This window comes from Lepidochelys olivacea, assembly GCF_965140295.1.
Source record: "Lepidochelys olivacea isolate rLepOli2 genome assembly, chromosome: 28".
Classification (NCBI taxonomy): domain Eukaryota; kingdom Metazoa; phylum Chordata; order Testudines; family Cheloniidae; genus Lepidochelys; species Lepidochelys olivacea.
Genome location: NC_140438.1, coordinates 4,611,456 through 4,754,642, shown reverse-complemented (window position 1 = coordinate 4,754,642; position 143,187 = coordinate 4,611,456). Strand labels below are relative to the sequence as shown.

Below are 143,187 nucleotides of genomic sequence, written 5' to 3'. Positions count from 1 at the left end.
ATCCATCTGCAGTCTTCCTCTGCAGATGCCTGCGGGGACCAGCAGGACTTAGATCCGCAAGAGTGGAGGAGGGGGATTTCAGTCCTACTTTCCTTCCTTCTCTGTCACGTTGGGCTTTACAATCTCCTCTTCCAAGCTCTTGAATCTTCTCAGATCAGGGCATGTGCTGACTCACTCTCTGACCCTGTCCACCACACTGCAGTAGAATTGAGCTGCTAAGAGACACTTGGCCAAACGCTGGGTCTCCGTTATAGCCCCAAACAGCCAGAGGAACTCCAATGATGTCAGGCAAGTTTCTCAGGACTGACCCAAGTGTAACAGAGCAGAATTTTGCACAGTCTGCGGGTCACAGTTTGGTGGTCATTCTGTGGTCAGTACATGGTCACTGTCTTGGAAAGAGTGGGTTAGCTTTAGAAAGAAGAACCCATTAGGGGAAAGGAATAAATACAACTTTCTCTGAAGGGACTTGCCCTGCCTTAGCCTCCCTGCACCAGTGGCTGTCTCCTCTGGTATTCCAAGCCTCTCCCTGGGGAGGGCAAGAGATGGCCAAGCAGGAAAGCTCTGACGTGTGTTTCTGAATTTGCAGATGTGCCATTGAGTTGTGGAAGGCCTTGGGTGAAGAACCACAGCTCACCAGGGAGGTGCTGCAGCAGCTGCTGGACAAGCTCCAGCAGAGACGCCGGGAGGAGAAGAGCAGCCATGTGTCTCTGGCTGTAAGTGAGATTTGAGATGTCACCTTGCGAACCCGCCACCACAGGGAAGATGGTGCATCTGTGTGTGTGTGCGAGTTTCACCTCTTCTTACCTTCAGGCCATGGCTCCACCACACATTGAAGCTGACCTAACTTAAATGGGCAGACAGCCGCCACAGCGATTCCATCCCTGGTGTGTGTCCGCACTTTGCTGCTCGTGTCGGCAGTGCCCGTCCTCCCCAGAAGGGCTTGTCTTGATTGTAGGGTCAGGGTGGGGCATTGTGGGAAGGCTCCTGAAAGCCAGTTGAGGAAAGCGATGCGGTGTCTGCACAGACGCGGCATCGACCTGACTGCATCGACCTGGACTCTCTGCCACGTGTGGAGGTGGAGTGACGAATTTGGCACCGAGGGGCAGTTCTGATGATGGGAAGGAAATTCCATCCTTAGGGGGATGCAGAGTGAGTGGCCTTGCGTTGACCTCACTCTGGAGTGTAGACCAGGCCTTAGTGTGTCCTCGCCACTTCCAATCAAACCAAAGAGGGGTCAGTAAAGTTTCCCCCAGGTCAAAGTTACACATCTGAGGTGGTTTATCTGCTGGTACCCTGGCTCAGTTGTCTTCTGCTCCAGATGGCCCTTTAGTGAACAGGTGCAGTTCAGGTGTCTCTTGGAAGTCTCCAGGTTTCTGGCTCTGTCAACTGTGGCTAGAAATCTTCCCAACATGGCATCCTGAGAAGTCCAGTACTTTTGACTGGGCCAGAAACACTGGACCTAGGAGAACGGATCTCCTCAGGATGGTTTCAGCCCTTCCAGTCATGGCTGGAAAGCCAAAGCACACGCTCTGCACCAGAAAGAGAAATAATGGGGAATAACGTCATCCAGACTCTTCTCATCTTTCCATCCTGCTTCCGTTCCAGGAATGAGGGAAGGTTCAGGAGCCTCCAAATGTCCCCACCCCTCTCAGAAGCCAATACTCTTTTGTAATACGCTGGAGAGGAAAGGAGACATGACAAAGGGACAATAGCAAATGGCAATGGGGGCAGGTGGCAGATTGGGAGAGCTGAGTGAAATTCTTTCCCCCCTCCAGGCAATGAAGACCATTTATGAGCTCCTTTTCCTACGGGGATACCGAGAAGCCATCCTGCAAATGTATCCCCAGCTGCTCATTCTCTGTGTCAGGCAAGTGCAGTACGTGATGGATCTGCACTTGCCAGGGACCTACATGGCCAGGCAGACATCCAGCCCCGAGGAGGGATGCAGCTGCCTCAGTCTCCTAAGGTAATGACTGAAAGGAAAAGGAAGAACAGATTTGTTGGGCTAAACACATGGGGGCTGTTCACGGCCATCAGTTGTTCGGGTGTTGTCATTAGCCCAGGCTCAGATGGGAGCAGGTCTCTCTTGAGGGAAAGGGGTTGAGAGCCGTGCATTCTTGTGAGTCACACTCGCTCATCTGACGCCGTCCACAGCCCAGCTGCTTTCCTACACACTCAGGCAGCAGCCATGTTTGTGCATCCATCCACGTCTGCCACCCGCCAAAAGGTCAGTGCATTCATCAGTGCCTGCTGAGCAAATCCGTGGGCCTCTCTCCCCGAACGCGGACAGAGCCACACCGGCAGCACATGGGGACAGGCACCGCAGGACGTCAGCCTCACAGGCAGACAGGAGGAAGAGGGACCAGTTCATCTGGTTCTGTGGGCACGGTTAGGGGCTTCCATCTGCACGGGAAAGAGAGAGCGCCAGAAGACACCTCAGGTGGCGTAAACTGATGGAGCTTTGCTCGATTCCACCAACAAAGGATCTGGACCCACATGCCCGCTTGAGTCCTGTTACCTGTCACAGTAAAGAATCAAGTATTCAACCATTGTGAGTGATGACACCAACCATCTGAAGAAGCTACAGTGTCCCTAACTGGTTCCAAAGTCAGTGAAACTGCAGTGTAGACAGGGTATCACACTGGATCGATCCTTGGGGAGGCTAGCTACTGCTGAGCATGCTGGGTGTCTCAGGACTTGTGCAGATTTGCCATGCTCGGGGCTGATCTCATTGCTTGACACTCTGTTTGTTTGTTTGTTTTTGTCTTTAGCACCTCAGTGGAGGCTGTGAAGACGCTTTTCTCCATGCCCGGCTATTGGAAGGAATTTGCCAGCATCCAGTTTCATCGGGGTTGGGACATGATAGCCTCCCGATATCACTACTCGCAGGGGGTTGGCCTGATTGCAAGGTAGGAGCTCAACGTTTCCTCTTCTTTGGGTCTCTCTTGGGAATGGGATTTGCGTGTGAAATAGTCCTCAGTTCCAGGCTGCCAGCTCAGCCCAGCAACTGGAGCTGAACGCTCTCTCCCCCTTGAGAATCAAAAGGGACTTTCTGTTCCATGTTCCAGAGCCATGATCGAGTTTGAGAACCCTCAGCTCCCTGCAGTTTTCAGAGAGGCAATCACCATCGTCCAGAGTGGGAAGGAGGAGGAGCAGAGAACTATCGCCCTGGCTTTCTGCACTGAGGTGAGATTCATGAGTTGACAGGCAGAAGTGGGCTTTCTGGAGAGCAGCTCAGGACAGCAAGCTCTAGGCTACATTGTCAGCAGCTTAGCAGCCCTACCGCCAGCTAGCTCCTCTCCGCACATGGATGGATGCGGGGCATGGCAAAGAGAGGGAGGGAGAGACAGGGTGAGATTGCTCCTGGCTGGATGTGCCCAGATGGGGTTATGGGACAAGAAGCCATGTTTCTCCAGTGCCCCAAGGCCATGCTTCTCTCCTCACCTTTTCCTGGGGTTCTGCTTTTCTTCTGCCCCACGGCTCTCTCCATGGCACTCAATGAGGTCTGGAGATTCCCCTTTCCCTGGGGGCTTATTTGTGACTTCTGCATTAGTCTAAATCTGGGGAAGGAACCAACTGAAACAGCAGCAATTGGCTCCCTCCTCACCAGAGACTTTGCATAGGAGGAAGTGGCCCTTTGGGAAAGACGACTGTCCAGGGAACAGACCCCACAATAAGACCTCTGCTCCTCAACCTGATCTTCATTTGGCTCTTGCCAGTTTCTCCAGAGTCCTTCCATTGACACCATCCTGACAAGATCAGCCCTCCAGGCACAGCTCATGGACTGGACCAAAGATGCAAATTCCATCATACGGAGGCTCAGTCTGCGAGGCCTTGGCAGTATTGTGTTCCAGCCAGAAAAGGTGAGAGCCGGGGATTGCCCAGGGGACCCAGGAAGCCAATGTCCATCAAATAGCTCAGAAATGAGAGGGAGAGCCACACACAAGCCTTCTTGTTTAAAACACAGCCCTCAAATGGTGGAGGTGCTTTCGGAACAAATCAAGGCATGCCATGCTCCCTGCTCCCGTGAGCTGAGCCCTGATTCCAGATGGGATACAATGGGGGAGGCGGGGTGAGCAAAGACAAAGGTGACAGTGAGCAACTGGCACAGAGTGACAGGAGAATGACTTTCTGCCCCGTTAGGGGGCTGTGCCCTCCGTGGTTTCTCGTCGGTGGCAGTGGTCCAGCATGTGCTCCAGGCTGTCACCTGGCATAGTATTGAGCTGCCTTCTTCATTCCGGCAGGTGCAATTCTTACGGGCCCAGCTGCCAGCAATCCTGGCCATGTTTTGTGACAGGGATGGAAGGCGTGTCATGGAGGCCATGCATAAAGCTGCAGACATCATCTACCTCCTCAACAGGGAAGGGATTGGCTCCATCTCCCAGGACATTGCTGTCAGCCTTCGCCCCTTCATTGATGACGTAAGGCTTGGAACCCGCAGAAGAAGCCCAATCCCCCACTCCAGCTGTCTGTGATGCCCTTGTCTCTCTCTCCCCATCCCCTTCCTCCCGCCCCTCAGGCCTGCCATGGAGCCTCCAAGGAGTGCCCCCGCCATGGGTGGGGAATCTCCTGCTGAGCCACCTCCCTGTCAGAGCTCTTTTCTCCAAAGCTCAGCCTCAGTGCCATGCTCCCAGCCCCTGCTGCAGCCTGGCCTGGGGGAGAGGGGGCCTGGCATTGGGCAGATGACCAGCTGTCTGGAGAACACAGGCCCCCAAAGAGGTGGAGATTCTCAGCAGGAAAGAGGTGGGTCGGGAATGGCCCGGCTCTCAGGGGCACCCAAGAGCCAAAGAAATGCTGTCTTTTGGAGCAGCCAGTCCCTGCCAGGCTCCAGCAGCTGCTTCTCCCCTTCCCCACACCAGTCTCCAGCAGCCTGCCTGCCCTCTCCCCTCATCTTCTCGGGTTCTAGGATTCTGTGCTCTCCAGACAGAAACTGCCTCTGGGACACCCTGGGCTGCACTGTCCCGCACAGGGTCTCAGGCCTGCACAAGATGTCCATGGCGCTGGCCTGGTGGCCTCCCTGCTCCCGCCAGCCCAGGTCGTTCACACAGGGGAACCGGAGCAGCGTGGGCATCACCACTAAGTGGCGTTCTGCTCCGATGCTGCCTGGCTTTAACCGGGGGTCCCCACCCCCTGTGTGTCATTGCCAGGAGAAGGGCAGTGTGCGCTCAGCTGCCATTGTACTGCTTGGCAACGTGGTGAGCAGGGTGCAGGACCCCGACAAACCCTTCGTGCAGCAGGAAATCATCCACTGCTTGCTCCCCCTGCTGCTGCATCTTGAAGACCAGGAGGAGAGTGTGAAACTGGTAAGTGCCACGGTCATTATTGCCTGAAGAGCAAAGAGCCAGTATCTCCTGGGGCCCCCACTCCACTCATCGCCAGAGCCCCTTGCCCAAGCAGAGTCTTCTCCTCCCTGCTTCACTCCATGCTGGAGCCAAGTGCCTCATCCATCCTCACAGCACACAGCACAATCGGGAAGAAAAACCTTCTTCTGGGAAACAGGTGGGGCATAGCGTAGCGGGGCCGGGAGTCCTGCTGCTGGCCCCGGCACGGCCCAGGGCCTGCGTCCCCCTGAAGTGCAGGGCCCCCCAAAGCATGGGGCCCTGGGCAACCACCCCAAACCATCCAAAGGACAGGACGGCTCTGGCTCTCTCCAGCCAACTCTCCCTTTCCTCTCCTCAGCACACTCCTGTGGAGAACAAATGACAGGAATCTCCACTGGCAGGAAAAGCAGGAGAACAAGGGACGGGGAAGGTTCCATGTCCCCCAGACTATCCCTCTCTCAGGGAGAACCCTCTTGATCTCCTCTTCTCTTGCAGTCATGTAAACTGACGCTCTTCCACTGCGCAGTGTTCCTCAGGTGGGCTCATTTGAAGACACTCTCCCGCAGCTTGGCCTGGGATGGCTCCTCACAGCTCTTGAAGTGTGTCTGGATCTGCTTGGTAGGTGAATTCCTTGTGCCTTGAGAGTGGTGAATGGGGACTTGAGGAAGACCTTTCTAACTCCACACCCTGAGTACCCATCCGCTTCGGTCGGGCTGCAGGACTCTGTTCCAGGCTCTCTGCTGGCTCATTTCAGCAGGACTTACAATCCGTTCACATTGTTGACATTTTTATGCCACAATTCTCCGACCTTCAAACTTTGTCTTTTCAAAGGAAAGCTGAGGTTCTGGAGAACACAATAGGAACTTCAGAGGGGTGCTGCTCTGGTGTATGGGTTCATATTGGCGGTTGCCAGGGCCTGGCTATATGCATTGGCTTTCCTGGACTATTTGCTGTGGGAAGAACATGTCATTTGTATATTGTGCATTTCTTCCTTCTTTCTTCCTAGTTGCAGAACAACGAGAGCCACATCCCCAAATTCCTGTTCCAGGCCTTACAGTACCTGGAAAGCTCACAGACAACAATAAGACATTCAGCAGCCCGATTCATTGGTAAGCAGAGAAAATCCACTTGATCTTTTCTCAGTGCTTCCTTCAGAGCCCTTTTCTGGACGGCTGCTCTGTTCCCTCCAACAGCACCAGAATCCTAAAACGGGGTGTGTGTGTGAGTGTGTGTGTGTGTATGTTTGTGTGAATAAACATGTATTCCAAGATGAAGGGAGCAACTTAGCTGAATCGACTGCACCAACTTCCCCCGCCCACAACAATTCTTTGGCTGCGCCTAGGGGAAACCAGCAGGATGTGAATTCAGTCTCCTTTGGAAATCAGCCTCTCAGTAACTTCTGAGCATCTGATGCTTTCTCGAATATGCTTGAGAATATGCATGAGAGCCATTGTATTCATTGTTTGTCTAGGAAATACTATCCACCATTACTGTGATTTGTTGTCTGAAACAGTGAATGAAGATGGCATCTCCCGCCTGTATGAAGGTAAGGAAATACCTCTGTGTGTTTGGGCCTCTGTGGGAAGCACAGGGGTGCAGCACAGGGCCTGAACACAGCTTTGAATGTGTCCCTCTCAGTCTAAGGACAGCGTTGAAGGAAGAAGGATGGTCACGCCAGCTTTCATCGTGGTCCCACAATCTGTGTATGGGAGCAGGGGAATTCCATCCCGAGCTCCTAGTGTAGACGTAGCCTTAGAGCTGTGTGGGGAGACTGTCTTCATGAAGGTCAGAAAGTCTCTAAAGGAAGGCCTGACCGAATTGAAAAGGGCTGTTGGTATTAAGGATGATGATGATGATGATGACGATTCCCCTCTGTAGGGCAAGATTCATCACCTGGCCTCCCTGGAATGGAGTGATTGCAGGCCAGGGACCTTCACTGCGAGATTTGTTATCAGCTCCTAGGAAATCCCATGAGGGCACATGGGTAACACTTTTCCCTGTGAGCTCTTCAGGAATGAAGGCACAGGGCCACAAAGGATTTCAGGAGACGTTAGGATCCCTTTGTGGATCTCGGCCTAAATGTTGGATGGTTTAACGTGGCTGTTGCTGTCGCTTTCCTGTTCCATCCAAAGAACAAGTGCCCCCAACCGTCTGTGTGTACGGGTGTATGGAGGAGTGTCTGCCAGCAGAGGGGGAAGTTAGGCAAGAATGGGGTCTCCTCTCTGTCCAGGGCTATTTTGGGAGGAGCGGAGTTGTTGTTCTTGTGCCCTTAGACTCTTGGGGAGCTAACAGCAGGGGGCAATGGCCATCGGAAGTGGAGGTTTCCTAGGTACCAGTCACATCAGCATCACGGGGTTTTCAACCCATTTCCTCTTGGTTTCAGCTTTTCACGAAGTGCCTTTGAAATCAGACAGGACCACGTGGTACATCCTCAACAGATATTATAAATGGTTGCAGAAGCTTGGAAATCTCGTGTCGGGTTCTGCATTTGACTAGGGAACCGGGACCGACACAGACGAGCTCTTTGTCCTGCTATGGTAAATACAACAGACGCTTCTCAACTTTTTGGTGTCCCTGGCCTCTGTTTGCCAGAAGCTGGGAATGGGGGACAGGGTTCTGATCACTAGATGATTGCCTGTCCCTTCATTCCCTCTGGGGCACCTGGCATTGGCCACTGTCGGAAGACAGGGTACTGGGCTAGATGGACCTTTGTTGTGGCCTTTCTTATGTCCTTATGTTTGGAACCGGGACTGAAGAACGAGGTGGATAACAGCAGATGACCCAAAATTATGTTCATTAGTGGGGCCTAGAGAAAACTTGGAAGAAGCTCAAAGGGATCGAAGAAAGCCATGTCACTGGGCAGCACCATGGCAGGTGAAAACCAGCGCTGACCAAGGCAGGGCCATACACATGGAAAGCAGTGAGGTGAACGACTCCTCCATATCGCTGGTGTCAGAGGCCAAAGCACGGCTGGTTGGGCCCAGTGGTTGGAGCAGTGGCTCTGGGGCCTCGTGCTCAGAGTGGTGGAGGCTGAGCCGAGGGGAGCCAAGGGTTGGAGCCGGAGTCAGGAGTCAAGAGCAGGATTGGAACAGGCTGGGGAATAGGGCAAGGGCCGGATTAACGATCCCCGGACAATGGGAGCTGCGGGGAGGCAGAGCCTACAGGCAGGATCAGCCCCCGGGACAGAGGTTCCCGGTGTGGTGCTCGTCGTGGTGACGTGGCTGGCGGGGATGAGGAACGGCAGCGTGCGGAGCCTCCTCACCCCCACCCCAGCCAGGCAGAGCCGGCCCAGCCGCAACGCAGCACGCAGGGGTTTAGTGGCTGCAGCCTGGGCCCCCCTTAGCCCTACTCCTTTGCTGAGTGCACCATTGCCCCACTTCTGCCCCATTCCCACACACTGGTACAGGGCAGAACCCCGGAGCTGATCTCTGAAATCTCGCTCACTAGAAGGAAGTCACTGCAAAGGCAGGACAACCCCACCTTTGGGCACCCTGGAGGACATCTCATCCCACTGCACAGAGCCCTACATTCACACAGCTTCTCGCATGTGGTTCCCTCACTCTTCAGAGCCTGGTGGAGAGAGGAGAAATTCTCCCAGACTCCCTTTTACCATTGCCACCCCACAGGGTAGCAGAGGTTGCAGGGGGTTGGGTGCTCTCTTTAAGAAATGCCAGCTCTCAGGGAAGTTGCCAATGAGCATCAGCAAAGTGGGGTGGGGTTGTGCTGTGGAAAAGTACCCTGCTTGAAGGTTTTGTTCTTCTCATTTGGGTTCCTGCCCTTTCTCCTTCTTCCAGACATCGAAAGGCCAACAGGAGCCAATTGAGCCCACCACTGATCCCATCTCTTGTGAGATGGCAAAGCAGCTTTGCATGGGAAGGAGGAGACAGAAGAGGCCGAGCAGCATGTGCCGGGCTGAACCAGCCACACAGAACCCCATAGTCTAAGTGGAGAAAGCCAAGCCCCTCCCCAGCCCTGCCGGACATGCTCCAACTGGACCACCAGAGTGTAAGGGAGCAGCTCAGCTCACGCTAGGCAGACCGCTGAAAATGGAGGATGCACACTGTAGGCTCCAGTCCAGAAGCAGCTCAAGCCCCTGACTGCAGAGCTCTGAGGCGCCGAGACCCAGCCACGTCCCTGGGGGCCTGCAGACATGCAAGGGAGATCGGAGACTCTGGGAGTTTCCCACGCCGGGAACCCAGAGACCCCCAGCCCATGGCCTAGAGACATCTCCAAGAAAGTAACCTGGGTGAACTAGCCATTGTCATCCGCAGTGCTGGATCCCCACTGACTCAATGGCAAACACATTGGCCACGGACGAGGCCCTGGGCGAGGAGCCGGTGGAGTAACGAGGGCCTGGGTCCACCTTCCCTGGCTGCCATTCATCCTTTGGTGGCTGCCCACGTCCCCATTGACCCACTAGACTGCACAGCCCCAAGAGGAGGGGCAACCATCTTGCCTCTGAACTCTCAGCCAAACAGCCCTGCACTGAAGGTTCCCTCAACTGACTCTGGCCGTTGGGCCACATAGCATTGGGGGAGAGAGTAGCCATATTGTCCGTTGCTATCGGGCCACACGGGCGTAAGAGACAGGATAGACATATGGACTCTGGTCGCTGGGCCACACAGCCCCGACGGAGAGGGCGGCCGCACGGACTCTGGTCGCTGGGCCACACAGCCCCGACGGAGCGGGCGGCCGCACGGACTCTGGTCGCTGGGCCACACAGCCCTGACGGAGCGGGCGGCCGCACGGACTCTGGTCGCTGGGCCACACAGCCCTGACGGAGAGGGCGGCCGCACGGACTCTGGTCGCTGGGCCACACAGCCCCGATGGAGAGGGCGGCCGCACAGACTCTGGGTGTTGGGACACACACACTGCGTGGGAGGGCAGCCATTTTGACACTGGGCATTTGGCCAAACTACCCTGAGGCTTAGGGAAGTTATTTGATGTCAGCCATGGGACCTCGCCCCTTCACTCCTCAGACATCGCTCATCTGTCACCATGAGACCGACCCCATGACAGAAGACTTTTGGGGTCAAGATGCAAACGGGAGTCGAAACAAGGAGTGCCATGTGACCCCTCTAAGAGATCCTCCCACTCCTTTACCAATCTGGGGGTGTTTTATCTCCATCCACCTGCTTCAGGAATGGATTTGAGCAATTGGGGAATGTTCTGGGGCACAGTGACCCATCCGGAAGTAGGTCACGTGACCCTCCGAGAGCTCCTCCCACTTGGGGTGGCCTCAGCCCCTTAGGACCCACCAGAGAGGGGATTTCACCAAACAGGGTAAGTGCCATGGTGGGGTGACCTGCCCGCAAGAGGGGTCCATCACCCCTCCATGAAATCCCCGCACCGTCCTCTGCTAATCAGTCAGGGTTTCACACACACGCTTTAGGCCATCCCAGAAGGGAAACGTAACGATCAGAATAGGCAGTGCCCGAAGGTCTAGGCCAGAAGCCGCCGATCTCTGGAGCTCCATGTTTGCGAGGCTGGCAGCATCGTCCTGGAAGTCGCAACACAACACTGCGGGGAAGAGCCCGTCTCGTTCCAAGGATGTCTTTTGAAGAAACCGTGGCCTAGACCTTCAGGCTATACCTGTTCTGGATTGGTACACATTTCCCTTCTGAGATGGCCTAAGGTGGGAGTGAAACCCTCGCCAACTGCTAGAGGGTGGTGTGGGGACGTTTTAGAGGGACCGCGGGATCCTGTTGCGGGCAGGTCACTCCACTGCAGCACTTCCCTTCTTTGGTCAAATCCCCTCTCGGGGTGGTCCTACGGGGCTGACGCCCACTTCAATTGGTAGAGGACACAGGGAGGAGTTCTCAGCGGGGATATACAACTCCCTTCTGCGTGTTTCACCCTGCCCCACAACGAACCCTGATTGGTCAAATCCAGTCTCCAGGTGTGTAAAATGCTGGTTGCCCCTGCCAAATTTTCCTAAAAGAAGGGAAGAAAGGCATGTACCTTTTGGGTTATCTGTCAGGTGGCCATCTTGGACTTGGGAAAAGATGCTGGTGACCTTTAGCCATTTCCTCTATTAGTTTGGGTTGGGGAGCACACTCCCACGCACGGATTGAATCCGCGTAGATAAGGTCTAACTTCCAGGCAGAGACGACGCAAAGAGGGTTTTTAGTTAGGTCAACTCACCCGTTCCTGTGTCCATCATGGAGTCCCTCCCTGATGTCCAATGTCAAGAGAGCAGCAGCCGTCCATCGCTGTCCCTGCAAGTAAAGGGAGAGAGAACATCAACCTGACCTCCTGGGTGTAATTGTTTGGGAGACTGGAGCACTTCCAGAGTTCAAGTTTTGTTAATCCACCCCTTCTCTAGCCTAGCCTAGTCCTTTTCCCTCTCGTAAATAAAGTCTTGTTTGTGTGCTTACCACTGCCTCGCGTTATTTTCTTGTGCTAAGGCAAGTTCTGACAGACTGGCTTTACAAAGGGGACCATGTGGGAAGAATTTACTGTAAGATTCCCTGCATCTTCTGAATGGGGTTTGGGTTCTGCCCTTTTGAAAGGAAGGAAAAATCCTTCCAGGTGATCCTACGGGGCTGAAACCCACTGGGATTACTTCGTAATCTGTCCTCTTCACTACCATGTTTGTGACCCTCTGTGTCATAGGGAAGTAGCCCATGGCTCATTATGCATCTTTTGATTTAAAATGGACACGTGTGGTGTACAGACGAAGAAGGACAACTTTTCAAGTCCAGTGTGCACAGAAATGGGATGGACACTTCAAGGATTGAATACAATGCTTTGATCTTCCATCTGTTCATTAAAGAAAGACAAAGGTGCAGATTTGGGAGGCTCGGCACTGACTTCCCCAGGATCATTCCTCTCCACGTAATTCCCATGATAAATCTCCGCCCAAGGACGAGCCTGAGGAAGTGTGATCAGCGGAACTACCCAGAGCACCAGATAAATCAGGGCCCTGAGCTGAGAAAAAACAAGCCTTGGAAAGAGGCCCAAGCAGCTCAGCCGTCTTGTCCTCTGCTGTCTTGTGTGTGTGTCGCGTGTTGGTGTCGCGTGTGATTTCGGTGTCGTGTTGTCTGCCGTCTTGTGTGTCGTGTGACGTGTCCTATGTTGTGTCGTGGGCGTGTGAGACGTCGTGTGTGTGTATGTGAGACGTCATGTGTCTCGCTGTCAGTGTCGTGGGCGTGTGAGACGTCGTGTGTGTGTGGGGGTGTGTGTGTTGTGTTTCTTGGCATGTGTGAGAGATGTCGTGTCCCGTGCGCGAGCGCGTGAGTGTGTGTCGGCACGTATGAGAGCTGTCGTGTGCCGTGCGTGTGTTTGTCGGCGTGTGTGAGAGATGTGTTTCTGTGTGTGAGGCGTTGTGTGTCATGTGGTATTGTGTGTGTGTGAGACGTAGTTGTGTGTGTGTTTTCTTGAGGGTTTTGTTGGTGTGTGACGGGTTGTGTGTCGTGTTGTGCGTGTGCGACATGCAGTGTACGCGTGACGTGCGGTTTACGTGCGACGCGCAATGCGCAACGTGCCTGCGACACGCACTGTGTTGTGTGAGCGACGTGTGACGCGCTGTATACAATGTGCGACATTCTGTGTGTGCGACGTGCAACGTGTCAGTGTCGTGTGTGTGTGTCTCAATGCCATGTGTGCCATTTTGTGTCATGTGCCATTTTGTATCATGTGTCATGTGGTGTGCGTCATGTGTGTGTGACATGTAGTGTGTGCGTGCGTGTGACGTGTTGTGCTTGTGCATGTGCGTAGTGTGACATCTGCGTGACATGATACGTGAGACATGCAACAAACTGTGTGTGCGACTTTGTGTGTGTGTGACGTACTTGCAACGTGCTGTGTGTCATTCAGTGTGTGTGAGACGTGTTGTGGGTCGTGTTGTGTGTCGTGTTGAGTGTGAGACGTGTTGTGTGTCGTGTTGAGTGTGTGAGTGTGACGTGTTGTGGGTCGTGTTGTGTTGAGTGTGACATGTTGCGGGTCGTGTTGTGTTGAGTGTGTATCACATGTTGTGGGTCGTGTGTGTGATGTTTTGTGTGTGACGCTTTCCATGTCGTCTTGTGTGTCTGTCTGTGTGGTGTGTTATTTTTGTGTGTCGTGCTGTGTGCCGTTTTGTGTCATCGTGTGTGTGTGACGTGTGTGCGTCCGCGCTTCAGACATATTGTGCGTGTCCGTGTGGGAAGTGCGAAGTGGGATGGGTCAACTTGCCACCCCCTTCCCCAACACTTTAGCCACCGGTCGTAAACATGACCCTCCCCCCTCCCCAGGGTGCTACTGACACTAAAACGACCTAAAAGACCCCCGACTTATCACTATTGGCTGCACCCCATTGCCACCCGCACTTCTATGCTGCTGCTGGCCAAACCCTCCCCCCAAAATCTAAACCCCACCCCCTACCCGGAACCCAACTGGAACCCTGACCCCATAACCTGCCCCCCAACTCGAAACCCCTGAACCAAAACTGTAGCCCAACCCTCACCCCAACCCGAACCTCCAGCTCTGAACCCAGCCCCCCGAAGCCTGACACCGCTTTAAGCCAGAGCCCAGTTCCCCATTCCCACCCTGGGCAACAACAGTGCAAACCACACCCTCCTGCCCCCCGCCCAGGGATCCTGCTTCTTACCACCCCTTCTTTGGAAATGAACCTTTTCTTCACTTGCATCCCACACACCTTCATTCTCCTTTGAGGGGTTATTTAGTGACAGGGGTCTACACAAGGCAACTCTTTGCTATTACAGCGTAACAGGACACAGAGACGTGAAAACAGTGCAAACAACATTCCACGAGTTTTCAGGAGGTTTAAACACCCAATACATTTGAACATTGAACAGTCGCTTTGATCTCTACTAACACACACATCCATTGGCCTGAATACACTCTGACACAAGCTGCTCTGCCAGCGTCACACCTTGTACAAACATTACTGCAACAGCGTGTAGGGCAGTGTGACCCCCGGGGGTCTGTGAGCTGGTTTCAGGGTGTCCGCAGGACCCCGCAGCTTCGCCTCCCCGCCTGTTCCACCCACCGCCTGTGCTTCCCTGGAGGGATCTCCATACTGTCAGTGCTGCCCAGAGCTTCCCTTCCCTGCCAGGCCTGAGCAACCAGCGCTTGTAACCAGGCCACTCCCAGCCTCCCCGCAGGGAGCGTATGGACACAAACCGGCTGGAGAGCAGTTAGGGCAGGAATCCCTGGAGACTCGGGGAGCATCTTCAGCGGATGAGGGTGACACACCCCACAGGAGCTGAATTTCCCACTCGGTTCTGAGTCGTGCAGCGTGGATGGGGCAGCATGTTTAGGAGGCTCTGTTTCCTGCGGTGGATCCACTGGGGGTTGATGTCGTGGGGGTCGAGTGAAGACCCACTAAATTGACAGCAGAGCGCTCTCCGGTCGCCGTTCAGACTGCGCCGGGAATGGCAGGAGGAAGGGAAGTCGACCGAAGAGCATCTCCCGTCGACCCAGCCCAGTGTAGACACAGCAGGAAGTCGACCGAAGCGATGTCAAATCCAGCTCTGTTATTCACGCAGCGGGAGCAGCGTAACTTAGGATGACTTCCTGCAGTAGGAGAGAGTCATAAATAGAAAGGGAAGGCTAACCACCTTTAAATCCCTCCTGGCCAGAGGAAAAATCCTCTCACCTGTAAAGGGTTAAGAAGCTAAAGGTAACCTCGCTGGCACCTGACCAAAATGACCAATGAGGAGACAAGATACTTTCAAAAGCTGGGGGGAGGGAGAAACAAAGGGTCTGGGTCTGTCTGTGTGATGCTTTTGCCGGGGACAGAACAGGAATGGCGTCTTAGAACTTAGTAAGTAATCACGCTAGATATGCGTTAGATTCTGATTCCTTTAAATGGGTGAGAAAATAAGCTGTGCTGAATGGAATGGATATTCCTGTCCGTGTGTCTTTTTGTAACTTAAGGTTTTGCCTAGAGGGATTCTCTATTTTTTTAAATCTAATTAACCTGTAAGGTATTTACCATCCTGAGTTTACAGAAGTGATTCTTTTTACTTTTTCTACTATTGAAATTCTTGGGTTTTAAGAAACTGAATGCTTTTTTGTTGTTCTGGGTCTGTGATCACCTATGCAAATTGGTGAGGATTTTTAACAAACCTTCTCCAGGAAGGGGGGTGCGATGTTTTGGTGAGGATTTTTGGGGGTCTAACCCGGTTAGACTTTTGGTGGTAGCAGCAAAAGTCCAAGGGCAAAAGGTAAAATAGTTTGTACCTTGGGAAAGTTTTAACCTAAGCTGGTAAAAGTAAGCTGAGGAGGTTTTCATGCAGGTCCCCACATCTGTACCCTAGCGTTCAGAGTGGGGAAGGAACCTTGACAGATAGACACAGTGTGAGGCCTGAGTTTCCCCTGCAGTCTGGATGCTCAAACACCGGCTTGGCAACACAAGTCAGCAAACCCAGGCCACATAGAGACAGGCTCAGTGTGGACAGACCCTCAGACAGCCCCAGTATTGTCAAATGAGGAAATCCTTCCTGTGTTTTGACTTGCTGGTAGAAGAGCCGAGTGACGTTGGAGCTCACCGAGCTTCACTGAGCAACGCAGCGCTCCAGCACCTGAGCTCTCGGGCTCCCTGCTGAAAGAAAAGCTGAAGGAGCGACCAAGGTCAAAGAGAGGTGCTCGTCTTTGGCCCAGGGCAGGGAGTCCCACCCTCAAAGCGAGAACATTTCTCTCTTTTTCTGTCTGTGTTGGGGCAGGAGTGATAACACGTCCTCCTGCATTGGCTGTTTCAGAGAGTAGTTTCTGACTGTCTTCTCAAAGACAGGGTGCGAAACAGGCCTCAAACCTGACTGAGTGGAAACAAGAACGATGCCGCTCGACTGAGCCAGCTGAGAATTGAGATGTGCCCCTTTGCTCGAGTGAGGGAATGACCTGTGAGGGGACTGGAAACCTGACCGGCCAATTCTTAACTTGCATCTCTCAGCTTCTTTCCTCTGAGTGCCGTCACGGTAGCTTCAATACTCCAGCACCGGGCACCCTGCCAGCTCTGGGCCCGACAAGCTTTCCTTGGGGTTGGATTCTGGAGAGCAGGGGGGCAGGGAAGCAACAGGTGCCTGTGGCTCCGTGGTGAGGTTTCCTTGCAAGATGTGTGTGTGAGTCTGTGTGTGTCGGAAGCACTGAGTGTGGCTCTCCCTGAACCTACAGAGGGCGAGGGTGGTGGGAGCGAGACAGTAGAAGTATAAAGGGGCAAGGACTGGCGTAACGATGATGACTGTGTTGTGTTTCATTCCTTAGATGTGGGGCCACCACCTTTCTCTTTAGCCTTGTAGTATCCCGGGGTAAAACTAGCCACCTGTCCAGCTACAAGGGCGTGTTTGTGTTCATTCCTGCGAGCCACACAGGGGGTTGATGTTGCTGCTTCCAATCCTCTGGCTCTGCCGGGAGAAGGGGCAATTCAGGCCATCATTGAGCTGAGGGAGGGAGATGAAATAAGATTGATCCCAAAGATTGATCCCTGAGGAACTCCATTGGTAACCTCCCTCCAGCCTGACAGTTCACCTTTCAGCAGGACCCGCTATAATCTCCCTGTTAACCATTTCCCTATCCATCTTTCAATTTTCATATTGATCCCCATCTTTGCCAGTTAACTAATAATTCCCCATGTGGCACCATATCAAATGCCTTCCTGAAATCTTGGTCAATTAGATCCACTGCGTTTCCTTTGTCTAAAAAATCTGTTACTTTCTCAAAGAAGGAGATCAGGTTGGTTTGGCATGATCTACCTTTTGTAAAACCATCTTGTATTTTGTCCCATTTACCATTTACCTCAATGTCCTTAACTACTTTCTCCTTCAAAATTTTTTCCAAGACCTTGCACACTACAGATGTCGAACTAACATGCCTATAGTTACCCGGATCACTTTTTCCCCCCCTTTCTTAAAAATAGCAACTATGTTCTCAATTCTCCAATCAAACAGTACAACCCCTGAGTTGACAGATTCATTACAAATTCTTGCTAATGGGCTTGCAATTTCATGTGCCAGTTCCTTTAATATTCTTGGATGAAGATTATCTGGGCCCCCCGAATTAGTCCCATTAAGCTGTTTGAGTTTTGCTTCTACCTCAGATAAGGAAATATCTACCTCCATATCCTCATTTCCTAAGATCCTCATTAGCCTTATTAAAGACTGAGGCTAAGTATTTGTTTCGATATCGGGCCATGCCTAGATTATGTTTGATCTCCACTCCACCCTCAGTGCTTAGCGGTCCCACTTCTTTTTTCTTGGTTTTCTTCTTATTGACATGGCTATAGAACCTTTTACAATTGGTTTTAATTCTCTTTGCAAGGTCCTTCTCACTTTATCCCTTCATGTTCTGACCTCAAGAAGGTAGCTTTCCTTGCTGATCCCTCCCATCTTCCACTCCCTGTATGCTTTCTCCTTTTTCTTAATCACCTCTCTGAGATGCTTGCTCATCCAGCTTGGTCTACAACTCCTGCCTATGAATTTTCCCCCCTTTCTTGGGATGCAGGCTTCTGATAGCTTCTGCAGCTTTGATTTAAAGTAATCCCAGGCCTCCTGTGCCTTTAGATCCCTAAAGATCTTCAGTCCAATCCACTTGCCTAACTCATTTCCTTAATTTTTCAAAGTCAGCCCTTTTGAAATGAAAAATCCTAGTTGCAGATTTATTTTTTGTTGATCCTTCCGTTCAGTTTGAACTGAATTAGCTCATGATCGCTCGAACCAAGATTGTCCCCTCCAACCATTTCTTCTAGGAGGTCCTCACTTCTCCAAAACCAAATCTAGAATGGCACCCCCTCTTGTCGGTTCAGCAACTACTTGATGAAGGAATCCATCTAACAGCTTCTAGGAACATCTGAGCCCGATTATTATTACTAGCACTCGTCCTCCAGTCTAGATCTGGGAGGTCTCTCATGATCACAAAGTTTCCATGAGTATTTACTTAATTAAAAACATTAAAGAGGGCTCGATCCATATCCACATTAGATCCTGGCGGTCTCTAGCACACTCCAAGCACTATCCCAGGGGAGGCTCCAGTCGTTTTCTTCCCCAATGTCATTTTTGCACAGACGGACTCTGTCTTATCCATTCCATCGCTGATTTCTTTACATTCTACCTCCTCATTGATAGACAATGCTACTCCACCACCTTGACCTTTATTTCGGTCTTTCCTAAACAGCACATACCCTTCAATACCCGTAGTCCAGTCATGACAACTATTCCACCCTGTTTCTGTTATCCCTAGAATATCTGGTTTCACTTCCTGCACCAGTACTTCTAGTTCCTCCATTTTGTCACATAGGCTCCTCGCATTGGTGTACAAAATCTTCATTTTTGCTGTTTGGCTTCGCTCACATTCTTTACCCAATGAGGCACGGTCATTCTACAGCCAGCAGAACCTATTAGACTGGTATCCACACTGCCCTTCCTCCTTATAGCCATTCTCCTACCCACGGCTGTATCCTTTCTTACTTTGTTTTCTTCCCTCTCAAGGCTAAAATCCGGCGTGGAGATTACCTGGAGATCTCCCAACCAACCATCTCCCCCAGATTCCTAGTTTAAAGCTCTCTTAATCAGTTGTGCCAGCCTCCATCCTAGAAGTCTATTTCCTTCCCTACTCAAATGAAGTCCATCCCGAGAGAACTGTCCTCTGTCCATGAATGCTTCCCACTGGCCATACATCCCAAAGCACCCTCCTTATAGCACCACTGCCTGAGCCATCTGTTGACAGTCATAATCTTGTCACGCCTTTGTTGCCCTTCTCCAGGCCTGGTTACAGGCCTGTCTATTCTTCTCAGTAAAGAGTCCCCGATAACGTAGACATGCCTTTCCCTGGTGACGATGCTATTCTCCAGTCTATTCCCTGTTCCCTCTGGCTGCAAGTTCTTTCCATTCCTATTCTCCCTTGTAATCCTCTTCAACCCATCCTGTATCCTCCTGGGGCTCATATTTGGTGTAGTCTCCATTGACTTTTCCCCTTTTCCTATAGGACTAGCCGCTCTTTTCTTCTTCCTTGCCCCTCCACCTTCAGTGACTACCTGCTGAGCCCCTTCTTCATTTTCCAACTCTCAAAACCTATTCCTGACCTCTATTTCTCCTTCACTAGCCCGTCTTTTCCTCTGCCTGGTTCTTTTCATCACATGCTTCCACTGACGACTTTCCTCACCCAGCAGTCTCCTCTCAGAATTCCCCAGTCCTGCTTCCATCTGCAAGGCTGAGCTTTTCCGTTCAGATACCTCATGTCTTTGCTCCATCATCTGCTCAAACCCCTTTCTAAACTCAACCAGACTTTCCACCTGCATCTCCAAACCTCCGATCTTCTCCTCCATCAGCTCGAGCAGATGGCATTTCATGCAGACAAAACTCTTACCAGGTCCCCCCTCCAGGATCATGGACATACGGAAGCTTCCACATCCAGTCATCTCCGTTGTGTCTTCCACGACAGGCCCAACAAAGAAAGGAACAGAAGGCCACCAGCCATCACCTTCAGCCCCCAACTTAAAGATCTCCAGGGCAGGATCAAGTGAAGTTCCTTAGGGATCAATCTTTCGGACCAATCTTTTTTCATTTTTTTATTGCTGATCTCGGCACAAAAAGTGGGAGTGTGCTCATCAAGTCTGCCAATGATCCAAAGCTGGGAGGTATTGCTAATTTAGAGAGATACCGGGATATCGTACAGGAAGATTTGGATGAGAGTAAACTGGAGTAATCGTAATAGGATGAAATTGAATAGTGAGAAGTGTAAGGTCATGCATTTAGGGATTAATAACAAGGATTTTAGTTATAAACTGGGGACACATCAATTAGAAGTAACGGAGGAGGAGAAGGACCTTGGAGTATTGGTTGATCATAGGATGACTATGAGCCGCCAATGTGATATGGCCGTGAAAAAAGCTAATGCGGTCTTGGGATGCATCAGGCGAGGTATTTCCAGTAGGGATAAGGAGGTTTTAGTACCGTTCTACAAGGCACTGGTGAGACCTCACCTGGAATACTGTGTGCAGTTCTGGTCTCCCATGTTTAAGAAGGATGAATTCAAACTGGAAGAGGTACAGAGAAGGGCTACTAGGATGATCCGAGGAATGGAAAACCTGTCTTATGAAAGGAGACTCAAGGAGCTTGGCTTGTTTAGCCTAACTAAAAGAAGGTTGAGGAGAGATAGGATTGCTCTCTATAAATATATCGGAGGGATAAATACCGGAGAGGGAGAGGAATTAAAATTTAAGCTCAGTACCAATGTGGACACAAGAACAAATGGATATAAACTGGTCACTGGGAAGATTAGACTTGAAATTAGATGAAGGTTTCTAACCATCAGAGGAGAGAAGTTTTGGAATAGCCTTCCAAGGGAAGCAGTGAGGGCAAAAGACCTATCTGGCTTAAAGATTAAACTCGGTAAGTTTATGGAGGAGATGGGATGATGGGATAACATGATTTTGGCAATTAATTGATCTTTAAATATTCATGGTTAATAGGCCCAATGGCTGTGATGGGATGTTAGATGGGTTGGGATCTGAGTAACTAAAGAGAATTCTTTCCTGGGTATCTGGCTGGTGAATCTTGCCCAAATGCTCAGGGTTTAGCTGATTCCATAATTGGAGTTGGGAAGAAATTTTCCTGCAGGGCAGATTGGAAGAGGCCCTGGACGTTTTTCGCCTTCCTCTGTAGCATGGGGCACCGGTCACTGGCTGGAGGATTCTCTGCTCCATGAGGTCTTCAAATCCTGATTTGAGGACTTCAATGGCTCAGACATAGGTGAGAGGTTTTGCACAGGAGTGAGATTCTGTGGCTTGCTTTGTGCAGGAAGTCAGACTTGATGATCATGATGGTCCCTTCTGACCTCAATATCTATGAATCTATTAATTAAAAACAGGGAGATTATAGCGGGTCCTGCTGAAAGGTGAACTGTCAGGCTGGAGGGAGGTTACCAGTGGAGTTCCTTAGCGATCAAGGATCTACAATCTATTCTGAAGGACAATCCCTCAATCTCACAGATCGGGAGACAGGCCAGTCCTCGCTTACAGACAGCCCCCCAACCTGAAGCAAATACTCACTAGCAACCACACAACAAAAACACTAACCCAGGAACCTATCCTTGCAACAAACCCATTGCCAACTCTGTCCACATATCTAGTCTCGGGACACCATCCTCGGACCTAATCACATCAGTCACACCATCAAATGTGCCCAAATGCATTTGTTAGTCTCTAAGGTGTCAGAACTACTCCTTGTTTTGGGTTTTTTTTTTGGTTTTTTTTTGCTGATACAGACTAACACGGCTCCCACTCTGAACTAAATGATTGCATCTCTCCCCAAAAGAGATCTATAAGCCCAGAGAACACCCTGGAGACCAGGCCTTTAAACGTTAGGAAACATCAGAGTTAAGGTGATGTGTACATACTTCGCGCAGTGCTGTTGTGCATGTGTGTTATGATATAGACTCACAAGTGTGGCCTTGGGGTCAATTCCCTGCCCCCCACAGCATCAATTTCCTCCAGGCTACCAAGGGAAGTGGTGCTTCCTCCATCCCTTGATGAGATGCCTTTCTCGAGTCTGCTTTGCTTTGGTCCAAAACTCGCGACTGCGCCATGCAGGAGGCCTGTGATGTGTAGGGGGCCAGATGAGATGATCTAAGAGTCTCTTCTGGCCTTCACATCTCCAAATCTCTGCAAAACCGAGTGTGGCACATTGAGCATCCTCTGATGGTTCCACGTGTAGCCTGCGTGAACCCTTGCACAACCACTGAGTGTGTGGGGGTGACCCAGGGGGAGCAGCTCAAACACGCACAGGAGCCGGCTCGGGGCAGGACATGAGCCCTGCAGGGCAGGGGTGGGGGTGGCAGTGACATCACAAGGGCCTTTTGCAGCACTCAGCTGATTGGTGAAAGGAGGTTGGGAGGCGGTGACCTCACAGAAAGTCCACGACAACGGCCAGGGAGGACAGGCTGCAGGGCAGGGGGATCTCAGAGACCCCCGGGGCTTTGCTGCAGGGAGTCTCCTTCTGGAGGTGTCTCCTTGAGGACTGAGAGAGAATTCAGGGTCTCGTATGTGAGCGCGAGGTGGAGCCTCTCTGGAGTTTTCTCCTTTCCCACTGCTCACTGAGCGAGAAGACAGACATCCCTGTGGAGAAGGGAAGAGCCCCAAAGAGGTTTGGTACCGAGGCAGCCTGATCCGCCCGGTGCTGGCCAAATTCTCGGCACGGAAAACAGGAGGTTAAGGTGGGACAGTTTTCCCCAGGTAGGCCTTTGTCCCTTCGAGTCTTTGGGGTTTGTCTTTTTTGGTTTCCCTTTTCCTGCTTCCCTCCCTCCACTGCGAGGAGGGGGCTGCTCTGTAGCCCTCATGGTGGGAGGCCTCCCAAAGAGATGGGACAGGAAGCGTGCTCTGAGAGTGATCCTCACTGGTGACCTGAGCCATCCCTGGGCCATCTGGGGAACCCTCAGCCCACCGCCAGAGTCTCCACGCTGATTGGCTGAGCAGGGTGTCTCATGGCAGGGAGGAGATTCAGGACTTTGTTTTTCTCGTTTAAGGCCCAGCAAATAAGCCAGAACCAATCATCTGCTTGGTGAATTGTTCTCCTTCTCGCTGCTGATTGTCTCTGAGCCGTTGCTGGTTCTCGCTGGTGTTCTCGTGCTTCTAAAACACTTGCTGAAGAATCAGTGTGAATGGTTGTTGGTCTGTAGCTCATTGCAGTCCCCTTTATTCTGGTCATTCAGTGTGTGAAACTCCAGACTGATGGTTCGTTTGAAAGTCAGGACACCCGGGTCCTGTTCCCAACTCTATCCTGACAGGTTGTGTGAGGGAAGACAAGGCCCTTCGCCTTTCTCAGCCTTCGTTTCTCCCTCTGTCAGTTGGGGAGAACAATCCCCTCACACCTGCCTCCCGGTGGGGGGAGGCTGGAGAGCTGTGGGGACCTGTTTGAGAGCGTCACTCGGAGCAGTGTATCGTAGGAGGTGTCCGATCGGGCTGAGTCATTCCAGAGGATGATGTCGTGCAGCAGAACCCCATTTTCCCAACCTGGCGTAACACAGCTTTGCATGGGAACCGAACCAAGGGCGCACACAGGTCCAGAAGCCGGCGATTTCTCCTTTGGCCACTAGATGGCGCTGCAGGCTCCCACTTCCCCCTTCTCCTGGTCAGCGCAACGGGGGTTAGTCTCCCCAAAAAGAACGCCCGTCTCGCTTTGAACGTTCCTTGATGTGCACCCTGTGGACTGTCGGGATACGTGTCCAAAAGTTGCAGGGCTTGTTTCATGGTCTCCACAATGACAATCTTTCTTCCTTTTTAGATGTGACGACCTTTTTGGTCAAGATCCTTGATTATTCGGGGACTTATCCCGGAAGACCCAAAGTATTTGGGACATAAGACTTGTCTGGAAGGGCACACAGGACTAAATTGTTTTTAGCCATAGCAGGTGCCTTGTTGCAAGAATGACGTCCATCCCCCTTCCAAAGAAGCCCCAAATGAGCTGTTACCAGAATTGCCCTTTACCTTGGGGTACGCCCATTTGTTAGGGTTACTCTTCTGGTGGGGGGAGATTCTGCAATTCTGTCAATGTGCTGCTTTTGTCACTTGTGTTTTCCTATGGATCGCTACTCCTTCCTTCTGCAAGTTCCCTCCCAATGGAGCTACCCTGCAGGACCTCGGTTCCCCAGGGCTGGGGTCTTCCAGCCCCCAAATGTGATGAACATGAACAGACACACAGGCACACACATGAACATAGCATGTCAGAGAGGACTGGGTCATTAGCACTCGCAAGCTGACCCCTGGTGTGTCCCGGGACTCAGTGGGCTGGATTGAACAGCAATTTAAAGCTGGTCCCCTCGTATGTCCTTGGACTCAGCTGGCTGGGCTGAGCAACACCTTAATGTGCCACCCCCCTATGCCCCAGGTTCAGCACATCCCTATCTCCACCTCCACCCCACAACCATTCTGCTAGTAACCCACTTGCTGAGCAAACCCCTGAGGATTTTTGGGGCTGCAGGGATCTTTAGCTTGGGTACAAGGAGCGTTGCTGCAGAGTGAATGGAGAAGCCAAAAACACCCATGGAGGTGGGGTGGGGGGCTAGCAAACTATAACTGATCACAGGAGGCAGGGTCAGGAGGCTATTCCTAGAGAGAGACAGAGGCACAGAAAGAGACAGATGGATCTCAGCACTCCTTGAAGCTGGAATCGATCAGGGTTCCCAGGTGGCCTTGGTCGCTGAGGGACCGGAGCGCTGGAGCCAGGCAGAGTCCCCAGCACAATCAGTCAGTAAAAGCGAATGAGGAGGACTTGTAGCACCTTAGAGACGAACCAATTTATCTCAGCATAAGCTTTCATGGGCTAAAGCCCAGTTCATCAGATGCATGCAGGGCAAAATACAGCAGGAAGATATATTTCAGAGTAATAGCCTTGTTAGTCTGTATTCGCAAAAAGAAAAGGAGTACTTGTGGCACCTTAGAGACTAACCAATTTATTTGAGCATAAGCTTTCGTGAGCTACAGCTCACTTCATCGGATGCATACTGTGGAAACTGCAGAAGACATTATATACACAGAGACCATGAAACAATACCGCCTCCCACCCCACTCTCCTGCTGGTAATAGCTTATCTAAAGTGATCACTCTCCTTACAATGTGAATGATAATCAAGGTGGGCCATTTCCAGCACAAATCCAGGTTTTCTCATCCCCCCCCTTTCCAAAAACCACACACACAAACTCACTCTCCTGCTGGTAATAACTTATCCAAAGTGACCACTACATTGTAAGGAGAGTGATCACTTTAAATAAGCTATTACCAGCAGGAGAGTGGGGTGGGAGGCGGTATTGTTTCATGGTCTCTGTGTATATCATGTCTTCTGCAGTTTCCACAGTATGCATCCAATGAAGTGAGCTGTAGCTCACGAAAGCTTATGCTCAAATAAATTGGTTAGTCTCTAAGGGGCCACAATACTCCTTTTCTTTTTAAGTAATCACAGTGGGTTTCAGCCCCGTAGGATCACCTGGAAGGATTTTTCCTTCCTTTCAAAAGGGCAGAACCCAAACCCCATTCAGAAGATGCAGGGAATCTTACAGTAAATTCTTCCCACATGGTCCCCTTTGTAAAGCCAGTCTGTCAGAGCTTGCCTTAGCACAAGAAAATAACGCCAGGCAGTGGTAAGCACACAAACAAGACTTTATTTACGAGAGGGAAAAGGACTAGGCTAGGCTAGAGAAGGGGGGGATTAACAAAACTTGAACTCTGGAAGTGCTCCAGTCTCCCAAACAATTACACCCAGGAGGTCATGTTGATGTTCCCTCTCCCTTCTCTTGCAGGGACAGCGATGGACGGCTGCTGCTCTCTTGACATTGGACGTCAGGGAGGGACTCCATGATGGACACAGGAATGGGTGAGTAGACCGAACTAAAAACCCTTCCTATCCCTCTTTGCGTCGTCTCTGCCTGGATGTTAGACCCTATCTACGCGGATTCAATCCATGCGTGGGAGTGTGAGGCAGAGGAGGCCTAGGATTACTTTAAATCAAAGCTGCAGAAGCTATCAGAAGCCTGCATCCCAAGAAAGGGGGGAAAATTCATAGGCAGGAGTTGTAGACCAAGCTGGATAAGCAAGCATCTCGGAGAGGTGATTAAGAAAAAGGAGAAAGCATACAGGGAGTAGAAGATGGGAGGGATCAGCAAGGAAAGCTACCTTCTTGGGGTCAGAACATGAAGGGATAAAGTGAGAAGGACCTTGCAAAGAGAATTAAAACCAATCGTAAAAGGTTCTATAGCCATGTCAATCAGAAGAAAACCAAGAAAGAAGAAGTGGGACCGGTAAGCACTGAGGTTGGAGTGGAGGTCAAGGATAATCTAGGCATGGCCCAATATCGAAACAAATGCTTTGCCTCAGTCTTTAATAAGGCTAATGAGGATCTTAGGGATAATGGTAGCATGACAAATGGGAAGGAGAAGATGGAGTTAGATATTACCATATCTGAGGTCGAAGCGAAACTCGAACAGCTTTATGGGACTAAATCAGGGGTCCCAGATAATCTTCATCCAAGAATATTAAAGGAACTGGCACATGAAATTGCAAGCCCATTAGCAAGAATTTTTAATGAATTTGTAAACTCAGGGGTTGTACCGTACTATTGGAGAATTGCTGACATAGTTGCTATTTTTAAGAAAGGGGAAAAAAACGTGATCCGGATAACTACAGGCCTGTTAGTTCGACATCTGTAGTATGCAAGGTCTTAGAAAAAAAATTGAAGGAGAAAATAGTTAAGGACATTGAGGTCAATGGTAAATGGGACAAAATACAAGACGGTTTTACAAAAGGTAGATCATGCCAAACCAACCTGATCTCCTTCTTTGAGAAAGTAACAGATCTTTTAGACAAAGGAAACACAGTGGATCTAATTGACCTAGATTTCAGGAAGGCGTTTGATACGGTGCCACATGGGGAATTATTAGTTAAACTGGCAAAGATGGGGATCAATATGAAAATTGAAAGATGGATAGGGAAATGGTTAACAGGGAGATTATAGCGGGTCCTGCTGAAAGGTGAACTGTCAGGCTGGAGGGAGGTTACCAGTGGAGTTCCTCAGGGATCAATCTTTGGGACAAATCTTATTTCAACTTTTTATTGCTGATCTCAGCACAAAAAGTGGGAGGGTGCTAATCAAGTTTGCCGATGATCCAAAGCTGGGAGGTATTGCTAATTTAGAGAGACCGGGATATCGGACAGGAAGATTTGGATGACCTTGTAAACTGGAGTAATAGTAATAGGATGAAATTGAATCATGAGAAGTGTAAGATCATGCATTTAGGGCTTAATAACAAGGATTTTAGTTATAAGATGGGGACACATCAATTAGAAGTAACGGAGGAGGAGAAGGACCTTGCAGTATTTGTTGATCATAGGATGAATATGAGCCACCAATGTGATATGGCCGTGAAAAAAGCTAATGCGGTCTTGGGATGCATTAGGCGAGGTATTTCCAGGTATTTCCAGTCAAGATAAGGAGGTTTTAGTGCCGTTCTACAAGGCACTGGTGAGACCTCACCTGGAATACTGTGTGCAGTTCTGGTCTCCCATGTTGAATTCAAACTGGAAGAGGTACAGAGAAGGACTACTAGGATGATCCGAGGAATGGAAAACCTGTCTTATGAAAGGAGACTCAAGGAGCTTGGCTTGTTTAGCCTAACTAAAAGAAGGCTGAGGGGAGATAGGATTGCTCTCTATAAATATATCAGAGGGATAAATACCGGAGAGGGAGAGGAATTAAAATTTAAGCTCAGTACCAATGTGGACACAAGAACAAATAGATATAAACTGGTCACTGGGAAGTTTAGACTTGAAATTAGACAAAGGTTTCTAACCGTCAGAGGAGTGAAGTTTTGGAATAGCCTTCCAAGGGAAGCAGTGGGGGCAAAAGACCTATCTGGCTTCAAGATTAAACTTGGTAAGTTTATGGAGGAGATGGTATGATGGGATAACATGATTTTGGCAATTAATTGATCTGTAAATATTCATGGTTAATAGGCCCAATGACCTCTGATGGGATGTTAGATGGGCTGGGATCTGAGTTACCACAGAGAATTCTTTCCTGGGTATCTGGCTGGTGAATCTTGCCCAAATGCTCAGGGTTTAGCTGTTGCCATAATTGGGGTCGGGAAGGAATTTTCCTGCAGGGCAGATTGGAAGAGGCCCTGGACATTTTTTTCCTTCCTCTGTAGCATGGGTCACGGGTCACTTGCTGGAGGATTCTCTGCTCCTTGAGGTCTTCAAACCCTGATTTGAGGACTTCAATGGCTCAGACATAGGTGACAGGTTTTTCGCAGAAGTGAGATTCTGTGGCTTGGGTTGTGCAGGAGGTCAGACTAGATGATCTTGATGGTCCCTTCTAACCCTAATATCTATGAATCTATGAATTAAAAACCCCACAGTGTAGGTTGGGGCTTCCTGGAGCCGTGATCCCTACCTGGAGATGCTGAAATCTCTCTCTTGTCTATCTCCTCCTGTCTCCAGCTCCGAGCCAGGCACTTGTCAGTTACGTGGTGAACTGATGATAGTGGAAGTAAAAAATCAAAACCCAAAAGTGAAGCCAAAAGCGCAAGCCGGGCAGGCAAGGCAAATCGCAAGCTGTTGCCATAGACTAGTCCTCCCCCTCCTCCAATAAGCCACCCAAACCGGGACACCACAGACCCCAGGAACCGCAAACCGACCACCTGGAAGCAGCAGCAAAAGGGCAGCAAGGACACAGGCTGACAGAGAGTGGAAGGAAAATCAAAAGTGAAAGAGCCCAGTCTTTGAAAGCTTTTTAAGTTCTCTGCAAATGCTCCCAGAAGAGGATGGGGCAACCGACAGGCAATCATGCTCTTGGGCAGGGGAAAAAAAAGCTACTCCTGGACCAACAACAAAGCAAAAGGAGAAGGAACAGACAGTGAGTGGGACAGAGAGATTTATTCAAATGAGCTGGTAATTCCTTAATTCCCTGGGTTACTTCCTGGCCATTTCTGTCACTTTAGTGCCATTAAGAAAAGTGTTCTCAAAATCTCTGGGTCTCCTTGCCATATGTTGTGCTTATGAAAGATCCTTCTCAGCTCCTTTTAATTTCCTGCAAGCAAGAAGGACACTGAAGACTTGAGACTGAAACTGGGGGGACTGGCTCTGGACTGCAAAATCCAGGAGGGGGAGAAAAACGGCTTCATCTTGTTGTTGCCCAGTCTAGGAGGGTTGGGAGTTCACACTGTGCACTTAGGTGTTTATTTCCTTTGGTAACTAACTCGGATTTTTTGCCTTTCACTTAATACCACTGAAAATCTCTATTTTGTTGCCAGTAAACTTGTTGACCTGTTTAACTTGACCAGTGAGTTTCCCTGAAGTGGATGGTAAATTCCTCAGTCATCAAAGGCTGGCGTAGAGCCACTTTCCACTGCTGAAGTGGGGAAGCAATTCGTACGATAGAGAGCCTACTCCTGAGATACAGGGCTGGGAGCTGAGGGGATCCGGCTGGTGCCTCCCTGTGTGACTCAGGAGTGGCTCGGGGAGCATTCATGCGATCAAGCTGGTTGATAACAGCACCTGGCCGGGGTGCTGCTGGTCACTAGCAGGGCATTGGGAGAGACAGCCCAGGCTGGAGAGGGTTCAGGGGGCACAGTGGTCCCTTAGGTCCCAGGCTGCACCTCAGGGGGATCCCATCACATTGTCCCCCTCCAGCACCCACAGGGAATAGCGAGCCTCTAGGAGCAGCGTTTGGGCTTTGCTGAGAGGTGTCACTTTCTAGTCTGTGCTCTGTCTCTTGTCCTGGACACACCCCTGTCAATCAGGAATTGCTCAGCTATGCTCTGCAGAGAGCTGACTGGTGACACAGGGCGCAGCCCAGGACGGGACGGAGGTGTGGCAATGCTGAGCGTCACAGGCCATGGGTTTAGACAGCTAGAAAATCACAGGAACAACACGGATCCACACAGCGGAGTTAGGTGCCGAAACTCCCCATACGGCGCATGGGCCACACAGGGACCTTACAATACAACTCCCGAAAGCCAGCTCACAGGGCAGGGAGCCAGCCAAGCCCTTGAATGGGAGAGACTGAGGAGGGGGAGTTGTCCTAGCCCGACCCTTCTCTCACAGCACTCACCTGGGCTGTGTCCAGCTGCCTAGCGTAGCTCGGGGCGTGAGTACCAACCTCAGGGCAGAGTGTTACACACCAGGGCACACACCCCATGGGGATTGGGAGCTCGATAGTTTGATTTCACCCACCAAGAGCTAACTCCCCAGGCAGGGCAACAGCCTGAAGAGGGAGTCCCAGACACTCCCCTTGGGCACTCTGCTCTGTCCTGCCACCGAGGCAAGCCTGCCTTTGGGCTCGATCTGTGGCTCAGGGAGGCCTGAGCAGGACCTGGTGCTGCCAGCATCACCCCCCACCGTCTGCAAGGGAGGAAGCATTGAACCAGGGTCCCCATGTTTCAGGTCAGTGTGTGAAGCACGGTGCTGTGGTGGGGCTCTCTCCCGCGCTCCTGTGGAAGTTGGTTCCCTGAGGCTAAATAATGAAAGAGCTCGGGCCAGGGGGATTGGATCACCGGGGTTTCCTAATTCCGACCTCTCCGGTGGGTTCCTGCTCCACTGGACAGTGTCATCCAAATAACATTGTTAGAAATCAATCATGAAAAGATGCGGAACGGCAGAAATCCAGGGGGTTTCAGGACAGGGAGCCCAATTCAGGCAATCAGAACAGCAGATAGGACAAATTTTGAGCTCCTATGAGGTTCCAATCAGACATCTTATAGAGTCGGAAACTGGCCAGAAATTCTTGGAAACTGGGTAAACACTTATAAAAGTATTCATTTGCATTATGATGAGGGGGTTTGGGGGGAGGGTGTAAACTATTTCCCTGAATCAAGTTTCCACTGGCAGCTCAATCAGCGGCCAGACCAACCTGCTTGTTCCAATAAGAACAATTACTTAGATGCACCATTTCTTATTGGAACCCTCAGTGAAGTCCTGCCTGAAATATTCCTTGATGTAAAGCCACCCCCCTTGTTGATTTTAATTCCCTGTAAGCCAACCCTGTAAGCCATGTCGTCAGTCACCCCTCCCTCCGTCAGAGCAACGGCAGACAATCATTCCGTGCCTTTTTTCTGTGCGGACGCCATACCAAGGCAAGCCTGGAGGCCGCTCAGCTCACTTTGGCAATCAAGAGCACATTAAACACCACACGCCTTTTTCCAGCAGTATATGCAGCACCAAAACCTGGCAAAGCGATACCGGGCGAGGAGGCGACGTCAGCGCGGTCACGTGAGTGATCAGGACATGGACACAGATTTCTCTCAAAGCACGGGCCCTGGCAATGTGGGCATCATGGTGCTAATGGGGCAGGTTCATGCGGTGCAACGCCAATTCTGGGCCTGGGAAACAAGCACAGACTGGTGGGACCGCATAGTGTGGCAGGTCTGGGACGATTCCCAGTGGCTGCGAAACTTTCGCATGCGTAAGGGCACTTTCATGGAACTTTGTGACTTGCTTTCCCCTGCTCTGAGGCACAAGAATACCAAGATGAGAGCAGCCCTCACAGTTGAGAAGCGAGTGGCGATAGCCCTGTGGAAGCTTGCAACGCCAGACATCTACCGGTCAGTCGGGAATCAATTTGGAGTGGGCAAATCTACTGTGGGGGCTGCTGTGATGCAAGTAGCCCACGCAATCAAAGATCTGCTGATATCAAGGGTAGTGACCCTGGGAAATGTGCAGGTCATAGTGGATGGCTTTCCTGCAATGGGATTCCCTAACTGTGGTGGGGCCGTAGACGGAACCCGTATCCCTATCTTGGCACCGGAGCACCAAGCCGGTGAGTACATAAACCGCAAGGTGTACTTTTCAATAGTGCTGCAAGCACTGGTGGATCGCAACGGACGTTTCACCAACATCAACGTGGGATGGCTGAGAAAGGTACACGACGCTCGCGTCTTCAGGAACTCTGGTCTGTTTCAAAAGCTGCAGGAAGGGACTTTTATTCCCAGACCAGAAAATAACTGTTGGGGATGACTACCAAGGTAGCCCAGGAGGGGTGGAGGAGGAGGGAAGGAAAATGCCACACAGCACTTTAAAAGTTTACAACTTTAAATTTATTGAATGCCAGCCTTCTGTTTCTGGGCAATCCTCTGCAGTGGAGTGGCTGGTTGGCTGGAGGCCCCCCCACCGCGTTCTTGGGCGTCTGGGTGTGGAGGCTATGGAACTTGGGGAGGAGGGCGGTTGGTTACACAGGGGCTGTAGCGGCAGTCTGTGCTTCAGCTGCCTTTGCTGCAGTTCAACCATACACTGGAACATACTGGTTTGATCCTCCAGCAGCCTCAGCATTGAATCCTGCCTCCTTTCATCACGCTGCCGGCACATTGAAGCTTCAGCCCTGTCTTCAGCCCGCCACTTACTCTCTTCAGCCCGCCACTTACTCTCTTCAGCCCGCCACTTACTCTCTTCAGCCCGCCACCTCTCCTCCCAGTCATTCTGTGCTTTCTTGCAATCTGACATTATTTGCCTCCACGCATTCGTCTGTGCTCTGTCAGTGTGGGAGGACAGCATGAGCTCGGAGAACATTTCATCACGAGTGCGTTTTTTTTTCTTTCTAATCTTCACTAGCCTCAGGAAGGAGAAGATCCTGTGATCCTTGAAACACATGCAGCTGGTGGAGAAAAAAAAAAGGGACAGCGGTATTTAAAAAGACACATTTTCTAGAACAATGGCTACACTCTTTCAGGGTAAACCTTGCTGTTAACGTTACATACATAGCACATGTGCTTTCGTTACAAGGTCGCATTTTGCCTCCCCCCACCGCGTGGCTACCCCCTCAACCCTCCCCCCTCCCCGTGGCTAACAGCGGGGAACATTTCTGTTCAGCCACAGGCAAACAGCCCAGTAGGAACGGGCACCTCTGAGTGTCCCTTGAAGAAAAGCACCCTATTTCAACCAGGTGAGCATGAATGATCTCTCACTCTCCTGAGGATAACACAGAGAGATAAAGAACGGCTGTTGTTTGAACACCAGCAAACATACACTGCCATGCTTTGTTGTACAATAAGAAAAGGAGGACTTGTGGCACCTTAGAGACTCACCAATTTATTTGAGCATGAGCTTTCGTGAGCTACAGCTCACTTCATCGCATGCATACAAATAAATTGGTGAGTCTCTAAGGTGCCACAAGTCCTCCTTTTCTTTTTGCGAATACCGACTAACACGGCTGTTACTCTGAAACTCGTTGTACAAGGATTCCCGAGTACGTGCTACTGGCCTGGAGTGGTAAAGTGTCCTACCATGGAGGACGCAATAAGGCTGCCCTCCCCAGAAACCTTTTGCAGAGACTTTGGGAGTACATCCAGGAGAGCTGCGAATGCCAGGGCAAAGTGTGACAAGATGTCACACACACAACGCGCCACACAACACGTCTCTCACACACACACAACATGTCACACAACACGTCACACACACAAACACACATAAGACGACACACAACATGACACACACTTCACACAAAACATGTAACATGACACCACACACACAACACCATGCACACATTGAACACGACACAAAACGGCCCACAATATAACACAAACACAAACACATCACACACACACACCACACCACAAAGACACACACACAGTACGTCACACACACACAACACTACACAAAACACGTCTCACACACCCACACGTCACATGTCACCACAAACACACAACCACACACAATCCATACAACACTCTAGATCACACACAACACACACACGACACACAACCCGTCACACACACACACACATAACATGATACACACAACATGAGACAAATACACACAAAAACATTTCACACAGACAACACGACACACAACCCGTCTCACACACACACATAACACGGCATGACACACACACAATGCAGCACACACAGAAACAAATCGCATGTCCCACACAACACGTTGCACGGATACACAGAACACATCGCATGCACACATGTATGCAAGTCGCACGACACACACACAGAAACACGTCACACACACACGTGACACACAACATGACACACAACACATCACACACACAAACAACTCTCTCACACACACACAAGATGACACAGAATCCGTCTCACACAGACACACAGACACACACACCACAACATGTAACACACAACATGACACACAACACATCACACATACAACTCATCGCACGTCGCACATCGTAGGGACACACACAACACATCACATGTCACATGTTGCACGTCACACCTGCACACACAACACATCGCGCATCGCACATCACACACACAACACGTCGAATGTCGGACACACAACACGTCACACGTCGCACGCACACTCAGCACGGCACACGTCGCGCATTGCACGCCACACTTTGAACACACAACACATCGCGTGTCGCACGTTACACACAAAAATGTTGCATGTCGCACACAGATGTTGCACGTCGCACATCGCACACACAACACATTGCATGTAGCACAAACAAACACACAATGCGTCACAAACACAACACATCACACATACACAAACAGGTTTCTCACACACGCACAACATGAAACACAAACACAACACACAACATGTCACACAGACACAAACACACACAACATGACATTCATGTCAGACACACACCCCCACATGCCACATGACACCACAAACACACCACACACACACACCATGTCACACACACACATATACACAACATGACACACAACATGACATACCCAAGACTATGCAAAACACATCACACACACACACACACACACCATGTCACATGACACCACAAACACAACATCACACACACACTCAACACGGCAAACAAGAAGACGCACATGTGAAGTGTGGGGTGCGATGTCTTCTGTTTGCGTGTGCGACGTGCAACATGCAACGTGCAACGTGAGGCGTGTTGCGTGTGTGTGACGTGCAATGTTTTGTGTGTGTGATGTGCGACGCAGAACGTGTTGTGTGTGTGACGTGCGATGTGCTCCGGGTGGGGTCTGTGTGTGTTTCTGCACAAGCTGATTGCGATGTCCCGGAGGCCAACAGCAAAGAGGGTTCGGCGTCCGCTTTCTTGCCCTGCCGTCAGTCTGCCACCGGGCTGGGGGGACAGCGGCTGGGGACCCCAGGAGCTGCTGAGAGACGCGGAGGATCCCTCGGGAGGGAGAAGACGACGGGAGAATTAGACTCTTCCAGCAACGAGCCACATTTGCCCAGTGCTGACGCTGTCAGGCCTCCGCATTTTGGGCCAGAAACCAACAGCCAAATCGAGCTGGAAAATTGAACCACTTGCAAATGGCCCTTGTAGCGTCTCACCAGACCATCGGCGACCCTCTGGGGGTGAGCTGTGGGCTCCCGAGAGGTAGAATCCAGGGCCTGCCTCTTCGCTTCCCATGGCCAGGTCTTTTCAGCCCCCAACAATGAGGGGAAGAACAGGGAGATGAAAAGCCAAAGAAAGTTTCAAGAGTTCTCCTTCCTGGCTGAGCTGGGGGCGCTGTCCAGGTCACGGATGGTCACTCTGGGGAGGGATGTGGGTCTGGTCCACTTTGAAGGCGGTTGATCTGGGGAAGGATGTGGGTCTCAGATATCTGGAGGATTGGCCCAGAGCCCAGTCTTGTGGGGGCACAGCTGGTGGTCCTCATCCGTGTCTGTCGGCCTCTCTTCTGCCAGAGAAGGCAAGCCAGGCCAGTACGAACAATGATGCTGTCAATAAAATGGAATCAAGTTGTGGATGTTTTTTCTCTGAAAAAATATTTTCACACTTTTCAATCGGCCCCTGGTAGTTCCTAGGAGAAATGTGAAGGATGAAATATTGGAACAGTTCCCTCTTCGTGGGAGCAACAGCTGGCTGGGTTTTGGCTGCTCAGGCTTTTGTTCCCTGGTTTTACCCACTGTGGTTCCTTTTGCATGGATTTCATGTACCTGTGTGTAAGTTTTTGCCCAAAGGCACACAGCTGTACAGGTTTTATCTCCAATCTTTACAAGTTGAAGTTGCAGATGGAGGGGGCTCCCAGCAATGGCAGTCTTAAGGGGGTGGGCGGCTAGAAGCTGGGGGACTGGATTGGGACCCCCCAACACTGACTGGTCTCTCTGCCCTGCAGTTTTAGTCCCCCCAGATTAGCCTGATTATCACAACAAAATTTTGTTTCTCCTGCTGCTAACAGCCCACCTTCATCGATTGGTCTCGTTAAGAGTTGCTATGGCAACCCCCATTTTCTCGTCTTCTCTGTATCGCTATATCTATATCTTCTTGCTGTATTTCCCCTGCATGCATCTGATGAAGTGGGCTTTTGCCCATGAAAGTTTATGCTCAGATAAATTGGTTCGTCTCTAAGGTGCCACAAGTCCTCCTCATTCGCTTTTCCTGACTGATTGTGCTGGGGGCTCTGCCTGGCTCCAGCGCTCCGGTCCCTCAGCTACCAAGGCCACCTGGGAACCCTGATCGATTCCAGCTTCAAGGAGTGCTGAGATCCATCTGTCTCTTTCTGTGCCTCTGTCTCTCTCTAGGAATAGCCTCCTGACCCTGCCTCCTGTGATCAGTTATAGTTTGCTAGCCCCCCACCCCACCTCCATGGGTGTTTTTGGCTTCCCCATTCACTCTGCAGCAACGCTCCTTGTACCCAAGCTAAAGATCCCTGCAGCCCCAAAAGTCCTCAGGGGTTTGCTCAGCAAGTGGGTTACTAGCAGAATGGTTGTGGGGTGAAGGTGGGGATAGGGAGGTGCTGAACCTGGGGGCAGAGGAGGGTGGCAGATTAAAGTGTTGCTCAGCCCAGCCCACTGAGTCATAGAATCATAGAATATCAGGGTTGGAAGGGACCCCAGAAGGTCATCTAGTCCAACCCCCTGCTCGAAGCAGGACCAATTCCCAGTTAAATCATCCCAGCCAGGGCTTTGTCAAGCCTGACCTTAAAAACCTCGAAGGAAGGAGATTCTACCACCTCCCTAGGGAACGCATTCCAGTGTTTCACCACCCTCTTAGTGAAAAAGTTTTTCCTAATATCCAATCTAAACCTCCCCCACTGCAACTTGAGACCATTACTCCTCGTTCTGTCATCTGCTACCATTGAGAACAGTCTAGAGCCATCCTCTTTGGAACCCCCTTTCAGGTAGTTGAAAGCAGCTATCAAATCCCCCCTCATTCTTCTCTTCTGCAGGCTAAACAATCCCAGCTCCCTCAGCCTCTCCTCATAACTCATGTGTTCCAGACCCCTAATCATTTTTGTTGCCCTTCGCTGGACTCTCTCCAATTTATCCACATCCTTCTTGAAGTGTGGGGCCCAAAACTGGACACAGTACTCCAGATGAGGCCTCACCAATGTCGAATAGAGGGGAACGATCACGTCCCTCGATCTGCTCGCTATGCCCCTACTTATACATCCCAAAATGCCATTGGCCTTCTTGGCAACAAGGGCACACTGCTGACTCATATCCAGCTTCTCGTCCACTGTCACCCCTAGTCCTTTTCCGCAGAACTGCTGCCTAGCCATTCGGTCCCTAGTCTGTAGCTGTGCATTGGGTTCTTCCGTCCTAAGTGCAGGACCCTGCACTTATCCTTATTGAACCTCATCAGATTTCTTTTGGCCCAAACCTCCAATTTGTCTAGGTCCTTCTGTATCCTATCCCTACCTTCCACCGTATCTACCACTCCTCCTAGTTTAGTATCATCCGCAAATTTGCTGAGAGTGCAATCCACACCATCCTCCAGATCATTTATGAAGATATTGAACAAAACCGGCCCCAGGACCGACCCTTGGGGCACTCCACTTGATACCGGCTGCCATCTAGACATGGAGCCATTGATCACTACCCGTTGAGCCCGACAATCTAGCCAGCTTTCTATCCACCTTATAGTGCATTCATCCAGCCCATACTTCCTTAACTTGCTGACAAGAATACTGTGGGAGACCGTGTCAAAAGCTTTGCTAAAGTCAAGAAACAATACATCCACTGCTTTCCCTTCATCCACAGAACCAGTAATCTCATCATAAAAGGCGATTAGATTAGTCAGGCATGACCTTCCCTTGGTGAATCCATGCTGGCTGTTCCTGATCACTTTCCTCTCATGCAAGTGCTTCAGGATTGATTCTTTGAGGACCTGCTCCATGATTTTTCCAGGGACTGAAGTGAGGCTGACTGGCCTGTAGTTCCCAGGATCCTCCTTCTTCCCTTTTTTAAAGATTGGCACTACATTAGCCTTTTTCCAGTCATCCGGGACTTCCCCGGTTCGCCACGAGTTTTCAAAGATAATGGCCAATGGCTCTGCAATCACAGCCGCCAATTCCTTCAGCACTCTCGGATGCAACTCATCCGGCCCCATGGACTTGTGCACGTCCAGCTTTTCTAAATAGTCCCTAACCACCTCTATCTCCACAGAGGGCTGGCCATCTCTTCCCCATGTTGTGATGCCCAGCGCAGCAGTCTGGGAGCTGACCTTGTTAGTGAAAACAGAGGCAAAAAAAGCATTGAGTACATTAGCTTTTTCCACATCCTCTGTCACTAGGTTGCCTCCCTCATTCAGTAAGGGGCCCACACATTCCTTGGCTTTCTTCTTGTTGCCAACATACCTGAAGAAACCCTTCTTGTTACTCTTGACATCTCTGGCTAGCTGCAGCTCCAGGTGCGATTTGGCCCTCCTGATAACATTCCTACATGCCCGAGCAATATTTTTATACTCTTCCCTGGTCATATGTCCAACCTTCCACTTCTTGTAAGCTTCTTTTTTATGTTTAAGATCCGCTAGGATTTCACCATTAAGCCAAGCTGGTCGCCTGCCATATTTACTATTCTTTCGACTCATTGGGATGGTTTGTCCCTGTAACCTCAACAGGGATTCCTTGAAATACAGCCAGCTCTCCTGGACTCCTTTCCCCTTCAAGTTAGTTCCCCAGGGGATCCTGGCCATCCGTTCCCTGAGGGAGTCGAAGTCTGCTTTCCTGAAGTCCAGGGTCCGTATCCTGCTGCTTACCTTTCTTCCCTGCGTCAGGATCCTGAACTCAACCAACTCATGGTCACTGCTTCCCAGATTCCCATCCACTTTTGCTTCCCCCACTAATTCTACCCGGTTTGTGAGCAGCAGGTCAAGAAAAGCGCCCCCCCTAGTTGGCTCCTCTAGCACTTGCGCCAGGAAATTGTCCCCTACGCTTTCCAAAAACTTCCTGGATTGTCTATGCGCCGCTGTATTGCTCTCCCAGCAGATATCAGGAAAATTAAAGTCACCCATGAGAATCAGGGCATGCGATCTAGTAGCTTCCGTGAGCTGCCGGAAGAAAGCCTCATCTACCTCATCCCCCTGGTCCGGTGGTCTATAGCAGACTCCCACCACTACATCACCCTTGTTGCTCACACTTCTAAACTTAATCCAGAGACACTCAGGTTTTTCTGCAGTTTCGTACCGGAGCTCTGAGCAGTCATACTGCTCCCTTACATACAGTGCTACTCCCCCACCTTTTCTGCCCTGCCTGTCCTTCCTGAACAGTTTATAACCATCCATGACAGTACTCCAGTCATGTGAGTTATCCCACCAAGTCTCTGTTATTCCGATCACGTCATAGTTCCTTGACATCACCAGGACCTCCAGTTCTCCCTGCCAAGGACATAAGAGGGGACCAGCATTAAATTGCTGTTCGATCCAGCCCACTGAGTCCCGGGACACATCAGGGGTCAGCTTGCGAGTGCTGATGACCCAGTCCTCTCTGACATGCTAACTTCATGTGTGTGTGCCTGTGTGTCTGTTCATCTTCATCACATTTGGGGGCTGGAAGACCCCAGCCCTGGGGAACCGAGGTCCTGCAGGGTAGCTCCATTGGGAGGGAACTTGCAGAAGGAAGAAGTAGCGATCCATAGGAAAACACAAGTGACAAAAGCAGCACATTGACAGAATTGCAAAATCTCCCCCCACCAGAAGAGTAATCCTAACAAATGGGCGTACCCCAAGGTAAAGGGCAATTCTGGTAACAGCTCATTTGGGGCTTGTTTGGAAGGGGGATGGACGTCATTCTTGGGACAAGTCACCTGCTATGGCTAAAAACAATTTAGTCCTGTGTGCCCTTCCAGACAAGTCTTATGTCCCAAATACTTTGGGTCTTCCGGGATAAGTCCCTGAATAATCAAGGATCTTGACCAAAAAGGTCGTCACGTCTAAAAAGGAAGAAAGATTGTCGTTGTGTACACCATGAAACAAGCCCTGAAACTTCTGGACACGTATCCCGACAGTCCACAGGGTGCACATCAAGGAACGTTCAAAGCGAGACGGGCGTTCTTTATGGGGAGACTAACCCCCATTGCGCTGACCAGGAGAAGGGGGAAGTGGGAGGCTGCAGCGCCATCTAGCGGCCAAAGGAGAAATCGCCGGCTTCTGGACCTGTGTGCGCCCTTGGTTCGGTTCCCATGCAAAGCTGTGTCACGCCAGGTTGGGAAAACGGGCTTCTGCTGCACGACATCATCCTCTGGAATGACTCAACCCGATAGGACACCTCCTACAATACACTGCTCCGAGTGACGCTCTCAAACAGGTCCCCACAGCTCCCCAGCCGCCCCCCACCAGGAGGCAGGTGTGAGAGGATTGTTCTCCCCAGATGACAGAGGGAGAAACAAAGGCTGAGAAAGGCGAAGGGCCTCGTCCTCCATCACACAACCTGTCGGGATAGAGTTGGGAACAGGACCCAGGTGTCCTGACTTTCAAACGAACCATCAGTCTGGAGTTTCACACACTGAATGATCAGAATAAAGTCACCTGCAATGAGCTACAGACCAACAACCCCAATGACTCGAAGGGACAAAGGCCAAGCTGGGGGAAAATTGTCCCACCTTAACCTCCTGTTTTCCGTGCCGAGAATTTGGCCAGCACAGGGTGGATCAGGCTGCCTCGGTACCAAACCTCTCTGGTGCTCTTCCCTTCTCCACAGGGACGTCTGTCTTCTCGCTCAATGAGCAGTGGGAAAGGAGAAAACTCCAGAGAGGCTCCACCTCGCGCTCACATACGAGACCCTGAATTCTCTCTCAGTCCTCAAGGAGACACCTCAAGAAGGAGACTCCCTGCAGCAAAGCCCCGGGGGTCTCTGAGATCCCCCTGCCCTGCAGCCTGTCCTCCCTGGCCGTTGTCGTGGACTCTCTGTGAGGTCACCGCCTCCCAACCTCCTTTCACCAATCAGCTGAGTGCTGCAAAAGGCCCTTGTGATGTCACTGCCACCCCCACCCCTGCCCTGCAGGGCTCATGTCCTGCCCCGAGCCGGCTCCTGTGCGTGTTTGAGCTGCTCCCCCTGGGTCACCCCCACATACTCAGTGGTCGTGCAAGGGTTCACGCAGGCCACACGTGGAACCATCAGAGGATGCTCAATGTGCCACACTTGGTTTTGCAGAGGTTTGGAGACTTGAAGGCCAGAAGAGACTCTTAGATCATCTCATCTGGCCCCCTACACATCACAGGCCTCCTGTATGGTGCAGTAGCGAGTTTTGGACCAAAGCAGACTCCAGAAAGCATCTCATCAAGGGATGGAAGAAGCACCACTTCCCTTGGGAGTCTGGAGGAAATTCATGCTGTGGGGGGCAGGGAATTGACCCCAAGGCCACACTTGTGAGTCTGTATCATAACACACATGCACAACAGCACTGCGCAAAGTATATACACATCACCTTAACTCTGATGTTTCCTAACGTTTAAAGGCCTGGCCTCCAGGGTGTTCTTTGTGCTTACAGATCTATTTTGGGGAGAGATGCACTAATTTATTTCAGCGTGGTAGCCGTGTTAGTCTGTATCAGCAAAACCCCCCCAAAAACGAGGAGTACTTCTGGCACCTTAGAGACTAACAAACGTATTTGGGCATAAACTTTCATGGGCTAAAACCCACTTCATCGGATGCATCCACTGGTGTTCAGGTTCCTTCCCCACTCTGAACTCTAGGGTACAGATGTGGGGACCTGCATGAAAACCTCCTAAGCTTACTCTTACCAGCTTAGGATAAAACTTCCCCAAGGTACAAACTATTTTACCCTTTGCCCTTGGACTTCCACTGCCACCACCAAATGTTTATCTGGGTTACTGAGAAAGCGTGGTTTGGAAACGTCTTTCCCCCCAAAATCCTCCCAACCCTTGCACCCCACTTCCTGGGGAAGGTTTGGTAAAAATCCTCACCAATTTGCATAGGTGAGCACAGACCCAAGCCCTTGGATCTTAGAACAATGAAAAAAGCATTCAGTTCTTGAAAAGAAACAGTAAAAAAAAAAAAAAGGATCACCTCTGTAAAATCAGGATGGTAGATACCTTATAGGGTAATTAGATTCAAAACATAAAGAATCCCTCTAGGCAAAACCTTAAGTTACAGAAAAGACACACAGACAGAAATAGTCATTCTCTTCAGCACAATTCTTTTCTCAGCCATTTAAAGAAATCATAATCTGACACATACCTAGCTAGATTACTTACTAAATTCTAAGGGTATGTCTACACTACGAAATTAGGTCGAATTTATAGAAGTCGTTTCTTTAGAAATCGTTTTTAGATAGTCGATTTGTGTGTGTCCCCACAAAAAATGCTCTAAGTGCATTAAGTGCATTCACTCGGCGGAGTGCTTCCACAGGACCGAGGCTAGCGTCGACTTCCGGAGCGTTGCACTGTGGGTAGCTATCCCACAGTTCCCGCAGTCTCCGCTGCCCATTGGAATTCTGGGTTGAGATCCCAATGCCTGATGGGGCAAAAACACTGTCGCGGGTGGTTCTGGGTCCATATCTTCAGGCCCCCATTCCCTCCCTCCCTCCCCTCCATTAAAGCAACAGCAGACAATCGTTTTGCACCTTTTTTCTTGAGTTATCTGTGCGGACGCCATGGCACGGCAAGCATGGAGCCCGCTCAGCTCACTTGGGCAATTAGGAGCACATTAAATACCACACGCGTTACCCATCATGGTGCACCGTGTGCTAATGGGGCAGGTTCATGCAGTGGAACGCCGATTCTGGGCCCGGGAAACAAGCACAGACTGGTGGGACCGCATAGTGTTGCAGGTCTGGGATGATTCCCAGGGGCTGTGAAACTTTCGCGTGCGTAAGGGCACTTTCATGGAACTTTGTGACTTGCTTTCCCCTGCCCTGAAGGGCAGGGGTTTTTGTAACCTTTAAGCTGGACCCCAAGAACGTCACTCTTGGTGCTGAATCCTTGCAGCTGCTCTTTTAATATCTAGCACCTGCCTGAGTCTCCACATGCTTGTTCTTTATTTCTTTCTTTATAAAATTTACCTTTTTGAAGACCATGCTTGGATTTCTGTGTCTTTAGAGGTCCGTGCACATTTTTCAGTTAGTTGCTGGCAACAGCTGATTTTTTTTTCTTTTCCTTTTCTCAGCTCTTCCCCGGGGGTTGGCGGTGGGGGGTGGAAGAGCTTGGGGGTACCCCACAGGAAAGAACTCCCGAATGTGCCTTCCTGGGCTCTCAGGGGGGTTCTGCATTTAGTGGCAGCATTTCCCAGCCCAAGGCCAGGGGGATCTGGAACCGTGGGAGTTTAATACAAGCCTGGAGTGGCCAGTATTAATGTGTAGAGACCTTGTGGATCCCGGCCTTCTGCGCTCTAAGTGCCAGTGGGGAATCCGCCTTGACAGCATCCCAGATGGGGAAGTTTCCCATGAGCCTGGCTCCCCAGACCAGGAGAGACCAGCCCAGGGCAGGATCCAAAACCCAGTGATACTAACGCCCACAGTGACCCTACTGCAGCATGGGGCAACCTTCCCAGGCCCCAGAGCCTCGGAACCTCCTCTCCCCGCCAGAGAAGGAGACGCACCAAAAAGAGTTCCCAGAAATGATGTAAACAGCCAAGTGACCGGCAAAAGCAGAGAAAATAAAGGGGTTAGGTCATCATCTGCCTGTGCCTAGATCAGGGGGCTGCACCCCGGACTCCTGGGTTCTCTCCCTTGCTCCAGGAGGGAAGTGGGGTCTAGGGGTTAGATCAGGGGGCTGGAGCCCGGACTCCTCTCCCCATGCCCAGGGAGGTGCCGGGATGACCGTGTCTCACTCCCCCAAGGGGAGAGCGGGGCGAGCGCTTCCTTCACCGGCCCCGCGGAGCGGTTCGAGCCCCTCGCCGGCCGGAGCAGCGGCCGAGCTCCGGGAGAGCGGCGAGAGCCCCGGCCCCGGGGCCCCCGGACCGCCCGGAGCCCGAGCTGCCGCGGCCCGTCCCCCGCGGGCTGCGGGGCCCCTGGAGGCTCGGGGGGGGTCCCCGGCCGGGGGGACAAGGGGGGGCGGGGCCCGGCCCGAGCTGTGACCCCCCCTCTCCCGCCGGCTGCCCCCAGCCGGGGGGTGCGGCCCCCCCCGGGCTCCAGCCCCGGCATCCATGGAGTAGCGACCTCGGCCGGGGAGCGAGTCGCGGCTCCGGGCCGGGCAGCCCCGAGGCCACGGTCCCCGCCGCGCCGAACCCTCCGCCCGTCCTCTCCCGCTCGGACTGCCCCCCCTCCGCCTGCCGGCCCCGCCGGGCTCTGCCCAGCGACTGATGACGAAAATGGTCTCCGCGTCGCGATTGGCGAGATGCCCCCTCCCCAGCCAATCCCTGCAGGCCGGAGGCTCCGGGGCAGGAGCTGGCTCCGCCCCCCGCGGCGTTCTCCAATCTCAGGGCCGCGTCCGGCCGCGCTGCGGGGGGTCCGGGCCTGGCGCTGGCGCTGCGCCTCCTGCTGCCGCTGCTGGGGGCTGCAGCCCTGCCGGGGGCCCGATCCCGTCAGCATCGGGGGGGGCAGGACGGGGGCAGCCGGGCTGGGGGGAGCTGGGTGCCGGGGGGGGGGGCGGTTCTGGGCTCTGCGTTCAGAGGTGTCGGGATCCCCCCCCCGCGCCCCCCGGCACTGAGCGGTCGCTGACAGGGATCAGTGACGTTGCTATAGTGACCGGGGGGGGGGGGTCCTGGCCCCCTTGTGCCCGGCGCTGCCGGGGGCTGCAGGGACAATGTGCCGTGGGGGGCGGAGCGCCCCTGACCCGAGCGGTGACCCCGGCGTCTCCCGCCGACCGCCCCCAGCCGGGGGGTGCGGCCCCGCTCGGACCGGCACCCATGGGTGCTGCACCCGCCGACCAGCCCCTCGCGGCCCCGTGCGGCTCCCGGGCTGCGGGGCATCCCCGGGGCCAGGCGCTGCCCAGGCCGGGTCATTCTCAGGGCAGGGTGGGGCTGGGGTGACCAGAGGGCAAGTGTGAAAAATCTGGACTGGGGTTGGGGGGTAATAGGAGCCTATATAAGAAAAAGCCCCCAAATCGGGACTGTCCCTATAACATCGGGACATCGGGTCCCCCCGGGTGGGGCACAGACAGGATTCCTGTGTGCAGAGCGCAGGCTGATAGCTGGTGGCAGGAGTAAATTAACCCCCCCCCCAGACAGATCAGCATTAAATGAAGGGAAAGGGCTTCTTGGATCTTTGACCTTTAATGGCTCCCAGAAGGGTCTTCCTGCTGGGTTTATCCCCAGGGCCTGGGACTCCTGAGTGCTGCTTGTCCTTGGCTCCCTATGGCTAAGTTGTGTCTGCACCAGTCTAGTTGCACCCACAATCCGCAATGGCAACGGGTCTTATCTGTTGTGGAAGCAGGTCATTGGAGGTGTCATCCCAGGGAGGAGATGTCAGCCCCTTCTCTGTCTCTGGCGGTGTGTTGGCGCCGCAGGGCGGGGGGAGAGTTTGGAGCCCCTGGATCTGTGCGTTAGTCAGGTCTTCGTTTGGGCGTGAGCTCCCGTTGCAGAGCACGGAACAGCTGCTGCGTTTGTGCTGTTAGGATCTCCTGTAAGAACATAAGAACGGCCATACTGGGTCAGACCAAAGGTTCATCCAGCCCAGTATCCTGTCCTCCGACAGTGGCCAATGGCAGGTGCCCCGAAGGGAATGAACAGACAGGTTATCCTCAAGTGATCCATGCCCAGTCACCCAATCCCAGTTTCTGGCAAACAGAGGTTAGGGATACCATTCCTGCCCATCCTGGCTAATGGCCATTGACGGACCTATCTTCCATGAATCTATCTAGCTCCCTTTTGAAGCCCCTTATAGTCTTGGCCTTCACAACACCCTCTGGCAAGGAGTTCCGGAGGTTGACAGTGCGTTGCATGAAAAAATACTTCCTTGTGTTTGTTTTAAACCTGCTACCTATTAATTTCATTTGGTGGCTCCTTGTTCTTGTATTATGAGAAGGAGTAAATAACACTTCCTTATTTACTTTCTCTATTCCACTCATGATTTTATAGACCTCTATCATATTCCCCCCTTCGTCACCTCATTTCCAAGCTGAAAAGTCCCAGTCTTATTAATCTCTCCTCATACGGAAGCCATTGTATACTCCTAGTCATTTTTGTTGCCCTTTTCTGAACCTTTTCCAATTCCAAGGTATCTTTTTTTGAGATGGGGCGACCACATCTGCCCGCAGTATTCAAGATGTGGACGTACCATGGATTTATATAGAGGTAATATGATATTTTCTGTCATATTATCGATCCCTTTCTGGATGATTCCCAACATTCTATTTTCTTTTTTGACAGCTGCTGCACATTGAGTGGATGTTTTCAGAGAACGCTCCACAATGACTCCAAGATCTCTTTCTTGAGTGGTAACAGCTAATTTAGACCCCATCATTATATATGAATAGTTAGGATTATGTTTTCCAATGTGCATCACTTTGCATTTATCCACACTGAATTTCACCTCCCATTTTGTTGCCCAGTCACCCAGTTTTGTGAGATCCTTTTGTAGCTCTTCGCAGTCTGCCTGGGACGTAACTGCAGGATAAAGAGCTTCTGGATCTGTCATAAATATAAAGGGAAGGGTAAATATCTTTAAAATCTCTCCTGGCCAGAGGAAACACTCTTTCACCTGTTGGGGGGAGGGAGAGCTCAGTGGTTTGAGCATTGGCCTGCTAAACCCAGGGTTGTGAGTTCAGTCCTTGAGGGGGCCATTTAGGGATCTGGGGCAAAAATTGGGGATTGGTCCTGCTTTGAGCAGGGGGTTGGACTAGATGACCTCCTGAGGTCCCTTCCAACCCTGATATTCTATGATTCTAAGAAGCTAGGATAACCTTGCTGGCACATGACCAATGAGGAGACAAGATACTTTCAAAAGCAGGAGGGAGGGAGAAACAAAGCCTCTCTGTCTGTGTGATGCTTTTGCCTGGGCCAGAACAGGAATGGAGTCTTAGAACTTAGTAAGTAATCTAGCTAGAGATGCGTTAGATTCTGATTCCTTTAAATGGCTGAGAAAATAAGCTGTGCTGAATGGAATGGATAATCCTGTTTTTGTGTCTTTTTGTAACTTAAGGTTTTGCCTAGAGGGATTCTCTATGTTTTGAATCTAATTACCCTGTAAGGTATTTACCATCCTGATTTTACAGAGGTGATTCTTTTTTTCTTCTATTAAAGTTTTTCTTTTAAGAGTCTGAATGCTTTTTCATTGTTCTTAAGATCCAAGGGTTTGGGTCTGTGTTCACCTATGCAAATTGGTGAGGATTTTTATTAAACCTTCCCCAGGAAAGGGGGTGCAGGGTTTGGGGAGGATTTTGGGGGGAAAGACGTTTCCAAATGGACTCTTTCCCAGTAATATAGCGGTTAGATGTTTGGTGGTGGCAGCCATAAAGTCCAAGGGCAAAAGGTAAAATAGTTTGTACCTTGGGGAAGTTTTAACCTAAGCTGGTAAAAGTAAGCTTAGGAGGTTTTCATGCAGGTCCCCACATCTGTACCCTAGAATTCAGAGTGGGGAAGGAACCTTGACATGATCCCAGTAGGGAGGGGTGAGGAGAGGGGAAGGCACATCCTGCTTTCCTAGCGTGGACTTGAATCTTCCTTGTTCCCCAGGAAGCAGCAGCTCAGACCCTTGGGAACTCAGCAGCCCGTACTGAGCTGGGTGAGGCTGCGGGTTGCGTCTGGGGTTTGTTTGAAGTGGTTTAACGCTTATTGGTGCCCTTGTGTCACCTCAATGACAGGCTTGGTTTGACCTAAACAGGGTTAGGCCCCGGTGCAGCCTGGCCCTACGGGGTCATCAAATCATAGAAGATTAGGGTTGCAAGAGACCTCAGGAGGTCATCTAGTCCAACCCCCTGTTCAAAGCAGGACCAATCCCCAACTAAATCATCCCAGCCAGGGCTTTGTCAAGCCTGGCCTTAAAAATCTCTAAGGAAGGACATTCCACCACCTCCCTAGGTAACCCATTCCAGTGCTTCACCACCCTCCTAGTAAAATAGTGTTTCCTAATATCCAACCTAGACCTCCCCCACTGCAACTTGGGACCATTGTTCCTTGTTTTGTCATCTGCCACCACTGAGAATAGCCGAGCTCCATCCTCTTTGGAACCCCCCTTCTGGTAGTTGAAGGCCGCTATCAAATCCCCCCTCACTCTTCTGCAGACTAAATAAGCCCATTTCCCTCAGCATCTCCTCGTAAGTCATGTGCCCTAGCCCCCTAGTCATTTTTGTTGCCCTCCACCGGACTCTTTCCAATTTGTCCACATCCTTTCTGTAGGGGGCGGGGGACCAAAACTGGCCGCAATACTGCAGATGGGGCCTCACCAGTACCGAACAGAGGGGAATAATCTCTTACCTCGATCTGCTGGCAATGCTTCTACTAATAGAGCCCAATATACCGTTAGCCTTCTTGGCAACAAGGGCACACGGCTGACTTATCTCCAGCTTCTCATGCACTGTAATTCCCAGATCCTTTTCTGCAGAACTGCTGCTTAGCTAGTCAGTCCCCAGCCTGTAGCGGTGCATGGGATTCTTCCGTCCTAAGTGCAGGACTCAGCACATGTCCTTGTTACACCTCATCAGATTTCTTTTGGCCCAATCCTCCAATTTGTTTAGGTCACTCTGGACCCTATCCCTATCATCCAGCATATCTACCTCTCCCCCTAGCTTAGTGTCATCCACAAACTTTCTGAGAGTGCAATCTATCCCATCCTCCAGATCATTAATGAAGATGTTGAATAAAACCAGCTCCAGGACTGACCCCTGGGGCACTCTGCTTGATACCGGCTGCCAGCTAGACATCGAGCCATTGATCACTGACAATCTAGCCAGTTCCTATCCACCTTATAGTCCATTCATCCAATCCATAATTTTTTAACTTGCTGGCAAGACTACTGTGGGAGACCGTATCAAAAGCTTTGCTAAAGTCAAGATAGATCAGGTGCACCACTTTCCCCATATCCAGAGAGCCAGTTCTCTCATCATAGAAGGCAATCAGGTTGGTCAGGCACGACTTGCCCTTGGTGAATCCATTTTGACTGTTCCTGATCAGCTTCCTCTCCTCCAAGTGCTTCAAAATGGATTCCTTGAGGATCTGCTCCATGATTTTTCCAAGGACTGAGGTGAGGCTGACCAGTCTGTAGTTCCCTGTATTCTCCTCCTTCCCTTTCTTAAAGATGGGCACTATATTTACCTTTTTCCAATCATCTGGCACCTCCCCCGATGACCACAAGTTTTCAAAGATAATGGCCAATGGCTCTGCAATCACATCAGGCAACTCCCTCAGCATCCGGCTCCGTGGACTTTTGCATGTCCAGCTTTTTAAAATAGTCCTTAACCTGTTCTTTTCACCACTGAGGGCTGCTTACCTCCTCCCCACACTGTGCTGCCCAGTGCAGCAGTCTGGGGGCTGACCTTGTCTGTGAAGACCGAGGCAAAAAAAGCATTGAGTACTTCAGCTTTTTCCTCATCGTCTGTCACTAGGTTGCCTCCCCCATTCAGTAAAGGTCCCTGACCAGCTGCTTGTTGCTAACATACCTGTAGAAGCCCTTCTTGTTCCCTTCACATCCCTTGCTAGCTGTAACTCCAGTTGTGCTTTGGCCTTCCTGATTACACCCCTGCATGCTTGAGAAGTATTGTTATACTCCTCCCTAATCATCTGTCCACGTTTCCACTTCTTGTAAGCTTCCTTTTTGTATTTAAGCTCACCAAAGATTTTCACTGTTAAGCCAAACTGGTCACCTGCCATATTTGCCATTCTTTCTGCACATGGGGATGGTTTGTTCCTCTGCCCTCAATAAGTCTTCTTCAGAATACAGCCAGTTCTCCTGGACTCCTTTCCCCCTCGTATTAGCATCCCAGGCGATCCTGCCCATCAGTTTCCTGAGGGAGTCAAAGTCTGCTTTTCTCAAGTCCAGGGTCTGTATTCTGCTGCTCTCTTTTCTTCCTTTTGTCAGAATCCTGAACTCAACCATCTCATGGTCACTGCTGCTCAGGTTGCCATCCACTTCTACTTCCCCTACCAATTCTTCCTTGTTGGTGAGCAGGGCCCCTAGTTGATTCCTCCAGCATTTGTACCAGGAAGTTGACCTCAACACTCTCCAAAAACTTCCTGGATTGTCTGTGCATTGCTGTATTGCTCTCCCAGCAGAAGTCAGGGTAATTGAAGTCCCCCATTAGAAACGGGGCCTGTGATCTGGAAACTTCTTAGTTGTCCAAAGAAAGCCTCGTCTACCTCATCCTCCTGGTCTGGTGGTCTATAGCAGATGCCCACCACGACATCACCCTTGTTGCTCTGTTCTCTAAACTTAACCTCTAAAGACTCTCAACAGGCTTTCCGTTAGAGAATGGAAAGTTACAGCCAAGTCCATCTGGGTCTGTCCAGAACCCAGAACTTTCTCTTTTGTCCCAGTCCAGAAGCTTCTCCTCCCTCCAGCGGCCCATACTTAGCCTGAAGTGGCCCCTCCTTAGACTTTTGTTCTTGTTCCTGCCAAACATTGTCACCTGGCCTTGTCCTCAGCTCTTTGTTTTCCAGCTGGTCACAGCTGGCTGGCTTCCTGCAGAGGATGGGTCCTCCATGGTCATTAGTTGCTAGGTGCCAAATGTCCGGGCAGTTGTCTTCTGGGACCCCCCATCAGCTTGGGGCCCAGACCCCAACAGTGAGGCATCAGTCACACCTGGATTTCTGCGGAGCAATTAATCTTTTCCCCCATCTTGTTAACCTTGCAGCTCATAGGGGAAACTGAGGCACACACACTATTCATTATAAAACATGGGGAGATGTGGCTGATGGCTGATGCTGAGAGAGACCTGGTGATAGCTGGAGAAGGGGAATCCGCACCGGAGAGCTCAGAGAGCAGGGCCTGGTGAACCCATGTCCTGTGCATGGCCCTTTTGGAGAGTGGGAGAGCTGACCCAGGGCTGCTGGGTGAACACTGAGGGGAGGGTGAGGAGATGGGGAGCAGAAGGTCGTATGGGCCATCGCCTTGGAAGCTGAATTTACCGAAGATGAGTGTGGGAGGCTGGAAGGGAGAGCCAGTTGTGGGGATCAGAGAGGCAGTGTATAATTCCCCTGAGCAGTGTCTGACGTCAGTGGGACTCTCACCGGAGTGAAGGGATCAGGGGTTCAGTGTCTGCAGCACCAGGCCCTTTGTCTGGGAGCTGTTGCCCTTCCCGACCCCCTACTTTGGCCCTGATCCTGCCTGTGGATCTGTAAGGCATATTTTCTAATCCTTTCATCACTGTGGCTCTTCTGTCAATTTATCAACACCCTTTTTGAATTGTGGGCACTAGAACTGGACACAGGATTCCAACAGTCGTCAGACAAGTGCCAGATTTAGAGGTAAAATAACCACTGTGCTCCTCCTTGAGATTCCCCTTTTTATGCATCCCAGCTTTAGCTTTTTGGCCACAGCATGTGTTCATGTTCAGCTGATTATGCCCCATGACCCCCAAAATCTTTTTCAGAGTCACTGCTTCCCAGGACAGCATCCCCCATCATGTATGTGTGGCCTAAATCCCTTGTGCCTAGACGCACACATTTACATTCAGCCGTATTTAAAGGCATATTGTTTCTTTGCGCCCAGTTTGCTAAGTGATCTAGATCACTCTGAATCCGTGAACTGTCCTCTCCATTATTTACCACTCCCTACCACTCCCCCATTTTTATCTCATCTGCCAACTTTATCTGTGATGATTTTATGTCCTCTGCCAGGTTATTGATTAAAAAAAGGTGAAAATCTAATTCCTTCCTGCATCTAACACACTTTTCTCCTTTGCTGCTTGAAGCTTCCAGAATGTCTCCGATGCCATCTACATATTTTACTATGTTTACACAGTTGTGTAGTGCCCTGATGCTATCAAACAAGTCCATGATGCATTGGTTCCCTCCAAATCATGGGTATTTCAACCCCCAAAGTGACCACATATTCTGTACTAGAAAGCTTCAACCAACATAGACGGTGAGTAAATATCACTACCAAGAAGTTATAGCTGTTTCATGACTTCATTTACAACTGTGCAGCCCCACTGAAGACAGAATAGGGCCCCTTACTTCTCACTCATGTGGTACTGAGGGTGGATGAAATAGAGAGACAAGGTGAGTGAGACAATATCTTCAATTAGATTATCACACCCACCTTGTCGCTCCAATATCTTGGACCAACATGGATACAACAGCACTGCATAGAACGGTAGATGAAACAGACAGGCAATGATTTTATATCTATCTAGTTATGCAATGCAAAGCAATGACCCTCAAGCCTCCTTATTAATTTTCAACCGTTGACAGGTGGCTTGGTACCGACCAGAGACAACATATGGTAGCCCCTGCTCTGAGGAGCTTATGATCTAAAAGAGAGACACAGAGTTGACAGGATGTTTTGGGAAATCACAAGGAGGGAGTATCTTGTTGTGCAGGTGTTTTATTTTTTATCTCCTTCTCCTCCTCCCCAGGAAACAGAGGATGCTTTTAATCAGAGGCAGTTCCCTACAAATCTTGTGGCCTGGGTCACCATGTGTATAAACCCAGAACTTGTGTGCATATTTATTATCTAACAAGTCACTATCTAGACCAGGAAACCCCACTGGCAGCAAATTCCTCCTGCAGTTCACACATGCACACACAGAGACAGTTACCTTCATGAGCGGCACCTCACCTTGGTGACGTGCAAAACATCCATTTCCTCCTTATATTGCTCAAGGAGCCATGAGATCTCTTTAAATATCGGATTTTGCGGCTCCTTTCTGTGTAGCAGGAGGCTCATCATGAGACCAAGGGCTTTGATGATGGCCTGCTTGAGCTGCATAGATGAGACACAGAATTTATGTTCCTACGAATTCATTCAATAACTTCCAATAGGCACACCTTTTCTACTTCTAATGAGCGCAATTTCCCTTGTTCCACTGTTGGAACAGTCCTATCCCAATATTTCCTGGTAAAGAACCAGGACTCGTAGGGTTGGTGTCAGGATTATATTCTAATGCACCTCACAAGTAGACCAGGTAAAATATTTCCCCAGATTAGTATGCATTCGAGGCCAACTCATCCCTGCTGTAACTCCACTGGGGCTGAATGGACTTACACCAGGAATTAATTTAGCCCACTATCCCAGGTTCATCTGCACATTAGGTGCACAAAACTAGAATCCATGTACACTGGGTACAGACAGAATTTCCATGATGTGGTGACATTATAAACGTATGGGTTTTCGATGTTTTACATGACAATCTGTTCCATCCAAAAGGACCTACCATTAAATGCCATCATCACAAAGAGTACCAGACACACAGAATGTAACATCACAATTTCTGCTAAATGTTTAGAAAGCCAGCAATTCTCACCTCCAGCTCCTCACAGATCAGCCAATTGCTGGTCACATGACAATATAAGGGAAGAATTGTATTGCAGAATTGTGATTCACCCATTCTGGGGAATGGGCACTTTCCCCAGTTCGTAAAATATCCATTTACTGCCCTTGAGCATCTTTCCAGAACTGCACGGAAGGAGAGAAGACAGGCAATGTGAAAAGGACATAGTAGTAATGAGGAGAAGTTGCTTTCTAAGAGAAGACACCCAGGCCTATTGTTTACTCCAATTCCATGGCAGCTACTGCTCAGTGCAGGACTAGATACTGAAATCCCATATCAATTTAGAGCTATTTCTCTTTCCCCCATTCCATTTCTTGTTTCTTAACAGGCTTTTTTCTTTGTACATCTCTCCATCTTTTTTCAATTACCATCATTTGAAGACTCGCGTCCTCTGCAGTTATTATTTATTCAACCCGAACGCTGTATGATTTCATCTTGAGTTACACTTTGTCTGAAAGATGTTTCGTGCCCCTAACTGCCATTGGCTTTCCTGGGATTTGAAGGTAGTGGGGAGCACTTTGCCCTAAAAGTAGGTGTATCTAGTGTCCTTGCTAAGACGAATTAGGGTCCAATCCTGTTCTCCATGAAGTGGATGGCAAAATTCCCATTTCCTTCAAGGGCACAGGATTAACCCCTTACTGAGCATCACCTGAAAAGCAAAGGAAAAGAGAAGTGGAGAAGAAGAGAAGACAGAGAATGAGGGTGAAAGGAGATGATGATGATGATGAAGAAACTAAGGAGAGAGAATGGGTGGAGCAGTGGGAAACAGGGGATTTTTAAATGTACAGTAATGAAATCTGCTCCCTTCACCTCCTCCCCCAGGAGCCTCCTGGCAGAGGGGCAGCTTCAGCCTTTGTGTCTGTTTATTTTAAACGATATGCGTGAGTCATAAAGGGCCTGAACTTACAAATGCTCAGCACCTCCTGCAAAGTAAGGAGCACTCTCAACTTGACTGAGTGCCACAGGAGCCAAGGAACGCAGCAGCTGGTGCAATCCAGGGAAGGGAGCACAGTTCAGGGCCTGACAACACACTTAGAAACACCGTGGGGCAGGATGCTATGGGTTCCGAGGCCATTGGTGCTGCGTAAGCAGAGCAGAATGGCTTTAAAGCAGCCATTGAAAGTCAGTGGGGGGTTCACCCTGAAGAGGGGAATACTCCACAAATGTACAGCTGTGCCCAGTGCCCAACTCACTCCCAGAGTAAGGGGAGAGAGCACTGGGGCGGGATGGGAAGTGGGGTGGAGAAGAGCTCCACTAGACCTGATCTTCCACTCATTCCCATCCTTAAGGTACTTCACTCAGGGGCATAAGTTTGAGCTTGCACCTCCGGCTGGATGGCTCATGGTCTGGAGGCCAGAACTAGCAACAGCAGTTAATCTTGTGTTTCTACACACACACTCAAACAGAGCTCTGTTTAGCGGTAACATTTTTAGGTAGAGAGACAATCCCCGGTCCTTAAATGAAAAACAATAACCTTGAAAGAAAAGAGGGAAGTGACCGTACCATAGGCGGATGACAGGTTGCCCAACGTAATGAAAATAAACTCTTCAGGCAGCTCCAGACGATACAGCAGCTCGCACATGACATCATTGAAATAGCAGCGTGCCAGAGTCACTAAGGTGTTGCTAGCTGCCACTTTTAGTTCATTTGTTGCTTCCTAAAAACAAAAACCAAAAGAGAGAGACTGAGGTGACTGAAGCCGGTTGCACTAGCCAGAGTTCTTTACATGAGTCAAGTCCTTATTTCTGTGCACAAGTTGTGAATGAACCAACCCAACTTTCTGAGGGTAGAGTCATTCGTCATAAATATTCCTCGAGTCACTTGGCTAAACAGTTTTCGGCCTTTGAGTTGCTTGCAAGCTGCTTCGTTAGCCTATTCACTGTTAGCTACTTGTGGTGGGTGACTGGTCACCACAGTCACATGATATTTCCTCTTCCCTTCCCTGAGGCGGTAAGTGAGACACAGACTGGGCAGCTTCAAGATATTCCGAGAGCTTTCCTGAAATAAACTGTCCCCAAAAAGGAGGCTGACTTCCTTTGGAACAAGAGAGGGATTTTTCCAGCAGGGGTTTTCCTGCTGGCAAACTATATTCTAAATCCAATGCTGCTTCTTTTGGAGATAGCTCAGATTCTGTCTGTCTTGGGGCTTTATACTGCCACTTATCACTACAGTATCAGAGTGCCTTCCACATAAAATCAGTAACAATAATGAAATCCCGAGTAGACTTCGGGAAAGACTTGCTCTTTAAGACACCATAGGCCTGTCTCTAGGTCTGAGATCATGTGTCCTGATCCTGCAAAGCACTTAAGCACATGTGTAACTGTCAGCATGTGAGTTGTCCCATCTTATGCATGTGCACAAGTGCTGTCTAGGACCTGGGCTTTGGTCTGGAGGAAGGTGTGGACCTCTAACAGAAGAATACATTTTCATTTCAGTATATAGTTTATCCCCCAAAAAGAGAGTTTGAATGAGTTAAAGCTTTGGATCCTTTGACTGGTATCTCGGGAGAACTAACTTACCTGAGTCTCTCTCACGTGGTTGGAGGCTAGTGTTATTATTTTCTCCAGAAGCCTTCTCTCCAGGCCCTGGGTGTCCTGCTGTAAGACTTTCTCCAGGGCACAGTAAATGTCTACTCTGCTTTGCTGGGGACAAAACATAAAGGAGAAGAATTGGGAAAAGTTTTTCTTGCCGACCAGACAGTAATTTGGCTAATAAGCCCCTGCCCTAATTGGCGGCTTAATTGGTGTAAAACGTGCCCTGCCCTCCACACACACCGCATTCAGCAGAGCTTCAGAAGCAGCCGAGCAAGTGACATCGTTTAATCTTCCTGGAGAGACAAGAGCCAGAGGAAGCGCCCTTCACTGCCCCCTTCTCTAGTTTCATTTATTCAGCACAAACAATAAAAATGAGCACCTTGCCCTTGCTCTAGCTGCTCCAGGCAGAATTTGCGAATGTGGAATAGAAAATACCCAACTCCTGCAGTAAGTCCTCAGAAGCTCCCCGGGGCAATGAGCTCAGCCGTGAGGTCCACACGGACAGTAGCACGCGCGAAGGCGTCTTTTATGCAGCCCATCAGTGTAGAACTTCACAGATGATACTAACTATGGAGGAGTTGTAGGATCAGTTGGGACCCAGAAAAAATAAAGTGGGACACAGAGAAATGAAAAGCCTGAGGAGAGAACAAGATTCATTTCAGAAAACTGCAAACTAGCACCTCTGGAGAGGAGGTAGAAGTTACTGACATAGTGGGAGGGAGAAAAGTGGGAAGCAACAAGTGCCCTGGGGTGACAGTGGAAAACAAAGTCAACAGGTATATGCAAGGTGTGATGGCTACCACAAAGAGCCAGGTGGGTTGGGTCTTTTACACACAGGGCTCATGGCACAAAGCAGGAAGACAACAGTTCCTCTCTGTTCAGCTGAGCTGTGACTGCATCTGGAGGAGTGACTTTTCTAGCACCACATTCCCAGAGAGATCAACAAATGGGAAGTCATTCCTGGCAGAGCAAAAAGGAATACAGGGGGCTGGCAGAAGTGACTTCTGGATAGAGCCCTGCAACCTGACCCAAATCCTAGGGGACCGGACCACAGGCGTCCGGGTCAGGTTGGGTGAGAAAACAACTGGACCCTCTTGGGGTGGGGTCAGGTCGGCTCTCCTCCTTTAGCCCCTGGGATCGGCACAACCGGGACTGCGTGTTCCTGCCAGCCACCACCTCCTTCCTGCGCTGCCCGCGCTGTGGAGCGAGGATGCCGAGGAGTCACAGCATCTCCCTCTCTCTCTGCAGCACAGACCCAACACAGCAGGGGCCATGTCAGAGGATGGAGCCATTGCTGCTCACAGTGGCCGCTGCACCAGCCCCATGAGCAGGATGCAGAGGCAGGATCCGGTCTGGGGGGAAGGGTTGGGACCAGGATGGAAAATGATTCAGCCTCTCAGGGTGAGGTGAGTGGGCCGGGGGCCAGTTCAGGTTGGGCCCGAGCAGACCCCTACTTCTGCAGACAGACAGAAAGAGCTTTCTGTGTCTGATGCGGCCAAGGGATGACTCGGAGGGAGAGAGGATAATACCATACAACTACCTGGAGGATGTGAACACCAAGGAGGGAGAGGAATTTTTTAGGATAATACATTTCGGTAAAAGTAGGAGTAACGGGAGTAAGCTAAAAAAGGACATTCAATTTAGACTTTGATAACAGGAAAAATGCCCCAACTGTGAGACAGGGCTATTAGGTTATGACATAGTCTTCCTAGGAAAGAGGCAGAAGTTCAGTCCTTAGGGGCTTTTCAAATTAGTTTGGCCAAAACAGTGGAAAATGGCTGCTGGGAATGCTCCTGCATTAGCAGGGAAATGGACTGGATGATCCAATAGGTCTTGTCCATCTCTGCCTCCTGTGAGTCTAGACATCTGTGTGACCTGCATGCCAAGGTCATAACCCACGTTGGAATGTTCTAAGCCAATCAGATCTCTGAATGGGAAAGGTTAGGGGGTCAGACAAGGTCTGCATCAGATCTCTTGATTGGCTAAACGTTCCAGTGGTTCTGCTTTAAAAGGCATGCTTCTGCAAACTGCAATCATAACAGAGAGCTCCACTGGGGAGAAGCCCCTTCCATTCATTTTTAAATGTAAGGAGGATTTTTTTAATTGAAAATTGTCACTGAGAACTTATCAATACATAAGCAATACATAATTCAAGTAATTCAAGTAATTAATCAAATGAATTAACATAATTAATCACTCTCCTTACAGTGAGTATGATAACTCCCATTTTTTCATGTTCTGTGTGTATATAAATTTCCTCACTGTATTTTCCAGTGAATGCATCCAATGAAGTGAGTTGCAGCTCACGAAAGCTTATGCTCAAATAAATTGGTTAGTCTCTAAGGTGCCACAAGTCCTCCTTTTCTTTTTATAATTAATCAAGTAATTCAAATAATTAAAGGAGTCGGAGGCCAAGACAAGCAGTTCAGTTGGCCTCCTAGTACTTTAATGGAAACTAAAATGCCTTCTTCGTTGGCCCTTAATAGAGAAATGGACTTTGTCGGATGCAAGTGTTAATCAATGGAAAAAAGGGGTCTGAATATTCCTCCTGGGGGAATTCTGCACTACTGCACACGTGCAAAATTAATGAGCCCCGCATAGTTTTATTTTTTTGCACAGTAAAAAGCTTCTGCTGAAATGCTGCTGCCATTCCATCTCTTGCCCACCAAAGGGTGCTGTGGCAATAGAACAAAGCAGCAACTCCCTATCAGCGAAGGAAGAGAGAGAGCCTGTCTTCTTCACAGAAGGCCAGGTCAGCAGACAGGGGCTATGGAAAGACAGACAGTGTGGGATGCTGGGGTGGGGTCAGTCAGGGGCTCATAAGGGCTAGTGGGGGAGGACAGACTGGGGCAGGGGCTGAATGGGAGTGGAGGCACAGAGTTAGAGGAGGAGGGAGGTTCAGGGCCCCATAGTGATGGGGGAGGAGGTGCAAAGCTACATAAGGACCGGGGGTGGTTGGGTGGGGGCACAGAGACACATGGGGACAGGGGGAGGGAGTACAGGGACACATTGTTAGGATATAGATGTTCAGGCCTGTCTGTAAAGGCCTATAATCTAAGCATTTAGGTGTATTGTTATCACTTGGCTAGTTATAGAGGTATAAAAGAAAGAATCAAAATCACTGTCTGCCAGTGTAAGGTCTTTCTCTTACTGTGACAGTCTGAGGCCCTGTGCTTAGGCTAAGGCCTTTGGCTAAGCAGCAGAGGCAGCCATAAGCTGGGAAGTGACAGGTCACCTCCTCACATTCCCAACTAGTCACATTGAAATAAGGTGCTATTGGGCTGTTAGGAACACAATCCTGTCCTGATAATGCCTATCGCCTCCAGAGAAAGGGAAGGGCCTAGAAGCTGTAAAAGGAAACTTAGTTTGATAGCATCCTGTCTGGCAAGAACTCACTTATCACTAGCTGGGATGTGAAATCCTCATTTCTGTGTTGTTCTATCACTGTAGTCCCCATTTCCCCATTGTTTGTCTGTATAATCTCTGCCTGGTTCTGTGATTGTTTCTCTCTGCTGTATAATTAATTTTGCTGGGTGTAAACTAATTAAGGTGGTGGGATATAATTGGTTAAATAATCCTGTTACAATATGTTAGGATTGGTTAGTTAAATTTCAGGAAAATGATTGGTTAAGATATAGCTAAGCAAAACTCGAGTTTTACTATATAGTCTGCAGTCAATCAGGAAGTGAGGGGGTGGGTGTGTGGGTGGGGGAAATGGGAACAGGGAATGGGGGTGGGGGAATTGGAATCATGTTTGGCTAAGGGCAGGAATGGGAACAGGGACACAGGTATAAGGCTCTGTGGTGTCAGATCTGGGAAGGGGGACACTAAGGAAGGAAACTGGAGTCATGCTTGCTGGAAGTTCACCCAATAAACATCGAATTGTTTGCACCTTTGGACTTCGCGTATTGTTGCTCTCTGTTCATGCGAGAAGGACCAGGGAAGTAAGTGGGTGAAGGAATAAGCCCCCTAACACACATGGGGATGAGGGGAATGGGTTTCTGAGTGGGGGTGGAGGGACACATGTGAACAGGGGGTGCAAGGACCCATGGGTGTGCAGGAACACATGGTTACAGGGGCAGATGTGCCTTACTGAATGGGAGAGGTTAGGGGTCAGACAGGGTCTGCATGGGGGGAGCTGCCTAACAATTCCTCCCCACCCCTCCCAAAAAACTGTTCCATACTTTTCCCACCCATACCCAGCAACGCTCCAAGTTCACACCCAGGCTCCTTCCCAGCAATTTACTTCCCTCTCCCTCAGCTCCTCCATTACCCTTGACTCTACCAAGCCTTTGCACTGCGCCTAAGGGGTGCAAGAAATATGGTTCTGTATTGAGTTTAAATGAATTATTACTCAGAGTTCTCTATTAACATGCATAGTAAGGAATTGGTTTGTCAAAAAACATTTCCTGAATCCTTTTTGTTGTCTGTATTCATACAGACATACTTGCTGACAGGTATTTTGAAATAAATAACCAAAAATAAGGTTAACGGGTGTAATTATATTGTATTATTTTGACAAACAAAATATGCAGAATTTTGCAGCACTTCTAAAATATTGTACGCATCATTTTTATTTTTTTGTTGCAGAATTCCCCCAGTAGAAACTATATAGATAAGGGTCCCTTCAATGCTATAATCTCAATAATATGTCATCATAATAAAGGAGTGTTGGCTAGGATTTAGAGCAGGGAGTCAGTTCACTTGGGTTTTATTCACATTCTTTGACTAACTTGCTAAGTGGTGTTGAGCAAATTACTTAATTCTCTGTGACACAAGTCATCCGTAAATGGGGATAATGCTTCCCATTCTCACAAGGGTGCTATGAGTCTTAATTCATTAGTATTAGGGAAGTGCTTTGAGATTTTTGGACGAAGATGCCAAAGAAGGGCAAAGTATTATTAGAAGAGATTACTGCTAGTCTGATCGTGTACTTTTACTGTCTACAGCCCATGTACTCCACTGTGTGTAAAAGGACAATGCTCTCTTTATGGAGCATTATATCATCCTGATCTGTAAGAACAGCATTTTGCACGATGAGTTTACGCCTGAGGACAGAAGGGCGAATACTGATTCTACTGATGGTGCGCCAGGCCAAGTTCTACACTGAATTACCCCCGTGCAGTCCCCTGTACCCCCATGAAGTCAGGCAGAATTTGGTGTGGACACCTGGAAAGCAGATGTAATTTCATGAAACTGCCCTACCTCATCCTTTTGCAGTTTCTCAAGCAGAACTGTCAGAACGATAGCCAGCTTGGTCTCGGCTATAAAGGCAATCCTGAGGGCAATTTTGCCCTTATCTTGGTCATCCATATGTGCCAGGAGGGAAACAACCTCATTATAAACACCTGAAATTAAATATAAGGATTCGGCTGGTTACCACTGATAGTAGAAATTGGTGCTGGCCTCTTTAATTCACTATCCAGTAAAGATTCTGCAGGAGCCCAAACACTGTGAGAAGTAGACCTGGGAATCCTGGAAATCCTCTTCCTTCCTCCTCATGACCAGGTTTGTTTGCTGAACTACCCAGTGTGCTTGGGGGGGAAATCATAATGAAGCAAATTTGCTCCTTTCAAGTAGATCCCCACGTAAAATAATCTTCCTTTCCCTCTTTACTGTCAATTGATGAGTTTTGATAGCATACAGAGTAATAATTTAACTCTAAGCCAAGCAATAGAGCTAAAGCTAAGCACATGCTTAAGAGTTTTGCTTAGTCAGGGCCTCATTTTCAAAAATCCTGAGCACCCAGATGTACCTATTGCCTATGCTGGGAACTTATGGGGCTTGGTATCTCTTGAAAATCAGGCCAATGTTGTAGACCTCTGTATGAATTTAGAAGCCTAACTTTAGGCCCCTTGTTTTGAAGAAAGCCTTTAATCTTATGTTATGGTAGTTTAAATACTTGCAGAGAAGACTCATGGAACGGAGTTCATCCAGTTCATAGAATATCAGGGTTGGAAGGGACCTCAGGAGATCATCTAGTCCGACCCCCTGCTCAAAGCAGGACCAATCCCCAACTTTTGGACCAGATCCCTAAATGGCCCCCTCAAGGATTGAACTCACAACCCTGGGTTTAGCAGGCCAATGCTCAAACCCCACTGAGCTATCCCTGTACAGTTGCCTGTAGAGGTCATAAACGAATTCCCCCGCCCCCCCCCACCCCCATGCACAATTGGCGAGGTGTATGCTGTGAGTGGGGTGGGGTGGGTCCCTCCAACCTTCATCTGAAGCATCAGGGATTGACCATAGCAGGAGATGGGACACCTGGTAGGGTGGACCAGTGGTCTAAGATGGTTCAGAGAATCTGTTTCCTTAGCTGTCCTGCTCACATGCTCAGGGTCCAACTGATCTCCAGAGTTGTGGGTGGGAAGGAATTTCCCCCTGGTCGGATTGGCAGGGCCTTTTGAGTGGGAGGATGGGGCACTGATCACCTGCTAGGATAATCTGAGTATATCTGACCTAATCAATTCTCGACCATGGCAAGGGCCTCAGGCATTTGTTGAACCTCAGTCTCTCCTGTCCTCTGCCGATGGCACACAACAGTTTTGTCTCCTAAAGACTGAAATGTTTTCGTCCAAGACAAGTTTTGGGGTTCAGTGTAGGGTTGCTAGGTGAAATTTAGTGGCCTGTGAAATACAGGAAGTCAGACTAGATGATCTAATGGTCCCTTCTGGCCTTAAACTCTAGGAAACAATGAAATAGCTGGTGTATTAAAAAAATCAGGATTTGATCTCCCATGCATCTCTTCGCTCTGGGCAGAAATTCTCCAGGAAACTTAATATTTCACAAGAAATCTGAAATGCCGTGTTTATCTGTCTCCATTGTAACAGCATTCCAAGCATGAAGAAGGAACTAACAAGATTTCCCCTTCCCAGGAAAGACAGCTTGAGGTTAGGTGATTGCCCATCCGTTATGCAAATTGCATCCTTCAGTTGTAACACCCAGATGCAAACGGAATCATAACTGTAACCTACACTGCCCATCTGTGTGGGATGAGGAGCACTAGTGTTGCTAAGAAATGTGACCCCATGCTTTGTTCTCTTGCATTTAAGATATTAGCAGAGTTTCATTTAGACAGCTAGAGGAGAAGTCCTTCTGCATTTTTTGTTCTAATTTCCCCTATCTCTGATGGAGTTGGCTCCATGGATGCAGAAGACACAAAATGAGGACCCATAACAAACATAAAACAACTGGGAGAAAAGAAGGAAGACCTCCCCCATAACATTCCCTAGAAACTCAGATTCTCAGGAAAGTTTCCAAGTCCAGACGCTGTAGGCCAACTCCTCAACTGGTGTAAATCAACACAGCTACAAGGAAGTCAACAGAGGGACACTGGTTTACAGCAGCTGAGGTTCTGCTCATACAAATGGAGAACATTACAGCTAATCTGTATGCCTATGCTTTCTAAATGTGTGTGTGTGAATATAGAATGGATATAGAGAATACAATGCTGACCCTTACCTCTGTCGGTTACCTCCCGCTCACTCACAAATTTATTCATGTTTTAATCTTTCCTCAACACTTCCTCCAGTCCTTTCTCCAAAGAGCTCCAGTACTGATAAGCAGCTGGCCTCTCAGGCTGTCCTGTCCTGTCCAGGATAGCCAGTTCAGATTATGCAAGCACTATTATGACATCCCTGTGACTGTGGCACAGCACATAAACTGCTGCTGGCCAGGTCGGTGCTGTGATGACATGGACAAGATCCTCAAAGGTATTTAGGCTCCTAACTCACACTGAAATCAATAGATATGAGGAACCTAAATACATTTCAATATCTGGGCCCATCCATGTACGCAGTCCAATAGGTGGCTAAATTTGCTCCAGTGTAGAATTTCTCATTCGCTCTAAATCATTTTGAATTTTGGTTCCGTCCCTCTCTCAGTTTGCCACACTTTCCAAGATTGGTTTTACTGGAATATTGGAAAATCTGGAATATTGGAAAATCTGCTCCTGGTTGAATTGATAGAAAATAAAAGCACCGAACAAAGAAAGAGAAGAAACTGGCCTTGGAGAATGCACAGTGACACTTGAGTGTGGTTGGTTGGTTTCCTTTGCTTTTTAATTCGGTTGATTAAAAAGCTTGATGAAATCTTACTGGACTGTATTACGAATATTGATTTTGATATTGTTTTACAATGAATTGAAATTTATTCTTCATTTCCATGTCCTGCCAAACAAATCAACTAAATTATTTTTTGTTGTGTTTTATACAGTGTGGTGTCATATTTATGGTCATAGGTAGAGCCCACACTTGATTTTGGAGATTATGTTGCCTTTAAAGCATTCAGAGTGATGACACTCTTTGTAGTATACCATGTGGAAAAAGAATTCCAATTACATGTGTCCTTTGCTATGTATAACTGATTTTGTGCCTTACCCTTTCTGAATTTGCCCTTACACGGACATGCTATTCTTTTGTACTCCTCCTTAGTAATTCGTCCATGTTTCCCCATTTTGTAGGATTTCTTTTTGATTTTCAGGTCATTACAAAACTTCTGATGGAGCCATTGGCCTCTTACTGTTCTTCCTCTCTTTCCTTTGCATTGGCAGTTGTGCCTTTAATATTGTCTCCTGGAGAAACTGCCAGCTTTCCTGAACTCCTTTAGGCCTTCGACTTTTTCCCCATGGGTCGCTACCTACCAGTTCTCTGAGGATGTTCAAGTCTGCTTTTGGCAGCCCTTCTCCTGTCATTCTCACTCCTTAGAATCATGAAATCTGTCCTTCATGATCCCTTTCACCCAAATCACCTTCCACCTTCACATTCACCACCAGCTCCTCCCTGCTGGTCAGAATCACGTCTAAAATGGCTGTCCCCCCGCTTACTCCTTCCATTTTCTGAAACAAAGCATTGTCCCCAGTACATTCCAGGAACTTATTGGGTAATTTGGGGTTTTACCATATTCCTTTTTCAGCAGCTGTCTGGGTAGGTAAAGTCCCCCATTACAATCAGGATTTGTGTTTTGCATATTTCTGTTGTTTGTTCTAGAAATGCCTCATCTCCCTCCTCTTCCTGATTTGGAGGTCTGTAATAGACCCCTACCAGGACCTCACCCCTGTTTATTCCCTCTTTTATTTTTACTCAGAGACTTTCAACTGGTCTGCTTCTCACCTCCTTCTGGACCTCAGAACAGGTTTACAATGCAATATGTCCTCTCTTTTTTCCTGCCTGTCCTTCCTCAACAAGCTATAGCCCTCTATACCAATAGTCCAGTCACGAGATTTATCCCATCAAGTATCCGTGATGCAGTTAAACTCAGTTAAGATTTATGTACTAAAACTCCCAGTTCTTACTGTTTATTCCCCATTATTATTCCTCCTTGCTTGTGTGTACAGACATCTAAGATGTTAAGCAGATGCCCCCATGGATTTTCCTCTTGTTTCTCCTATAATTCTACTGCAATTTTCCACATCTACTTCTCCCCACACAACTAGTCCTCTATTAAGGCCACCTTTTTTTACCTGGTGGCTTTTTTCACCTGCCCCCTCTGAACTTAGTTTTAAGCTCTTCTCCTAAGGTTGGTGAGTCAGTGCATGAAGATGTTCTTCTCCTTCTTGGTCAGATGGACCCCATCTCTTCCCAGCAAACCTCCTTCCTGCAATAGCATCCCATGATAGAGGAAGTCAAACCCTCCCAGAGACCCATCTTCATAATCCTATTCTGTGGGCATGCCTACCATTGAGTGTGTATTGAGCAGAAAGAACACTCAGTGCAGGAGACAAGGGGACTGAGTTAAACTGCAGATGTCAGGTTCACATACTTCCATTTTCCGTGACTAATCGCTTAAGCTAGTGGGGATGGCCACGGTATAAAAATATTTCTGGAGATTAGCATGTGATTATTTGTATTGCAGTCCTGCCTCACAGTCCCAGTCACAAACCAGGATCCCATTGCACTAGGAACTGTACAAACAGAGAACAAGATGGTCCTTAACTGTCTTTAATTAACACATCTTAACAGCACAACAAACAGACAAGAGGATAATAAAGCAAGCAAAAAAGCCCCCTTTGACCAGGTACCAGCAGATAACTAATATAGTGCTACCTATTTCGGGAACTTTCTTCCTCAGTCAGGGTCTGATGTGACTCAGCCCCTGTTCCATGCCATTGTGTAAAGTGGGGACACGTACATTTGCACAAGATGGAAAGTATACAGTGGCACACAGTTGAGGCCTACTCCATTTTTAGTGCATAAACAGCAGGCCACTCTGCAAGAAGCTAAGGGCATGGTCAGCACAGAGAGTTTGCCTGTTTCTGTGCTGGTGTTCTGCACCCCTCACTGTCTACACCTGGCTCCATAAAGTTGGGCCTTTCCAAAATGCAGCATCAGGTAGGAGCACAGGTAATTGTAAGAATGCTTGCTCATTGCAGCTGTTAACATCAGGGCAAGGCATCCACATATAAGTGCACTACGGACGGACCAGTGATGGGAAGATGTTCATGCATGTGACAAGTAACACCATGAACTATGTAATGCCACAGAACAAATTAAGATCAAGAACAGAACAACAGTATGTGTGGCAAAGCCATGACAAACACTGTGCAGGCATCAAGGAGCTCATAAATTAGCACATCATCACCCTAACACTGCCTCAACTTGTCTTAGAGCTTGGGCAACAGTAGACCGTCAAAAGGAGGAGGCCACAGCTTTACACCTGTGGTCACTGTGATGTTAACTGGCTGCATTTGACAAGAGCTGGATCAGAGGTTGACTTTGAGTGTATTTACAGGGGGCAAGGTTTTCACAACACAAGCCTTGTGCACACACACAAATAGTGTTCTGCAGCAGTGCAAGCTGAGCTGCAGCAATGAGCAGCGGGATCCTGCCTGGGCTCGTAATTCATACACTTCTCTCACTATTGAGGATCAACAGATCAACCCATACTGAATGCAGCTTGACAATATACCATCACTTAAAACACATTACAGTCAGAGAGGATCATAAATATTCCATTTAGACACATTTTGTACAAGGCCCAAAATGACTGAGGATGCAAGAAAACAAAGCTGGTAAATACAGAAAATGCATTTGTCATAAATATAAAGGGAAGGGTAAACCCCTTTAAACCCCTCCTGGCCAGAGGAAAAATCCTGGCACCTGACCAAAATGACCAATGAGGAGACAAGATACTTTCAAAAGCTGGGAGGAGGGAGAAAAAACAAAGGGTCTGTGTCTGTCTGTCTGCTGCTTGTACTGGGGATAGAACAGGAATGGAGTCTTAGAACTTTTAGTAAGTAATCTAGCTAGGTATGTGTTAGATTATGATTTCTTTAAATGGCTGAGAAGAGTTGTGCTGAATAGAATGACTATTCTTGTCTGTGTGTCTTTTTTGTAACTTAAGGTTTTGCCTAGAGGGATTCTCTATGTTTTGAATCTAATTACTCTGTAAGGTATCTACCATCCTGATTTTACAGAGGGGATTTCTTTACTTCTATTAAAAGTTTTCTTGTAAGAAACCTGAATGCTTTTTCATTGTTCTAAGATCGAAGGGTGTGGGTCTGTGGTCACCTATGGAAATTGGTGAGGAATTTTTACCAAACCTTCCCCAGGAAGTGGGGTGCAAGGGTTGGGAGGGTTTTTGGGGGAAAGACGTGTCCAAACTACATTTCCCAGTAAACCCACTTAAAGTTTGGTGGTGGCAGTGGAAATTCCAAGGGCAAAGGGTAAAATTAATTTGTACTTTGGGGAAGTTTCAACCTAAGCTGGTAAAAGTAAGCTTAGGAGGTTTTCATGCAGGTCCCCACATCTGTACCCTAGAGTTCAGAGTGGGGAAGGAACCTTGACAGCATTACTGAAAAAACAGCTGCAGATTGACTCCTGCTAGCAAGAAGCTTCTGTACAATGTACAGTAAAATATTGGGCTTAAGCCAACGCAGGGCTAGGCTGAATTAAAGTCAGTCAAAGTTTTGCCTGAGTAGGGTATGAGGCCCAGCTCCTCAAAGGTCTTTAGACTCCTAACTTCCACTGAAATCAGTGGAACCTATACATAAAGCTGCTTTATTCAGCATTGTTCTTCCATATCTGCCCTGTTTGGCCTTGTTTAGTTTCAGGCAGTCTGACTCTGGAACATATTGTTGCAGATCCTCAGCATAACTGCTGCGAGCGCCTCCAGGCGGGAGGGGCCAAGGACACCTGGGCCTCGTGCGAGGGGGCTTCATCGACACTCGTGGTCTTCCATCCCCTCGAGTTACCTAGTGGCCATGCCCCAGGGTCCCCAACACTAGTGAAACAAAACTGCAGGAACTGAGGGGTGAGGTGTGTGTTTAGTGGCTTGGCTGCCCTGAGCCAATCCCCTGAGCTCCGAGGGCCGGCAACCCTGGCAGGGCAAGGGCAGGGCTATCCTGCCCTCGAGCCTCTATCTTCATCCAGTGCCCTGCCAGGGCAGCCCCGGAGAGGGGAGCTCAGTCTCAGGGGCACATTCACCCCTTTGCTGTGGGACCCTGTCGGTGCCGCTCATCGTGCTGGCTTCTGGGACACAAGTGCCCATCCTGCAGGGCTGAGCCCCCCCGACAGCTGATTTCACACAGAGACCCTAGCACCCCTCATCGCAAGCAGCTCTTCAGAGATCCCGCTCCCAGTCCAAACCCTGCCAGGGCTGAACCAGCAGAGCGGGTACCTCCGGGGGCAGGTCTCATCCCCAACCCAGGGTGACGTGCCGGGGGCAATGGCAGATTAGCCACTGAGCCTGTGCCCAGGGGTTGCCAGGCAGGCAGGGCGAGGAAAGCCCCCACATTCTGATCCCACTCCCTGGCGGAAGCCGTGGGGGGAGGGCCGGAGAAGCCCCGAGTGCCCCCTGAGCCCACCCCGTGCTGCAGCCCCGGGACTGGAAAACCTCTTGCTGCCTGCCCCGGCCTCAGCTTCTCCAATATGGGGGAAGCGGGGGTGGGGGGAGGCCGTCTGGAACAGGGGCAGGGCCCTGGGGAAGGGGCAGAAAGGGGTGGGGCCCTGGGCAGGGCCACAGGCAGAATGGGGGCAGGACCACAGTTAGAAGGGGTGGGGAAGGGCCCTGCACTTGTTCTGGCCCAGGGCCCCAGGAAACCTTAATCGGCTGTGGGGTGGCCGGCTAAAGAGGGGCGCAGTGCAGGGCCATAAGGATCAGGGATGCCTTGAGGCAGCAATTTGAAGCTGAAAGCCACTAATATTTGTTGCTATGCACAGGAGTGCAGTGCTTGTAATGTTAGTAGGTGATTGTGATTGGTGCAGATGATGCACTATGACGGCTTAAGAAAACTGCCTGTTGCTTTGCAGGGCTCTGTTTGCTTTCAAACCAAAACTATACTTTTATTAAAAAGCAACAAGCAGAGGAGAGAGACAAACAAAAAAGAAAAACATCAGCACTGTGGGGGATGGGAGGGTCCCATGAGGAGGTGAGGTCCTGGGACAATTAAAGATTTGTGTATGTCTAGTGTGGCAAATTGCTGGCACTACTATGATGGGTCTCGCGCTTTCTCTTCTTGGGGGGCAGGGGGAGGGGTGTTCAGGGCACTATTTCTTGCCCCTGAACTGGGGTATTAACTGCCCCACTAGTGTCCTAGAGGAGGGGAGAGGAGACGGAGGGACCCAGGCCAGCCCTCTACTCCAGGTCCCAGCCCAGGGGCCCTGGGGATAGCAGTAAACCACTAGAACTAGCGGCTCCTTCCCCTGGGCTACTTCTCTCTCCTGCCCTTCAGCTTGTGGGGCTTCCTGCCCTCCCTCTGCACAAACCAGGTGTCCCTTTACCGAGGGTCTTGGTTTTCTTAGCCCACCGCAGCACTTCTCCAAACTCTCCTCTGCTTCCCTCCAAACTGCTCTCTGCTCCAACACCAACCCACTCTGCTTCAACTCCTCCTCTTGTCTGATTGAAGCAGGGAGTTTTTATCATGTGACTGGCTTCAGGTGCTTTAATTAATTTATAGGAAACTTTCTTCCCTCTACAGGGAATAAGTCTCCCTTCTGGCAGTCTCCTGCTGCCCTCTGGCCTGGGCTTTCCTTACTTTTTGCCCCTGCTTTCAGATTCCCCCCTGACCGGGCCAGACGCTCTCCCCCCTTCTTTTGTTGTTTTTCTGCTGTTGCTTGAGTGCTGGTCGGCTGCCGGCTGGCTGTCAGCCCCCCCGCCGGCCCTCGGACAGTGCTACTGCTGCAGCTGAGGCCCCCTGAGCGGGGGGGGGGCATGCTGGCCTGCTCCCTGGAGGAAGGGAGCGGAGAGACCCAGCCGCTTGCTGTTTGTTTGTGCACCCGTATCCGGCCAAGAGAGACTCTTATAATCTGTTCTGGCATCCCTGGAATGCTACAGCTGCAAAGAAAGCCTGGAAAAGAAAGGAAAAAAGCCGTCTACCAGAGGAACACCGCCCGGGGAATCTACAAATCGCCATGGAGGGGGCCTTAAGACTGAGTAACTTTCAAACTGTGCTCTCGTGTAGGGGGAAGCCTTGACTGTGTTTGTAGGGACACAGGGGGTGTGGCACAGAACTGCCCCCCGATCCATCTGTGTCCTCCCAACCCCCACACTACCATCTTCACCACCGCCTCCCTCCACCGTCTTTGCTGGCTGCTTAACATCTGCCTCTGAACTCAGCTGCTCGCCCTGATTCCACCGTGTGGGCCAGAAGCACCAGCCAACCAAACAGGACTCTCTGGACAAGCGAACGGTGGTTCATTTGCCCCCCCCCCGAATTGTCCACCCCACAGCTTGTCCCTTTTTACCTGACCCCAACTCCTGTTAACCACCTGTCGCTGCCCCCGCTGGGGCATCGGCAATGGAAGGCACTGGGGTGACCTCCGCCGCTGCCATGCCCCAGACTCTAGGGGAGTCCCCCCAGTTGGCAGGAAAGGCCAGGGCAAGAAGAAGGGGAAGGGTCCCGCTAAAACCACCAGGCCCTCCATGGCAGAGGCCACCCCCACTGCTGCGGCCCCGCCACTGACCATGGCGTCCTTCCCCGCTGCCTCCTCCAACAGTTCTGCGGGTGTCCCTCCCTCAGCCCCCCCGCCTGCCGTCTTGTCGTCTCTCCCGCCCACCGCCTCCTCCACCATCAACAGCGGACGGGGCCCCTTTCCTACCATGACAAGGAAGCATGGTGTCCGATGCCTCCTGGTGCATGCCTCGCCCCATGTGGAGACCTACATGTGGGCGTTGGCGAGAGTGGTGGGGCCCTCGGCCATTGTGGCAGCCTCCAAAACGTACGGGAAGGTCATCTTCATCTTAGCATCGGAGGCTGCCACCCAGGAAGCGGTGGAGAGGGGGCTGGCGGTGGGGCGGGTGTTTGTCCCTCTAGAGCCGCTAGAGGACCTGGGCGTCTGCCTTGTCCTGACCTCTGTCCCTCCTTTTCTCCCCAATGCTGCCCTGTTACCTGCCCTTTCCATCCTGGGGAAACCTGTTTCTGTTATCAGCCCTCTCCTGTTGGGCTGCAAGGACCCCACCCTCTGTCACATCTTTTCCTTCTGCTGGCAAGTGCAGCTTCTACTGCTGCTGGCGGCGCGTGATGGAGAAGCGCACGAGGGGTCCTTCCTAGTTCCCCACCAGGGGGCCCGTTACCAGGTGTACTTCTCCACAGACGAAGCCCAGTGCTACCTCTGCCAGGTGTCTGGGCATGTCTGGAGGGACTGCCCCTTAGCCCGGAAAGGAGGGGCACCTGGGATCCCCGAGACCCGGCAGGACATTGGCCCCGTCACTGCTGACGCCCCTGGCCACCAGGTACCCGAACCCACCCCCCATCCTCTTCGGACCACCATTACTCCCACTCAGGCCCAAGGGACACCTGCCCTACAATGGCCAGACAAGTGGGAGAGCCCCACCCTCGCTGCTGACAAGCTGGCGGGGCCTATGGAGGAGGGGGTGGCAGAGATACCACCAGGCATGGGAGAGAGCCTGCCCCAGGGAGAATCCTCCCTCCCTTATGCTGCCCCACCATTCCCCCCCCCAAGTCCCTGAGCCATCGCCTCTACCCCCGACACACCCCTTCTAACCAGTCCCCAGATGATGCCATGGAGGGGTGGGCCCTAGTCCAGGGGAAGCGAGGCAAGCAGAAGGCTTGAGCTCCACCTCATCCACCCAAAGCAGAGGCCCCCTGGAAGACCAGGAAGGGGGGCACCGATGCCGAACCTTCCGCTTTGCCCACAAGTGCGTCCCATCCACCGGTGCCAGCCGGGAAAGAAGTGGCAGCACCGGAAGGTAGTGTCTCCCCTCCACAGGAGAACCTCCCCTCCGAGACCCTCAAGGAAGCCCCTTCTGTCCTGACACTACCCGAAGCCCCAGTGAACCCCGAGGCAACCGTCGTGGCAGGTGCCAGCGGGGAGAACCCTGGGGTGGTGGAAAGTGTCTTCTCCTCCATGTTCGAGGAGATCGAGGCCCTAGATCTGATCCCGGTCGCCCACGGGGAGGACGACCTTTTGCCAGCAAACCTTGATCTGGGCAACCTCACTCCACCCCTCTTTTCCCCATGCTCCCTCCCCCTAAATGCTGCTTCTGCTCCCACCTCCGAGGAGCCCCTGGACTCCTCCATCGACCCAGCTGCTGATGGTACCCCACTGACAACCACCAAGCCTGCTCAGGTGACAGCAGGCACCACATGGCCAGGACACGAGTCACCAGGCGCACCCCCTGTTGGTGCGGAGCAATCGACTTCCTTCCCGGGCGGGGGCCCTACATAACATAATCCACCTCCTTATGCTGCGGCCGCTAAATCCACCATAGAGCCCACACCCGATATCACTGACAGCTCCCTCCCCACCCCCTTAACCCTCGAGCCTGATCGGGAGAGAGAGTACTCTGTGGTTTTCCTGCAGGAGACCCCTACGGATATGACTGCTGAAGACAGTTGGTGGCTGGAGTGGGAGGACAGGGTCTACTTTAGCCATTCCATGGTTCAACAGGCTGGAGTGACGACCCTGTTCTCCCTTGACCTATGGCATGAGGTGCTAGGGGTCGCCAAGGCCGTGCCGGGTCGCCTGCTGCATCTCCAGGTCCGTATGGAGGGACTCATGGTTAACCTCGTTAACTTCTATGCCCTGACATCGGGCCCAGAGCGGCTGCAATTCTATCAGCAGGCGTCCGCCTTCCTTGGCACCTTAGATTTTCATGAGTGCCTGGTCCTGGGAGGGGATTTTAATACCACCCTCGAGGAGCGGGACCGCTCGGGGACCAAGCAGAGCCTGGCTGCCGTGGACACCCTCTGGAAGATAGTTGAACATCACTCCCTAGTGGACATCTGGCATGACGACCACCCGGATGACACTTCCACATTAACCTTTGTCCGGGTGGAAGCCCATCAGTCGTGCCACTCCCAGTTGGACCGCATTTATTTATCATGCTTCCATCTCTCACGAGCCCAATCCTCCAGCATTCGGCTGGCCCCATCTTCTGACCATCACCTAGCCACCGTGACAGCCTCCCTCTGTGTGGAGAGGCCGGGGCTGGCCTATTGGCATTTTAACAACAGCCTATATTCCACCTTGGTTCCGAGGCCCGTCGGGGGATTAGTTGGCGGCTCCTTCATGGAGCTGTGGGCACGGGCACGTACTTGGAGCGGTTCACCCCCATCCCAGCTACTTGTCCCTTTTGCGGTGTGAGGGAAACCCTGGCGCACATATATTTGGAGTGCACCAGGCTGCAGCCCCTGTTCCGGCTCCTCACAAATCTTCTATTACGTTTTTGGTTGCATTTTTCCCCTCACCTTTTTATTTATGCACTCCCCATCCATAGCCTCACAAAGTCGCAGGATCTCCTAGTTAACCTCCTCCTGGCCCTGGTTGAAACAGCCATCTATAAAACCACAGCAAGGAGGTTGGCTGATGGAGTTTCCTGTGACTGTGGGGCCATTTTTCGATCCCCGGTCCGTTCACGTATCTGGGCGGAGTTCCTCTGGGCAGTGTCCACTGACTCCCTTGATGCTTTTGAGGAGCGGTGGGCGCTGTCCGAGGTTCTCTGCTTGGTGTCCCCATCTGGTTCCCTTTGTTTGACTCTTTGATTGGGGGAGAAAGTAAGGGACCCCAGCCCCAACCGCTGCTGTGGACACCACCACCTTAGAGGGGTTCTTTCACACGTGGGTGCACGTGCCCCCCCCCCGGGTTGTCCACCCCACAGCCTGCCCCTCTTGTTGGGTGCTTTCAAAGGAGGGAATTGTTGGTGACACTGGGCATGGCGCCAGGTAACTCGAGGGGGTGGCAGAACTTGAGAGTCGATGAAGCCCCCTCACTCTGGGCCACCAGGTAACTCAGAAGGGTGGAAGACCACGTGAGTCGAGGAAGCCCCCCCGCCCTGGGCCAGGCGAGCTTGAACACTTCCCTCCCCTGAAGCTAATGAGAAAACAATTGTGATTGGTTGCTGTGTCACAAAACAAAAACAACAGCATATGCAATGTGTAAGTGTGTTATGCAAATAAAAACCACTTTTTTTGCTTAAAAAAACCCCCACTCTCCTGCTGCCCTCTGGACATGCTGTATCACACTAGGTATCATATGCAATCTTATCCTTTGGAATACAGTGCAGCAGGTACTGTACTTCAGCAGGAATAACTGCAGATGGATGGGTGTGGAGTGCAGTGGGTACAGGGTGGCCACAGGGCTGGACTGTGATGGTGCAGGAGTGGAATGCAGCGGGTACAGATTGGAACCAGGAGGTTGATAGGAGTATGTTGGCAGTATCTGGGGGGAGTTTTGTGATAGTGGGTGCAGGGGAGGGCGGGTGCGGAGCTGCTCAGTTTGCAGAGCTAGCAGTGCCTGGACTGTGTCTGCTTGGCACTCCAAAACGTTTAAGAGCCACTCCATGGCTTCTTTCTGGGGCACTGCGTTCTCCTTTCGGTCCCTCTTCTCGCTGTCCGGCCTTTCCTTCAATTCTTGTTTTTCGGCCATGGAGTGCATCATGACATCATGCAGAAAGTTCTCTTTAGTTCTTCACGGCTGCTTTCTAATTCTGCATAGCAGTTCAGCCAGTGATAACAAAGACGGAAGCTCGGCTCCCAAGGTCATATCTGAAACCAAAATGCAACAATTTACAGAAGCAGTCTTGTCTGCAACACACAGACCACTGATGCAGTCCCTATGCACATACCTATCACTAACTGGCTGACCCCAGGCAATCACATGAGCCACAACTCCCCCAAAATGGTAACAGCAAGGGTAGGAGAAATCACTGTTCCAGGACCTGTACACTGGGCACATGGCTCTTGGGGAGAGAAAGCACTGTGTGTGGGGGGGGGAAGGGGGGGCGCTTATAATCATTCGTGTGCCCACATTTTCCACAGGCTGCTTTCATTGTGGAAGATATCTCGCTGCTGAGGGTGAGCAGGAAATCAAGGGTGGGTCTTCTCCAAGACTGGCATCTGCCCTGGCCCTTATGCAGCTTGCCTGTGTGCAGCAATGATTAATGCCCCCCTCCCCCAGTGATGGCAGGATGGCACGGGAAAGTTACCGTTAATGGGGCAAGAAACAAAGCAGCTCTGCCAAAGAACCTGCAGCAGCAGATTGCCCAGTATCTCCATGAGAGTTTCATGGAGATCTCTGGGGCAGATTCCTGTGAAGTAAGGGAGTCAATGAACACCCTATTCCACTGCTCAGACTAAGTATGTGGTGGTATGCACATCATACAGACACAAACCTTCCTTCTGCAACCCTCCTGCCCCCAACAACTTGCTTCCGTGATTCCCAAAACCAAAGCCACTTACCAAGGGCCTTCTCTCCTGTTTCCACTTCACCAAGCTCTGACAGCTGTGACTGGCTAGCCTCCTCTGGGGTAGAGAAGAACTTCTGGCTGCATGCATCTCTCACCTCCGAGTTGTCCTCTGCGTCTGGGTCCCCCTCCGCCTCCACATCCTCATCCAAGATTTCCTCCTCCTGGTTTGGTCCACTCTTGACTGGCACATGAGCCACCGAAGTATTCACAGTGGCATTCACAGTGGAGGTGGGTCACCACCAAGTATCGCTTCCAGCTCAGTGTAGAACCAGGAGCTCTTGGGCACACCACCGGAGCGGCGGTTTGCATCCTGCACCTTGCGATAGGCGTTCCACAGCTCCTTCACTTTGACCCTACACTGCAGGGTGTCCCTGTCATGGACCCTTTCTCTCATGCATTGTGAAATCTCGCTGTAGGTATCATAATTCTGGAACTGGAAAGCCTCCTCTCCCCAAATGCTGATGAGGTTCAGCAGCTCGGCATTGCTCCACGCGGGGGATCGCTGGTGCATGGAGCAGGCATAGTCACCTGGAAAGATGCGCTGAGAAAACTGCATGCGTCACCGAGCAAACAGGAAGGGGACTTTCAAAATTCCCAAGGAATTTAAGGGATGGGATTTATGGTTGGTCACCTGAAGGCAGGGCAGTAGAGTTCAAACCAATGATCAGAGAGGCGAGAACAGGGACTGTGGGACACCTCCCGCACGCCAATCGCAGCGCTGTAAGCAACCAGGGTGTCTCCACTGGCATCGTGGTGCTGTAGCCCCGGGGCAGAAAGCTCTACGCCGCTCATCAGGATGTTTTTTTTTTTTTACAGTGTTGCAACTGCACAGTTTCTGTGCACTAAGTGGCTTGTCCATGCGTACACCTGAGAAGTTACACCACCGAAAGCTGATTTACCGTGCAGAAACTTGCCAGCATAGACAAGGCCGTAGACGACTTACATAAGAACGCAAGGCTGGTCATATTGGGTCAGACCAATGGTCCATCTAGCCCTGTGTGCTGCCTAAGAGTGACCAGTGCCAGATGCTTCAGAGGGAATGAATAGAACAGGCTTGTTGACCCGCAAGGTGAAGGTCTTTCGCCTTTACCTTTATTGTTGTTGACTCCTACTTATCCTATTTTACCACACCTCCCCCAAGGTCTCTGGGCAAATCAGGTGTGAACCACTCCTTTGATACAGACATGTTCCAATCCAGCGGAATTGAGGCAGACTTTGGGCCAATGTCAGTTTGGAAAAGGCCCGCTTAACCCAGCAGGTTTCTCAAAAGAACAGTTGCTGTGAACTGCATGTAGTGTGGGTGTGTGAACCCCAAAGATATGAAACATGAAAGTAACACAAGGACAGTTCTGAGGTGGTTTCCAGAGCCAGGCCTGAGGGTTAAACAGCTGGAAGGAAAAGGGGCCTCAGGCCCTATAAAAATACCTGGTTGCAAAAAGAAAACAAAACAAAAAACAAACAAAAAAACCCAAACAACCCAGAAAAGCTCCCATCACACATCCATCACCATTTTAGATTTTGACATCTCCTGCCTGATGTGACATTTTTGCTTTGCAAACAAGAGACCTGGGGAACTCTGTGGCTGTTCCCCTCTAACTGGATAAAAAGTTCACATCTTGTCTCAAGTAATTTTCCTCTTAACAGAAGATCTTAAAATTTATCAAAATAAATTCCATTTGAAATACAAATAATTACAGCCTATACTGGGTCTCTGTTCTCGTACATGCTATTTCTCTCACATATTCCCCCACTCTAATTCCTTTGGAGTAAGGTTTTAATTTCAGGATTAGTCACCATTTCCGATATAGTAGGAGGGGGCAGGGAGAGAACTAGAAGAAAAGCTGAATTATACTGTAACACTGAAAGTTATCACAGAATCAGCCTCTTACGTTTCACTAATTAACTTCATGTTTAATTTCATTGTCGCTGGTAACAACTTATTCAAAGATTAAAAATATAAACCAATAGGGAAGTTTTGTCTTTATTCCCATTTCCACCCAGTGAGCTTTGTGTGAAGTCACATTCTACAATAACCTAGGAGCCTTCCATTTCTGTGAGTTCATTAGACTCAAGAACAAAACTAAGAGACAAAACCACAGCATGACGACTCAGCATTCATGTGTCCCGCAGTCTGAACTTGTAATCTGATACATTCCCCCACTGGCTACCATCATTTGCCCAGCATGGAAGTGCTTCTTGTCCAACAAGGCAGCCAGACTGGGACCCATAGGCATAGAATCGTTCTGAAGCAATCAGCTGTTTCTCTCTGGGGTTCATGAAACTTTGGAGCCAAATGGTAGAAGACAGCTGTTCACAATTTAATGATAGCATCCTTTAGGAGTGTGATCAATGCCACTTAACTAGAGAGCAGCGTTCTAAAAATAGTTTACCTGGACCATAGGTCACCACAGCGTCCATCTCTTTGGGTGAAAATCAACCACTAAAACCTGTAATTTCTACCTGAGTTCTTGTCAAATCGTTGACCTTACTTGGAGTAATTTTACACTTCTCTGGAGTAGAATTCTTCACCAACCACACAACATATCAGTTGCGATAATGAGGTATAAATCCCCCAAATATGGCCTTTTATTTCTTTAATCTGGTGGCAAGGATTTAAATTAGGGACTAAATTCAGGTGTGTCTTAAAATCCCTGTAAGACACCAAAAGTCAGGAATCTATTAAAAATAGGTATCTTTCTGCAGCTCTATCACATTCAACACGGATTTCATTTTCTACACATTTGCAGCATCTCCCAGGGTGAGCGGAACAGAAATGTCAGTTTCATTTTTTCCATTTCTACCTAGCTAGGGATTGCATTTCCCAAATAATAGGCATCATGCATCTGATTTGGAAGGAGATACCTGCAGGAGTGACCTCCTGCAGTGCCTGGGTCACAACTGCTTTGGGAGCCAAATGCATGGGTATTTTGCTTAGTTACAAGTCATTTATTAGGCAATCCTCTTCCCAGCCCTTTAGAAAAAATATTGACCTAACCAATTGAACAACATGGGCGTTGGGATAGTGATGGGGAATAAGGGAATCCCTCTGACTTACCCTATCTTCTTCTGTTGTTACAGAGGGTGAAATGATCTTTTCCCCTATCCCTGCCCTGTTCCTGCTCTTTGTTATAGTTCAATATATTTTAAGTGAGGAAAATGGTAGTAAAAAATATCTGCTCTCCAGCACAACCTGAAGCAACACTAGAGCAACTAGGAATGAAACAATTTGTTCCCAAAGTGGAAACTTGATGACTAACAATTGCTTTCAAATGGGGGAAACAGTGTAACCGTGATGCTCAGGGTTTGTTTAGACTAGAAAAAGTGATGGAGTTTAGGTCAGTTCAAGAGGAAAGCTAATACAACCACTGCACCTGGGCTGCATCGGCTCTACAACTGTAATTGTCTTTTTACACCAAGATCACTAACAGGAGCTGCCGCCAACGCCATGTACAATCCTAGTGGATGTAAGGCACAGGTAGTTTTTGCCTCAGTGAAGCTTGTTGGAATCAAACCATCTGTCTGGAGTGGATGAAAATTCCTGGCTGGAGGGGGACACACTCCTACAACTCAAAACGAAAGGAGTTGATAGAAAAGATTCCAAGACTGACCCCAAAGAAGGGTGAGCAGCAAAAGGCAGAAGCAGGCAACTCATCTGGGGGAGCTGAGAGACCACGGTGAAGATGGTGCAAAGATCACTATGTGGGAATTAGCAAATGTGATTTTTTTTAAAAAAAATCTTTGGCCAGCCCTAGTCAAGGCATTTATTACAGTTCTCTCTCATGTGGATTTTATTATGTCTAATAAGGCTTGAGCTCTGATTGAAGCTTTTCCCACACGCAGAGCATGTGTAGGGTCTCTCTCCACTGTGTATTCTACGATGTGTGATAAGGTTTGAGTGCCAACTAAAGCTTTTCCCACACTCAGAACATGTGTAGGGCATCTCTCCTGTGTGGATTCTCTGGTGTGTGATAAGGGCAGAGCTCCGACTGAAGCTTTTCCTGCACTCAGAGCATGTGTAGGGTCTCTCTCCTGTGTGGATTCTCTGATGTGTGATCAGGGCAGAGCTCTGATTGAAGCTTTTCCTGCACGCAGAGCAGGTGTAGGGTCTCTCTCCTGTGTGGATTCTCTGATGTGAAATGAGGGCTGAACTATGAATGAAGCTTTTCCTGCACTCAGAGCAAGTGTAGGGCATCTCTCCAGTGTGGATTCTCTGATGTGTGATCAGAGCATAGCTCTGATAGAAGCTTTTCCCACACTCAGAGCATATGTAGGGCATCTGTCCGCTGTGGATTCGCTGATGTGAGATGAGGGCTGAACTATCAATGAAGTGCCTCCCACACTCAGAGCATCGATAAGGTTTCTCACCCGTGTGGATTCTCTGATGTGTGATAAGGTGTGAGCTCTGATTGAAGCTTTTCCCGCACTCAGAGCAGGCGTAGGGCATCTCTCCGCTGTGGATTCGCTGATGTGAGATGAGGGCTGAACCATCAATGAAGTGCTTCCCACACTCAGAGCATCCATAAGGTTTCTCACCTGTGTGGATTCTCTGATGTGTGATAAGGTGTGAGCTGTGTTTGAAGCCTTTCCCACAGACAGAGCATGTGTACGGCCTCTCTCCTGTGTGGATTCGCTGATGTGAGATGAGGGCTGAACCATCAATGAAGCGTTTCCCACACTCAGAGCATCTATAAGGTTTCTCACCCGTGTGGATTCTCTGATGTGTGGTAAGGTTTGAGCGCCGACTGAAGCTTTTCCCGCACTCAGAGCATGTGTAGGGTTTCTCCCCTGTGTGCATTCTACGATGTCTGATAAGGTTTGAGCTCTGACTAAAGCTTTTCCCACACTCAGAGCATGTGTAAGGCGTCTCTCCTGTGTGGATTCTCCTATGTCTGATATGTTCTGAGCTCCGATTAAAATTTTTCCCACACTCATGGCATGTGTAGCGTGTCTTTTTCATGTTGATTCTCTCGTGTTTAATAAGGTCTGAGTGGCTACTGAGGTTTTCCTCTGGCCTGTGCTGACTCTCACAAGTTTCTTCTTTTTCTGGGAGTGCACAACTTCCAGAATCATTTCCTTTGGATCTTCCTGATAACATTTCATGGGATTCTACTTGCTCAGTATCTTCCTGCTGGGGTTTCTCCTCATTCTCATTCACCATCCCAACACCTAATGGGAGACAGAGAGAATCCAGACATAGGTCACTCCCTGCGCCAGAGAGAAAGGAAATCTTAGAGACAGGAATGGAAAATGGAATTAACAAACCAAAGTATGTGCGGGAGAGATCAAACCTTTCCCCAGAGGAGAGAGGAAGGGATTAGTTCTGGGTCTGCATCTCACCATAAATCTCAGGGAAAGGAAGATTGGGGAGGGACCTGCTGCCAGTTGTCAGTCAGGGTACATGGGAAGCCATGAGTGACATCTGCCTCATGATTCCACATCTGCAGGGAACAATCCTCAACTTAGAGAGCTCACAAGGTCTTTGTAGGGCATCCTAAATGTTTCCTGTATTCACAGACAGTTTTTGAATTGGTTTCACCAGTTCCTCACCTTTGCATGCAGCTCTCGGGAGCACTTTTTTCTCACTGTCATGGAGATCTGGGACTCACGGGTTTTCCCCTTGTTCCAGCCATGAAATCACATCAGGTTTGGAAACTGGAAACCCTGCTCAAAGCAAAGAAAATAAGGAAGGTCCGTGGAATTTGTGGGATACCTGTCACAAAGAATATTCCATAGCTTTAACCGCAGCTCATTTTTAAGTAGTAACATCCCAAGGCCAGCTTCTTTGGCTCAAAGTGGCAGGAGAATTATTATTATAAATCATATTCATTATCTTCATGTCTAAGGGCCAATTAACAGTGGGTCCCTGTTGTGCTCGGCACAGTACAAACCCAGAATAGTAGATGGCCCATGCCATGAAGAATTTACAATCTAAATAGACAAGGCGGACACAGAACAGGGGAAGAGGTAGAACCCACCAGCCGAGTGAACTATGTGAAAGCAGAGTGACAGATCTGATGAACACAGGCATCCATCTTGAGACTACCGTATTTAATGTTACGACTAGGGCCAAAGTTTTCTGGAAATTGCCGCTATGACTGCATTTTTTCCCGAAGTTACTCTTCATTTCTGGAATCACCCTTCACATCCGGAATTGCTGAACAGAGGGTGGGTGTGGCATGCAGGATCACAACCCCCAGATTTCTGCCCAGAGACACCTGACTCATCCCCAGGGTGCAGAGCAGAGGTGATGTGTGGGCAGGGCACACAGGGTCATGACCCTCCCGCCCCAATTTCTGCCTAAAGACACCTGACTTTTCCACAGGGCGCAGGGCAGAGGCTGGGGGCTGGCTGAAGTTGAGACTTGCTGCCAATTTCTTCCCTCCTCATACAAGTCTGGGCTCAGCAAAACCACTGTGGAGCTTCCCCTGGGCAGGGAGGGCACTTGGTAGTCGGACGCTGGGCTCCCTCATCATGCTGCAGAGCAGACGGCACTCGCACCTGCTCTCAGCTGTGTCCACAGCACTTCTCCCCTGCACACATCTGGTTCATGCCCTGCCTCCCCAGCACACAGCTGACTCTAGGCTCTCTATGCCCAGTGTCTGGGCCCCCCTCCCCCACACAGCTGGCTGCTGTCCCCTCCCCCCAATGCACTTTCATGCTGTAAAGGATTAGATATTGCTCATGTTTGTCAATTACTCTGTTTTCATTGCCAGCAAACACTGGCTGTGTTATGACTGTTATGTGTATATATGAGCCAGCCCTTGAAAGCATGAACACTTCACAGACTATGATGCTGAGATGGGCCAGATGATACCAGGGAGGGCTCAGGGATGGGTTTCCTGTGCAATCTGGTGTGACTAAGGGGTGATGAATGCCAGATCTCAAGGCTGGTTATGCAGATCTCCCATCATTTGAAGCTTTGCCCAATGCAGAAGGGGGCAGTGACTGATTTTACCTCTTTCAGGAGACTGAAAAAGACAGACTTTTTTGGGAGAAATAGCTGAGTTTGAGCTGATTGAGGGGGCTTTTTGGGCTACAAACTGACTTGACCTGATAACCAAGAGGTAACCCTTTAAGAAAGGTTTTAATACACTTCGGAACCGATCAGGGATTCCCAAGAGAACTGATGAGGGGGCGATGGTAAATATGCATTTAGATGCTCTTCTTGTTTTATATGTTTTCCTCACAAGGCTTAACCTCTGGCCCACTGTCCTGGATCCATAGGATCTGTGCTATGCCCTGGATTTTAAAACAGTCCTTGGGACGTGCCCCTTGAGTGCGCTAGACCCCCAAGGGGTCCCACTCTTTCACAAGGATAAGCCATGCAGCTTCACCACCTGAGACTGAGCCTCTGGCTTCAAAACTCCTATTTCAACCTGTGAGCTCTGCCAGCAGGTCCAGCTGAACGACACTCCTCTTCAGAGACCGTTCCTCATTCATGCTTCAATGCACCTCAGCAAGTTTTTGCTCGCACACTGGGCAGAATTTTAAAACATAGCAGGGTTCATTAGTCAACTGAAACAAAGCATTGGAAAGTTGTTTGTCTTTGCTTCTCTATGTAGTCCAGACTGGCCAATGCCCTTAAAATCATAGAATATCAGGGGTGGAAGGAACTTCAGGAGGTCATCTAGTCCAAACCCCTGCACAAAGCAGGACCAATCCCCAATTTTTCCCCAGATCCCTAAATGGCCCCCTCAAGGATTGAACTCACAACCCTGGGTTTAACAGGCCAATGTTCAAACACACTGAGCTATCCCTCCCCACAAGGCCCTTGAGCCTTGCTGCGGTAGAAAACATTTTGTTTTCCTTTCACTGTGCCTGTCCATTTGTCTTCACTCCAGTACAACTCCCTGCATCTGCAAGCCCAGTTCTTCCTGCTCCCAAAAACACAACGAGTCCATGTATGCTTCATTCAGCCGAGCGGAGATCCTCCCATGGCCAGGTGACAATTATTCCCTTGTCTCTGTCGGGTATTCCATTGATGTAGGCTGATCCCAGACAGTCCTTAATGACCCATTCACATCACCCTATGACAGCTACATGACAAAACACCTCATATCTCCTGCTCTTTCTAATCAAAGCAATACCAATCACAGAGGGAAACTGAAGTGTGTATTCACATAATAGAAGTATCAGCAGAATTCCCACCTCTATCACACACACACTGCTCACAGCTCTTGGAGAGAAAGCAAAGCACAGGAACTGGACGTTAGTCCAGTGAACACAGTGGAGAACAAGCTGCAATCCTCAAACCCTGGTCAAAAGGAGAGGCATGTGGGTCCCTACCCATAGGGAGGGGCTGGCTAGAGGCCTGATACCTGAGAGGGCATTCCTTGAGCAGACCATGGAGGAAGGTCAAAGGCTTAGCTACCTCAGAACTGTTACATTGCAAAAGCACATTTTGGGGAATTAGGAAATCTAGTGACTCAAGTGTAATAAGAGGGAGAATTAAACTCCACCAGTTTGTGGAGAAGGTTGGGAATTAAACACTAAAATTCAGGAACAACAGCCTCTAATTCTTCCGGAAAAGGAGAATGTAAGAAACAAGAACTGGGCCACGCAACCTCAAAAGGGACAGGCTCAAAGATCCAAGGAGCCTGGAGGGAAGACAGCTTGTGGCTGGGGCAGTTGGGGAGAGGGGGGACAAGACTCTCACTCCTGTTGACCCCGACCTGATTTTATGATCTATGACCTAGTCTCATGTCTTGTGGGCAATTTTATACTCGCTAGAGGAATAAAATGTCTTTATCAGAGTATTGCTTATTAGCTTGGAACATGCATAGAGGAGCAAGGAGGTGAACATAAATAAATGGGTTATTAATCTTGCTACAGTTAAGGGCTTTATATTAGGTTGAGGCTTTGTGGGAGTAGTTATGCTGAAGTCTGGGATTTACCTGAATAAGCCTAAGGAGAGAAGCCCGGGTCAGATATTTTGCACCCTCATTTTGACAAACTAACGAGTAACCACAAACAGGCGCAATACGCCACAGTATTCTGAAAGAAGGAATTTTGGGTGGGCTTTAGGACATAATTATGATGCATTTTGTGCAAGTGTAGCCAGACAGACAGCCCCCCCCCCTCAGACCAGCATTGCTGGAAACACAGGAGGAAGCAGGAACAGGGCACTTAACATATATTCCAGCACAGCCTTTGAAGCTGTGAAAGCACAGGTGTGCTGCTACAATGTGCCTCTGGGAACAGATACAACGATTAAGCTCACAGCAGGCAGAGGCCCTGTGACAGACATGGCTGTTAGCCCCTACTAAATAGCGTGATGTACACACACCAACATCCTAGTTGGGAAAATATTTACCCTGATAAAAGAAATGTCCAGTAGTCGACACTTATTGTTTCTCTCCTTTGCAAGTGTAAACTACTCTTGCGAAAGCTGGCGTCACCCCGACAGACCAGCCTCAATTTGGCATAAGAAAGGAGAAAGAGAATAAAGGAGTACAGAGGTATAAGTAGGGGACCTACAGCACCATGATTTTTGAGTGCTTTCACTATCTATCTGCTGGTCAGATAAGTGACAGCCTCCCAAGGCTTCTGCAGCTAAGAGGGTCCCTACGCCTTGTCCCTTATTCGTCTTTCCGCGGAATTGAGTGACCGATCCTGGCTTGGCACCGCTGGAATCGAGAGATGCAAGGAGGGTAAGAAGCACCCACACCTGATCTCCTATCTTTAGTGTACACATATTTTGAAATAGAGCTCTATACTTTGTTTTCTTTCTTTGGGATTGTGGCTTCAGTTTTGTAACTTGTTTGTGTGTGTAACATCTCTACATTTAAATAAGTAGGCACTAGCAATTTTGTAACCACATGATTAGAATCTAGCTTAATAAATTTTTGGTAACCATTTATGCATAAGCCTGACTTGTTTTCTCTGGTTTACTGTAAAGCAGCCAACACAATTAAAGAACCTCAGCCGTTTTGGCTCTAAAGCCTGGCCATTAGGTGAGAGTACTAAGAGCCTAGCGTTGAGTTGTGCCGCCTCCACGGGGCAAACTCTTGGGGCACCTGTCAGTCAATCCTGGCTGCCCGCTGCGAAGGAGCTCTGAGCTCTAGCAGTTAAAGTCACGGGTGTGGAGAGGCTCTTAGTGCTGCCATTGGGGCACCTGTCAGTCAGTATTGACTGCCCGCTGCGAAGGAGCTCTGAGCTCTAGCAGTTAAAGTCACGGGTGGTTAGGACCTTGGGGCATCCGTCAGCCTAGCCCGGGCTGCCCGCCGCGAAGGGACAGTGCGTCCTAGCGGTTAAAGTCACGGATGGTATAAACGGGCATAGCTGGCACCTCACCAAACATCCTTGGCCGTCGGCTAACAGCAAGATACATCATGTATGGTGTCATGGGAAAAGTTATGATTTGCTTAATATGATTATCCTATTTGTGTGCATGGATCATGTTTGTATCTGAAGTTATGGACATTGACTATGTATCTGCATTTCAAATATGCCTACTCTGGGTAACACCCACAACTAGCCTTTCAGGTACAACAATGAAAAAGCCAGACAGTGCTGATGGCTCATCAACAAAGACAATGGACCGTGGAAGAGCTTAGCCTTCCTGTGAATGTTTCAGCCAGCATATGAGTCATGGTTACTATGACTCAGCAGGGCATGTGACCAGACCAAATGACACTGAACTCTATTTTGATACCTGTATTTTTCCACAAACTGGACTGGGAACTGAGTTTGGAACAAATGGTTCCTACCATATGGAAAAGCTACATAAGGTGGTGTGTGACATAGAATCATAGAACAACAGAGCTGGAAGGGACCTCTGGAGGCCATCTAGTCCAACCCCTGCCCAGAGCAGCACCAATCCCAACTAAATCATCCCAGCCAGGGCTTTGTCAAGCCTGACCTTAAAAACTTCTAAGGAAGGGGATTCCACCACCTCCCTAGTGAACGCATTCCAGTGTTTCACCACCCTCCTAGTGAAAAAGTTTTTCCTAATATCCAACCTAAATCTCCCCCACCACAACTTGAGACCATTACTCCTTGTCCTGTCATCTGCTATCACGGAGAATAGTCTAGATCCATCCTCTTTGGCTCCACCTTTCAAGTAGTTAAAAGCAGCTATCAAATCCCCCCCCATTCTTCTCTTCCGTAGACTAAACAATCCCAGTTCCCTCAGCCTCTCCTCAGAAGTCACGTGTTCCAGACCCCTAATCATTTTTGTTGCCCTTCGCTGGACTCTCTCCAATTTATCCACATCCTTCTTGTAGTGTGGGGCCCAAAACTGGACACAGTACTCCAGATGAGGCCTCACCAATGTCGAATAGAGGGGAACGATCACGTCCCTCGATCTGCTGGCAATGCCCCTACTTATACACCCCAAAATGCCACTGACCTCCTTGGCAACAAGGGCACGCTGTTGACTCATATCCAGCTTCTCATCCACTGTCAACCCTAGGTCCTTTTCCGCAGAACTGCTGCCGAGCCATTCAGTCCCTAGTCTGTAGAGGTGCATTGGATTCTTCCGTCCTAAGTGCAGAACTCTGCACTTGTCCTTGTTGAACCTCATCAGATTTCTTTTGGCCCAATCCTCTAATTTGTCTAGGGCCCTCTGTATCCTATCCCTACCCTCCAGCGTATCTAACACTCTCCCAGTTTAGTGTCATCCGCAAACTTGCTGAGGGTGAAATCCACACCATCCTCCAGATCATTAATGAAGGTATTGAACAAAACGGGCCCCAGGACCGACCCTTGGGGCACTCCGCTAGATACCGGCTGCCAACTAGACATGGAGCCATTGGTCACTACCCATTGAGCCCGACAATCTAGCCAACTTTCTACACACCTTGTAGTGCATCCAGGCAGCCCATACTTCTTTAACTTGCTGACAAGAATACTGTGGGAGACCATGTCAAAAGCTTTGCTAAAGTCGAGGAATAACACATCTACTGCTTTCCCTTCATCCACAGAACCAGTTATCTCATCATAGAAGGCAATTAGATTAGTCAGGCATGACTTGCCCTTGGTGAATCCATGCTGACTGTTCCTGATCGCTTTCCTCTCATCTAAGTGCTTCAGAATTGATTCCTTGAGGATATGCTCCATGATTTTTCCGGGGACTGAGGTGAGGCTGACTGGCCTGTAGTTCCCAGGATCCTCCTCCTTCCCTTTTTTAAAGATTGGCACTACATTAGCCTTTTTCCAGTCGTCCAGGACTTCCCCCGATCGGCATGAGTTTTCAAAGAAAATGGCCAATGGCTCTGCAATCACAGCTGCCAACTCCTTTAGCACTCTCAGATGCAACGCATCCGGCCCCATGGACTTGTGCACGTCCAGTTTTTCTAAATAGTCCCGAACCACTTCTTCCTTCACAGAGGGCTGGCCACCTCCTCCCCATGCTGGGCTGCCCAGTGCAGTAGTCTGGGAGCTGACCTTGTTCGTGAAGACAGAGGCAAAGAAAGCATTGAGTACATTAGCTTTTTCCACATCCTCTGTCACTAGGTTGCCTCCCTCATTCAGTAAGGGGCCCACACTTTCCTTGGCTTTCTTCTTATTGCCAACATACCTGAAGAAACCCTTCTTGTTACTCTTAACATCCCTCGCTAGCTGCAACTCTAGGTGTGATTTAGCCTTCCTGATTTCATTCCTACATGCCCGAGCAATATTTATATACTCATCCCTGGTCATTTGTCCAATCTTCCACTTCTTGTAAGCTTCTTTTTTGTGTTTAAAATCAGCAAGGATTTCACTGTTAAGCCAAGCTGGTCGCCTGCCATATTTACTATTCTTTCTACACATCAGGATGGTTTGTCCCTGTAACCTCAATAAGGATTCTTTAAAATACAGCCAGCTCTCCTGGACTCCTTTCCCCCTCATATTATTCTCCCAGGGGATCTTGCCCATCAGTTCCCTGAGGGAGTCAAAGTCTGCTTTTTTGAAGTCCAGGGTCCATATTCTGCTGCTTTCCTTTCTTCCTTGTGTCAGGATCCCGAACTCGACCATCTCATGGTCACTGCCTCCCAGGTTCCCATCCATTTTTGCTTCCCTACTAATTCTTCCCGGTTTGTGAGCAGCAGGTCAAGAAGAGCTCTGCCCGTAGTTGATTCCTTCAGCACTTGCACGAGGAAATTGTCCCCTACACTTTCCAAAAACTTCCTGGATTGTCTGTGCACCTCTGTATTGCTCTCCCAGCAGATATCATGATGATTGAAGTTGCCCATGAGAACCAGGGCATGCGATCTAGTAGCTTCTGCGAGTTGCTGGAAGAAAGCCTCGTCCGCCTCATCCCCCTGGTCTTGGCCTCATTCCCCACACAAGAGAATTCCTGGAAACATCTGAGGAACAAAGACTGAACTGGGGGAAGTACTGGTGTCAGGGTAAAGGGATTTTTAACTTGTGTATGGAAACTTGGTGGACTGCTTGTATGATCAGTCAGTGTGAGAAATTGCTAATTCAAATTCTATCCATCTAGTATGTTAGACTTAGTTTGAGTTTTTGGTTATTTGCTAAGTAATCTGTGTTAGGCAAGAGTTAGAAATTTTGTTAGCATCTGAGTCAGAAACAGAAACATCAGAGGTCCAATGACACTAACAGCTGTAAGTACCTGATAGTCTGCATGGTCAAATGTCCGCCCAGTAACTCGGCTCTTAGAACAGAACAAACCCTGCAAACAGCCCTAGGATATCTGTGAACACTCATGCCCCACCCCTTCGCCTTACGGGTAGTCATAGATAATTGATGTAATTAAAATCGTGTCTATGCATATGTTCTGCTCATGTCAGTATCACGTTAAATGTTCTCTCTCTCTCTGAAACAATGTTTGTCTCTGTACGTATAAGATATATGCAAATGGCGCGATGAGGAAAGATACATAATTGGTCACTGTGACACTGCACTTTTGAAGCTGTTTATCAGCCTTCCCGGGACTGTGAATAAATGTGCCTGCTTGATTCTTGGGGAAAAGAATCTCCTTGCTTCCCAGTTTGGTGCAGCAAGCAGGGTGTGATCAGGAATCCTTGGAGAGTTTCTCACAACCAGGGATACCACCTCTAGTGCACACCTCGGTTTGGCGCTCCCCAAGACACCCTTTGCACCCCTTTTTAATACGAACCATATATAGGATGCACAGATGAGAGGACTGAATGGGATTGTGTTTGTGGCCAAGGTTTTCGGTATTGCAGCCTTCGTCTACAGCAAACCAAGTATTCAGCACCAGAGTGTGCTTCAGTAGCGTTGAGTACAAGGGAGTGCTCGGTCAGTTCCCCTGAAGTGCCGATTGAGTGGGTTTCAGGAAGCGGGGTAACAATGTCATATGACTTGCCCCAGGGTGTATCGATACCCTCTACGAAAGGGAGAATCGTTGATTTTATAGGAGGAAAACATGGGACGGTTCAAAAGACTATGGCAAAGGATGGATGGAATGAGGGTATGAGTGTGAAGGATAGCATGTTGTGGTGGTCTGGTCAGACAAAAGGAAAGTTAGAGAAAGGAATTGTGATACTGTACCGTGAATATGAAAAGAAGTTACGGGAATTGGAAACACTCCAAAAGACTCTTACATCAGAGGTGAACCAAAAGACAGGTTTAAACCACAAATTAAGTGAGCTTCAAGCAGAAAACAATACTCTAAAAGCAAAAATAAAAGAAAGCAGCTCCTCCGCATGTCGTATTGCTGGTAGCATACAACAGAAGGGTAATCTTACTGACTGGTTCAGGCAGCAATACGGATAAAGACCAAAATGAAATCAATTGGAAACACCTTGAAAAACAAATCCAGGATTGGAACCCAGCACTCACGATGAAAATCTGGGATAATTGGTCTCCTCCTGCTCCTCCTCCTCCTCTTTAACCCAGACTTAAGTGCCAGCGCTCCCCTGGCTCCCCCCAAGTAACCATTCGGTGGTCAGGGCCAGCAGACAATAGAGTGGCTCATAATACTTATAAGTACACTCCTCTCAACACAGAGGAAATGAGGGACTTACTGAACAATCTCTGGTTTCAAAGTGGTAGCTGTGTTAGTCTGTAACAGCAAAAAGAATGAGGAGTCCTTGTGGGACCTTAGAGACTAACAAATTGATTTGGGCATAAGCTTTCGTGGGCTAAAACCCACTTCATCAGATGCATGGAATAGAAAACACAGTAGGAAGATATATATATCTTCTGAGGCCCAGCAGTTTGGCAGTTTGATGGGCTGGATGGCCTCTCACTGAAGGCTGCCAAAAGCCCAGCACATGGAGTAGATACAGGGTGGCTTGGGGAGCAGGAAGCGTGGCAGCATCCCAGAGAGCACACCGAGAAGGGAAATGGAGAGGGGACGAGGGAGCACTGAAGTGAACTCAGCACACATCCTGAAGGCCATTGGCAGAAAGTTGTCCCCTCCCAGGCCTATGGGGGTTAGACAGTGACACAGAGATCCCTTGGCAAAGGGTCACTTGGTCTTTGCCAGCAGCTCTCACCTGAGAACTGACAAACCCATCACACCAAACATCTCTTGGAGGATGATCATGTGGGGCGTCTACAGAAGCTCAAAACAGGTCATGACTCAATGACTGAGAGATCAACGAATGGGGTGCATGTAAGGAACAAAGCATTTATATTGAAAATCTACTATATGGACTTGGAATGGAAAATAAATCATGGAGAGGTAACAGGCCCTGGGATTGGCCCATCCACCCAAGAAGAGAGCTGTCACTCCTCACTAGTCAGCTGGAAGGTAATGCAAGGCTCAAGTGAGCAGCCTTGCTCCCTCCCAAATGATCAATGGAAAACAATCAGGGCACCACCAAACAACTGAAATTGGGGTGGGGGGTTAAAGAGAAGGGGCTAGAGCTTAGAGTTTCTCTGCCACACAATAAGGGGTGGAAGCGAGGGAAGACTGGTTGCGGATAGTTGGAGGGGTGAGGAGGTTTGGGGTATGGTGGGGGGCAGAAGCGGCTGGGACTGGGTAACCTGTAGCTGGCAGTCTCCCTAAGGGACACTTGCTCCTCCTGGGCCCCTTCCACACCCTCTTGTGAGTAGAGAATGACCACACTGTCCCTACCTCCAGAGGCAGCCGGGTCTCAGGACTCTCCCAAGTTGCACCCACTAACTCTCTTCCCATTTGGGGTATAGCTCAGGGCAACAATTTCCCACCAAGATGAACCCGGCTGGCTGTTCTGGTGCCATAGGGGCCTCTGGTGGGTGACAGGCAGAACCGCAGCACTTCTCAGGCAGAATGTATTTTCTTCATGCCAAAAAAAAAAAATAAAAAATTCTGCACTGGACGTGAATTCTGTGCGTACGCAGTGGCACAGATTCCCATATGAGTAACTCACACCCTGCACAAACATAACCTGCTCACTCCCATCTCTTCTCCCTGCATCTCTGAGTCTCAGAGCTGCTACTGCTTCTGCTGCCGCCATTAATGCACACAGGCTTTCACTCCCATTAGTGCTGGAGAAACCCAATCCAGTTACAGGACTGAACCCTTATTTTCCCATCATATGGGACAGTCTCAGCTGAGGCGGAGATGGGGGGCGGGGAGAGATACAAAGGGAAAAGAGTTGTTGTAGCCACGTTGGTTCCCTGGATATCAAAAAGGTATTTTTAATTGGTTCTAAATGAAATTCCCTCACCCACCTTGCCTCTCCATGAGATCTGAAAGTAGCAGAAGGAAACAAACAGGAAGACAGAGCTCCAGAGTCTAAACCAAACATTTTCAAGCCCCTGGAAGAAACTACATTTCCCTTCTGCTCCAGGTATGCTTGTGTCCTATATGAGGGACCACCCCACTCCTCTCACAGAAGCAAGGGGAGACTGCAGCCAGCCCCAGATGGTTCTTTCCCATCCTGGGATGTGTGTTGTGAGGAAGTTTGTGTATGGTGAATGCATGGGCTGGGTCCCCAGACAACTAGAGCCATCTGCAAACTGGAAAGACAGCACAGCATGGGGGCTGTGGTGGCACCTCTAGAGCTGGGCCTCTGCCCCCTCTAGGTCCCATGGCAGGTGGCTCTGGCAGCATCAAGTGGGTCCATCACTGCAGGGGAAGGTTGGGATAGTGTTTGAGAGTGGGGTGAGGATTGTGGGGGCATGGGGCAGTCCATGCCCAGGAATGGGGGATTGAATTCACCTCCCCACCCCCTGTAGAGCCCAGCAACTAGGAATTTATCCAGTGAAGTGAATTTCACAATGGGTGACTTTGAGCCAGCTACTAAAAGATCCTTGTGCCTTAGGTTCCATACTGGCCAAAGGAGATTACTAGTACTCCCCTCCCCAGACTCCTGGGGGCAGGCAGAGATAATTAGTGGGTTTTGGGAATTAGAAGATGTAAATTCACTAAGAACAATATTTTTTTATTATTAAATCCCCAGACACCCACCAGTCCCCATCCTTCCTCTGATGAGCTATAAATATGTAAGGGACTCAGCTCCTGATCCTGCAGTGAGTTTCCGCCCCTCCCCCCACTCTCTAGCAGCACTTTTAAGAACAGGCCACGGAAACATGTAAATACCTTGAACCAAATTCCAGAAGCTGCTGAGCATGGACAAGTTAAAATGAAACCAAGGTTCTGCCTCTCCAAGGACCTGGCCCCTAGCGCAAAATAATATTCTGAAACCGAAACTGCCACTTCATAACTGATAGCATCTTATTTATCTACTGATTTATGGGAATTACCAATAAAAGAAACAACACAGTGAAGTTGAAATCCTGAAAGATCTCATGTCTTTACAAAGCAGTATAATCTAATCTGGAACTTTATACACTAAAATGCCTTATTCCTTACCCTATCGCGATTGCCTGGTGTCACTACAGGAGGAATTACGGTTGAGTGCCTTAGCTGTGAATTTCCATCCCCTACTATATTGCAATTGCTGTTAAGTGAGTTTGGCAAAATTCATTTTCTCTATTTCTTTTATTTTATTATTTCAATTGATATCGATATTTATATTTAAGCCCTTTTTTCAGTGTTTACAATTTCAATGTTCAGAGTGGTGGGAAGTTATGAGGGTTGTCAGGCAACAATTATGTAATTACAGTAAATGCTGAGATTCCAAAGCCAATCTTTATAACTGTTCAAACACAAATTGTCAATGTAACATGCAAAATATACAGCGTAAATAATCTTAAATCAAACTCAACTTTCTCCAGAAGTATTTCTGTATTTTACCTATATAAATATTTGTTTGTCTGTGTGTGTACAGTGAAGTCAACATTTACTGCAATTTATTAATAAAAATCCAATCCTTTCAAGCATAATTTTAAGTAACAAAGTACTTTAATTCTTTCACTTCCTAGACTGTAATGCTTGCTTTGAGGATAATTACACCCTCCCTGTGATGTATTTGACTCTCAGTACCATAACCCCATCATGATGTAGCTCCTGTCTGGGAGTTCTGCTGAGGCCACTGGCATTCTGATCAGAAGGTGACACTCTGACACATGAGGGAGGGTGAAGGATGACACAACATGGAGGCCAGCAGGGTTGACAATGGCCCTGCAGAGTGTGGGAAGCAAACTCCCTCTCAGCCTCTCCTCTCTCCCATCTCCCAGAGTCAGTAATGCTGATAAATCGTTCCATGAAACCTAAAGAGCCCCAGTATGTGAGACAGTGATTAACACAGGTGCCTTAGGGGCTGCAGCACCAACCCCGTCTGGACAAGGGGGACAAAGAACTGCAGTAGAAACGGGTTAGGCTGGGAGAGGGCACAGCTGATGTGGGACTGGGAGCTGAATCGACCAGGAGGCCAGAACTCATTGGGAGCTGGGACAAGAAGTCAACATGACTGGGTAAAGGCACTTCTGTGTATTTCCCCCTGTTTACAATCCTTCAATTTATTTAATTTAGAAACGTTTCATTCACAATTAAACACATTGGAGCTAAGCTACATTGATGCATTTCCACTTGCATGGTACCATTTTAATTCGGTGCTTAATCAGATGCTTCTGCATCACAAAGCAATCAATAATTGGTGTGCTTTCATTAGTTAACTTGACTGTGTGCTGTGCGTCGCTTTAAAAAAAAAAAGATGATGTGAGCAAGTGTCAAAATTTCAGGCATTAAGAAATGGAAATTAGGTGTCAGTTCATCTCTAATGCATTTATCTCAATTTTAATTTCAGTTTTGAATCTTGAAACCATGTTGTTTAAACAGCATTAGGGTCTATTTGTATAATTGTTTGCAAGATTCGATATTGTGAACCAGAAGTCTTAACCTTTTATTTTGAGATCAGTAAATGCAATCCAGCGCACCACTCCTGAAAGACTACAGCCCCTAGCCGGTGACATGCTCCCTAGAGAGCGAACACCTGACGAGCCCTTTCACCCTAAAAGCCCTTTTGGCTCTTTGACATTGCTTCATCCACCCCACCAGAAAATGCTATAGGTAGCCAGGTAATTACAGCATACCTTAGCTGGTCAAACTATACCTAGTGATGTGCCAAAATTCATATGGTTCTGTTTGGTTTATCTTTCATTCAGCTTTGCAATTATTAGATCCTATTTAAAAATTGTAACTGAAATAACAAAAGCAAGTTAACAAGATAGTGGCATCGGGCACAGGTTGGGGTAAAACAATAAAGGGAAAGAACTGACTATGTAAAACAGGATCACCACAAACTATCAGAGCCCCAGAACCCCATCCAACTGAATCCACCTCAGCCAGGAATATCAAGCTGGGCCCCTGAAAGATCGCCCATCCCACCTGGCAGTGAATGCTGCATGTTCCAGGTGGAGCTATGGTGTGTGCATCTGCTCTATTGATGTGCTGCTTTGATACGGAATATACCGTGGCCACAGGGAGCAGAGGCATGGACTCCTACAAACAAAATCCCAGATAGCCCTCCAACATCCCATCCCCTCCGCCACCTCCACACTGTCTGCCATCCCCTCCCCCATCTCCACATGGCCATTCTCAGCCTATTGCTAACACTTCCTTCCAGCCTTCAGCACTATAATAAATAAAACATGGTGTTACAAAAGTTAGATCATGCCAGAGAAACCCGATCTCGTTCTGTGAGAAGGTAACTAATTTTTTGGACAAAGGAAATGCAGTAGCATCTGGATGACAGTAAGGCATTTGATACAGTTCCACATGAGAAACTATTCATTACATTGGAGAAGATGGGGATATGAGAAATGAAAGGTCGGTAAGGAATTGGTTACAGGGGAGACTACAACGGGGGTCATACTGAACGGTGAGTTGTCAGGCTGGAGGGAGGTTACTAGTGGAATTCCTCAGAGATTAGTCTTGGGATCAATCTTATTCAACATTCTTATTAGTGACCTTGGCACAAAAAGTGGAAGTGTGACACAAAGCTGGGAGGGATTGCCAATATGGAGGAGGACAGGCATATCATACAAGAAGATCTACATGACCTTGAAATCTGCAGTAATTGAAATGGGATAAAAATTAACAGAGCAAAGTTATATACTTAGGGATTAATGACAAGAATTTTTGCAATAAGCTGGGGACTTATCAGTTGGAAGTGACAGAGGAGGAGAAAGACCTGGGTGTATTGGTTGATAATAGAATAATTATGAGCTGCCAATGTGCTGCAGCCATGATATGGGTTAATGCAGTCCTAGGATGCATCAGGCAAGGTATTTCCAGTAGACACAGGGAAGGGTTAGTATTATTATACAAAAAGAAAAGGAGGACTTGTGGCACCTTAGAGACAAACACATTTATTTGAGCATAAGCTTTCGTGAGCTACAGCTCACTTCATCGGATCCGATGAAGTGAGCTGTAGCTCACGAAAGCTTATGCTCAAATAAATGTGTTTGTCTCTAAGGTGCCACAAGTCCTCCTTTTCTTTTGCGGATACAGACTAACACGGCTGCTACTCTGAAACCTATTGTTATACAAGGCACTGTTGAGACCTCATCTGAAATACTGAGGGCCATTCTGGCCTCCCATGTTTAAGAAGGATGAATTCAAAGTGGAACAGGTGCAGAGAAGGGCTACTAGGATAATCCGAGGAATGGAAAATCTACCTTATGAGAGGAGACTCAAAGAGCTTGGCTTGTTTAGCCAAACCAAAAGAAGGCTGAGGGGAGACAGGATTCCTCTCTATAAATACATCAGAAGGATAAATACCAGGGACAGAGAGGAGTTACTTAGGTTAAGCACCAATTTTGGCACTGGAACAAATGGATATTGGCCATCAATAAATTCTGGCTTGAAAATAGGTGAAAGTTTCTAACCATCAGAGTGAAGTTTCGGAACAGCCTCCCAAGAGAAGCAGTGGGGGCAAAAAACCTAACTGGCTTCAAGACTGAGCTCGATACATTTCTGGAGGGATTGGTATGATGGGACTGCCTACAATGGCATGTAGTTGATCTGCAACTGCTAGCAGCAAATATCTCCAAAGGCCGGTGATGGGACACTAGATGGGCAGGGCTCTGAGTTACTACAGAGAATTCTTTCCTAGTTGTCTGGCTGCTGGGTCTTGCCCACATGCTCAGTGTCTAATGGATTGCCATATTTGGGATGGGAAGGAATTTTGCCCACAGACAGATTGGCAGAGACCTTGGGGTTTTGGTTTTTTGGCCTTCCTCTGCAGCATGGGGCACGGCATGGATCATTTGCAGGTTTAAACTAGTGTAAATGGTGGATTTTTTTTGGTAACTTGAAGTCTTTAAATAAACATTTGAGGACTTCATTAACTCAGCCAAAGGTTAGGAATCTATTCTAGGAGTGGGTGAGTGAGGTTCTGTGGCCTGCGACGTGCAGGAGGTCAGACTGGATGATCATGATGGTCTCTTCTGGCCTTAAAGTCTGTGAGTCTATAAACTGTGCTTTGCGTTGCACAGACACAGATGGAGATCAGCACCCCCATTGTGCTGGGCACTGCATAGACAGAGAGGGACAGTTCTTGCCCCAAAGAGATCACAATCCAAGTAGACAATGGGTAGGAGGAAAACGGAGAGGGGCTGTGAGTTCCGCAAGGTCAGTGACAGAGCCAGTATCTGCTGAGCCCCGTCACCCTCAGCTTGGAAAGGTCCCCAGATAACACTGTATTAGGCTGCAGGAAGAGGTGGTTTGTCCATGGATGCACAGGCTGTCTTGGCATGGCAGCTAGGCTGCAGTCCCTGCACACAGCTGGGGGTGTGTGTCCTGGGTCAGGAGAAGTCAGTGTCCAGTCCTGTGGGGCTGTGCTCCTGGCTCATATCTCCAGCACTCACTGCTGCCCAGGGTGGATAAAAATTGTTTTGATTTAAATCAGATTTTTTTGTAAAATGTTTTTGAGGTATAAACTTATCTAAAGATAGTTTTAATTAAGATACGTTGTAGCTCAAAGGTCTCTCATCATGGAATAGGGATTATAAATTCTAATTCTATATTATGAGACAATATATTCACATAATGTTTAAGAAAAGTTTTGTAACTGAGTTCCAATAGTTCATGGATTAGGAACGCAATCTTATGGGGTTCCAGGGGCTTCTGTATATATTATTTAGGTTAATCTACCTACCCAATGGGACTCAGTGCTCAGTCTAGATGATACCATCAGAGATGCTTAGTTTTGCAGTTCTCAAACCGTGGATGTGTGTCTCCAGAAGTAACATGCTTCTTAACAGCAAAAATGTTTTTAAATAAATATATAGAGAGAGGTGAGAAATACCAGACCTCAACTCTCTTGTCCCCCTGCAAATTTGTGTATACACAGAGTCAATCCATTACCACTCGCTAAAAGTGCAAAGTTTCAAAAAGTTCAGTGAACAGAAGATTGTTGGGGACGGAATAGATCCGGACAAGGAGAAGAAGTCTGCAGATAAATGTGAGAAGAAAGGGACATATGCTTCTTCTGTTAAAATATTATATGTTTGCTCTTGAAGAAAAAACATCCAGAATACTTAATGTTATTTTAGTTAAATAAAACAATTTAAATGTCTGTCTGGTGAGGATCTCCACCTAATACAGCATGGCAAGAAAATCCTCCAAATATTAATTAACCTGTTGGAGATAGTTCACCTCCCAATGAGTTCGTAAATATCTAGTTCAGTTACCTTTGGTAAATGAAATAACCAATCATTCATTTTCTGATATAGCTGTAAAACTAATCTGAAAAGTTTTCAAAATAAATCACGGTTTAAAAATGTATAGTGTGTACCTTCTAAAAATGAAACCTACATCTATCTCAGAGTTATGAAGAATATGTATTAAGATTATAACAACCAACAAGAACTTTTATGTAGAGAACCACGATTAAATCACTAGTCAGGAAGACTCTATTTAAATCAAATCCACCCTGCGGCTGCCCCTCCATTACCAGCTGCACTGTTCAGCCAGCCCCAGGCCTCAGTAAGGTCACTGTCCCCCACCTGCCCTCGAAAGCCTTCGAACTGGGACATGGTGCACCAGTGCCAATCAGAGTGCACTAGTGTAAATTCTGCCTATACTAAGGGTTTGCACCAGTGCCTAAAACACCAGCGTAGCAGAGACCTTCAGTACCTGAAACAGCAGTATGATGGCACTAGAACTGGGATCTATTTCTAGCTCCGTTACAGACAGCCTGGGTGATCTTGGACATGTAAATTTTTCTCCTCCCAACTTTAGTCTATTTACGCAGCTGCCCACTCACTGGAGAGAGAGGAGACCCCAGAGCTGCTCACCACTAAAATCTGTGTGGGTATCACCAGAGCTAAGGTAGTTCAACTCTGGAATAGTCTTACAAGGCTGACTTCTCTTTCCCTGGAAGTTTTGAAGAACAGGTAGGACAAATCTTTGTCAGAGATAATCTGCACATATTTGGTCCTACCTCAGCAAAGAGAGCTGGACTTCATAACATCTTGAGGTCCTTTCCAGACTGACATTTCTATGATGCTATTCAATATATACATATAAAAACACAACATACAGAAAGATGCCCACCACAACATAACGTCAGGCAACTCAGGAAACAAAAACAACAACAACAAAAAACCTACACTCCAGAGCATAAAATGACAATACAAAGGAAAAGAAAGCAACACAATGCAAACTAACACACCCTAAAGTACACAATGAAAAAGAGCTCAAAACAAACCAACACAACACAGGCACCAAAGAAGCTGAGGTAAAACAATGCACCATAAAACTGTGCAACTTGACATGGTGCATCACAGTTCCAACAGCTCAGAATAGAACATGACACAGCATGTCATAAATATAAAGGGAAGGCTAAATACCTTTAAAATCCCTCCTGGCTAGAGGAAAAACCCTTTCACCTGTAAAGGGTTAAGAAGCTAGGATAATCTCGCTGGCACCTGACCAAAATGACCAATGAGGAGACAAGATACTTTCAAAAGCTGGGGGGAGGGAGAAACAAAGCCTCTCTGTCTGTTTAATGCTTTTGCCGGGAACAGAAAGGAATGGAGTCTTAGAACTTAGTAAGTAATCTAGCTAGAGATGCGTTAGATTCTGTTTGTTTAAACGGCTGAGAAAATAAGCTGTGCTGAATGGAATGGATATTCCTGTCTGTGGGTCTTTTTGTAACTTAAGGTTTTGCCTAGAGGGATTCTCTATGTTTTGAATCTAATTACCCTGTAAGGTATCTACCATCCTGATTTATAGAGGTGATTCTTTTACTTCTATTAAAATTCTTCTTTTAAGAACCTGATTGCTTTTTCATTGTTCTTAAGATCCAAGGGTTTGGGTCTGTGTTCACCTATGCAAATGGGTGAGGATTTTTATCAAGCCTTCCCCAGGAAAGGGGGTGTAGGGTTTGGGGAGGATTTTTGGGGGGGAAGGACGTTTCCAAGCGGGCTCTTTCCCGGTTATATATCTGTTAGACGCTTGGTGGTGGCAGCAATAAAGTCCAAGGGAAAAAGGAAAATAGTTTGTACCTTTGGAAAGTTTTAATCTAAGCTGGTAAAAATAAGCTTAGGAGATTTTCATGCAGGTCCCCCCATCTGTACCCTAGAGTTCAGAGTTGGGAAGGAATCTTGACACAGCACAAAAGAGAATTATTTCAATGTAGGCATGGAAGGGATCTTGAGAAGTCATCTACTCAAGCCTCCTGTGATGAGGCTAGTTGCAAGTTGCAGTGGGGGAGGTTTAGATTGGATATTAGGAAAAACTTTTTCACTAAGAGGGTGGTGAAACACTGGAATGCGTTACCTAGGGAGGTGGTAGAATCTCCTTCCTTAGAGGTTTTTAAGGTCAGGCTTGACAAAGCCCTGGCTGGGATGATTTAACTGGGAATTGGTCCTGCTTTGAGCAGGGGGTTGGACTAGATGACCTTCTGGGGTCCCTTCCAACCCTGATATTCTATGATTCTATGAGGCAGGTCTAAGTATCTCTAACCTGGTCTTAAAAACCTCCAATGAAGGAAATGCCACAGCCTCTCTTTGAAGCCAATGCAATGTGAATACAGGCCACAACACCACTGTACACACATAAGCTGGGCTTGGGGTTAAGGGGAGAGGCAAGGATTCAAATAATCTGGGTTCAGATCCCAGTTTTGCCCCAAATTCTCCATGCAAACTTGAGCAAATTACTTCAGCTCTCTGAGTTTCAGCTTCCCCATATGTAAAATGGAGAGTAGCCTCCCATTATTTGCCTGTTTAGCTTTTGAGCTTTTCATGGCAAGGACTGTCACTGGGGCATATCTACACTGCAGTTAGACACCAGCAGCTGGCTCGTGCCTGCTGGCTTGGGCTTACACAGCTCAGGCTATGGGGGCTGTTTAATTGTGGTGTAGATGTTCCGGCTTGGGAGCTAGCCCAAGGTCTGGCACACTCCAACCTCACAGGGTCCTACAGCCTGGCTCCAGCCCTAGCTCAGACATCTACACAGCAGTTAAACAGCCCCTTCACCTGAGCCCTGTGACCCTGAGTCAGCTGGCATGGGCCAGCTGTGGGCTTTTAATGGCAATGTAGACATACCCTCGGTGTCTGTTCAGCAACAGTCACAATGGGGACCCCGATCTTGGTCACTGTCTGTGCAGAACCCTGCAGAACAAGGGGCCTGACCTCAAACAGGGGTTACAGGCATTACAGGATCCATGATTTTCTTTGGGGTCCCTGCAGCACCAGCCAAAATGTGGGGCCAGGATCTCTGTCAGGGTCCGTGCAGTGCCTGGTACAGCGGTGGGGGGTGATCTTCATCAGGTTAAGTGCAATGCCAGGCCCAACTGGGACACGGATCTCAGTTGGGGTCTCTAAAGTACCCAGCACAATGGTGGCCGCAGTCATGCACTGCCTGGCACAAGAGGGCTGGATCTCAGTTTTACCTGAAACAGTAGGGTCTGATCTCACTTGGGGGCTCTTCAGTGCCTGGCAGAACAGGGCCCAGATCTCAGTTGGGATCTCTGCACCACCTGGCAGAATAGGGCCACGCTCAGTAGGAGAGGAGCCCTGATCTCAGTCAGACACCTGGAGAGAAAAGTGGGAAGATTTTCGAGAATTTGATATCAGTGTTTCAGAACGGAGGAGAAAATGGGGCACAAATGAAATATTTGCCACTATAAGAGAGAAGCACCAACATCTGGGGAGATTTTATGCCTCTATTCAACAGTTCAAGAGAAAGGAGGGGAAATTTGAGGGGATTATACAGCGCTATTAAAACAACAACAGAGTGGGATGGATTCTTCTTGCCCCACACTCACATGGCCGGCAGGGAGCCCTGGGTGATGTGGCTTTCACAGGGGAAAGGAGTGGGGCTGGAGTCAGAAGGTCACTGGCTGTGGGGTCTGGGAATGTGACTAGCCGGCGGTGTCTTGGGGAGGCTGCTGGGTTGGGCAGGGTGGGGGCAGGGAAGTAGTAGGGGCTGGGAAACCTGGGACTGGGCCGTCTCCATCTGGGGCACTTCCCACAGAATGTCAGGGTTGGAAGGGACCTCAGGAGGTTCCCCCCTAAACCGGGACAAGTCACTGCAGGTAAAATGGGGGGACACCCCCCCCAAGGCGGAGATTTGAACTGGCCACGGGCGAAGTGGGGAGGAAACGGGGTCCGGGGGGGGCAGAGCCCGTCTCAGGGAGGTGGGGGAAGGGGGGGGTCACCCGGGCTGCTGCTCGTCGCTGCCGGGAGCGAAAGGGGGCAGGGCGGGAGCGGGGGGGGGGCGGTAAATCCGAGGGGATCTCAGCCCCCCCCTTTCCCTCCCCGCCCCTCGGGGGGCCCCGGCTCTTCCCCCCCCCCGGCCATGTCCGGGCTGCGCCGACATTTTCCCTCCGCCCCTTTCCCCAGGTCCCCCCCCGCCCGGCCGCCCCCGCCCGCAGGGACCCCGGGGGGGCTGGTCCCCCCGCCGGACAGTGGGGCAGAGTCACCGCCCGGCCCCTGGGCTCGCTCCGGTACCTGGAGGCTGCAGCTCCGCGGGGGGGCGGGCGGAGCCCGGGGCGGCCCCAGGGCGGCTCCGGCGGGATGGATGAAGGTCTCCCCGGCACAGACCCTTCGGCGCAGCCCGGCCCCGCAGCCTCGGAGCGCAGCAGCTGGCCCGGCCCGGCCCCCGAACCAGGGGCTCTGGGAAATGCAGCCCCTGCGAGCTCTGCCTCTACGCATGCGCGACCCCCCCCCAACCCCGCGATCTGCGCATGCCCGGAGCCGGGAAACATGGCGGGGCGGGGTCACAGCTCTCCCTGCACTCCTCTCTGTGGGCGGGGCAAAGACAAGGGCTCGAGTTGCACGAAACCCTCCTCCGCGAGAGGCTCCAGCGGCCGCGCGCGAGCCAGGCAGAGCCGCAGCGCCCCGCGCGCCTTCCCAGACCGCCTCGTTATCCCCTTTTACGTCACTTCCGTTCCCGGGAGAGTCAAGAACTACATCTCCCAGCCTGCCCCGGGAGGCGCTTCCGCCCTCTGCAGCGCAGGTAAGGGTCAGCCTGACTCTCCCCGAGCCTCTCATCCCCTCCCCCCGCAGACACCCCCGGCCCACGCCCCTCCCCCAGCCGGCGCCTCTCAGACCCGACCACACACATCCCCCCCCCGCCCGGAGCCCCCCGGCGCCTTCCCGCCTCTCAGGCGACCTCTGGGGTCCCGGGGGCGGGGCCTGGTCCCTCGTGGCCCCGCCCCTGGGCCCGGCCGCTGCGCTGCGGGGGGAGCCGGGGAGCGCGGGCCGGGGCTGCTCGCTGGGCGGCCGGAGCCTCAGCCCCGGGGCCTCCGGCCCGGCTGCTCCCCGGGGCCCGGGCAGCGCCCCTAGGACCGGCCCCGCCCCGCCCCGGCTCCCCCCGCCCCGCCCCCCTCGGCCAGCGCCGGGGCCCCCGAGGCGGCGAGCGGCCCGGCGGCCGGGGAGACCCGCCCAGCGGCTGGCCCTGGGGCCGGGGGTCTCCTGCCCGAGGGGCGCGTCCCGGGGTCGGGCAGCGGGTCGCGGTCACTTGCGCCCCCGCGTGTCCCAGCGCCCGGGCTCCGCGCCTGGCCGGGGAGCGGCCCCGGAGCGCGACCCGCCCGGCCCCGGCCGCAGGGCCTGCGAGCGAGCCCGGGCCGGGGCCGCGCTGGGGCTTCCCCCGGAGCCTGGTGTACCCCAGGCCGGGGGCTGGAGGAGCCGCTGGCCCCGGGAGGACCCCGCCGCGTGCCCCCAGGTGTGCGCGCCCCCCGGCGGGGAGCCCCCGGTGCCGGGAGCCCAGCCCAGCCCCCCGGCCGCCCCGGCTTCCCGCCGCGCCCCGGGGCCGGCTCGGCTTTGCTCCCCTCGCCTCAGACAGCCCGGCTCCCCTCGCGGGGTCCCCCTGCTGCCACGGCCCGGGCAGAGTCCGAGAGAGGCCGTCTCCGGCGGGGCCCAAGCAGCCCGGGGCTGTGACGGGCCGGTGCGGAGGGAGCAGTTCCTGCCCCTTCCTCCCGTCTGCTTTTCAGAGTTTGCCCCATTTTCTCTCTCATTCTCCAGTGTTCATGTAACAGTCTCAGGTCTGGGAGGTTTGACCTGCAGCGAATTTTATTTCTGTGGGAAATTGTCCTGAATCATTCCCCAAACGAGAAGGGGCTTAATGGGTGCCGCTTGCCGAGCCCTGAGACCCAGCTGCCTCTGGGGTGGGATGGGGTGGCCATTCTGTGCCAGCACCAAAGCAAGGAAGGGGGGGACAGAAGGAGGGAAGAAAACCCAGCCCAAGGTTACACAGTCCTGGCTACTGCTGCCCCCAACTGCCCAACACAGCTCCCCTGCTAGCCCCCAGTTGCCTGCCTGCCCCTGCTGCTGCCTCCTCCCCGCTGCCAGGGAGTTTTCCTGCTCCATACTCCCCTCACCTACCCTCTTAAAGTACCTCCCCAAAGGGCTCCCTGCTGCCCATGTGAATGGTGTGTTTGTGTGTGGGGGGAATTATTACTGTCTGTTTAATGAACTTCCATATACAATCCCGTCAAAGTGTCCAACTACTCTCACTTAACAGAAAATCTCTTCAGATCCGGGTGCTTTTCTCTCATTATCAAATATTTCTTTTTAGACCTATTTCTTCCCCAGTTCTCCAAGATAGATCTAAAATATCCTGTGTGCAGTCATAGAATCATAGAATATCAGGGTTGGAAGGGATCTCAGGAGGTCATCTAGTCCAACCCCCTGCTCAAAAGCAGGACCCATACCCAATTAAATCACCCCAGCCAGGGCTTTGTCAAGCCTGACCTTAAAAACTTCTAAGGAAGGAGATTCCACCACCTTAGGCAACACATTCCAGTGTTTCACCACCCTCCTAGTGAAAAAGTTTTTCCTAATATCCAACCTAAACCTCCCCCACTGCAACTTGGGACCATTACTCCTTGTCCTGCCCTCTTCCACCACTGAGAATAGTCTAGAACTATCCTCTCTGGAACCACCTCTCAGGTAGTTGAAAGCAGCTATCAAATCCCCCCTCATTCTTCTCTTCTGCAGGCTAAACAATCCCAGCTCCCTCAGCCTCTCCTCATAACTCATGTGCCCCAGTCCCCTAATCATTTTTGTTGCTGTAGTAGCCACGGTGGTCACAGGATATTGGAGGCTGCCCCCTTGATTTATATTCGGATGTTCCATGTTATTCTCCATCCCATTCCTTATGAATCTGCACGTGTTAGCTTTTTTGCTGGCAGCTGTGTACTGAGTGGAGCTTTTCATTGATCTGTCTACAGCAACATGCAGATCCCTTTCTTGAGTTGTGTAGCCGATAATATGTTCTGCTGATGCCACTAGGTGTAATACATGTTCATAGGGGTTTCTCCCCTCTTCCTTATTTGTATTTCCTCTCCCTACTAATGTTGGGGTATCCTGCTCCTATAGGTTTGTGTATTAATGATCTTATGATCCTGGGGTCAAATGTGTCAATTCGGTGCCGTGGCACTCCTGTGGTCAGACATCTGTGAATGTTCTATTGAAAAGCCTGTGTTAGCTCATTTTCCTCTGGTTGGCTGATGTCTTTATGGATGAAATTCCTCCTTAGACACTCTGTTTCCAGTTCTCCAAACCTTAGGGGTGACTGTTAGACCATTTATCTGTTCCAGAGTTCATAAGCCTCAAGCCTTATGCTAACTGCTCAAGCCAGTATTGTACAGGATACAGGCCTGTTGGTTCTTTGCATTACTGCTGCATAAAATAAATGCTAAAGCGGGATCTATGGGCTACATTTGATAGTTAATTTACCCCACAGTGTATAAGTAGCTGCAGTTTTTCTCTCCAATGTGCATTGCTTTGCATTTAGAAAGACAAGGTGGGTGAGGTAATATCTTTTATTGGACCCGCTTCACTTGGTGAGAGAGACAAATCTCTGAGCTACACACAGATGTCGTCTTCAGGAGAGTGGCCTAAAAAATTGTCCTCCTTTCTCTCTAGCTATCTATTTCTAATTTAATATTCCCTGAGATTTTTTCCATGTCTCACTAATAATAAAATATTAACATAAAATATCCTCAGATTTTGACCTTTTCTCCAATTTTTGAATATACTTAGAAAAGTTTTGCCGACGTTTCCCATTTTCTCTCAATTTGTCAAATAACAATATGAAATTCACTCTCATTTTACCTCCTTACTTACTATTGACTATCGATATTAAAATCCCTCACATTTTTCCACTTTCCTTTCTAGTTTGTGAAAATCGATCAAAATTCTCCACATTTCCACCCTTTTCTCTTTAATGACTTAACATGGATGTCAGTCTTTTTCCATGTAATTATCAAATGTCTGTTTAAAAAAAACATCTTTTGTTTGGAGATGTTCCCATGTTTAGTTGCAGCAAGTTCTCCTGTTTTGGAGGAATTTGTTACCTTAGTCATTCTCCATCCTGCCGGTTGCAGGGAGTTAAAGGGTCAACTTTCTCCTCTCATTTGAGACTCATTTCTTTCCCCCTTTATCTTCATTAAAATGTTTGCTGATGAAAGTGACTTGCCCCATATTTAATACACATCAAAGCCAGAGGCCTCCCCCTCTTTCAGGGAATGGTATCTCCCAGCTGCTCACAGGACAGTTGGCTGGACCCTTTTCTTTTCCTCGGGGGGCACAGGATGAGGGCTCAGTCTGTGCCTGGCTCCTTGCTGCCCAGGCTGTACTCAGAGTGGCTGAGAATCTCCATGCTGTTAGCCCTTCACCATGTTCACCAGCAGTATCCCAAACACCCATGACGAATGGTCTCCATGAGGGGTGGTTTCATCCAGTGCTGAGATGTAGTCGTCTCTGGAGTGGGTCCCTATTGGCCGTTATCTGCCAGTCACTGGGCATGGAAATTTCTTTAAAAATGTGGCTCCTCCATGCCATGCATTCTCCTGTGAAAGAAGCATCGCCTAGGGCTCCCCACACCTGTGTGAATGGCTGGCAGGGGCTGCTGATAACTTTCTATCCATTTGTCAATTACTGATATGAAATCAGGATTGGCTTTGCTTCTCTCCCCGTTTTCAAAACTGGAGGAACTTCAAGTTTGGGAGGGAAAACTTTTGCTTTGAATCCCTCTCAGAAGAAGAGGGTGAGGGAGGAGGAAAGGACTCTGGCCTCATCCCTCCTGAGCCGTGTTTCTGGTTTCACTCAGACCAGTGTTAATCGAGAGACACTTCAAGGAAGAACATGCAGTGACTCCAGATTAATGGGGGCAAATAAAATCAGGATATGTCCTTGTGGGGAGGGGGTTTCAGTTGTTGCTAAAGGGGCGGGGGGAAGCCCTCAGTCTCTGTCTGACTGTGTCTCTCTTCTCAGGATGTTAGGGTTGAGCTTCCTGGGTCAGATGCTGCTGCCTGCATTGTGATCTGGGAGACCAGTCTGACCAGCTGTTGCTCCCCTGGTGGGGTCTGGGCTTGGGAGTGAGTTGGAGTGAAGCTTCCTCTGTGCCCAGGCAAGGTGAGGACTTTCTCCAGCTGTAATTAGCTCCATGGGCCAGCCCTAGGCTCTGTCCACACCACATTTGAGCCAGATACTCCAAGTGATTGATAAAGACCTCAGGGGACATGCTGGGGATGGGTATGAAAGAGACTCTGCACAAATAGCCCCTCCTCACCCCACATCTCTCCTCCCCTTAGCAATTGCAGGAGCCAATCCAGCCATAGGAGAGTGAACACCCAGGAATGGCTGGCTGTCTGCCAGAGGGGGAGGGCCAGGAGATGGGAAACGCAAGGAGAAAAGGGAGAGAGAGATTGATAGGGCAGTGGGAGAAATAACTGGGGAGAGAGATTCCCAGATCTCTAACCTGCCCCCACACACTTAACTGCATCATCCCTGGGCAGATTCCCTTTCCAGTGAACAAGGTGAGGTGCAGGGAGAGGAAAAGCCGATTCCTGACTCTCCCTGTGCCCCCGGCTGTGGGAGTGTGCTGCCCCGGGGACAATGTCAAGGGAAATCTTCCAAAGTCACTCCTTTTGTTCTGCTCTTGTCTCGTATTTGGTTTCCAGACTTTGTTACTGGGAGGGTTTCAAAATGTCTTGGTTTAGTGCTAGTGGGGTGGGCCGGGTCAGTGCTGTAATAAAGTGACCAAACATTTCCTCAGAATAGAATCATAGAACTGTAGGGCTGGAATGAACCATGAGAGGTCATCTAGTCCAGCCCCCAACACTGAGGTGTTTGTCCAACCTGTCCTTAACAACCTCCAATGATGATGAATCCAAAACCTCCCTTGATAACCTATTCCAGTACAGAATTAGCCTTCGTCACAACTGAATCACAAGGCTAGCTGAGATTCAGTTTGTGATCCACTATAACCCCCAGATCCTTTTGAGTAGTACTGCCCCCCACTTTTTCTCAGATTCTTGAACATGGGTATACAGGGGTTTCCCCTCTATTCATTTATCAAATATTCATGTGAAATACACACAGATTTTACCTCATATCAACAACTGATATAAAATCCCTCTGATTTTCCACTTTCCTCTCTATAATTTGCAAAATGGATCCAAAATCCCTCCGATTTGCACCCTTTCTCTTTCATTTCTGAACATTGATCTCAAAACTCAGGTTTTGCCTCTTTCTATGTTGTTATCAAATGTCAATTAGAAATCCTGTTGGGTTTAAGGCTGTTCCCCATATTTCTAAATCCCAGCAACTTCTCCTTCCTTGGAGGGAACCTGTGGCCCTTAGTCATTCTCCATCCTGGATGTTGCAGGGGGTTAAAATTGCCCAGTGATCTTCTTTCTCCGCTCCTTTGAGAAACATTTTTTCCCTCCTTTATCTCTGTTAAAAGGTTTCCTGAAGAAAGAGACCAGCCACATATTTAATACAAATCAAAGCCCTGTCTGGGGGATCAGTGGTTCCCAGCTGGTACCAGGAGAGTTGGCTGGACCCTTTTCTTTTCTCCAGCTGGCACGGGATGAGGAGGTCACTCTGGGTACAGCGTGGGTCTAGAAGTATCCCACACAGCATGACAAATGGTCTCTGTGAGAGGTTTCTTCCTGCCATGCTAAGATGTAGCCTCTGGGATGGATGCATGGTGGCCATTATTTGCTAGTGACAGGGCATGGAAATTTCTTTCTTATTTTGCAAAAAGAAAAGGAGTACTTAGAGACTAAGGTGCCACAAGTACACCTTTTCTTTTTGTGGATACAGACTAACACGGCTGCTACTCTGTTACCTATTTTGGCCCTCCATGCCTTCCACTCTCCTGTTAAAGAAGCATCCCCAAGGGCTCCCTCTGCTTGTGTGACTGGCCAGCAGAGGATGGTGATAACTTTCTATCCATTTATCAGATACTGAGGTAACACTGTTCCGGGGGGCGGGGGTGTGTGGCATGTCTGTGTGGGGAGATTGCAGCTGGAGCTGAAGGGTCATTGTAGTAGGGGGAGGCCTCTGGGTGACTGGGCAGGGGGTACCCTAGTCAGGTTGGTGGGTTCTGGAGGTTTGAGGTTTCGGGGGGTAGTTCTGATGTGCCCAGCCCTGAGGCTATGTGTCCTGGAGGTGGGTGTCACTGGGGGCCTGTTGGCTGCAGAACAGTGGGGGTGGGGGTCTCTTGGGGAGGTGGGGCAGGGGGTTAGAGGGTGCCTGGTGCTGTGCCAGGGGCTCTGTCTGGGCTTCCCCTGCAGACTCCTGGGATCATTGCCATGCCCGGTGCACAGAGCTGGGGCGGGGAGTTCTGGCACTAGATTGGGGGATGCCAGGCAGACAGAGTGTGGGGTCCCACTGTAAAGCATCAGGGGGTCTCTGGCAAACGGCATGGCAGATTCTGCTGAAGGGCAGGTGGGGATCCTAGGCAGGCAGTGGGAGAATCCCAGGCAGGCAGTGGGGGACTGAGTTCCCAGTGGGGGGGGGGGAGAGTCCCTGGCTGCTGGGGACTCTTGGTGGAGGGAATCCTTTGGGATTCTCAGGCTGGCAGTGAAGGTCTGATGGGGGTTCCCTGGCTGGTGGGGCTCTGAGAAGCATCTGGGGTCCCTGGCCAGGGACTATGGGGGCTGGGTCCCAGGGAATACCTGGTGGGACCCTGGCTGGGGGAGTCTGGGCTTTGGACACTGGGGGGGTGTCTGGGGGACCCTGGCTGTGGGGGCTGCTATTAACCATGCTTAGTCTCCTTGATCAGTTTGTGTCAGAATCCTGGCTCCAAGCACTGCCTGTCATTCCTCAGCCATGCCCAGTCACTGTGATACCTTTCTATCCACTTATCAAACACAGATTTTGCTTTTCTCCTCTCTTGAAAACTGCAGGAACTTCCGGTTCCGTTGGGAAAATTCGTGCCCCCAGTCCTTGCCCTAGATCTGGGGGGTCAGGGAGGTAGAAAGGGGGTTAGCATTGCCACACAATGGTCTCATCCACAGCATTCTGGACTCATTCTTTCTGAAATCTGGTTTCATTAAGACCATTGTTAAACCAGAGTCACTGCATGGAAAGACAAGGAGTGACTCCAGATGGACAGTGGGGCAAATGAGATTAGCAATTCTCCCTGTGAGGAGGTACTCTCATTAACTGCTCTCCCCAGAGAACTAAAGACGGGAATGCTGCTCAAACACACTGTCCCTCTCTGCTCAGGATATTAGGGTTCAGCTTCCTGGGTCACACATTGCAGCCTTCATTGTGATCTGGGAGACCCAGTGGGGGTTCTGAGCTGGGAAATGAACTTAATTAAAGCTGCTTCTCTGCCTGGCCCAGGTGATGACTTTCTCCAGCTGGTACTAGCCCTATAGGCCCTGTTAATACTAAATTCTGAGCCAGAGACTCCAAGTAACTAAAAGAAACCAAGGGAAAATGCTGGGGTCTGGCATTAAAATGACTCTACACAAACAGCGTTCCCCCACCCCACCCCCATTTCTCCTCCCATTAGCAATTGCAGGGACAAATCCAGCCATGGGGAGCAAACAACCCAGGAATGGGACTTTCGTACCAGGTGGGCAGGGAAAGGGGACAGGGAAAAGGAGATAGAAAGAGAGACTGAAAAGGGCTGTGGGAGAGAAGAGTTTTGAGAGAGATTTCCAGATATCTAATCTGTCCAGACAGATTAATTACTGCATCCTTGGTAGAGTCACTTTCCTGTGGACAAGATGAGCATCAGACAGGAAAGCCCAGTTCCTGACTCCATATCCCTCTTGCTGGGGTGTGGCTGCCATGAGGTCCGTGTCAGACGGAATCATCGAAAGTGACTCCTTTGGTTCTCCTTTTTTTGAGCATTTTGTTCAAAGACTTTGTTACAGGATGTGGTGAGGGAGAAGAGAGGTTAAAAATGTGTCCTTGGGCTTAGCCTGGCAGGAGGGGCCAGGTCTGCACTGTAATAAAGAGATCAAGCATTTTTCCAGCATGGCAGAATCTAGGATATCTGTCTGCAGGGAAAGGGCCTGGGGGAAGCATGATGTGAAATTAACTAAAGCCTGTTCTGAAACCTCCAGAATTTCCCTTCTCACCCGGCCAGGCTGCAGAATGACGTCCATGTTTCGCTCCAGTTCATTCCATCCTCCCATGGGACAGGGGAGAGAAATGGCTGCAGAGGAGCCAGTTCATGTAGGAATTATTGGGGGGTTTCTGGGGGGTTCCTGCAGGAGGGAGGGGGCAGCAAATACGCTGGAGATGGGAAGGTTTGCACCCTCTGGGTTGGAGCGGGGCAGGAAATTCCCAGGGTGGAGAAAGGGAGGAGGACAGGGGGTGGCAAAGCTGCTGGGAGTTGTTTAATAAGTGGTCTAGATTATAGGAACAGACCCATGAGGTTCGGAGGTGGAAATGCCCTCATTTGTGAAACAGAAAATAACCCACCTATATAGAGCTGGGAAAACTCACCAGACTCATAGTGCTAGAGCCTGACCTGACTAACCAGCAGCTGCTGTGAGAGATAAAGGGGGCACCCACCAGTCAGGTTTGGGGAGATTCCCCTCCCTTCATATCCAGCTCCTCACAATGAGGAGGGTGTTGGGCTTCCTACCAAGGAGCTCTCCCTGGACCCTGCTAGGGGCTCCATCTCCTGTACCAGTCTGTGGCTAGTAGGTGTGTGGTGGATCTGCTAGGAGAGAGGAGGGGCTCTCCGTCCCCTCACCCTGGTGTTTCCTGGATGCTCTGAGCAGGGTGGGGGTGGGCCTCTGTTGACTGTGAGCCTCCCAGAGCTTCCATTTGATTGGCTCCTCTCCCCCACAAATATTGGGGCTGTGAGTAGGGCAGCAGGTACTGAGTGTTCGACTCTTGCTCTTTCAGGGGCTGGTGACCTTCGAGGAGGTGGCTGTGTATTTCACTAGGGAAGAGTGGGCTCTGCTGGACCCCGCTCAGAGAGCCCTCTACAGAGACGTCATGCAGGAGAATTATGAGAATGTGACCTCGCTGGGTAAGGGTTCCTGTCCCCTCTCTTCTTGGAAGGGGAAATGAAGAGATAAGGTTCACACCAGCCCCACAATGCCACCTCTACTCTGTCCTGTTTCAGCATCACCCCAATATGCCAGTGACACACACAGTGCCAGAGACCCTCCCCTGCTGCAGAACACTTTGGCAACAGAGCACAGGAGCAGTATCGCACAGTGTCAAATATCTCCTGTTTACACAAGTAAAACTGGGGGTTAGGTCCAGCATAACCAACAGAAGCTTCCTACCCATGGCCTTCTCTCAAACCCTGAGCCTACTCCATCCAGACCAGAATGTGCTTGGGGTGAAACAAGCAGGCTGCTGGAGTCGGAGCTGCTGGTCCAGGGTTACTTATCACACAGAGACTCAGTGCATCCTTGAATGCTGGCGGGGGGTATCCAGAGAGGGGAGCTCCAGCAGCAGAACCTTGAATATCACCCAGGATTACAGATGACACAACTCCTCATTGATCTGGATTGTACCCCAGCGTGTGAAAATGACTTAAGTTAGTAGCGAAGCTTCTTGAGACCTGGAGAGTCTTGCTCTCCCATCACCATGTGTAATAGCCATAATCTCTCTTCTCTGCAGGCATCTTGGATTTTTGAGTCCCCCATTGCCAAAGTCACATGACCCTGATTCTTATTTTTCACATTCTGCTTTTCCAGACTAATTAGAATCTGTTGCTCCTGAATTATAGCTTATAATTTCCTAGCGTTCATAGAATATCAGGGTTGGAAAGGACCTCAGGAGGTCATCTAGTCCAACCCCCTGCTCAAAGCAGGACCAATCCCCACCTAAATCATCCCAGCCAGGGCTTTGTAAAACCTGACCTTAAAAACCTCAAAGGAAGGAGATTCCACCACCTCCCCAGGAAACCCATTCTAGTCCTTCACCCCCCTCCTAGTAAAGATTTTTTTCCTAATATTCAACTTTAACCTCCCCCCACTGGAACTTGAGACCATTGCTCCTTGTTCTGCCATCTGCCACCACTGAGAATAGCCTAGATACATCCTCTTTGGAACCCCCTTTCAGGTAGTTGAAAGCAGCTATCAAATCCCCCCTCCAAAGGCAAACTTGGAGATGCTGGGGATTCAACGCAGCGCCTCATACATGCAAAACATGTGCTCTATCACTGAGTTACATCCCCAAACTAGATGTAGCTAAGGACAAACATCCACTTGTCCTTGTTGAACCTCCTCAGGTTTATTTTGGCCCAATCCTCTAATGTGTCTAGGTCCTTCTGTATCCTATCCCTACCCTCCAGCATATCTACCTCTCCTCCCAGTTTAGTGTCATCTGCAGACTTGCTGAGGGTGCAATCCACAGCATCCTCCAGATCATTAATGAAGGTATTGAACAAAACCGACCCCAGGACCGACCTTTTTGGGCACTCCGCTTGATACTGGCAGCCAACCGACATGGAGCCATTGATCACTACCCCATGATCCAGCCAGCTTCCTATCCACCTTATAGTCCATTCATCCAGCCCGTACTTCTTTAACTTGCTGGCAAGAATACTGTGGGAGACCATATCAAAAGCATTGCTAAAGTCAAGGAATAACACATCCACTGCTTTCCCCTCATCCACAGAACAAGTTATCTCATCATAGAAAGCAATTAGATTAGTCAGGCATGACTTGCCCTTGGTGAATCCACGTTGACTGTTCCTGATCACTTTTTTGTCCTTGAAGTGCTTCAAAATTGGTTCCATGTTTTTTTTCAGGGACTGAGGTGATGCTGACTGGCCTGTAGATCCCCAGATCCTCCTCCTTCCCTTTTTCAAAGATGGGCACTACATTTGCCTTTTTCCAGTTGTCCAGGACCTCCCCTGATCACTATGAGTTTTCAAAGATAATGGCCAATGGCTCTGCAATCACATCCACCAACTCCTTTAGCATGCTTGGATGCTTCTGACAGTGGCCAATGCCAGGTGTCCCAGAGGGAGTGAACAGAACAGGTCATCATCAAGTGATCCATCTCCTGTCACCCATTCCCAGCTTATGGAAAACAGAATTTAGGGACACCATCTCTGCCCATCCTGGATAATAGCTTTTGATGTACCTATCCTCCGTGAATTTATCATGTTCTGTTTTTGAACCCTGTTATAGTCTTGGTCTTCACAATATCCTTTGGCAAAGAGCTCCACAGGTTGACTGTGGGTTGTGTGAAGAAATACTGCCTTTTTGTTTGTTTTAAACCTGTTGCCTATTAATTTCATTATGTGATTCCTAGTCCTTGTGTTATGAGAAGGAGTAAATAACACTTCCTTCTTTACTTTCTCCACACCCGTCATGATTTTATAGACCTCTCAGATATCCCCCCTTCTCTTTTCCAAGCTAAAAAGTCCCTGTCTTTTTCATCTCTCCTCATACAGAAGCTGTTTCATACCCCGAGTTGGTTTCTCTCCCCCTCCCCCCCATTTTCTGAACCTTTTCCAATTCCAGTATATCTTTTTTGAGATGGGTTGACCATGTCTGCACACAGTGTTCAAGATGTGGGCGTACCATGGATTTATATAGAGGCAATATGATATTTTCTGACTTACTATCTATCCCTTTCTTAATGATTCCGAACATTCTGTTCACTTTTTGACTGTCTCTGCACACTGAGTGGATGTTTTCAGAGAACTATTCACAGTGACTCCAAGATCCCTCTCTTCAGTGGAAAAAGCTAATTTAGACCCCATCATTTTATATGTATAGTTGGGATTATGTTTTCCAGTGGGCTATAATATGTGCTATCCTGACATCTAGGACTGCTGAGATCCTGCATTCAGTAATATCCCTGCCCTTCCTGTTCCCTTTCTCCACTGAACCCCACCAGCCCATGCTTACTGTTCCCAGCTTCCCCAGGACTCTCTCATTGTCTCTGGACCTCTGTGTCAGCAAGAAGCAGTGCCAGGGAGATTTGCCCTCTGTCTGGAGTCTTCGATTTGTGGGACATGGATTTACTTTCTCTGTGTTTTAGGAGACTCTTTGAAATTGAGTATCTGTGACATTAACCACAGTACAATTTGGACTGTTGAACAGCTGTTTCCCCTCAGTTCCCCAAGCTGGGGTGCCTTTTACACTGCTTTGCTGTGAGAACAGCCACTCCTGGGCAGTTAACACACAATCTCCGGCATGTAACTCGCTCCCAGCTACACAGTATTGAGTGCTGCTAGTCAGCCACTCACAAATTACAGTGCACCACAGGAGAACCCCAGAAAATTCTCTGGTCCCAGACTTTCTTCCAGAAATGTGCATCTTGCATTGTCCAGCACACTACTGAACAATGCAAGCTCATATGAAGTCTGTCATTTCATCAGTGGAAAATGACATGCACCAGCCTTGTTATCCCAAATGAAGTTTGCAACACACTTTAATCCAAAAACACTGGTTAGATAAAACAAAATTGTTAACAACTGAAAAAAAGATTTTAAGTGACTACAGGTAATGAGGCATAAAAGTCAGAATTGTTTACAAAAGAAATACAAGATGAAACACTAAATGTCTAACTTAACAAGCTAAAATGGATTCAAAGCAAATGTTTCTCTCACCATATGCTGAGACAGGCTGACTTTCCTTTCAGCCAGGACTCCCCCTACCCACCCCTGCCCCCCAAGTTCAGTTCTTCAGGAGTTGTCATGAGCAGAGGGAAATGGGGGAGAGAGAGAGAGTCCCAAGCATTTTTCTCACCTCTTTTTAAAATTCAGTCCTTTGGACTAGAAACAACGTCAGTTCTCAGCTGAGTCATGGTGACAGGCTGTCTGTTGTAGATATGATCTTCAAGTGGTCCCTGTAATGGACTGTAAATGTCTTCTTCACACCTTCTCCCTGCCGGAGAATGGCTGTTTGACCAGCTGTTTGCCTTGCTGTCTCTGAAGAACTCCTCTGTGGGTGTTCTCCAGCATTGTAACTTTTTCAGTAATATCACACAGTAAAACCTCATAACTTTAGATACAGTGTTGCTACACATTTTAACAGGAGGATAATATTCAGTAGATTATGCGTTTTCAAATGATACCTCAGAAGCCAGATTATGTACAAAATTGGTCATAATTTTCTAGAAGAGTGAACATAGGGGTACAGACGGACACAGTGTCTGTCTGTGTGTGTTTGCAGCAGGTATGTGGGTATTTCAATCCCTCATAAGCAGAGTGTTCAGCAACTTCAAGGACCTGGGGAGATGGTCCTGAGAATTCATTGGTTTACTAAGTGTGACACTGTCTGAAATTGTAAGACCCTTTATTATTATTTATTAATTTTATTATTAATACCAATATGATAAATTGCAATGAGTCGTACTAGATATGCCATGTAATGTCAGTGAAAACGTTATGATTTTCTAAGTATGATAATTTTCTTTCTATGTTTGTATCACCTTTGTATTGTGAGTTATAGATATGTAGGGTATATCTGTATTTCCACACTTGTGCAGTGTTTCTGGGTGACACACCCAGATATATTGGCGTCAGCAGTGCCTAGCCGGTTCGATAGCCCATCCAGGGTCATCACCTGTACAATGAACCCATGTAAAGGACTAATGGGATACATCTATTGAGTCAGCAAGACATGCAGGGATATGCCTGTGTACTTAGAACTCCAAGGCTTTTCCATACCATGTGCTGTGAAGCTTGTGTTTGGGACACAGGAAGTACAAGCGACGTGGCAAAAGTAATATAAAGGACAGCTGAATCAACTCCATTTTGTCTTCAGTCCCTCTTCCTACCTCTGGAGCAACTTTTCTACAAACTAAGCTTTAAACAAAGGACTGAATGACCCATCCAAGCTGTGGATATGTTCCAGATGGACTTTGAAGCCAGCAACTCACCAGTACTGCTAAGAACCTGATATATAGATTTCTGAATGTATCTGACTGCTCTCCCATTTAACAACTCCCTTATTGTTTGTTTCTTTTATAATAAACCTTTAGTTTAGATGCTAAAGGATTGGCAGGCAGCATGGTATTTTATGTAAGATCCAAACCTATACTGACCTGGTAATGTCGCTGACCCTTTGGGGTCAGAAGAACGTTTTGTCTATTTCTGCAGAGTTTTTAAATAACCTCTCACTGTACTGGACTTAGGTGCTGATTGGGAGTCAGAGAACTAGAATGCAATAAAAGGAGCTGTGTGATTTCTTTTTTCAGCTTCTCGATAACCAGTGTGGGTGATCGGAAGCACTGTTTGTGACTGGTTGGTGAATTTAACTTCAGTGTTAACCACCAGTTTTAGGAGCATCTGCTCTCCCTTTTTCAGCCTCCCCTGACCTTGGCATTTTCAGTGAGGACTGCCCATGGCACACCAGGTCACACTAAGTACTGAAGTTAAATTAATAGAATGTTTGTTTTTTGTGACAAAGTCTTATGAAATCAACTGTACTCCTTGGTTTTTCTTTCATCTAAGCAGGGTTTCCAGTATCCAAACCTGATGTGATCTCCCAGGTGGAACAAGGGGAAGAGTCATGGGTCCCAGACCTCCAGGGTTCAGAGGAAAGAGAGATCCTGAGAGCACCCTACACAGGTGAGGAAACATTAAACCAACTCAAAATCTGTAAGTGCCTGAAGAAAATATCTGGGATGCCCGACAAAGCCCTTGGGAGGTCTCTCAGTTCATTATTGTCCCTAGCAGGGGTCGTATCCTCAGGGTAAATATAGCTCATGGCTTCCTGCAGATCCTAGCAGACACCAGGCAGGAGCTTCCTCCCTTCCCCCTGCAAATTTGGATGGGAAGTGAAGGCCAAATTGATCCCCTCCTCTCTCTATTTGTCTTATAACAAACACATGGGATCTTTTTTCAGGGAAAAAGGCAATACGCCGCATTTATTGAAGATAGAATGCATATGCTAATTGTTGTATCATTTGTGTACCACACAAATACACTGTCCTGCCAGTCGATGTTATAGTTACCAGTCCAGAGTCCAAATCAATCTATTGGCCAGCTAGGTTGATCACAGGTAGGAGGAGCCGGGTTCTGTTGGTTATGACATGATGCTTTGAAGTCTTGGCAGGACAAACCCAAAGTTTCATGGCCAGGCATCCTGTGTATATAGTGATTTTCCTTCATTGGGACCAATGAGTTTTGCACTGGCATGCTGTAATCAATTATTGTATGACAAGTGCTCGTTTTCTTAAATTATCCTTTTCATCCTTTATCTTGTTCTTTCATCAAGTTCCTCAGGGAGTTATCCCATGGTGGTTTTGGTCACAGCTGTCTTGTCCCCATTGATAGGTGACTGTCTCACCTTTAAAGTTGTCAGACTGTCCCCCTCTGACATTTCAATAGGGGCATGTTGCTGCCTCCTGGAGCCCTTATGTCTGTCTCCAGTTCCTCCCTCGTACATCTGGTTCAGCGATGGCCTTCACACTTATCTCTTAAAACACACATTCCTCATTCACAGACAAAACAGAATTCATTTACACACAACATTTTGAACAGAAACGTCAAATTGCAATGCAAAAGAAAACCATCATGGGATTCTTTCTTATTTCAAAATGGTAAACCTACAACAAATTGGTGACCCTCAAAGATCTGTTACTGCCTTGAAATCAGTCCAGACACAGATTCTGGCTGATGTATCTGTACCCATTGTCCCATTAAGCCGTTCCTTTCTGTTATTCAAAAAGGGTGGCTGGCAGGATATGATCAAATCATACACCAATACATTTAATACATGCTACATTATTATTCTTTATCCTTCATTCTAAATTATATAAAATGCAAACATAAAATCCTGCTACTACATTTTGGGAAAGAGTTTGGGGGAGTTGAGTGCCTGATTTTTATTTGACCTCTTTCCAGCACTTGTTTTGATTTGGCCTTCCCCTTTCCATCCCTGTTTTGAGGTTTCTGTCTCTACCACAGGAGGTGAAGCAATGGTATGTGAGAAAGAGGAGCAGAATTATCAGCAGGAAGATGCTGGGCAAGTGGATAAACACAGAGAATTATCACAAAGATTGAAAAGGAATGTGTCCAGGAGTAATGAGCAGGGAAAATCCTGTGAGATTCAGCACCGACCAGAGAGAGAGGAGGGAAACCAGCCAGGGGAGAAAGTGGATAAATGTATTTCCTGTCAGGGAACTCAGAAGGACATCAAGGAAACCGCAACCCAGCAGGAAATCCTCAGGGGAAAGAGGAAACATACATGCACTGACTGTGGGAAAAACTTATGTGACAACTCAGCCCTTATAAAGCATCAGAGAATTCACACAGGTGAGAAACCCTATGAATGCAGTGAGTGTGGGAAAAACTTCACTAACAGATCAGCCCTTCTTAATCATCAGAGAATCCACACAGGGGAGAGGCCCTATGAATGCAGTGAGTGTGGAAAATGCTTCACTAAGAGCTCAGCCCTTTCTGAACATCAGCGAATCCACACAGGGGAGAGGCCCTATGAATGCCGTGAATGTGGGAAAAGCTTCACTCACAGATCAGGCGTTTTCCTCCATCAGAGAATCCACACAGGGGAGAGGCCCTATGAATGCAGTGAGTGTGGGAAAAACTTCACTAGCAGCTCAGCCCTTTCTGAACATCAGAGAATCCACACAGGGGAGAGGCCCTACGAATGCCGTGAGTGTGGGAAAAACTTCACTCAGAGATCAGGCCTTTTTCTCCATCAGAGAATCCACACAGGGGAGAAGCCCTATGAATGCAGTGAGTGTGGGAAAACCTTCAATCGTAGCTCACACCTTATTAGGCATCAGAGAATCCACACAGGGGAGAGGCCTTATGAATGCCGTGAGTGTGGGGAAAGCTTCACTAACACCTCAGCCCTTTCTGAACATCAGAGACTCCACACAGGGGAGAGGCCCTATGAATGCCGTGAGTGTGGGAAAACCTTCACTCGCAGATCAGGTCTTCTTCAACATCAGAGAATACATACAGGGGAGAGGCCATATAAATGCAATGAGTGTGGGAAAAGTTTCACTAGCAAATCAGCCCTTTCTGAACATCAGAGACTCCACACAGGGGAGAGGCCCTATGAATGCAGTGAGTGTGGGAAAAACTTCACTCACAGATCAGGCCTTTCTGAACATCAGAGAATCCACACAGGAGAGAGACCCTTTGAATGCCGTGAGTGTGGAAAATGCTTCACTAACACCTCAGCCCTTTCTAAACATCAGAGAATCCATACAGGGGAGAGGCCCTATGAATGCAGTGAGTGTGGGAAAACCTTCATTCGCAGCTCGCACCTTATTAGGCATCAGAGAATCCACATGGGAGAGAGGCCCTGTGAATGCAGTGAGTGTGGGGAAAGCTTCACTAACATCTCAGCCCTTTCTGAACATCAGAGAATCCATACAGGGGAGAGGCCCTATGAATGACGTGAGTGTGGGAATACCTTCTCTTGGCACTAAGCCCATGTTAGCTATCAGAGAATCTGCACGGGAGATCAATACCATAAAAACCTCTAGGGCTATCCGTACTTTTTTTTTTCTTTAATACTTTTCCTGATTCCCACATAATAACTTTTAAAGCTGCTTGAACTGTTTGCAGCCCCATTTTCCCTTAGCTTGTCTAGATGAGGGGCCCATTTTTGCCTTTTGCAGTTTGCCCTGTTCTGAGGTGGACCCATTTGTCCTTTCTATCACTTCCATTGTCTCATGAGTAATTTGAGTATGCCCTTCCTATCAGGAACCAGGGAGCATCACATTTATAGCATTCCTCTTATTGCAAAGTTATTGTTAGTCACCGATGATACAGATTGTATCATTGCCAGTTCTTCTCACGTTGCTCTGGGTTGTGCTGAAGAGCAGTTATATTGGGAACTTTTCAAGTTATATTTAAATGAAGAGGAGCAGGGGCAGGGAAAAAAGTGTCCTTTCAGCCTCTGACACTGGAAGGAGACGGGGTGACTCAGAGATTCCCTCCTTCTCCATCACTGCAGAACTGTTACCTCCTGTCTGAGCCATGCAGAGTTTATCTTCATCGCGTTCTATCCCTCCACGTCTCAAAGTGTCATGTGATGAAGTGTTCTCAGTTGTCTGTGCTTGGAGATGATACTTTGGCTTCTTTAATCCTATATCGGAGTCACTATGACTGGAGGTGAAAGTGTCAAAGACCTAGAAGGGGAATTCAAATAGATCCCAAACACAGTGTGATCATCTGGAGTTTAAATCCTAGGTTCCATCTATTGGTAAAGTCACTTCTGGCAAGTTGGCTGTTTTGTCCCCCATTATGGGGATGCTAGGATACTAAAATTTTGTAAATAACATAGCTGACTATTGAGACAGTCTGAGTGAAGCTGATTTGAATGGATCAGAGGAGAATGTGATGGGAGAATCTCCTGTCCTGATTCTGAATAATCAGATGTAACCTGCCCTGAAATTTCACTTGACACGTTCATTGTCATGTATTCTATCTCTCTGTGACATGGCTTTTTATCTTTCCTGAAGAGTGTTTGGTCACCCAGTTGGATACTAGTTCTGTTTGATAGGATGTAGCTCAGATTTATTGGAGAATTTAAGACAAATGGCGATTTGCTAAAGTCATAATTTCTCACTTCAGCTTTGCTTTTTCCGCATCCCTCCATGATGACATGGAGACAGTTCAAGTGCAGTTCTGTCAACAGGAGAGAACTCTCCAATTTACTGACATGCTAACAAAGAAACAGTAGTTATTTAAAATCTCCAATCAGAAATTAAAGAAAAACTGGGCATGTTTCTGGAAGTCATTCTTTACTAACACTGCTGAGATTTTGAGTGGTTTTGTAAAGGATTCTACTTCAGAGAAATGTAAATTTACCCTAACCAAGGCCAAGGATTTGAAAAGAACTGGGGTTGAAAGAATACACACTCAGTTCTTGGTTTCCACCCCAGTAAAGGAAGCTCTGGTGACCAATGACCCCAGGAAAATTGTTTGTACAACTCCACTTACTAGTGCAGTGTCACTGATTACCGTTCCAAAGGATGCCAGGGTTCGATTGAGAACAATCACCATTCACCATTTGGGATCCAAGGGGAAGGAATGTCCTATGAAGCACTCAGTCTTTGGATCCAAACTGGCTGCCTGAGTGGGTAACAAGGACTTTCAGGCTGCAGAAATGATGGTAACCAATGAGACAACGAATGTGTCAGGCTCCATTTTCAGACTTCTGGATACACACATGCTGAGTCCTGATTCTGTGGTTTTGTGTCTGATGCGATGGATACACAATACAGCTGATGTTGGTGCAGCATTGTTGTTACAGATGCTCTCAGCCAGCGGGAGAGATCTCTCCCACTATTGGACTTCATTAGCCACCGCCGCTTGTGCGGGGTGGACTATGTTGGCAGGAGAAGCGCTCCTGCTGACGTAATGCCATCTACACAGGGGCCTAGGGCTCTGTAACTACGCTGCTCAGCTGTATTGATTTTTCGCTCCTGTGAGCAATATAGTTACACTGATCAATGTCTTTAGTGTAGACCAGACAGTTTCTCTTGTGTTTTATGCATTTACATCACTTCTCCTCCACCTCCTCCTACTTTGAAACATTAACAAGTTTGAAAAGAGAGATTCTTCCTCATGATGCAAACATTCCCACCTAGGAGACCCCTTCCACCAAGACACATGGCAGAAGAACCAAAGATATATGAACTTACAGCAGTGGTTGGGACCAACGTTGGGCCAAACCACAACTTGAGCCAAGGTTCAGTTGTTGGCAATGGGGATTAAAAGAAAACTAACATATATGACAAGAATTTGTGATCTTTGAATATATTCGTGTTACCACTGAAAATGAAATTATAGATGAAGTTATTGGTTAAAGAATAAGAGGCTCATGATAATCTGAATTATTTTGGAAAACTGAAAGTTGTCTTGTTTTTTGTTTTGTTAGTTGTACAGGAAATGATTTCTTATCTTGAAAAGTTAATTTGATTTAATTTACCCCCTGTAGTATAAGGAATTCTGGTAGAAAACCTCACTCCAAAGGTTAGGGTGGGAGAATGTGTGTGAAAAAGAGTGTATAAGAGAATATCGGCCCAATGAAAACTATTCGCAGAGACAAGTTGTATAATTTTTTTACCTGCTTAGACTGTAAGGGTCACTGACTTCCCCACTTCTCTAATTTGTAAAGGAGAGGCATGACATCTGTCATAGGATGTGACCAGCAGGTGGGAAAACTTCAATCATCAACCATCAGTATTAAGGAAAAGGTTGAAGTCCATTGCCTTTTATATCAAAAAGCCATCTAAAGGCTCGTCTACGCTGAAAAGCTATGTTGACATGGCCACATCTGTCAGGGGTGTGAAAAATCCACTCTGCTGAGAGAAGTAGTTAATGTGACCATAGACCCAGTGAAGACAATGTTAGATTCTTAGAGTATTTCCAGTGTTTGAAGTGTAGACATAGCCTTAGACAGAGTGATCTCCTATGGGAAGCGAGTCATGACATCAATTCTAATTTTGACTCATCTCCCTATATGTAAGAAAGCTACTAGTATGGAGGGCTGAACCAGCTGTCCCATTGCCTGGTTCCTCAACTGTAGCTACAGCTCTTAGAACCCATCAGTCCAAAGACTGAGAGAAATAGAGTTCCAACCATTGCCATTTTAGTATCTTATTGTTCCTTTCTCTATTTTTTGTGCTGGCCTTTCTATTATATCAGGGAGTGACGGTATAGCTCAGTGCTTGAGAGACAAAAACTCATTGGGGCCGATTGCCAAATGGGTCACTGTTGTTCACAAGCAACTTCTGTATCAGACCTGAGAAACTTGCTGTACCTAATACACTGATTTTATGATATTTATCCAGGAAGCATAGCAGTGAGATCTCTACTGAAAGCTTGTTAATTACTGATACTCCTAATCACTGAGAGAGGTGTGTATGAGCCATATTGAAGAAGTAATGTAAGTGCACGGAAAATGGTATTGTCATGAAAGTGAGTCACTCCAATCATTGGTCTTGTGGGGGACGGCCCATTCCAGTGGGAGGGAATTGTCACCCCTCCCTTGCTAGCTAATTATGCAACGTATTGCTCCATTGTCAACCTTTACACCAACCCAGAAAAGCCAATGGAAAACTATGAAAGCCAAACTGTAGACATCAAAACCCTGTGGAAGTGAAAAGGCCAATATGACAATGAGGAAATCATCCTTTCTGCAAATAAAGACAAAAGACTGCTTCAGTTTATGACAAAAGAGATCCATAACAACCAGTGGTTCTTCATGAAAGGCAGGGCCATGGCTCCTAGGGACTAGCAATCACTGCAATAGACTGAAATGTGAGGTGAGAATCTACTTAGATCGGGAAAGGTAACTATTAAAAAGTGTAGGTTGCATTTTGTGATTTTTGTTTTGTTGGTAACGATTGGTTTCCGTCACTCTCATTTGTTTCTGTTTAAATCTCTCTCTCTTGTTAAATACATTTCTGTTTGTTCAATAACTGTACTCAAGTGCTGTGTGTGATATGGTAGCAGTGATCTACAGTAAAACTGGTAACCTGGGCTATACCGTTGCTTTGGGCAGAGGGGATCTGGGATTTCTGTGAATATCTGGTGATCGGGGCTAGACCTCAGAGCGGGACACACTGATGGAACTCCAGGGGTTCGGGTGCTTCTATTGTCAACTGGCAGGGCTGCTGTAGCTCAGAGAAGGGTGCTTGAGTGCCTGACAGGCTGGTGAGTTTGGTTGCTAACATCCAGCTCCCAAATGCAAAAGTCCCTCTTCCTAGTGTCCAGGAGGCAACAAGGAGACTCTCAGCCCTCAGCACCCTGAGAAGGGTCACAATGTGCATCTTATATTGATCCACCTGTCAAATCCACACAGGGAAAGCACCCGATAGCATAGTTCCCTGGCTCAAAATAGCCCTAAAATTCTGCCTGTGAAATCATGGAACGTGTGCTCTTCCCTCTGTGAGAGCATGTAACGCGTCCAGTCTCTGGAGGGTAGGATTTGGGTCCAGAGTGACCTAGACAAATTGGAGGATTGGGCCAAAAGAAATCTGAGGAGGTTCACCAAGGACAAGTGCAGAGTCCTGCACTTAGGAGAGAAGAATCCCATCCACCGCTACAGGCTGGGGACTGACTGGCTAAGTGGCAGTTATGCAAAAAAAGGACCTGGGGATTACAGTGGATGGGAAGGTGGATATGAGCCAAGTGTGCCTTTGCTGCCAAGAAGGCTAATGGCATATTGGGCTGCATTAATAGGAGTGTTGCCAGCAGATCGAGGGAAGTGATAATTCCCCTCTATTTGGCATGGGTGAGGCCATATCTGGACTACTGCATCCAGTTTTGGCCCCCCCCCCCCCACACTACAGCAAGGATGTTGACAAATTGGAGAATTCAGCAGAGGGCAACTAAAATGATTACGGGGCTGGGGCACATGATTTATGAGGAAGAGGCTGTGGGAACTGGGGTTATTTAGTCTGCAGAAGAGAAGAGTGAGGGGGGATTTGATAGCAGCCTTCAGCTACCTGAAGGGGGGTTCCAAAGAGGATGGAGCTCGGCTGTTCTCAGTGGTGGCCGATGACAGAACAAGGAGTAATGGTCTCATATTGCAGTGGGGGAGGTCTAGGTTGGATATTAGGAAAAACTGTTTCCCTAGGAGGGTGGTGAAGCATGGGAATGGGTTCCCTAGGGAGGTGATGGAATATCTATCCTTAGAGGTTTTTAAGGCCCGGCTTGACAGAGCCCTGGCTGGGATGATTTAGTTGGGGTTGGTCCTGCTTTGAGCAGGGGGTTGGACTAGATGACCTCCTGAGGTCTCTTCTAACCCTAATCTTCTATGATTCTAAGTAGCTGCAAGTGGTTCCCAAAAGTTTCTTTGTGTTCACATCTGTAAAGATGCTCGGAATGGGCAACAGGGATGGATCACTTGATGATGACCTGTTCTGTTCATTCCCTCTGAAGCACCTGGCTTTGCCCACTCTTGGAAGACAGGACACTGGGCTAGATGGACCATTGGTCTGACCCAGTATGGCTGTTCTTACGTTTTATGTACAGGAATGAGGCACTTATAAATCAGAAATGGGGGAGGGGCTCTAAATTTAAATCAGTTTTAGAGAGAATGCGTTCAAACACTGTGACACTCGATGTATGGAAGAAATAAGTGATCCCCAGCTCCTTCCCCCGAGTCTTATGTGGGGATTAACTGCCAACAGCTGCTCTGAGGGAAGTGGTATAAATGCCTGTGGGTGCAGCCCACCAGCTGGTTCTCCTGGGGCAGATGGTGAGTTGCTGGGCAGGGATGCTGCACCGGCTGGGGTCTGAAATATGAACAGGGGTCTAAGGACTCTACAGCGGCCTCCAGTGGGGGTCGAGGATGCTGAGGCAGTGGAATCGGAGCATCACAGTTATCAAGATTCAAAGCTGGTTGGAGGTGGAGAGGAGGGGAATGACTCTGCTAGATTTTTAGTGCATCCCTTTAACTACTCGCCCACGACAACCTGGCAGCCTCCAGCTTTCTCACAGCACTGTGGTTGTGTTCTCTGAGGAAAGGGGCTTCAAGGAACTGGTATTTCCAGCTGCATTAAAGAATCATAAAGGAGAAGGAAGAGTTAATGTCTTAGAAAAGTCTCCTGTGTGTAAGATGGGTGGGAGGGTGTACAGAAGACAGTATGCTCCAGTTTCTTTTCTCTGGGGTTTCCTTTAGAAAAGTTGAAGCAGGGAGCAAAACCACCTGTGCTCTCTGAGGCTTGAACTCAGGACCTTCAGATTATGAGACTGATATACTACCAATTTCACTAAGAAGACTGTGAAAGGCTTTTGGCTAAGTGCATGTAGGATACTCCTACAGCAGTGACTGGGGCAGGTAAGGTGCCAGGGGTGTGCTGGAAGAAGCAGGGAGATCTGGTGCCCAGAGACCTTTCCTGGCAGCTTTCTCAGCACCAAACTAACCAACTTCCTCTGCCACTGAACAATCCACCAGGGACTAAGAGTAGTACTAGGGGGCTTTCTCCTTGCCACTTCTGCTGGCATGGGCATACGTCTTGGAGGCCTTTCTAGAAGAGAATTTGGAACTGAGTTGGGAAAAACAGTTTCAAAACAGGAAGCTCAGGTTTAGATTCATTTATTTACACTATTAAATAATCCTTCCATCCTAGTATCACAATCAATATAAGTGCTTCAGCCTTATGATTTTCCAGAGGGAAAACTTAACTTCTCTCCAAAGGGAGTTGAGAGAAAACACTTTTCAGAGTCCAGGAGAGACAAGGCAGCTGAGGGTCAGAGCTTCTAGTGGACCAGCTTCTGTTGGTGAAGGCGAGCTTTGGAGCTAACCCAGAACTCTTCTTCAGCTCTGTGTAGACCCAAAGTTTGTCTCTTCCACAAACAGAAGTTAGAACATAAGAACGGCCATACTAGGTCACAGCAAGGGTCCGTCTAGCCCACTACCCTGTCTTCTGACAGTGGCCAATGCCAGGTGCCCAGAGGGAATGAACAGAACCCTCAAGTGATCCATCCCCTGTCGCCCATTCCCAGCTTCTGGCAAAGAGAGGATAGAACACCATCCTTACCCATGCTGGGTAATAGCCATTGATGGACCTGTCCTCCATGAACTTACGTAATCCAGTTTCGAACCCTGTTCTAGTCTTGGCTTTGACAACATCCTCTGACAAAGAGTTCCACAGGTTAACACTGCGTTGTGTGAAGAAATACTTCCTTTTGTTCTTTTCACACCTGCCGCCTAGTCATTTCATTTGGTGACCCCTAGATCTTGTGTTATGAGAAGGAGTAAATAACACTTCCAACCTTGGTCCTTTAAAAGATATTATGTGACCCCCACTCCTTGTGTCTCATGTCCTGGGACTAACATGGATACACCAACATCACAAACAACAAGGTTCAAAATCAATACACATGGAAGAAGCATCTTCCGTTTCATTCCTTATGTCCTGGTCCCATCCTGTGGCCATTTTCTTTCCCTCCTTTCTGTTAAAAGCTTTGGTGTTTTGCACAGAAACATTATTTCCTCAGGAGAGACCAAGGAGTGGGAGCTGCATTCCTGTACCAGTCACTAGAAGGAGGCAAACAAAGGCCTTTAAGATGAGGCGTCCATCACTGTCAAGGTTCCTCCCCCACTCTGAACTCTAGGGTACAGATGTGGGGACCTGCATGAAAAACCTCCTAAGCTTATCTTTACCAGCTTAGGTCAAAACTTCCCCAAGGTACAAAATTTTCCACCCTTTGTCCTTGGATTGGCCGTTACCACCACCAAACTAATACTGGTTACTGGGGAAGAGCTGTTTGGACGCGTCTTTCCCCCCCCAAAATACTTCCCAAAATCTTGCACCCCACTTCCTGGACAAGGTTTGGTAAAAAGCCTCACCAGCTTGCCTAGGTGACTACAGACCCAGACCCTTGGATCTTAAGAACAATGAACAATCCTCCCAACACTTGCACCCCCCTTTTCCTGGGAAATGTTGGATAAAAAGCCTCACCAATTTGCATAGGTGACCACAGACCCAAACCCTTGGATCTGAGAACAATGAAAAAGCATTCAGTTTTCTTACAAGAAGACTTTTAATAAAAATAGAAGTAAATAGAAATAAAGAAATCCCCCCTGTAAAATCAGGATGGTAGATACCTTACAGGGTAATTAGATTCAAAACATAGAGAACCCCTCTAGGCAAAACCTTAAGTTACAAAAAAGATACACAGACAGAAATAGTTATTCTATTCAGCACAATTCTTTTCTCAGCCATTTAAAGAAATCATCATCTAACACGTACCTAGCTAGATTACTTACTAAAAGTTCTAAGACTCCATTCCTGGTCTATCCCTGGCAAAGACAGAATATAGACAGACACACAGACCCTTTGTTTCTCTCCCTCCTCCCAGCTTTTGAAAGTATCTTGTCTCCTCATTGGTCATTTTGGTCAGGTGCCAGCGAGGTTATCTTTAGCTTCTTAACCCTTTACAGGTGAGAGGAGCTTTCCCCTGGTTAGGAGGGATTTCAAAGGGGTTTACCCTTCCCTTTATATTTATGACAATCACTGTCAAAAAATCATCTCCCTCCTGCAGGTCACTGGCAGCCTGAATTTTTTCCTTATCGTCCTGGAGTCTGGGGCTGGAATCAGCACTGTCCAGCCCCTCTGTATGTAGCAGGAACAAACACAAACCTTGTCTTTAAAACAAGCTGTCCCCTTCCTTCTCAGGGAAGATTTTTCTATGATTGAAGTTGAGCTTCAGTTCCCCTCTCCTAGGGGCGGGTTGGGTGTGGGGCCAGCTCCCAATGAGCTCTGTTTTCACCTTTGCTCCCTTCAGTCACTCTGGGATGGTGACTCTGCTCCCAGCTGTCAAGCAGCTTCCAGCCCGTTCACTCTACATGGTCATGTGTCACCCCCTTTGCTAGCACCCATACCCTGCAGGAAAGCTGCTTCTGCCAGCTATGTTGGTGGTATAATGGTGAGTATAGCTGCTTTCCAAAGAGTTGACCTGAGTTCAATTCCCAGTCAACACAATAATGCCTTTACTCCTTTGTTGTTTCCTTGTCTGGAAGTGGTTTAATTTCAGTCACATTGTGGTATAATCACATTATTAATAGAATGAGACAATACATTTCTCAAAGCCCAGCAGATCATAGAGGATGGAGGCATACAAGGGGCTGGAATGTGTCATCTGAGAAAGACAGAACACTTGGAAATCTCTATCTCCCATCCCCTTGCCTTCCATGTTCTGATTCCAGCTGTGTGCGATGTTTTATGATGGGGAAATAAAGTTTTGAGTCAGTTTTTGCTCCTGCAGATTTCTTTGCTGTTACAGTTATAATGACATGAGCAAAAGGGAGGCAAAAAACAAAACAAAACAAAAAAAACCCACCCAAATTGCAATACAGTTAGGGAAAGAGAAGATCACGTGTAAGAGAAAGATTTAAAAATAAAAATTAATACTAAAAAGGGAGCCGGGGGGAAAGAGAACAAGTATGTGAAGATCCCCTTGATATTTCAATTCACATTGCTAGAATCAAAGTTCAGACTTGACGCTGTGGAAAACCTACAACTACCCGTCTCTCTGAACACCTGTGATGAGCAAGCTCGAGTTGGGACACTTGTTCTGCTTCAATCATGTATTGCTTCTCTGTATGTTCTCTGTCTCTTTCTTCTCCCCGCATTTCTCATCTCCAGTGTCGCTGGCTTTCTCTTCTTGCTCCCTGTCATCCTGCCCTTTCCCAGGGACTCACACTCTACAGCATTTAGGAAAAGCCAGAGCTTCCATGTTCTGCACATGATCCTGTGTCAGAGGACGTGTGACCAAGGTCAGAACCAGTCACAAGAACAATATGACCCTTTATTGGAGACTTCTCTGCCTACTCTGCAATTTACACCTGCCCCCCACTAAAGGGGGTGGGGCACAGCTCTGACTGAGATGTCCCACAAGAGAAATTTCAGCCCAAAGACAAATTCGTGTGAATTGTTGAAAAGTGAAGAGCCCCTTTCCCCCCACCCCAAATCCCCAGAACTCTAGTGTCATCCCCATGGCATCAGCACAGGGAACCCAGTGGGATGGGGTTACAGAATACAAGGCGGGAGGGAGCAGGGGAGAGAGGTGACAGGGAGTTTCTCTTTTTCCTTCTCTCTTCACTTTCTGTTCTTCTCTTCTCTTCCAGGAACTGCAGTCACAGCAGGGATGGGTTTGTCTCATTATTAGGGATCCGTGTCTGTCACAGAGGTAGCAGAAGTCATGGATTCTGTGACTTCCTGTGACCTCTCACTTCTGCAGTGGCCACTGTGGCTGACTCCAGGGCCACCCAAGCAGCTGGCCCTGGGGACCACCCGAGCAGTGGCCAATGCAGCTGGCCCTGGGAACTGCTTGAGCAGCAGTTCTGAGGGCAGCAGGAGTAGCCGCAGCTCAGTGGTTCCCAGTAAGCACTCCTGGGGTGGTCAGAGAAGCAGCTGGCCCCTGGGGCTCCCCCCCAGCAGCAGTTGGAGTGGCAGCCGGCCCCTGGATCTTCTCCCTCTGCAGGTGATGCCATGGGCCCCCACAGCTGGTGCCACGGATCCCCTGGACTCCGCTCCCCAAGATTCAATGCGGGGTATTTATGGTATAGGTCATGGGCAATGATTTTTTGTTTCTTGCCCGTGATGTGTCTATGACATTTATTAAAAATACCTGTGATTAAATCATCGCCTTACTCATTATTGATCAAATAAATCAAAAGGCTTCCACCTGCAAGTGGATTTAGCCCAGGACCCTCAGAGTCAACAGCTGTTACACCCCCCACTGAGTTCTGTGATCAGGTGTCCTTGCGCTGGAAGCCTCCTTTTTAAATCCTAAAATAGCATTTTTGCACCCGGGGGGCTGAAATTTTGCACAGGACATTGTAGCTCCACTGTTATTTTATTGAATTGCTTCAAAACAGAAAGTCTCCCAAGGGCCAGGCTCTCTGCCATGGAAACAGCTGCCACAGCTCTCCAGGAGTCTGTGCACCACTCAGCAAAGTACAAACCTGCTCCGCACTGAAGTGAGGTCAGACAGTGACAGTAACGCGAATACTTCAGACTATTAACCCTAGGTCCCTTTCTTTCTTTAACCCAGGACATGCCAGTCAACGGTTAGCCATGGCGTTATCTTCATCTTAAAATACCTCTCAGTATGTTTAACAGAGGAAGTGAAACCCCCTCCCACCAATGGCTCCCTGTTAAGGAGTTTTACCGTACCAGCCCCTGGAGACTGGTTTACACACTTAGAGCTTTTTCTCTTCAAACCCCTTATCCCAATCTATGGGCCAACCTCCGCATTTCAGAGTTCAGAATTTACTCTTATCACCCTAGTACGGCACTTTCCATGTGAATTGGGCAAAGCAAGTGGGGGAAGGTACATGGCTTATGAAAACAAATGCTCTGGGTGAGGCCTGAACTCATAACCTCAGCAGTGTTCCCCCCTCCACTAAAACCAGTTGCATCACCACAGATGCTTCTTAGGCAAAGTTGGGAAGTAGGCAGTTACCTGTGTCTTTGGTTAGCACCTCTGGGTGGTAAATAAAAGGCTGATGGTTCAAATCTAACTGACAATGGAGCTTTTTAGCAATGAGAATCCAGAACATTTTAACAGGAAGAAAATCTCCTCTAGTCTCATCTAGCCCCTTTTGAATCATAGAATCATAGAATATCAGGGTTGGAAGGGACCTCAGGAGGTCATCTAGTCCAACCCCCTGCTCAGACCAGGATCAATCCCCAATTAAATCATCCCAGCCAGGGCTTTATCAAGCCTGACCTTAAAAACTTCTAAGGAAAGAGATTCCACCACCTCCCTAGGTAACGCATTCCAGTGTTTCACCACCCTCCTAGTGAAAAACTTTTTCCTAATATCCAACCTAAACCTCCCCCACTGCAACTTGAGACCATTACTCCTTGTCCTGTCCTCTTCTACCACTGAGAATAGTCTAGAACCATCCTCTTTGGAACCACCTCTCAGGTAGTTGAAAGCAGCTATCAAATCCCCCCTCATTCTTCTCTTCTGCAGACTAAACAATCCCAGTTCCCTCAGCCTCTCCTCATAAGTCATGTGTTCCAGATCCCTAATCATTTTTGTTGCCCTTCACTGGACTCTTTCCAATTTATCCACATCCTTCTTGTAGTGTGGGGCCCAAAACTGGACACAGTACTCCAGATGAGGCCTCACCAATGTCGAATAGAGGGGAACGATCACGTCCCTCAATCTGCTGGCTATGCCCCTACTTATACATCCCAAAATGCCATTGGCCTTCTTGGCAACAAGGGCACACTGTTGACTCATATCCAGCTTCTCGTCCACTGTCACCCCTAGGTCCTTTTCCGCAGAACTGCTGCCTAGCCACTCGGTCCCTAGTCTGTAGCGGTGCATTGGGTTCTTCCGTCCTAAGTGCAGGACCCTGCTCTTATCCTTGTTGAACCTCATCAGGTTTCTTTTGGCCCAATCCTCCAATTTGTCTAGGTCCCTCTGTATCCTATCCTTGCCCTCCAGTATATTTACCACTCCTCCTAGTTTAGTATCATCCGCAAATTTGCTGAGAGTGCAAACCACACCATCCTCCAGATCACTTATGAAGATATTGAACAAAACCGGCCCCAGGACCGACCCTTGGGGCACTCCACTTGACAGCGGCTGCCAACTAGACATGGAGCCATTGATCACTACTCGTTGAGCCCGACAATCTAGCCAACTTTCTACCCACCTTATAGTGCATTCATCCAGCCCATACTTCTTTAACTTGCTGACAAGAATACTGTGGGAGACCGTGTCAAAAGCTTTGCTAAAGTCAAGAAACAATACATCCACTGCTTTCCCTTCATCCACAGAACCAGTAATCTCATCATAGAAGGCGATTAGATTAGTCAGGCATGACCTTCCCTTGGTGAATCCATGCTGACTGTTCCTGATCACTTTCCTTTCGTGTAAGTGCTTCAGGATTGATTCCTTGAGGACCTGCTCCATGATTTTTCCAGGGACTGAGGTGAGGCTGACTGGCCTGTAGTTCCCAGGATCCTCCTTCTTCCCTTTTTTAAAGATGGGCACTACATTAGCCTTTTTCCAGTCATCCGGAACTTCCCCCGTTCGCCACGAGTTTTCAAAGATAATGGCCAATGGCTCTGCAATCACAGCCGCCAATTCCTTTAGCACTCTCGGATGCAACGCGTCCGGCCCCATGGACTTGTGCACGTCCAGCTTTTCTAAATAGTCCCTAACCACCTCTTTCTCCACAGAGGGCTGGGCACCTACTCCCCATGCTGTGATGCCCAGCACAGCAGTCTGGGAGCTGACCTTGTTCGTGAAGACAGAGGCAAAAAAAACATTGAGTACATTAGCTTTTTCCACATCCTCTGTCACTAGGTTGCCTCCCTCATTCAGTAAGGGGCCCACACTTTCCTTGGCTTTCTTCTTGTTGCCAACATACCTGAAAAAACCCTTCTTGTTACTCTTAACATCTCTGGCTAGCTGCAGCTCCAGGTGTGATTTGGCCCTCCTGATTTCATTCCTACATGCCCGAGCAATCTTTTTATACTCTTCCCTGGTCATCTGTCCAATCTTCCACTTCTTGTAAGCTTCTTTTTTATGTTTAAGATCCGCAAGGATTTCACTGTTAAGCCAAGCTGGTCGCCTGCCATATTTACTATTCTTTTGACACATCAGGATGGTTTGTCCCTGTAACCTCAATAGGGATTCCTTGAAATACAGCCAGCTCTCCTGGACTCCTTTCCCCCCTCATGTTATTCCCCCAGGGGATCATACCCATCAGTTCCCTGAGGGAGTCGAAGTCTGCTTTCCTGAAGTCCAGGGTCCATATTCTGCTGCTTACCTTTCTTCCCTGTGTCAGGATCCTGAACTCAACCAACTCATGGTCACTGCCTCCCAGATTCCCATCCACTTTTGCTTCCTCCACTAATTCTACCCGGTTTGTGAGCAGCAGGTCAAGAAAAGCTCCCCCCGTAGTTGGCTCCTCCAGCACTTGCACCAGGAAATTGTCCCCTACACTTTCCAAAAACTTCCTGGATTGTCTGTGCACCGCTGTATTGCTCTCCCAGCAGATATCAGGAAGATTAAAGTCGCCCATGAGAACCAGGGTGTGTGATCTAGTAGCTTCTGTGAGTTGCCGGAAGAAAGCCTAGTCCACCTCATCCCCCTGGTCCGGTGGTCTATAGCAGACTCCCACCATGACATCACCCTTGTTGCTCACACTTCTAAACTTAATCCAGAGACACTCAGGTTTTTCTGCAGTTTCGTACCGGAGCTCTGAGCAGTCATACTGCTCTCTTACATACAGTGCAACTCTCCGACCTTTTCTGCCCTGCCTGTCCTTCCTGAACAGTTTATAACCATCCATGACAGTACTCCAGTCATGTGAGTTATCCCACCAAGTCTCTGTTATTCCAATCATCTCATAGTTCCTTGACATCACCAGGACCTCCAGTTCTCCCTGCTTGTTTCCAAGGCTTTGTGCATTTGTATATAGGCACTTGAGATAACCTTCTGATCGCCCCTCATTCTCAGTATGAGGTAGGAGCCCTCCCCTCACAGACGTTCCTGCCTGTGCTTCCTCCCGGTATCCCGCTTTCCCACTTACCTCAGGGCTTTGGTCTCCTTCCCCCGGTGAACCTAGTTTAAAGCCCTCCTCACTAGGTTAGCCAGCCTGCTCGCAAAGATGCTCTTCCCTCTCTTTGTTAGGTGGAGCCCATCTCTCCCCAGCACTCCTCCTTCATGGAACACCATCCCATGGTCAAAGAATCCAAAGCCTTCTCTCCGATACCACCTGCATAGCCATTCGCTGACTTCCACGATTCGACAGTCCCTACCCCGGCCTTTTCCTTCCATGGGGAGGATGGACGAGAACACTACTTGCACCTCAAACTCCTTTAACCTTCTTCCCAGAGCCACGTAGTCCGCAGTGATCCGCTCAAGGTCATTCTTGGCAGTATCGTGGGTGCCCACGTGGAGAAGCAGGAAGGGGTAGCGATCTGAGGGCTTGATGAGTCTCGGAGTCTCTCTGTCACATCGGGAATCTTAGCCCCTGGCAAGCAGCAGACTTCTCTGTTTTCCCAGTCAGGGCGGCAGACAGATGACTCAGTCCCCCTGAGGAGAGAGTCCCCGACCACCACCACCCGCCTCCTTCTCTTGGGAGTGGTGGTTGTGGAACCCCCAACTCTTTGCCAGAGGATGTTGTGAAGGCCAAGACTGTAACAGGGTTCAAAAAAGAACAAGATAAGTGCATGGAGGATAGGTCCATCAATAGCTATTAGCCAGGATGGGCAGGGATGGTGTCCCTAGCCTCTGTTAGCCAGAAACTGGGAATGGGAAATGGGATGGATCACTTGGTGATTATCTGTTCTGTTCATTCCCTCTGGGGCATCTGGCTTTGGCCACCGTCGGAAGACAGGACACTGGGCTAGATGGACCTTTGGTCTGACCCAATATGGCCGTTCTTATGTTCCTATGTAACATTGATAATGGGTGGGTATGGGGGAGGGTGTCTGCGTGGTTAAGGGGAAAAAGAATGGAGAACTAACACTGGGGCCCAGAGAGATTCCCCCACAGGCTGGAGACATCCCCTGCTTCCCACCATCACCTAGCTGTGGGAAGAACAACTTGGAATTGCTTGGAGAAGACACCTTTAAAAACACAAGTGTAACATGCTTATTACATTTTAATAAGATCAAAACTTCCTGAAACCCAGTGTCACAATCACTGAAATGAGTTTGTCCTGATATTTTACTGGCTGCAGGCACAAAGGAAGAAAAATTACACTTCCGGTTCAGAGTCAATGCACACACAAGAATCAAAGGGCTTTTTATTCCTTAGGTTCTGCCACCATAAGCTGCTTCCATTTCATTTCAATCCTTTCCCAAGATTTCTCATTGTGCAAAGCAACATTACGCCCTTGTGAGAGACCAGACCAGAGGCTGCATTCATTTAACCTACCAAAAAAACCCCAAGCAGAAACATAGATTAGGACCTATGTACTCTCCAGGTTCCTCCAGCCCAACCTTCTACTGATGCACCTCAACCCACAGCCATGCAGGGTTTGAAGCTTGCATTGCTTAAATTCCATGACACTGAGGGATTTCAGCTCCCCTTTGTCCAAAGAAAACCTTCACCCCACTCCCAACCAGGTTCTTGTCCATGGGATCACTGTTGGGGTCTGGGTCCCTGTTTGTCTATTCTCTCTATCTAGGACAAGCCAGCGTGCCTCTATATAAATCCATGGTATGCCCACATCTTGAATACTGCGTGCAGATGTGGTCACCCCATCTGAAAAAAGGTATATTGTAATTGGAAAAGGTTCAGAAAAGGGCAACAAAAATTATTAGGGGTATGGAACAGCTTCCATACGAGGAGTGATTAATAAGACTGGGACTTTTCAGCTTGGAAAAGAGATGATAAAGGTCTATAAAACAATGACTGGGTTGGAGAAAGTAAATAAGGAAGTGTTGTTTACTCCTCTTGACACAAGAACTAGGGGTCACCAAATGAAAGGAAGAGGCAGCAGGTTTAAACCAAACAAAAGGAAACATTTTTTCACATAACACTCAGTCAACCTGTGGCACCCTGGGGCACCTGGGATTGGCCACTGTGAGAAGACAGGATACTGGGCTAGATGGACCTTTGATCTGACCCAGTGTGGCCGTTCTTATGAACTGGGGTATATGAGAGTACCTCTGTGGAGCTACCCTTCTCCTTCCCCTTCTATGCTCTCACGTTTCATTGACTCCAGCCTTTTTTCTGTTCATCATCAGCATCATGTAAACAAGCTGCCCTCACCTCCTGTCCCCTAAAGGGACAGTGTCTCCTGTCTTGTGTAAATCACTGATCTCTCTCAGCACTGACTGTCCCTCCGTGTCCTTGCCCCTCAGTCTGTGCTGATGGGACCCTTCCCTCCAATCCTGGAGGATTCTCCCTTCTCCTTCCTCATCAAGCAGTCCAGTGGGTGGGAATCTTAAAAGCACCCAGCTGATTTAGGAGCAGAAACCCCCGCAGACCTTCCATGCAATTGGCACTTTGCCCTCACTGCTCAGGATTGAAACTTGTGCAGGGAGACTGGTGGACCACATCCCAGCTGGGCATGAGCAAGCAGCAGGGTAAAAGACAAACTTGGAGATGCTGGGGATTGAACCCAGGGCCTCATACATGCAAACCATGTGCTCTACCACTGAGCTACATCCCCAAACTGACCTTATCTGCTGGTTGTCACATTCAGAGCCTGTCTCTTTCCAATGCATCCAGTGGTTTACAAGCTTCATGGGAAGCCCTTTTCCCCCCGATCATGCTCTCGTGGAGGTTGCTGGTTCATAGGGGTCACTTTGCAGCAGGGCCAGATTCTATGTGTGGGGGAGAGAGAGTGCCTGCCCTGGACTCAGGGTGCAGAGTTACAATCGTCCCTCTCCCCTGCATTGGGGAGGGTGATGCTGCAATTACCTGCTGCAAGGTCATGGTGGAGGGGGGCTCTGTGAACAGCTCAATCCCTGACCCTGGTGGCAGAAATGGTGTGGGGAGCTCCAGCTGTTTCTAGGACCTACTATTTCCACCTGCCTCTAAAGTTCAGCTTTCCCCAGCACATTCACTGCAGTGCAACTGGGTCACTGTTTCTATGGCTGACGGCAAAGAATCGCTCCCAGTTTCCCTTCTATCTGCAGCATGATTAGCCTGTGTCAGTGGTTAATGAGGTGGATCTAGTTGTAGATTGTTATTCATTCCCCACCTGGACAATTCAGATAGTTCCATTCCTACTCAAATCCCCAGCACCTCAGTGACCCCAGTAGCAAGGGTTGGGGTTTCCCTGAGGGCCTGAGATTTTCAGGGTCATTTTTCCCCTCAACCTTGAGTGAACTCAGCTTTTTTCCCCCATCCCAGACATTCCATGTAATAACTGTAGCAGCATAAAGAAAGAGGGGAAGGAACATCTCACGGCCAGGGCTGGATGTGCCCAGGGCCCCCTGCTTGTCCATTGTTTCCATGGAATTTGACACCCTGCTTTGCACAAGGGAAAGAAAGATCTTGCTGTTCCTGCGTCTGTGCAAAGAAAATTGTGCTTCTGTATGAAAAAGAGGCGGGAAATGGCCCCACGGTGAGACAATATCCTCAGGATTAAGAGCAAAGGACTTAGGCTGAGAGCTGATTTAACTCCACTCATCTGGGATTTAATAAATTCTCTTCCATGGAAACACTGGGAACTTGTGACATTGCTCCAGACTCTGGGGGTTCGGCCTCCTTTAACTCTTGGTAGAAATGTGACCTTGATTCCAAGAAAGAAGAGAGGAGATGCCTGAAGCTGACCCCAGACCGAGGTCTCCTGGATGGTGGGAAACATCCTTTGCTGCTGCCAGGGGACAGGTGGCAACCGGTGACATCCCAGGGCTGGGATGAAAGGGGAATGTTGCATGGACTTGACCATGCAGGCCCCATCCTGCTTCTCAGAGCTCACAGGAGAGAATCTAGAGAAGGGTGAGTCATTTCTCAGCTGCATTCGGAGGAGAAGCCAGTAGCTGTCCTGAACAGACACCCAGGTGAGCAACCACAGCAGTTCTGTGGAAAGCTCTGGTTGTCAGGGGATCCAGCTAGGAGAGTGAGCGCTGGGAGCTCTGCAGTTTTACAGTGGGGAGGAGGGCCAGACCAGTAGGACTGTGTAACGATGCTGGTTCTGGCGGGACCCAACCGCGAGTGCTAATTCAGGACAAATAGCTTCAAGCAGGGCAGTTACAGCCCAAGGCTGGGGTTTCTGGGTACACCAAGGCAAACAAAACCAGCCCAGCCAGAGAAGACTTTGGTTTTACCCCACTGGCTAACCACAAGTCACACAAGTAATTCCCTTAGACACTCCAATTTCCCAGTATCGCCTCATTATGGGGACAAACGGTCATGAAAACCGATGCCCCAGTAAAAGAAAAAAAGGTTCTCTTGATCCTAAAGGGCCAGGCCCCAGACCCAGGTAAATATACAAATCAGATCTTACCCACAAATCACGCTGTTGCCAATCCATCAGAATCTAAAATCTAAAGGGTTATTCATAAAAGGAAAAAGATAGAGATGAGAGCTAGAATTGGTTAAATGGAGTCAATTACATACAGTAATGGCAAAGTTCTTGGTTCAGGCTTGCAGCAGTGATAGAATAAACTCCAGGTTCAAATCCAGTCTCTGGAGAACATCCCCAGCTGGGATGGGTCTTTCAGTCCTTGGTTCAAAGCTTCAGTGCAGCAAAGTCCCTCCAGAGGTATGAAGCAGGATTGAAGACAAGATGGAGGAGCTGCAGCAGCTTTTTACAGTCTCTTGCCGTGTGGTCTCTCTCTTTGTCCCAAAGACAAGCTGCCCATCCCATGGCCTGGAAAAACCTCAGAGTTCTGTCTATAGGCAGGTCCCTGCACACCTTGCTGAGTCCCAAGGCATGTCTGCCTTCTCTCACTGGGTCAATTGTATCGCTGATGGTCCTTAATGGGCCATCAAGCAGGCTAGGCGGAGCTGACATCAACTTGTCTGGGGTGTCACCCAAAAGCAGTAGCACAAGTTTGAAATACAGACAGTAGAGAGCCAATATTCATAACTTCAACTACAAAAATGATATCCACATCTAGACAACAAAACTATAACCAGCAAACCATCACCTTGTCTTCAATTTGACCTCATTTGACCCCCTTTAAATAAGATTTGGTGCCACTACAGGACCTTGGTTGTAACAATGTTCTATATGGTCCCAGTTCAAGTTAATAACATCACAGGCTGGCTCAGGAGTCACAGGTGGCTTTGTCAGTGGGGAGGCTGGAGGTCACATGTTGCGGGGGTGGGGAAGTAGGGACTACAGGATGTGGGCCTGGTTAAAATGAAACTGCACCAAAAACCTTCTGCTTTGCTCCAGCTAAGGGCCCTACTTTGGCCTCTCCCCCTATCATAAAAATCTCCATCTCTACCCTGGCTCTCAGAAACCCCCCTCTCCCCCATGGGTATTTTCATGGTTTCTTCCTTTTTTCATGGTCTTGTACAAATATTTTTGCCATGGAAATGATCAAGTACATTTAAAATGAGAAAAACAACCAAACAACACATCTGTGTCTCCTTCACCAGGCATGGTATTGTGTCTGAATTTTTCTACTGAAAAGTCTTGGCAGGCAGAGTCACCCCTACATTTATTTCACTCAGGCCCAGGACTTGCACCCAGCAGTTCTTGGGGCTGTGGGACAGAAATGAGCTACACTGGCAGCAGCGAGGGGGGACGGGTGGGACTGAGCTGTCTGGGGAATATTTTAATCCCTATCTATTTTTCAGAGGATTAAATCAATGCAGCTTCCACTTCTCCTTCTCTCCCCAGGAAATAACGTTTCTGTGCAAAGTACCCAAACCTTTTAACAATAAGAAGTGAAATGAAATGCCCACATGATGGCATCAGAACCTAAGAAATGAGAAGCCATGTTCTTGTTCAATGTGCATTGAAGCTGAAAAGGGAGAGGTTTTCTCTTTGACTCCTAGGGCCCCACTCTAATCCACTAGACACCCCTTTCCTCTCACAGCCAGGAATAGAACCCAGGAGTCATGACAACTAGCCCCCCTACTCTAGCCCTCTAGACCCTTCTCCCTGGGACAAAGGAGAAGCTCTGATGCCCCTGTGCTGTTCCCTCACCTCCCTACTTGTACTGCACTTGAAACCTAATGGGGTTTCCTTAGGCAGTTTTGAATCTTGCTCCCAGGAAGGGTGTAATTTTAGGTGCAGTTTCAAATAGTGCAATTAACCAGCCAGAAGGGGCAGCAGGTATGAGTGTAGGAGGTATTGAAATAATTATAGCAAAGTACTTCAGAAAAACAGTTATTAATGAAGTATCATAAAAAGTCAGCATAAAGAATGAGGAGTACTTGTGGCACCTTAGAGACTAACAAATTTATTTGGGCATAAGCTTTCATGGCATTTATTTGGGCATAAGGTTTCCACTTCATCAGATGCATGCAGTGGAAAATATAGTAGGAAGACACACACAGAGAGAGAACACAAAAAATAGGGGTTACCATACGAACTCTAACGAGTAATCAAGTAAGGTATTATCAGCAGGAGAAAAAAAAACTTTTGTAGTGATAATCACGATGGCCCATTTCAAACAGTTGACAAGAGGGTGTAGGGGAAAAATTAGCATGGAGAAATATTTCAGAGTAACAGCCGTGTTAGTCTATATTCACAAAAAGAAAAGGAGTACTTGTGGCACCTTAGAGACTAACCGATTTATTTGAGGATAAGCTTTCGTGAGCTACAGCATCCGATGAAGTGAGCTGTAGCTCACGAAAGCTTATGCTCAAATAAACTGGTTAGTCTCTAAGGTGCCACAAGTACTCCTTTTCATGGAGAAATAGTTCTTAGTTTGTGTAATGACTTATCCACTCCCAGTCTTTATTCAAGCCTAATTTAATGGTGTCCAGTTTGCAAATTAATTCCAGTTCTGCAGTTTCTCTTTGGAGTCTGTTTTTGAAGTTTTCTGTTGAAGAATTACGACTTTTAGGTCTGTAATTGAGCGTCCAGGGAGGTTGAAGTGTTCTCCGCCTGGTTTTTGAATGTTATAATTCTTGACATCTGATTTGTGTCAATTTATTCTTTTGCATAGAGACTGTCCAGTTTGACCAATGTACATGGCAGAGGGGCATTGCTGGCACATGATGGCATATATCACATTGGTAGATGTGCAGGTGAATGAGCCTCTGATGACATGGCTAATGTGATTAGGTCCTATGATGGTGTCCCCTGAATAGATATGTGGACAGAGTTGGCACTGGGGTTAGTTGCAAGGATAGGTTCTTGGGTTAGTGTTTTTGTTGTGTGGTTGCTGGTGAGTATTTGCTTCAGGTTGGGGAGTTGTCTGTAAGCGAGGACTGGCCTGTCTCCCAAGATCTGTCAGAGGGAGGGATCATCCTTCAGGGTAGGTTGTAGCTCCTTAATGGTGCTCTGGAGAGGTTTTAGTTGGGGGCTGAAGGTGACGGCTAGTGGCGTTTGTTACTTTCTTTGTTGGGCCTGTCCTGTAGTAGGTGACTTCTGGGTACTCGTCTGCCTCTGTCAATCTGTTTCTTCACTTCAACAGGTGGATATTCTAGTTGTAAGAATGCTTGATAGAGATCTTGTAGGTGTTTGTCTCTGTCTGAGGGGTTGGCGCAAATGCGGTTGTATCTTAGAACTTGGCTGTAGACAATGGATCATGTGGTGTGATTTGGATGAAAGCTGGAGGCATGTAGGTAGGAATAGCGGTCAGTAGATTTCTGGTATAGGGTGGTGTTTATGTGACCATCGCTTATTAGCACCGTAGTGTCCAGGAAGTGGATCTTTTGTGTGGACTGGTCCAGACTGAGGTTAATGGTGGGATGGAAATTGTTGAAATCATGGTGGAATTCCTCAAGGGCTTCTTTTCCATGGGTCCAGATGATGA

The 143,187-nt window shown here is 48.9% G+C and overlaps 3 protein-coding genes across 8 annotated transcripts; 1 reads left to right on the top strand and 2 right to left on the bottom strand.

The window, feature by feature from the left end:
* Window positions 1-45,364: 45,364 nt before the first annotated feature.
* On the bottom strand, window positions 45,365-61,095 carry LOC311513970 (maestro heat-like repeat-containing protein family member 2B; the record flags this gene model as incomplete). The annotated part of the gene is made up of 6 exons (XM_084616185.1): window positions 45,365-45,442; window positions 52,537-52,680; window positions 53,222-53,373; window positions 54,752-54,905; window positions 55,768-55,890; window positions 60,988-61,095. 6 exons carry the CDS (start codon window positions 61,093-61,095, stop codon window positions 45,365-45,367), a joined length of 759 nt encoding a protein of 252 aa, XP_084472311.1.
* A 16,216-nt stretch (window positions 61,096-77,311) lies between these two features.
* Window positions 77,312-102,790, bottom strand: LOC311514001 (uncharacterized protein). 3 transcript variants are annotated; one of them, XM_084616255.1, is made up of 4 exons: window positions 102,634-102,790; window positions 101,574-101,715; window positions 80,974-81,087; window positions 77,312-80,592 (listed from the first exon to the last, which is right to left on the bottom strand). In XM_084616255.1, the coding sequence occupies exon 4, from the start codon at window positions 80,582-80,584 to the stop codon at window positions 79,175-79,177; it is 1,410 nt and encodes a 469-aa protein (XP_084472381.1). In that variant the 5' UTR covers window positions 80,585-80,592; window positions 80,974-81,087; window positions 101,574-101,715; window positions 102,634-102,790; the 3' UTR covers window positions 77,312-79,174. The 3 variants fall into 3 exon arrangements, with proteins under 3 accessions (XP_084472381.1, XP_084472382.1, XP_084472383.1); XM_084616256.1 differs by lacking the exon at window positions 101,574-101,715; XM_084616257.1 differs by lacking the exons at window positions 80,974-81,087; window positions 101,574-101,715; window positions 102,634-102,790 and adding an exon at window positions 80,764-80,840.
* A 31-nt stretch (window positions 102,791-102,821) lies between these two features.
* Window positions 102,822-124,781, top strand: LOC311513997 (uncharacterized protein). Of its 4 annotated transcripts, XM_084616238.1 has the most exons (6): window positions 103,086-103,141; window positions 107,404-107,544; window positions 111,501-111,612; window positions 112,294-112,420; window positions 117,821-117,937; window positions 119,279-124,781. In XM_084616238.1, exons 3-6 carry the CDS (start codon window positions 111,532-111,534, stop codon window positions 120,736-120,738), a joined length of 1,785 nt encoding a protein of 594 aa, XP_084472364.1. In that variant the 5' UTR covers window positions 103,086-103,141; window positions 107,404-107,544; window positions 111,501-111,531; the 3' UTR covers window positions 120,739-124,781. The 4 variants fall into 4 exon arrangements, with proteins under 4 accessions (XP_084472363.1, XP_084472362.1, XP_084472364.1 ...); XM_084616237.1 differs by lacking the exon at window positions 107,404-107,544 and having other exon boundaries at window positions 102,822-103,141; window positions 117,824-117,937; XM_084616236.1 differs by lacking the exon at window positions 107,404-107,544 and having other exon boundaries at window positions 102,822-103,141.
* Window positions 124,782-143,187: the final 18,406 nt, after the last annotated feature.

Excerpts from the sequence above, each read along its gene's own strand:
- LOC311514001 (XM_084616255.1), bottom strand. The coding sequence starts at position 80,584 with ATGGTGAATGAGAATGAGGAGAAACCCCAGCAGGAAGATACTGAGCAA.
- LOC311513997 (XM_084616236.1), top strand. The coding sequence starts at position 102,870 with ATGCCCGGAGCCGGGAAACATGGCGGGGCGGGGTCACAGCTCTCCCTG. Across the intron at positions 103,142-111,500 it reads TTCCGCCCTCTGCAGCGCAG|AATTTCCCTTCTCACCCGGC; the intron begins GTAAGGGTCAGC and ends TGAAACCTCCAG. Across the intron at positions 117,938-119,278 it reads CCTGAGAGCACCCTACACAG|GAGGTGAAGCAATGGTATGT; the intron begins GTGAGGAAACAT and ends TCTCTACCACAG.